The sequence below is a fragment of the Ranitomeya imitator genome, chromosome 1 (genome assembly GCF_032444005.1).
Source record: "Ranitomeya imitator isolate aRanImi1 chromosome 1, aRanImi1.pri, whole genome shotgun sequence".
NCBI lineage: Eukaryota > Metazoa > Chordata > Amphibia > Anura > Dendrobatidae > Ranitomeya > Ranitomeya imitator.
The window spans coordinates 1,177,155,655-1,177,299,833 of NC_091282.1; the positions used below are offsets into that span (position 1 = coordinate 1,177,155,655).

The following is a 144,179-nucleotide window of genomic DNA, read 5'->3' on the forward strand; positions in this document are numbered from 1 at the left end:
TAACCAGGTACTCAAAATGGCCCTCGGGCGTATTAAATGCTGTTTTCCATTCATCGCCTTGTTTAATACGCACAAGATTATGCGCCCCTCGAAGATCTATCTTGGTGAACCAACTAGCCCCTTTAATACGAGCAAACAAATCAGACAGCAACGGCAAAGGATACTGAAATTTGACAGTAATTTTATTAAGAAGGCGGTAATCAATACAAGGTCTGAAAGAACCATCCTTCTTGGCCACAAAAAAGAACCCTGCTCCTAACGGTGATGACGACGGGCGAATATGGCCTTTCTCCAAGGATTCCTTTATATAACTCCGCATAGCGGCGTGTTCTGGCACAGATAAATTGAACAATCGGCCCTTAGGAAACTTACTACCAGGAATCAAATTAATTGCACAATCGCAATCCCTATGAGGAGGTAGGGCACTGGCTTTGGGCTCATCAAATACATCCCGATAATCCGACAAAAACTCTGGAACTTCAGAAGGAGTGGAAGACGAAATAGACAAAAATGGAACATCACCATGTACCCCCTGACAACCCCAGCTGGACACAGACATAGATTTCCAGTCCAATACTGGATTATGAACCTGTAGCCATGGCAACCCCAAAACGACCACATCATGCAGATTATGCAACACCAGAAAGCGGATATCCTCCTGATGTGCAGGAGCCATGCACATGGTCAATTGGGTCCAATACTGAGGCTTATTCTTGGCCAAAGGCGTAGCATCAATTCCTCTCAATGGAATAGGATACTGCAAGGGCTCCAAGAAAAAACCACAGCGCCTAGCATACTCCAAGTCCATCAAATTCAGGGCAGCGCCTGAATCCACAAATGCCATAACAGAATAGGATGACAAAGAGCAAATCAGAGTAACAGACAATAGAAATTTAGACTGTACCGTACCAATGGTGGCAGACCTAGCGAACCGCTTAGTGCGCTTAGGACAATCGGAGATAGCATGAGTGGAATCACCACAGTAAAAACATAGCCCATTCCGACGTCTGTGTTCTTGCCGTTCAGCTCTGGTCAAAGTCCTATCACATTGCATAGGCTCAGGCCCATGCTCAGATAGTACCGCCAAATGGTGCACAGCTTTACGCTCATGCAAGCGTCGATCAATCTGAATGGCCAAGGACATAGACTCATTCAGACCAGCAGGCATGGGAAACCCCACCATGACATCCTTAAGGGCTTCAGAGAGACCCTTTCTGAAGATTGCTGCCAGGGCACATTCATTCCACTGAGTGAGCACAGACCACTTTCTAAACTTCTGACAATATATCTCCGCTTCATCCTGACCCTGGCACAGAGCCAGCAAGATTTTCTCTGCCTGATCCACTGAATTAGGTTCGTCATAAAGCAATCCAAGCGCCAGGAAAAACGCATCAACATCACGCAATGCCGATCTCCTGGCGCAAGGGAAAATGCCCAGTCTTGAGGGTCACCACGTAACAAAGAAATAATGATCTTTACTTGTTGAACAGGGTCACCTGAGGAGCGAGGTTTCAAGGAAAGAAACAATTTACAATTATTTTTGAAATTCAAGAACTTAGATCTATCACCAAATTGGAATTGGAATCCTAGGCTCTGACATCGGATTCTGAACCACAAAATCTTGAATGTTTTGTACCCTTGCAGTGAGATTATCCATCCAAGAGGACAGACCTTGAATGTCCATGTTTACACCAGTGTTCTGAACCACCCAGAGGTAAAGGGGAAAATAGAGACAAAACACACTGCAAAGAAAAAAAAAATGGTCTCAGAACTTCTCTTATCCCTTTATTGAGATGCATTAGTACTTTGGGCCACCTGTACTGTTATGACCTGGTGGTCAGGACAATAATGGACCTGGTGGTTAAGAGCACACGGAATGACCTGATAGTTACTGATAATAAGGGCGAGCTCTGGGACGTGGGAACTCTGCTGATCGCAATCCCTAAACCTATCAAACACACTATAAATAGCCGTGGATTGCGCCTAACGCTCCCTATGCAACTCGGCACAGCCTAAGAAACTAGCTAGCCCTGAAGATAGAAAAATAAGCCTACCTAGCCTCAGAGAAATTCCCCAAAGGAAAAGGCAGCCCCCCACATATAATGACTGTGAGTAAAGATGAAAATACAAACACAGAGATGAAATAGATTTAGCAAAGTGAGGCCCGACTTACTGAACAGACCGAGGATAGGAAAGGTTACTTTGCGGTCAGCACAAAAACCTACAAAAAGACCACGCAGAGGGCGCAAAAAGACCCTCCGCACCGACTCACGGTGCGGAGGCGCTCCCTCTGCGTCCCAGAGCTTCCAGCAAGCAAGACAACAAATTAAATAGCAAGCTGGACAGAAAAATAGCAAACCAAAGGAATACAAGCTGGAACTTAGCTTCTGATGGGAAGACAGGTCACAAGAACGATCCAGGAGTGAACTAGACCAATACTGGAACATTGACAGGTGGCATGGAGCAAAGATCTAAGTGGAGTTAAATAGAGCAGCAGCTAACGAATTAACCTCGTCACCTGTGAAACTCAGAAACACCCACCAGAGGAAGTCCATGGACAGAACCAGCCGAAGTACCACTCACGACCACAGGAGGGAGCCCGACAACAGAATTCACAACAGCCTGGTCAGATGAACTCCTTTAGTGCAATCAGACATAACATCGCTCCCCTTAGTGGCAGAGGGACATTACTGCAACGACCAGAACTCTGGGGCGCTGCACTCCTTCCCCCCCCCGGTTAAATCCAGTACTCCCGGACTGGGAAAAGAAGAATAACACTACATATTAATAGAAAACACACAACATTTTTACATACTATGAACAAGTAAATATAACAGTGCTTTCCGTTATGGAAGGTAAGGACGCTTGAACGTTGCAAAAGATTGGTCATGCACAGTCCATGACTCCCAGTTCAGTAGGTGCACCCATAGAACAGCAGGGACCCCGGGTAAACAAAGGGGCCCCTGTGAAAGTTTTGGAGTGATTCTCTGTCCATCACACCATTGTCCATTTTTAAACCTATAACACAGATATTTACACAAGCATTTTCAACCAAATAGCAACTATCGTTAATATCTCCACGTTTTATAGCGAAGTGGAGTCTGATTCTGGGTGCTATGCGTAGACCTTCGCAGCGCAGGGGTTGCTATTGGCCTGACAGGGCCCGCTACGCTTGCTGTCGCTGGTGTAGTGCACTGTCTTCTAGCTACACTTCTAGTGAGTCTGGGCATCACTGGCATGCTGGAGTTCTCAGTGCTGCCACTACTAGTGGTGGGCATGGCAGATTCACCGATGGCAGAGGGAGGGCCCGCTGGCTCGACCGTTGGCATCGCATCTTCTGGTGGGGTCGGCTGCGCTTGTGGGACCAGATGCACTGGCACCACATTTAGTTCTGGCGGTCTCAGTTGACGAAATGTTAAGACAGGCACCACAATGGCCTGATTTATTTGAGTCCAGGACTGGGGAAAATCGCCAAGAACAGTGTGTATCATCTTCTCCCGTCAGTGCCGATTTTAAGCAAGAGAACGATCCTTCCAGTCCGTCGTTCCAATCCAACGGGGTATTCTTACCCTTGGGTTTCTTGGGCTGGCCCACCAACAGGTCTTGCAACGGCGCGGCCTTCTTGGTGAAGTCCTTGATAAACCTCCGGTAGTAGCCCACCAACCCGAGGAAGTGCCGGACTTCATGAAGGTTACCGGACTGCGGCCAGTCCTTGATCACCGTGACCGTGTCGGGGTCTGGGGCCACTCCTTCGGCACTCACCACATGGCCCAGGTACTGTACTTTGGTTTTGAGCAGATGGCATTTGGACGGTTTCACCTTTAAGCCAAAGTTGGACAGCGCTTCAAATACCTTGGCCAGGTGCTTCAAATGGTCTTCATAGGTCATAGAGAAGACAATGACATTGTCCAGATATAGCAGCACGGTCTCAAAGTTCTTGTGTCCCAAACAGCACTCCATCATCCTCTGGAACGTCCCCGGGGTGTTACACAATCCGAAGGGCATGTAGTTGAACTCGCAGAGACCCATCGGCGTCGTGAAGGCTGTCTTTTCCTTGTCCGCCTCTGCCACGGGAACCTGCCAGTACCCACTGGTGAGATCTAAGGTAGAGAAGTAATTAGCAGACTTTAACGCAGCCAAGGACTCCTCTATCCTAGGCAGGGGGTATGCGTTCTTATGTGTAATGCGGTTTAATTGCCTATAATCCACACACATCCTCATGGTGCCATCTTTCTTCCTAACGAGGACTAATGGAGCTGCCCAAGGGCTACAGCTGTCTCTCACTACCCCAGCCTCCTTCATCTCTCGCAACATGTCCTTGGCACACTGATAATGAGCTGGGGGTACAGGGCGGTATCTTTCTTTTACAGGTGGGTGATCTCCTGTGGGGATGTGATGTTGAATCCCTTTTACCCGCCCGAAATCAAAGGGGTGTTTGCTGAATACCCGCTCATACTCGTGAACCACCCTGTAGGCCCCCTGTATCTGGTGAGATGGAGTAGCATCAGTGCCCACATGTAATTCTTGACACCAATCTTTTGATTGCTCTGCAGAGCCGTTGTCCTCCACTGACTTGGACAGAGCCAAGGGCCCGGGTGCCTGTATCACGCTATTATTAACAATAAACAGCTTGGCAAGTGTGACATATTTGGTTAGGTGGACTTCCTCCTCCCCGCAGTTAAGAACACGTACCGGCACCCTCCCCTTGCGGACGTCAACCACCCCTCTGGCTGTCAGGAGGGTAGGCCTATTCTCCGAATACACGGGTTCTACCAGGGCCTGATAGTCTTTACCCCCGAGGCCTATGGCTGCCCGACACCATATTAACATTTCACTCCTGGGGGGTATTGCAATGGGGTTCAAATCACTCACTGTGACCCGGCCAATTTCACCACCAGTCAGCTCCACCTGTTGTCTCTGTATTAGGGCTCTGATTTCTTTCTGCAAGGCACGTTGTTCACTGTAACCAGCTGTCTCTGCTACCTGCTGCAACAAGACAATAACTTCTGCAAGACAATTTTCTATGACATTAGTACCGATGGTCATCATGGGGTTACGTTCACGTCGGTCAATATCAACAATGACAATTCCCTGGGCCTCCAGTTCTACCCGCCCCACCTTAATAGTGACCTCTTTATACCCCACTTGCGACAGCGGCTGACCGTTACTAGCTATTATGGTAAAATCATCATCGGGGGCACGGGTAATGTCGGTGTCCTCCCAATAACGTCTATAAAGAATGTAAGGCATAGTCGTCACCTGGGAACCGGTGTCCAGCAAAGCGTTCATGGGGATACCGTCGATCACGATGGGGAGAACTGGTCGCCCCCCGATGTATTTGGCTCTCCAATTTTGCAGGCCTGGGCGTTCTACTCCTGGGGGTCGGCCCTTGGCCCCAGGGGTTGCTCGTTTAACTGACAGTACCTTGCAAGATGGCCCACCTGGTGGCAGCAGCGGCAGATAGGTCATCCATCCCGATGAAAACGATCGTCGTCTCTGCCTCTGATCGATGGAACTCTCCTTGGTCGCTGCCAGGGGACATCTTCCGGTCTGGAAGCCAGCTTGATCTTCTCTTTGGGGGCCTCCTGTAGGGACTGGATGGTCCGGGCTAGGGCAGCAACGCTCCTGGTCAGTTCCTGTACCTGGAGGCGTAGTCCTGCAGGGGAGTCATCTTCCAGGATCTGGGCATCGGCCTCGTCGGAAACGGGTGCGTCCGGCGCCACCTCCTGGTGGTACGTGAGGGCTTGACGCCTGGGAAGTGTGGCACGGCTGGGATGTCGCTCTGGTAGTGCCTGGATGGCTTTATCTTTGAGTTGCGCAAAAGTCAGGTCTGGATTCTGCATGGCCATGAAGTGTAGCTGGGCCCTTTGGTTACTGCACAGGAGCCCCTCGATGTTACGCTCCTTCAGGAGTTTATCTTAATCTTGCATGCTGTTTGGGTCACTTTGCTTGATGGCCCGCAGCGCCTCCTGAAGATTAAGGGCATAGTCCCGTAAGCTATCCTGCGGCCTCTGCTTGCACCCATAGAACGTCAATTTAATTTCCGTAGCGGTGCGGGTGTCAAAGCTGGTTTTAAGGTTTGTAAATACCTGTTGCACAGTTTTCTTGTCTGCAGCGGGCCAGGACTTCACTTCCCTCAATGCCGTTCCAAAGAGTTGGCCGATTATCATATGAACTTTCTGAGGCTCCGTCAAGGGATAAAACTCGAGCAGGCTACAAATCCCCTCTTTAAAGTCAGTTAACATATGAGCTTCTCCGGAGTATCGTGGGAGCCAGGTGGCTCCTGGTAGGTACGGCATAGAGAAGGGCATTATGGCTGTTGTAGCAGCGGCAGTATCCGGCTGGTTGATGGGAGCGGCAAGCCCCGCGGCATCCGGCGGTGATATCAGACCCGTGGCTGCGTCTACCACGGAATCTGGAAGTGCTCCCGAGTCTGCAGCTGTGGCCGCCGCCTCCGCTCCTCCGGGATCCGACATGGCCGTTCTCCCTCCTTGCTAACCTGTCGGGGTCGGGTTCTCCTTCCGGGATCGGCGCCTTACCGCGTCTTCCGCTCTGCGCTCTTTTCCAGCTGGCTCCACCCACTAAGCTATGGCTCCTCCCCTCGCGCTCCACACGGCGCGGCAATGGCGGATTTTTGGCGGTACACAGTCTTTGCAATAAGTCACAGTTCAATCACAGTTCCAAGGCACACATGACCTGATTCTTCAGGCTTAAGTACATCCTGTTCGTGACGCCAAGTTGGAGCGCCCCCAGACACAGGGCCACGGGGTGCTCGGTACCGGGCCTCTACTTCTTCTGTTCTAAGGATGTCACGGTGGCTAGACCCGGTCTGTGACCCTGCTAAGGGGCGTCCAATGAAAGGTGGTGGTTTTGTGCGTGGTGCAAGGTGCAATGAATAACAAGGACACAGGGTTGCAGTCTCTTTACCTCTATACTGAAGACTTAGAGATCCGCAATCCAGAGCACTGCTAACAAGGCTGTCTGAGACCGGCCGGTCCGACGGCACATCTAGAGTTCCCTTTGCAGGTGGAAATCAGTGCCTACCAACTAACGCCTGTGTGTTGTAGTCCTTCCCTGCTGAGCACCACGGGATAGTCCTCACAACTGTCGTGTCTGTTTCTGATGTTCTTTTCTCTTCTCCGTCCCCCAGATGATATGGCTAGGACGCACCCGTATGGCGGGGTAGGCCTGGAGTTCTTCCGGGACCCTAGTGTCGCCCCTCTCCCACAATTGCCTCCTTTGTCTGCTTAGGTGATTTAGGTGAGACAGCCAACCTAGAGTTAACTGTCCTGCCGTGGTTCAAAGTAATGCGTAGAGTCTCTTACTTTCTTGGTGCTCCGGCCACCGGCTACGCGCCTCAGAAGGATGTTGCAGGGGCACGACTCCTTCTGGTTATATCTCCTTTGTGCTGTGATCACGCTTCTCACCTTCCCACACTATACTTCGCTTCGTGTCCTTTCTTAAGATGCCGCCGCAAGGTAGTGCAGGCGCAGCTCCGTAGCGATCTGTCCTCTTTCTAGGCCGCTGTCAGGATCCCACCCCTGACAGGTCCTCTCCCGTGCTCTACTGGGCTCTTTCTGCCTAACTTCCCGTCCAACCCCCAGTTTTACCCGAGTGTGAGGAGTGGCCTAGTAGATAGAACCACTCCCCCTGGTGGCCGGAGTGTGAAGTGTAAGGTGTGTTTGTGATACCTGGTCAGATGAACTCCTTTAGTGCAATCAGACATAACATCGCTCCCCTTAGTGCCAGAGCGACATTACTGCAACGACCAGAACTCTGGGGCGCTGCACACACCCGGTAGTCATACTTGTAGTATAATGCACAGCCCATAGTCATACATGTAGTGTAAGCCCATAATCATGCATGTTGTATAATGCACAGCCCATAGTCATCCTTGTAGTAGTATGGCCACCATGTACTCACTGATTTAGCAAAAATAAAATAAATACCTCCCCTCCACTCCCATGCCGCGCAGCGTCCTCTTACGAAGCTGATAGCTGACTTCAGCATGAAAGCAACAGGAGCCTCCGGTCACATTTATGCCACTGTTAACTGCTGGCCCTTGATTGGCCGGCAGTGTGCATTGCCATACATGGACCTGATGGGTCTGTCCACGGCAATACACTTCAGCTGAATGTGCGTCTGAGGATGCACATCCAGCTGAAGTATTTGCTGGCATTGGCGGGCACCTCACACACCAGGCAAGGTCTAATGGAGATCACTGAAACTGCGATAGCTATTACCCTCAATAAACGGATGCAATTATTATGCCCAAGAGAAAAAAGTCGTTTTTTTTCTCTCAGATGGTAACACTCACATGGATAGGTCACATGCCCATTATAATACATGGAGCTACACACTTGGCCCTTTTTTTTGCACGCCGTGACATTCCTATGCATCCCTCGTGTCCTTGGTTATGATAATCAGTTCCAATTGAAGTGCATGTGATCGGAGCTCTGAGAATAGCAACTACACAGTGAATACAGCCGTGGTGCCCCGACTCTGTACACCGTTTAGTTCCGGCTGCCGTGGGACCTGCTGACAGCTGATCTGTTGGGAATGCTGGGTCTCCAACATCCATCAATTTGATGCCTCAAAAACAGGCCATCGATATCTCAGTCCTGGATGACTCCTTTACAAGCCACGTTTACTGTTCTTTTAGATGTTTAGGAGGTTTAGTTGCTCTCTAAAATTATTAGTAGAACATCTACAAGAAGGGGGGCACTGCTAGACCTAATATTAACCAACAGGCCAGACCGCATAGCAAATATAAGGGTTGGGGGTCACTTGGGAAATAGCGATCACAAAATAATAAGTTTTCATGTATCCTTTAATAAGATTTGTAGTAGAGGGCTTACAAGGACACTAAACTTCAGGAGGGCAAATCTCCAACGGATGAGAGAGGATCTTGGTGCAATTAACTGGGACGATATCCTGAGACACAAAAATACACAAAGAAAATGGGAGACGTTTATTAACATCCTGGATAGGACCTGTGCACAGTATATACCGTATGGGAATAAACATACAGGTCCTTCTCAAAAAATTAGCATATAGTGTTAAGTTTCATTATTTACCATAATGTAATGATTACAATTAAACTTTCATATATTATAGATTCATTATCCACCAACTGAAATTTGTCAGGTATTTTATTGTTTCAATACTGATGATTTTGGCATACAACTCCTGATAAGCCAAAAAACCTGTCTCAATAAATTAGCATATTTCACCCATCCAATCAAATAAAAGTGTTTTTTAATAACAAACAAAAAAACCAACAAATAATAATGTTCAGTTATGCACTCAATACTTGGTCGGGAATCCTTTGGCAGAAATGACTGCTTCAATGCGGCGTGGCATGGAGGCAATCAGCCTGTGACACTGCTGAGATGTTATGGAGGCCCAGGATGCTTCAATAGCGGCCTTAAGCTCATCCAGAGTGTTGGGTCTTGCGTCTCTCAACTTTCTCTTCACAATATCCCACAGATTCTCTATGGGGTTCAGGTCAGGAGAGTTGGCAGGCCAATTGAGCACAGTAATACCATGGTCACTAAACCATTTACCAGTGGTGTTGGCACTGTGAGCAGGTGCCAGGTCGTGCTGAAAAATGAAATCTTCATCTCCATAAAGCATTTCAGCCGATGGAAGCATGAAGTGCTCCAAAATCTCCTGATAGCTAGCTGCATTGACCCTGCCCTTGATGAAACACAGTGGACCAACACCAGCAGCTGACATGGCACCCCACACCATCACTGACTGTGGGTACTTGACACTGGACTTCAGGCATTTTGGCATTTCCTTCTCCCCAGTCTTCCTCCAGACTCTGGCACCTTGATTTCCGAATGACATGCAAAATTTGCTTTCATCAGAAAAAAGTACTTGGGACCACTTAGCAACAGTCCAGTGCTGCTTCTCTGTAGCTCAAAAGTGGCTTTACCTGGGGAATGCGGCACCTGTAGCCCATTTCCTGCACACGCCTGTGCACGGTGGCTCTGGATGTTTCCACACCAGACTCAGTCCACTGCTTCCTCAGGTTCCCCAAGGTCTGGAATCGGTCCTTCTCCACAATCTTCCTCAGGGTCCGGTCTCCTCTTCTCGTTGTACAGCGTTTTCTGCCACATTGTTTCCTTCCAACAGACTTACCATTGAGGTGCCTTGATACAGCACTCTGGGAACAGCCTATTTGTTGAGAAATTTCTTTCTGGGTCTTACCCTCTTGCTTGAGGGTGTCAATGATGGCCTTCTTGACATCTGTCAGGTCGCTAGTCTTACCCATGATGGGGGTTTTGAGTAATGAACCAGGCAGGGAGTTTATAAAAGCCTCAGGTATCTTTTGCATGTGTTTAGAGTTAATTAGTTGATTCAGAAGATTAGGGTAATAGGTCGTTTAGAGAACCTTTTCTTGATATGCTAATTTATTGAGACAGGTTTTTTGGGTTATCAGGAGTTGTATGCCAAAATCATCAGTATTAAAACAATAAAAGACCTGACAAATTTCAGTTGGTGGATAATGAATCTATAATATATGAAAATTTAATTGTAATCATTACATTATGGTAAATAATGAAATTTAACACTATATGCTAATTTTTTGAGAAGGACCTGTAGTAGAAATAGGAGGAAACCAATATGGCTAAATAGAGCTGTAAGGGGCGCAATAAGTGACAAAAAGAAAGCATTTAGAGAATTAAAGGAAGTAGGTAGTGATGAGGCATTAAATAAATACAAAAAATTAAATAAATTCTGTAAAAAGCAAATCAAGGCAGCAAAGGTTGAGACAGAGAGACTCATTGCCAGAGAGAGTAAAAATAATCCTAAAATATTCTTTAACTACATAAATAGTAAGAAACTAAAAAATGATAGTGTTGGCCCCCTTAAAAATAGTCTGGGTGAAATGGAGGATGAGGATGAGGAAAAAGCCAATATGCTAAATGACTTTTTTTCATCAGTATTTACACAAGAAAATCCCATGGCAGACAAAATGACTAGTGATAAAAATTCCCAATTAAATGTCACCGGCTTAACCCAGCAGGAAGTGTGGCAGCGTCTAAAAATCACTAAAATTGAAAAATCTCCGGGCCAGGATGGGATACACCCTCGAGTACTGCAGGAATTAAGTACAGTCATCGATAGACCATTATTTTTAATCTTTAGAGACTCCATAATAACAGGGTCTGTGCCACAGGACTGGCGTATAGCAAATGTGGTGCCAATATTCAAAAAGGGGACAAAAACTGAAGTGGAAATTATCGGCCAGTAAGCTTAACCTCTACTGTGGGTAAAATCCTGGAGGGAATTCTAAGGGATGCTATATTGGAGTATCTGAAAAGGAATAACCTCATGACCCAGTATCAGCACGGGTTTACTAGGGACCGTTCATGTCAGACTAATTTGATCAGTTTCTATGAAGAGGTAAGTTCCGGATTGGACCAAGGTAACCCAGTGGACGTTGTGTATATGGACTTTTCAAAAGCTTTTGATACAGTGCCACACAAAAGGTTGATACATAAAATGAGAATAATGGGGAAAGGGGAAAATATGTGCAAGTGGGTTGAGAGCTGGCTCAGGGATAGGAAACAAAGGGTGGTTATTAATGGAGCACACTCGGACTGGGTAGCGGTTAGCAGTGGGGTACCACAGGGGTCAGTATTGGGCCCTCTTCTTTTTAACATATTTATTAATGACCTTGCAGGGGGCATTCAGAGTAGAATTTCAATATTTGCAGATGACACTAAACTCTGCAGGGTAATCAATACAGAAGAGGACAATTTTATATTACAGGATGATTTATGTAAACTAGAAGCTTGGGCTGATAAATGGCAAATGAGCTTTATTGGGGATAAATGTAAGATCATGCACTTGGGTAGAAGTAATAAGATGTATAATTATGTGCTTAATTCTAAAACTCTGGGCAAAACCGTCAATGAAAAAGACCTGGGTGTATGGGTGGATGACAAACTCATATTCAGTGGCCAGTGTCAGGCAGCTGCTACAAAGGCAAATAAAATAATGGGATGCATTAAAAGAGACATAGATGCTCATGAGGAGAATATAATTTTACCTCTATACAAGTCACTAGTTCAACCACACTTAGAATACTGTGTACAATTCTGGTCTCCAGTGTATAAGAAAGACATAGCTGAACTGGAGCGGGTGCAGAGAAGAGCGACCAAGGTTATTAGAGGACTGGGGGTCTGCAATACCAAGATAGGGTATTACACTTGGGGCTATTTAGTTTGGAAAAACGAAGACTAAGGGGTGATCTTATTTTAATGTATAAATATTTGAGGGGACAGTACAAAGACCTTTCTGATGATCTTTTAAATCATAGACCTGAAACAGGGACAAGGGGGCATCCTCTGTGTTTGGAGGAAAAAAGGTTTAAGCATAATAACAGACGCGGATTCTTTACTGTAAGAGCAGTGAGACTATGGAACTCTCTGCCGTATGATGTTGTAATGAGTGATTCATTACTTAAATTTAAGAGGGGACTGGATACCTTTCTGGAAAAGTATAATGTTACAGGGTATATACACTAGATCCCTTGATAGGGCGTTGATCCAGGGAACTAGTCTGATTGCCGTATGTGGAGTCGGGAAGGAATTTTTTTCCCTAATGTGGAGCTTACTGTTTGCCACATGGGTTTTTTTTTGCCTTCCTCTGAATCAACATGTTAGGGCATGTTAGGTTAGGCTATGGGTTGAACTAGATGGACTTATAGTCTTCCTTCAACCTTAATAACTACAGTATGTAATAACTGTGTAACTATCTGTCATTTATATATTTAAACAGTTTCTCCTTGCTGATAGTTTCCATTTAAAATAGTGTGAGCAACTAGGTCCCGCTTCTTAAGCTGCCAACGTGTTTTGAGAAATATTTTATGAGACAAGTTGGAATCTAAAATGTCAACATTTTTACTTAGCAAATATACAAAGTTGATCAAAGATAAGAACTAGAAAGGGTAATTAACTTTTAACGAGACATTTTATAAGCAAACTTTAGATAGTTTGTAAATCTGAAAGCAATTAAAGACATTTTAAAATGCCGGGCAATAAGAGAGTCATGTTTGTCGATAGGTCTGGTATTCTTACGGATTCTGATACTTTTATACTTGTTTTGTACTTTTCAATGCTTACTTGTATTATATTTTTCCCAGTTTTGCCAGTAATTATCTAACATGCCACATGTCTTGGCATATTGGATTTTATAGAATATTCTTAGACTTATAAATTAATCCATAGATTTAATTTCCTATTATTTTATTTACATATCTGACATTATCTTACACTTTGACCCATAAAATGCTGTGAGGCTTAATTTGTATTACCCACAACTTAAAACTAGAGTTTAAATATCCCTGTTACTGTTCATATTCCTGTCCTATTAATTGATTCTAATTCATTTGACAATGTCATGATTTCTCGCACATCATTCTGGTCTACAAAGCCACGTAACCTGACAACCTAGCACACGGGTTGAGAGACCACCCCAAAAAAATAATATAATGATATTAGAAAATTTAGGCTAAATTCACATTGACTTTTTTGCAGTGGTGCCCATCTTTTCACAGGGGCATAGGAACATAGTGAATTAATTTCTGACACTCCTGCTTCCAAATAACAAAAAAACTAAAAACTGTCACTTCCAAATCAGAAAACTGGTGTGACTACTTTTCTCACATTGGACATAATTTCTGTCTGATGAATGACTTTTGAAAGTTGAGAGTCTTCTATCAAGTCTATTTTCCGCCTTATAAAATTTATAAAGTCTAACATAGTTCTACCCCCAGTGTAAAAACAAATATTTCTTAAACACTGAATTAAAAAAAATGTTTATTTTACATAAATGTTATTATTTTTTTATTATTAAGTGCATGAATTAAACACCGGATATATATTGAACATGTTCAAGATCTTTAGCATTTTCTTGGCTGGTGTGATTCCCCACAGCGTAATGTACAGATGTTCTGCTCCTTTAATGTGGTTGTGAACACTTCTTGGATCCTGGGAAATCTTAATACTCTTTTATGAGGCTTGATCCAACAACCACGGAGTGCTGTGATCCAGGAATGCTGTCAGACATGTCGGTCCTTCATATTTTACATGCTACAGCTCTTAGTTGAGATGGTTTAATGCAGGATTCAGTTTTGTTCTTTGGAGACTTTTAATCTTTTGTTAGTTAAAAATTGTTCTATTAATCTGGGCGGTGGCTCCACAACACTTTCTGGACAAATATAGTGACTTTCTTCCTCTAAACAAATATTGATACATTAGGGGGCAATATCTTTGCTTTGTTTGGCTTAAAATCATTTTTGCAATTGGATTGTATTAAAAATGTTGAATCTTTGCTTTCTACAGCCTCTATGTATCACTGTAAATACCAGACTGCAGAATCAGTAAGCTGAATTGAACAGTAAGCTCCTCCTAATGGTAGTGCTGTAACTCTCATGTCTTCTCTTGAACTCCTCTAGGCTGATTTGTGACCACAACAAAGTTGACCAGAACTTTGATGTGGTCATAAGGCTTATGAACATTGTGTAACAATCAACTAACTAACAGTTTAATTGTTAAAGGGGTTTCCAGGCTGAGAAAAGAAGGTTACAGTTACTCTATCTGACTGCAACCTGCAAAATTGTGAAGTGTGGTGTGGACATTGCCATGATTCCCCTAAATGCATGTATGCCATTGACATGCTTCCTGTCACATGAATACAAGACTCTCGTCTGCTAAGTGTTCTATCATGGCACATCATCATGGTTCTGCAGCCTGTGGTCGCATAAAATGACCACTAAATTCTATTTTCAGCCCAGAAAACCCCTTTTTGCAGTCTGCAATGTACATTGATACACAGACTTTGTAGACGCAAAATGGCTTGAAATTAACTTGAAATTGGTTGAAAAATTGGCTTAAAGTAGACACAACACTGGTTGTAAAGGGAATCTGTTGGTAGGATGAAGCCTCTACAGTGGGGAATATAAGTATTTAATACACTGTCGATTTTGCAAGTTTTTTAAACCTACAAAGAATGGAGAGGTCTAAAATAGAGGCTCCAGTGAACATCAAGGCAGCTGCTTAGTCACACCCGTCCAGCATAAGTCCGGTCTGTGGCACACTGGGTCCACAAACCACGTGTGCCACCTGCCTGTGTGCCACCAAATATTAAGTTCTGTTTTTATATTGTATCAAATACTTATTACATGCAATACCATGCAAATTAATTATGGAAAAAGCATACAAACTAATTTTATGGATTTTTTTAAAGATTCTGCCTCTAACAGTTGAAGTGTACCTACGATAAAAATTGCAGACCTCTCCATTCTTTCTAGGTGAGAAAACTTGCAAAATTGGTAGTGTATGAAATACTTATATTCCCCACTCTATGGCCGGCCCACAGATCTTAACATTTTGCTTTCAATTTTGACCCCAAAACTCAATCTGTTAAATGTACTGTACTGTTTACACTAGACTTGGACTTAGATCACACAACAACTGCGCAAAGTTATTGAATGATTCATTTGATAAATCTATTACGCGTCTCCGTTTAGTAGGGTTTACATATTTTACATTCCAAATCTAGATCCAGTTAGTTGGAAGCCTTTGCTTATTTTAATCTCCCAGGGAAACTATCCAAAATATATTTGGCATAATTAAAAAAAAAAAGTAAAAAGTAAAATTAACTCCTGCCAATGTACTTTCTTTGGAAAGTTAGTAAATGAGCTTTATGAACATTCTCCTTCTAAAATCTTGAAATATTAAAACATTATTTTTAAAAGTTATAAAACACATAAAATACCTCAGAAAATGTGGGACTTCCAATGCATGTAAAATAAAATAAAATTACAATACTAAATAACACATAAAATAACTAAAGATAAATTAAAACAATCTATCAGTCTCCGTGGTTACAGACTACAAGAAAACCCATTGTAGTCTGATCCTGTTGTCTTCGGATACTCCTTTCTTTACTCATCCCTACTTGATCATCTACAAGCCGTAGGATCAGGATGGAAGAGGAGAAAACATGGCTTCAATGTGAGATCATATTAGACCAAACCGTATTTCAGATAAGCCATGCCCCATTTCAAAGAGGCCAAGGTGCAAAAAAGTGTCTAAAACACTTAATAAATGTGGTGCAGTTAATGAAATACTTTTTGGGGCATAAGTTAATTTGCTAGAATTCTGGTTGATTTATCTTGATAAATTTCACCCAGTTCTGCAAATACCTTGTACTGGTGATTTGCACTGAAAAAGACATGCTTTCACCAGACGCTATAGAATAATGTATATTAAACAAAAAAGGACCCTTATTCAATAAAACCGGTGTTTTCCATGTCAGTGTTAATGAAAAAAGTGCCAGTGTACGATAAGTATATTAAAGGGAATTTGTCAATAGAGTCATGCTGTGAAAACAGGGGAAAAATATACTTTGAAGATCATTGGAGACCATAGCTGGAAACTAATAGTTCACTGCCCTACACCGACTTCTCCCAGCACTGGTAGAAATGATTGAAAGTTCTCTCCTGATATATACACATGGGAGAAACCTGTCAATCACCTGCAGCAGTGCAGTGAGAATGTGGCCAGAAATAGGGTCAGGCTGGTCTTGTCTCTCACTGTAGTCCCCAGTCGGCTCCGTAAACTATGCTGCAGTTGTTCAGCCAAACTCTGAATTTTGCTGCCTGTGGTTTAAGCAGCATGAATCAACAGACAGGTTTCACTTTAAGAAGCGGGAGCCTATTTAATTACTTTAATATAATTTATTTGGAATAGGTGCAGAAAGAAAATGTTTACTTGTATTACAATCTTGCTTTCTATGGGAATGATAGATATGGGAAGAAAAGGCAGGTTGCATGGTACCAAGTAAAGTTTGCAATACCCTCCTTCTAATATCACAATTAGAAGATAAAGCCTAGTTTAAAAGCATATTGTTAGGACTGGCGTAACACATCAAATAATGATATTAGAGAATATGGGGTGCGTTCGCAGTTCGGGGTCCACCGTGCAGAGATCACACCTGCTGCTGAGTAATGGCAGATGGACGCTTGCTCACACGTGGGTTAGACCTCACCCAGTTTGAATGGAAGCGAACTCTGTTGCTTCACAGAGTCGCCGTAAATACGCTGCGCCCTGTTAACAGTCACAGGGTGCAGCTGAAAGACACTAGTGAGATCCCTATGAATCACCTCCACTAAACTGGTGATTGGACCCGCTCTGACCCTCGGTGGCTTTTGAGCCCGCGCCTGAGGATGCCCTGAGTCAGATGCTGAGTCCAAGTGGGAATTCCCACCCTACACTGACCGGCTGTCTGGAAAGTGCACTGATTGCGCACGGTGCCGTACAGGCGGGCACTGCGAATAGATGTGTGCTAAGTGTGCAGGTAGCACTGTCGGGCGCTAGGTAGCTTCCACCATTCGCGAGCAGTCATCAACACTAAGAATGGGAATCATTAAGGAGCTTTCATCCATCGACAGACATTCATCTACACACACACGCTATCAAGTTTATACTAGCGTATGGCCGAGTGGACATGCAAAACTAGTAGAAGTAGCGCTCCAGGACCTTCCAGATGGTCCAATAGGAGCCGCAACAGGACCTGAGCATGTGACCCCCGACCTCCAATGGGAGGTCGTCCCGTGGGCATGCTCAGTATGGGAAAAGCTGGACTTAATCCCAGAAACGCCTGCTTGCTGCTGATCAGTGCTGGCTACAAAGGCAGAGCCTGGAAAGGCAGCAGTAACCAAGCGCACAGTATCAGCTTTAGCCAGACGCTGGTAACTACGTCTCTGCTGAGCAGGTTCCACTGCGGCTGGAGGAGAATGGGAGACTGCAGTAGACATGGTTTGAGATTCCCCCTGTGCAGCAGCGCGAACGCAACACACATATCCTCAAAGATTTAAAAGTTCTAATGAGTGTCAGTGCAGCGCCCCAGAGTCCTGGTCGTTGCAGTAATGTCGCTCTGCCACTAAGGGGAGTGATGTTATGTCTGATTGCACTGAAGGAGTTCACCTGACCAGGTATCACAGTCACACATTACACTTCACACTCCGGCCACCAAGGGGAGCAAAAGGCACTATGTATTAGGCCACTCCTCACACTTTGGTAAAACTGGGGGTTGGATAGGAAGTTAGAGAGAACGCAGCCTGGGAGAGCTCCAGGAAGGACCTGTCAGGGGTGAGTTTTTGGCAGGTACCTAGCAGAAAGGACAGAACGTACGGAGCCGCGCCTGCACTACCTTGCAGCGGCATCCTAAGGAAGGACACGAAGCGAAGGATATTGTGGAGAAGTGAGAAACGAAATCGCAGCACAAGGAGATATCCAGTAGGAGTCGGGCCCCGTGATCGGCAACATCCTACTGAGGCGCGTAGCCGGTGGCCGGAACGCCGAGGAAGTAACAGACTTCAAGCATTACTTCAAACAGCGGCAGGACAGTTGATTTTAGGTTGGCTGTCTACCTAACATCACCTAAGCAGACATAGGGGGCAAAGTTGGAGAGGGGCGTCTCTAGGGTCCCAGAATAGCTCCGAGCCTTCCCGTCAAACATGTGCGTCCTATCCAGACAATAAACTTGGGGGACGGAGAGAAAGAGTAAGAACAGATACGAAAGTTGTGAGGACTATCCCAAATGCTCAGCAGGGAAGAACTACAACACACAGGCGCTAGTTGGTAGGCACTGATTTCCACCTGCAAAGGGAACTCTGGATGTGCCTTCGGACCGGCCGGACTCAGCCAGCCCTGTTAACTGTGCTCTGGATTGCAGATCCTGAAGTCTTCAGTAAAAGGTAAAGAGACTGCAACCTTGTGTCCTCGTTATTAACTGCGCCTCACACCATCACCACCTACACTACTGGGAAGCCGTGGGAACACACTTCACCTGTGGGAAGGTATTCCATCTACCTGCCATTCCATTACCCCAGCGGACCCCAAGCAGCGTCGGTCACCCTGACCGAATACCACAGGTGGCGTCACGAACCCTTGACAAACTTTCATCACCCCTTTTATTGGACGCCCCTTAGCAGGGTCACGGACCGGGTCCAGCCACCGTGACAACCCCAGCACCGAGACAGAGGACCGGTACCGAGTAACCCGCGGCCCTGCGTCTGGGGGCGCTCCATCCATGTCAGAGCAATAGTGTTACCCAACTGGTTTCACCTTGATGGCTTCATCAGGGGAAGCAAAGGTGGAAACAGATTTACAACTTTGGTCAGCATATGGTTTTATAGAAGGATGTGGTGGGAAAAGAGACAATAGATAGAAGTGCCAAATACAGAGGAGAGGAGGACGTTTGAAGTGTTGATGAACTTTCTATGAGGAGTGGTGATACTTTGAAAAAGTTTTGGTAATGTGCTTACAAAAATTTTGGATTGCTACTGCATTTTCTCTGAGTTCAGGTTTGTTTTATAGTGTGATTACACTGTATATGTCTAGTTAGGCTGGTGACACAGCTCATATAACAGGGTAGAGAAAGTAAGAAACATTTGTAAATGTGAGATTAGTACAGGAAGAAAAAAAAATATTTTGTTTTGCCCAATAGCTAAGTTCCAAAACCAGATCTTGTCTATTTCCTCAAATTCACTAACAGAGGCATGCATTGACTTCATGGCAATAATGTAAAATCTGTGAGGCTGTGTTCACGCACAGTTTTTGAATCGGTTAAAAAAACATGAGTTTTTCAAGTGTAAACTGCTTCAGAACATGCTCTTTTTTTGAAGAGTTGATGAACGAAAAAATGTTAGATGATTTTTTCCTAGACCCTTTTTCAGCATTTTGACAGTGCCTAGTTTGGAGCTTTTTCCATCGCGATCTTCTGCAAAGAAGTGACATGCACTTTTCTTTCCACCAGTAATTTTTCAAAATATCTTACAAAAATAAAACTCAAAAACCTCCTCATGTGAACAGTAAAGTGGACTTTCTATATAAATGAAAAGGAAGAGTTTTCCAAGCATTTTTGAAGCTGTTTTGAGGAGAATTTTTAAGAGGATACACTTCATGCAAACAACATTTCACGGCCCACCTCTTACACGTATGCCATTTATAATACCTTGTATCAATGATATGAAGACACTGAACACAGATTGTCTGTATGGATATATGTCCATCTAAAATTACACTCATAGTTTCATTTGTATGTAGCTCAAGTCCAATAATACTTACGGTACATTGTGTGCTATATTGTTTTTTTTTTGTTTAGTTATTTATAGTTGTCTGTTTAAAAAAAAAAAAGTCTTCCTGGCAGGGGTGGATTAAGGGTAGCCAGGGCCCCGGGCTGTTCACACACTGTGGGCCCCCCCGGTCATGTGACGGGGGTCATGTGACGGGGGTCATGTGACGGGGGTCATGTGACGGGGGTCATGTGACGGGGGTCATGTGACGGGGGTCATGATATACCCGAACCAGATTATTCCAGAAAAATGGCCGGGCCCTACTCTACTGTAACCTATTCAATATTTGTTAAAATCTGCAATACAATTTAGGTATATCTTGACCAATAATATCACATACAAGGAACAAATACCACCGCACCGTGACCAGACCACAAATTACAACCACAGTGATCGAATAATATCACATACAAGGAACAAATACCACCGCACCATGTCAAGACCACATATTACCACTTGGTGACCAAATAGCACATACAAGGGACAAATACCACAACACCATTTCCAGACCACATATTACCACCACATAGTGACTGAATACTACAATACTGACAGTAATAAAAAAAAAAACACAATACTATGACCATAAGTGCCAGTATTCACAGGAGATCTGTACTTAGTATGCAGTGTCTGTGTAGAGGTAATACAGTGATCACTGGTGACATTGTACACAGGACCTCTGTATATAGTATACAGTGTATAGTGTCAGTGTATAGGTAACACTGAATCACTAGTGACGTCTCTAGGTGAAGTCCTTCATCTTTCATCTAGCACAGACCGCCATCATTTCTTCCAGCCAGGACTCGTTTCTGCAGGAAATAACACAGTTATCTCGAGCTCCGCTTGTAGAACACATTACCTAATTTTTCACAACTTCTACATTACACCACATGAAGAGAAAAAGGCGATATAGTGTCACTCTGCACAGTAACAGGACCGCCCCCCCATTTAAAACAGTATACTCAAAAAATAAAATAAATACATCACTGCAGTAACAATATCCCTTAATTAGCCCCTATGGTAATACTATTCCCCACCCCATGTATCTCATTCCTCGCTCCAGCCATATGTTCTCCCATCCTGCACTCATGAGTATCCATCCTGCCCCATATGATCTCCCCATCCTGCCCCATCTGTCTCCATCGTATCCATCCTGCCCCATGATCCAATCCTGCCCCATGTCTTTCATTCTACCCCGTGTCTCCAATCATGCCCCGTGTCTACATTCTGCCCATGCCTCCAGTCCTGCCCCCAGTGTGTCCAGCAATCTGCCCCAGTGTGTCCAGCATATTACCCCCACTGTCTCCAGCAATCTGCCCCACTGTCTCCAGCAATCTGCCCCACTGTCTCCAGCAATCTGCCCCACTGTCTCCAGCAATCTGCCCCACTGTTTCCAGCATTGCCCCCCAGTGTGTCCTCCAGCATTGCCCGCCAGTGTGTCCTCCAGCATTGCCCGCCAGTGTGTCCTCCAGCAAACTGCCCCACTGTCTCCAGCATTGCCCCCCAGTGTGTCCTCCAGCATTGCCCCCCAGTGTGTCCTCCAGCAATCTGCCCCACTGTCTCCAGCATTGCCCCATTGTCTCCAGCATTGCCCCACTGTCCCCAGCATTGCCCCACTGTCCCCAGCATTGCCCCACTGTCCCCAGCATTGCCCCACTGTCTCCAGCAATCTGCCCCACTGTCTCCAGCAATCTGCCCCACTGTCTCCAGCAATCTGCCCCCCAGTGTGTCCTCCAATCTGCCCCAGTGTCTCCAGCATTTCCCCCCAGTGTGTCCTCCAACATTGCCCCCCAGTGTGTCCTCCAGCAATCTGCCCCACTGTCTCCAGCATTGCCCCCCAGTGTGTCCTCCAGCAATCTGCCCCACTGTCTCCAGCATTGCCCCACTGTCTCCAGCAATCTGCCCCACTGTCTCCAGCAATCTGCCCCACTGTCTCCAGCAATCTGCCCCACTGTCTCCAGCAATCTGCCCCACTGTCTCCAGCAATCTACCCACTGTCTCCAGCAATCTGCCCCACTGTCTCCAGCAATCTGCCCCACTGTCTCAAGCATTGCCCCCAGTGTGTCCTCCAGCAATCTGCCCCCAGTATTTCCAGCATTGCCCCAGTGTGTCCTCCAGCATTGCCCCCAGTGTGGCCTCCAATCTGCCCCAGTGTGTCCAGCATTGCCCCCCAGTGTGTCCTCCAGCATTGCCCCCCAGTGTGTCCTCCAGCATTGCCCCCCAGTGTGTCCTCCAACCTGCCCCAGTGTCTCCAGCATTGCCCCCCAGTGTGTCCTCCCTCCAGCATTGTCCCCCAGTGTGTCCACCGTTTAACTGATCAAAAAAAAAAACAGTCTCCTCACCTGTCCGCGCTCCCGGCGGCGAGCTCCCTTCAGCAGCGCACACTCGCCGGCGACTGACAATGACGTCAGACGCCGGCGACGTGTGCGCTGCGGCCGACTTCAGCTGCCAGCCTCCAATTGGCTGGCGGCTGTTGTTGTTAACTATTGACGTGCGGGCGCGCGCCCGCACATCAATAGGAAACCGCCGCAGCGCCGGAAAGGGCCCGGTGAGCAGATGAGAAGGGGCCCAAAGCGGGCCCCCTCTCTCTGCCCACCGGGTCCGGGGGCACATAAACGCCACCCGGCGGGCAGTCACAGACGATTATCAGAGGGTTAATCTGTGCGGTAGCCCAGGGCCCCCCCAGACCACTGGGCCCTGGGCTACCGCCCATATTGACCCTCTGATAATCCGCCCCTGCTTCCTGGGGTAAATTTTCAATATTAAATGTTAGCAAATTGCTTAGAAGTTTGTCCGGTCTAAAATAAAAAGCTTTCTGTGACCGGAGACTTGTGAATCCTGTGTCAAGACTCTGTTGTCGGGTGTCCCAAGACAAGGGGCTCCTTCCCTGTCCCTAACACTAAGGGCACCCTAGCTCACCGAGTTCCCTGGATAACTTATGATGGTGAAGATTCTGGGGCCATGTACCTTGCCTTAGCTCCTGAATCTGTCCTCAGTCTGTGCCCTTCCTCCACCCAGGGAAGAGGGGAGTAGCAGTGTACCATAATACATCAACCAGACTAATAAGGTATTATGAACAGGGATACAGGGAAATACCAATCATACAAATATACTCACATAAACAACAGAGGTAAACACGGGGGAGTGGAGGATGGAGGAAAACCAACGTAGGAGAAGAAAGGGAATCATCACACAAGCAAAACCTAGCAACAGTCACAGATAAATCCACGAAACGCCTTCTCCAACAACCACCAACAACATCCAGCCATGCAGCATAAGCTAACTCTGACAATGAGTGCTAGCCAGTACCCAGTTTATATAGGAGATGGGAGTGGCTAACAGTGCACAGCTGAGAGCCTTAATGCAGAAAAGCTTCAAGGAGCTCTCAACTGAGCAAATTACCCCCTGCACTGCTAAAAGAAATTTACAGCTTTTAATATGAAGGTGAAATACTTCTAATCAGTGCAGGAGTAGGAGAAATCAGATGCTGCCATTCTCTGGCTCTTCTCTGTCGTGGTAAACCCATGACATCCTCCCAGTTCACACTGTATGCGCTGTGAGGATTTGCAGTTGTCTGCCCTTGGAATGGTGGTCAAGTATGAAATATGCACACTCCTGGGCAGCATCCAACCATAGGCATGGCCTTGCCCAATACAAGTGTACAGAGCGATGCCTCACCCACTAGACATGTTCTGCCTGGCAGTATGCTTATCGCATACTTGACCACTGTTCCCGGGGCAGACAACAGCGAATCCTCGCAGCGCACAGTGCATGCACTGGGAGGATTCACAAGTCTCCGATCACACACAGTGACTGCAGACTTTCATTTTAGACTGGAGAATCCCTTTAATTCTCACAAATCTGGCAGTTTCCTGTACAGGATTGGTTTTACCAGTGTGCAATGTGTATGGTTGCCTCCTGGATACATTATATGTCATTAAAGGAAGGGAGCACTACTTACCCTGGTGGGCAGAGAACAAGCAACTTGCTTCTTTAAATCCACAGTTTGTGTCAAAAGCTATCCAAAAATTTTGGAGACTGTTATATAGACAACTGTCTGGCAGTGTTCTTTGGGCTCCTTGCAGCAATGTTATTTAAAGAGAACCCGTTAGCGCGATTTTTGTAATATACAGTAAAGGCATTCTGTAATGATGCTGTAATGCTGGTTACATTGGTTGCTTTGTGAAGAAATCCTCTTTGTTGTTCTTCTTTAATCACCATTTGAAGTTTTCTATGAATTAGTTTACGGTGCACATGGGTGGGACAGGGCTCTGTGTCTTCTCCTCCCTCTCTGTGATTATCTGGCCCCTCCACCTACCTCCGGTCTATGAATGATTTGCCTCCTCTATTTGAAATGTCAGTAGTGACCTGTCTTTCAATTGCTAGAGGCACAGGAGGGGCCGAGGAATCACAGCCAGGGAGGAGAAGACCCAGTGCAAAGTCCGGCCTCTGTGCACGGAAATCTAATTAGTAGAAAGCTTCAAATGGTGTTTAAAGAAGAACAGCAAAGCAAATTATTTACCAAAGGAATCAAAGTAATCAATATTAGAGCCATGTTTTTACTTTACATTACAATATAATGCTGACGACAAGTTCTCTTGGACTGACGGGTTCTCTTTAAGTGCTGTATGACCTATGGACTGACAGGTTATCTTTAAGCGCTGTATGACCTATGGACTGACAGGTTCTCTTTAAGCGCTGTATGCCCTATGGACTGACAGGTTTTCTTTAAGTACTATATGACCTATGGACTGACAGGTTCTCTTTAAGCACTGTATGCCCTATGGACTGACAGGTTCTCTTTAAGCACTGTGTGCCCTATGGACTGACAGGTGTTCTTTAAGCGCTGTATGCCCTATGGACTGACAGGTTCTCTTTAAGCGCTGTATGCCCTATGGACTGACAGGTTCTCTTTAAGCACTGCATAACTTATGGACTGACAGGTTCTCTTTAAGCACTGCATAACTTATGGACTGACAGGTTCTCTTTAAGCACTGTATGAAATATGGACTGACAGGTTCATTTTAAGCACAGTATGACCTATGGACTGACAGGTTCTCTTTAAGCGCTGTTTGACCTATGGACTGACAGGTTCTCTTTAAGCGCTGCATGACCTATGGACTGACAGGTTCTCTTTAAGCACTGTATGACCTATGGACTGACAGGTTCTCTTTAGGCGCTGCATGACCTATGGACTGACAGGTTCTTTTTAAGCACAGTATGACCTATGGACTGACAGGTTCTCTTTAAGCACAGTATGACCTATGGACTGACAGGTTCTCTTTAAGCACAGTATGACCTATGGACTGACAGGTTCTCTTTAAGCGCTGTTTGACCTATGGACTGACAGGTTCTCTTTAAGCGCTGTTTGACCTATGGACTGACAGGTTCTCTTTAAGCACAGTATGACCTATGGACTGACAGGTTCTCTTTAAGCACTGTATGACCTATGGACTGACAGGTTCTCTTTAAGCACAGTATGAGATATGGACTGACAGGTTCTCTTTAAGCACTGTATGACCTATGGACTGACAGGTTCTCTTTAAGCACTGTATGACCTATGGACTGACAGGTTCTCTTTAAGCACTGTATGACCTATGGACTGACAGGTTCACTTTAAGCGCTGTATGACCTATGGACTGACAGGTTCACTTTAAGCACTGTATGACCTAATGACCAATGGGTTGTCTTTAAGAACTGCATAGGCACCAATAAACTATGTCCAGGACCATTTGGCAAGTCAAGATAGACCGCAATGATAAATAGCAGAAAACCAAATGTGGAGGTGTTGTGCAGTTGCATGATTTTCCTCACTGATATCAATAAGAATTAAAAATATTTTCCAGGCTTTAACCATGAGCACATGCAATATGGAAATTCATGTGGACACGTGACCTTTCGCTAGCAACGGCAATACGGAGGAAAAATGCTAGTATGCACACCGCACAGAGAGTGACTGGAGACATTTGTCCCAAGCAGGACAACCTTTAGTAAGTAAAGTTTGGCTTCTTCCCTGACCCCTTTAGGCTTTAATGGAGAGGGCCATGCACCAATCTATGTGTTTGGCCTCATCCTGTATTTCCCTTTCCCCCAGATTTCCTTGACTTGTCACATGGGATAATGTCTTGAGGAAAATCCCTTTGAATTGAGATTATTTGGAAAAAAATATTTTTTTTTGTTTGAATTAACATTTTGAAGTTCATTATTAATTATGCATTTACTTTATTTGTTAGCATGTTATGCACTAGTCTACAAGGGTTCCTAAATAAGAAATCCATCATAGGTCTCAAAATGCCCAGGGTGGAGTTGACTGACTGATGCTATCCTTAGGTCAGGTTATCAATTTCCAACCATGAATGAGAACTCTGCAGTACCTAGAATAATCATTACTAGACCCAACTAATTGAATATTGAAGGTATATCCTTAGGGTAGGCTATCAGCATTACAAAGTTGAAAATTCCTCCAAATGGATTTTCAGTTTATTTTTTAAATTATTTTAATATTTAATACATTCTTTGCTTTGTGTCCACTTTGTAAAGTTGGACAATGCCTTTTTCGAAATAACATTAGAACACGGTATACAAGATGACTATAAGGGCCACAAAAGTTGTCCAAACTTCTTATGACTGGTTCTTGACCTAAAATCCTCAGACATGTCAAGAAGTTGTTAGAACATACATTCTATAAGACTTATATAATAACTGGAGCCATGGATCAATAATCATCAGATAAAGCATTTAGATAATCAGTATCTGCATATAAAAGAAATCCAGAAAACAAACTGTCTGCCCAACTGGGATCTGAGAACAGACCATTTTGATCTGTATAGAATATCTCCAGCCAGACTTCATCTTCTGGCTTTAGGTAGAGAAGTGTTGAACCTGAGGCAACATCATGATTTCCTGTGTTGGCATCAAATGTCTTGATTTTGTATTCTCCGTTGTGTACCAGGCTGATGGCCAAGTGCTTGTCTGCGAGAGTGATGTCATAGGAGAAATAATAAATCCCGGGAATAGCGCAAATAAACTTCCCAGTGGATGGGTTGTAGTGTTCTCCTTCATTAAAGAGAATTTTGTTAAATAGGATTGGAAGTCTTTCCTGAGGGTAACTGGTAGTGATCCCAACTGAGAAAGCAGATCTGAGAATTATATCCCCACACCGGCACTCTCCTGGTTCTCCTGGATCTCCTCTTGTCCCTTTGTCACCTCTAGGTCCAAATGGTCCATCAGGACCAATCTCTCCTTTGTCTCCAGATGGTCCAATTGGTCCCTTTTTGCCAGTTTCTCCCTGATCTCCTCTTCCACCAATGGGTCCAAGTGGACCTGTTTTTCCTCGCAAACCTTTAAATAAAATGTTGATACTGTTAACTAGACATATACTGAAAATATATAGAATAAAAAACATTTCTCTAGTGCATAAGGCTATGTTTGGTGTAGAAATTTCTGCACCATTTCGGCATCTCTTGGCAAGAAAAATACAGTGGCAAAAGCAAGGGTTTTTATTTGCGATTTTGGTGCAGATTTTTCCTCACTCGTTAGCATGGGTGAAATCTGCAGCAAAAACGCTGAAAGAATCAATATGAAATCTGAAAGTCACAAATAAGCAACGTGTGCATAGCACTTCAAGATTCTCATTCACTTTGCTGTCATCGGGAAACCCATCAGGTTTTGTGACAAATGTGCACTCAAAAATACAGCAAAAATGAAACATGTGCACACAGTCTAAGGCCCTCTTCACACGTCCGTTTTTTGGGTCCGTAGGTGGTCCGTTTTTTAAAGACAGCAAATACGGACACACGCACATCCATTGTACTAAATGGTTGTGCACATGTCAGGTTTTTCATATGGACTGTGTGTCCATGTGAAAAACCCGCAGACATGTCCTTTTTTGTGCAGCATGGACAAAATGCGTGCCACACATGTGCACACAGATGACATCCGTGTGACACGTACCGGTACCTGAGAAAAAGCAGTACAGTTCACGCTGATCCCAGGCACCGAGTGCTAAAGGCAGATCTCATCATTGTCGCCTGGTGTCCCTGAGATCAGCGCTACCTGATGACAATGATGGGAGTTGCATTCAGCACCTGCTCTGTACATCATATGTAAAATGAAGAATTACATTAAAAAATAGCGTGGGCTTCCGCGTAATTAACCTTCACTGGTTAGTTTACAGGGAAATACAGAAAAGAAATGACTTAGTGTTCCCCTATAAATTCAAACCAGCAAGGGCTAAACAGACAGCTGTGGGTTTATATTAATAGCCTGGGAAGGGGTTGGAGATATTGCCCCCTCCCATGCTGCAAGCATCAGCCCACAGCCGCCCCAGAAATAGAGCATCCATAAGATGTCCCAAATCTAGTGCTTACCCTCGCTTTTCCTACTTGCCCTGTGGCGGTGGCAGGTGGGGTATTAGGGTTCGGGTTGATGTCAGCTTTGTATTGTCTGCTGACATCAAGCCCAGGAGTTAGTAATGGAGAGACGTCTACAAGACGCCCACATTACTAACCCCATAGTAAGTTTAGAAATAAACACACAGCAAGAATACAATTCTTTATATGAAATAATTACTCCCCAACCCTCTTTTTCCCATTTATTACTGAAAAATGAAAATAATAAAAAACTTATAGCTCACTTGCCCAAGAGAAGATAATCCATTTCTGCTACATATGGAAAATTCTCACGGTGCTAGCGGTGACATCATGAAAGTTACCCCAGTTCATAGGCCGATCACAGTGAACTGAACATGGGAACCACAACTTCAGTGACCGGCGGTAACCTCTATGAGGTTAACCCTCATCACTCATGGATTATTTTGTCATCGGACAGGTAAGAAATCTACTTCTTTATTATTTTCATTTTTTCAGTAATGAATGGGAAAAAGAGGGTCAGGGAATATTTATTTAAAATAAAGGATTGCATTCTTGTAGACACCTCTTCATTACTAACCCCTGGGCTTGATGTCAGTTGACAATAAAACCTGACATCAACCCCAACCCTTTTACCCCACTTGCGTCCACCACAGAGCAAGTGGGAAAAGCGAGGCCAAGGGCCAGATTTGGCACATCTTTGGATGCGCCATTTCTGGGGTGGCTGAGGGCTGATGTTGGTATCCTGGGAGGGGGACAATATCCCTTACCAGGCTATTAATATCAACCCACAGCTGTCTTTTTAGCCTTTGCTGGCTTAAATTTGTAGGAGTACCCTACATAATTTTTTTTCTGGGGTCCCCCCTGTAAACTAACCTATAAAGGCTAAGCAAACAGCTGTGAGCTGTTATTAATAGCCTGGGAAGCTTTTGGGATATTGTGCCCTTTCCTAAATTAGTAACATCAGCATCCAGCTGTGGGCTTTCCCTCTGTTGGTTATAAAAATTACACGGGAGCCCGCGCATATTTTCATTATTGCATTCTTAATTTTACAGACGACGTATACAGAGGGCGCTCAATACAACTCTCATCATTGTCGCCAGGTCGCGTTGATCTCCGGGACACCAGGCAACAACGATGAGAGATGCCTTCAGCACCCGGTGCCTGGGAATAGCTAACTATACTGCTTTTCCCAGGCGCCGGTACGTGTCACATGGAAACACGGACACCACACGGATGTGACACATAGACAGCAAATGGATACACGGATATAACACGAATGTCACATATGTACATACAGATGGCACATGGACATTTGCTCATAAGCTGGCTATACCAAGGAAAGGCCCTAATCAATATTGCATTTTTGCCTTTTTTTAATCTAGTTGATGGTGTTTTTTCCTGTTTTTAATTTGTGCCTCATTCTTCTATTTTCTATGTGTTTCCATTTTTTTATTTGGGGTTTTCAGATGTTTTTGGCTGATTCATCAATTGAGACTTTTTTGACAGTAGCAAAATGTTTTTACAGATGTACTCTAGTCTCCCCCTGGAGTGACTTTATGCACATCTGGATTCTTTTTCCCTCAAATTTGGTGACATGTAAAGAGCAACATGTGACTTTTTACTGTAAAGAAAGTGCAAAAGAGGTAGACGGAAAAAAATAAAGAGCATTTTTAATTTTGCTCAAACAATATGAATCACATGCACCATTTTGAAGAACTTGACAAAAAAGAAAAGTGATTAAACACCCGCTCCTATAAATTAAGAATTGGGCTCAAAATGTCAAAATTGGTCATGTAAGTGGAAACACGTTGGAGATATTCAGGGGCGAAGGATAGGGCACATTGGATTTCTACACCGGTGGAGTACCAGTGGTTTTCCATTATACCAATTGGATCTAGTAGTTTCATAATCTGCTTTATACAGTTAGGGCCAGAAATATTTGGACAGTGACACAATTTTCGCGAGTTGGGCTCTGCATGCCACCACATTGGATTTGAAATGAAACCTCTACAACAGAATTCAAGTGCAGATTGTAACGTTTAATTTGAAGGGTTGAACAAAAATATCTGATAGAAAATGTAGGAATTGTACACATTTCTTTACAAACACTCCACATTTTAGGAGGTCAAAAGTAATTGGACAAATAAACATAACCCAAATAAAATATTTTTATTTTCAATATTTTGTTGCAAATCCTTTGGAGGCAATCACTGCCTTAAGTCTGGAACCCATGGACATCACCAAACGCTGGGTTTCCTCCTTCTTAATGCTTTGCCAGGCCTTTACAGCCGCAGCCTTCAGGTCTTGCTTGTTTGTGGGTCTTTCCGTCTTAAGTCTGGATTTGAGCAAGTGAAATGCATGCTCAATTGGGTTTAGATCTGGAGATTGACTTGGCCATTGCAGAATGTTCCACTTTTTGGCACTCATGAACTCCTGGGTAGCTTTGGCTGTATGCTTGGGGTCATTGTCCATCTGTACTATGAAGCGCCGTCCAATCAACTTTGCAGCATTTGGCTGAATCTGGGCTGAAAGTATATCCCGGTACACTTCAGAATTCATCCGGCTACTCTTGTCTGCTCTTATGTCATCAATAAACACAAGTGACCCAGTGCCATTGAAAGCCATGCATGCCCATGCCATCACGTTGCCTCCACCATGTTTTACAGAGGATGTGGTGTGCCTTGGATCATGTGCCATTCCCTTTCTTCTCCAAACTTTTTTCTTCCCATCATTCTGGTACAGGTTGATCTTTGTCTCATCTGTCCATAGAATACTTTTCCAGAACTGAGCTGGCTTCTTGAGGTGTTTTTCTGCAAATTTAACTCTGGCCTGTCTATTTTTGGTATTGATGAATGGTTTGCATCTAGATGTGAACCCTTTGTATTTACTGTCATGGAGTCTTCTCTTTACTGTTGACTTAGAGACAGATACACCTACTTCACTGAGAGTGTTCTGGACTTCAGTTGATGTTGTGAACGGGTTCTTCTTCACCAAATTAAGTATGCGGCGATCATCCACCACTGTTGTCATCCGTGGACGCCCAGGCCTTTTTGAGTTCCCAAGCTCACCAGTCAATTCCTTTTTTCTCAGAATGTACCCAACTGTTGATTTTGCTACTCCAAGCATGTCTGCTATCTCTCTGATGGATTTTTTCTTTTTTTCAGCCTCAGGATGTTCTGCTTCACCTCAATTGAGAGTTCCTTTGACCGCATGTTGTCTGCTCACAGCAACAGCTTCCAAATGCAAAACCACACACCTGGAATCCACCCCTGACCTTTTAACTACTTCATTGATTACAGGTTAACGAGGGAGACGCCTTCAGAGTTAATTGCAGCCCTTAGAGTCCATTGTCCAATTACTTTTGGTCCCTTGAAAAAGATGACGCTATGCATTACAGAGCTATGATTCCTAAACCCTTTCTCCGATTTGGATGTGGAAACTATCATATTGCAGCTGGGAGTGTGCACTTTCAGCCCATATTATATATATAATTGTATTTCTGAACATGTTTTTGTAAATAGCTAAAATAACAAAACTTGTGTCACTGTCCAAATATTTCTGGCCCTAACTGTATATCAGTCTGAGTCAGGGGTGTCAAACTGCATTCCTCGAGGGCTGCAAACAGGTCATGTTTTCAGGATTTCCTTGTACTGCACAGGTGATAATTTAATCACCAACTCATTATTTGTGTAGGTGATTAAATTATCACCTGTGCAGTACAAGGAAATCCTGAAAACATGACCTGTTTGCAGCCCTCGAGGAATGTAGTTTGACACCCCTGGTCTGAGTTACAAACAATACGGTACATTTCATCACATTGGTGAGATATGGCCTTGATCTCATGAAGCTATGAGCCTCCATGATGGAAACCATACAGAAGCCTTTTGTATTCGTCAGAGCTGTGCTTTCTTGATCAATACAAGGTTTATGAAATGTAGGAAAACAAAAATAAAACCTAGGAGAAAGCAAAACATACTCTAACATTTACTGTACTGTACTTCTAAGAACATCTCGAACTTCATAGAAACCGACTCATGATGATTTTGCTTCTATGTAACGTACAGAGTTTACGGTAGACATATTGATAGTGAATATCAATAATACTACAGGGTCACATATAGGAATAATAATAGGTAACGATGGGCAGATGGATGCAGTTGGGTTTATTACCTGCTGTGCCCTTCTCTCCCTTTTCACCCTTTCTTCCATCTCTCCCATCTCTTCCAGGAAGGCCAATGCGTCCATGTGGCCCAACTAATCCATTTGCTCCAGGGTTTCCTGGGGGTCCGGGCAATCCTGGGATGCTACAGACGTACCGTATATTCTGGTTTTCTCCCTTAAGTCTATTACTTGCTGGCTGTCCACTGACACATAGTGCAAAACTTGTAGCGTATAGCAAAACAATCATCATCGACCCTGCAAGGAAAGAAAATAACGTTCAGAATGGAAATATTCCTAAATAAGACCCCAACAATTATATAAAATCATCACACACACAGGCGATTTCATGCATTGTTATACTATTTGCTATCTTATTTATCGCTGGGATCATACAGAGTCTTCAAGATTCATGTTCCCAAGTTATTTTTGTTTTGCACAATGAACACCGTAAACAAGAAACCCAACAAACAATGGTGGAATTGCATTGCTTTCGACATTTCGCCCCACTTGGATTTTTTTTCCTGTTTTCTGTACATATGAGAACATGAATGGTGTCTTTCTAAGCTTCAACTTGTAGTGCAAAAAACAAGCCCTCATCCACCAATGTCGACAAAAGGGGTGAAATAATCAAAAGGACAACAATAAAGATTCATCCTGTTGAAGAGAGGTTGCGGGGTTTTGATAAGAATGATACCTATAAAAAATTATTGTGAAAATAGTGATAATTGCTGACAAGAGCATAACTTTAAGGGAAGTCGAGGTTGCCGTCACAGTTGGACACTTAGGGTCTGATAAAGCATTAAATGGTTTAACAAACATTACATGTTGGAAACAAATATATGAAACTTTGTAGTATGTCTTATTAGTGAAATATACTACTCTTTTCTACACTTATGAGCCTCTTCTTCTTCTCGATTCCCCTGAAAACTGTTTATTCATTATAAAATCTGCTAAAATCTGTCTTGTTCAAGGTGGTCTGCCAGCTCACTGAGGGATCAGATTACAGCTGTCTACTGAAGTCTAAAGGCCCCTTCACATTAAGCGACGCTGCAGCGATACCGACAACGATCCGGATCGCTGCAGCGTCGCTGTTTGGTCGCTGGAGAGCTGTCACACAGACAGCTCTCCAGCGACCAACGATGCCGGTAACCAGGGTAAACATCGGGTAACTAAGCGCAGGGCCGCGCTTAGTAACCCGATGTTTACCCTGGTTACCATGCTAAAAGTAAAAAAAAACAAACAGTACATACTTACCTACCGCTGTCTGTCCTCCAGCGCTGCGCTCTGCTTCTCTGCTCTCCTCCTGTACTGTCTGGGAGCCGGAAAGCAGAGCGGTGACGTCACCGCTCTGCTTTCCGGCTCACAGACAGTACAGGAGGAGTGCAGAGCGCAGCGCTGGAGGACAGACGGCTGTAGGTAAGTATGTACTGTTTGTTTTTTTTTACTTTTAGCATGGTAACCAGGGTAAACATCGGGTTACTAAGTGCGGCCCTGCGCTTAGTTACCCGATGTTTACCCTGGTTACCAGTGAAGACATCGCTGGATCGGTGTCACACACGCCGATCCAGCGATGTCTCCAGGGAGTCCAGCGACGAAATAAAGTTCTGGACTTTATTCAGCGACCAACGATCTCCCAGCAGGGGCCTGATCGTTGGTCGCTGTCACACATAACGATTTCATTAACGATATCGTTGCTACGTCACAAATAGCAACGATATCGTTAACAATATCGTTATGTGTGAAGGTACCTTAAGGAAAAGGAAGGAGGAGGAGAGAGCGACACAAGACAGATAGTGCTTCCAGGAAGTGTTAATTTCACCATAGTGTAACTTGAATCCACAGCTAAACTGCTCAGCAATGCTGCATAATTTATATCCCTGTACTGTGACATCACTGTGTTTATTATCCCTGTACTGTGCATTTTCAAGGGTTACAGTATATAAAATGCCGAGGATCTATCATATTTATTGTCATGTACTGTAGATAATGAAATTCTGCTCAGAACAATAAGTTGAGCAACTTATTAATGTTTTCAACAGACTTCAATCTCTTTGTGAGGTCCAGACTTCATCATGTTCTTGCTGATTAAACCCTAGGAGAACAATCTTGAGGAGCCCTACACCAGACCTTTACATGTTATAACTCAGAGGTGATAAAATCTGTTCCTCTCCTTCTTGCCCATTTAGAACCTAATATTAGACTTATGGCTAGATGCTAAACCATCACCATAAATGAGTTTTGCTATGAATATTCTATTTCCCACACAATGAGATTATGTAATGTCTCCATGAGATCCTTGGGTGTATTCCAGCAATATAATTCGCCATCTGTGTTACGAGTAATCTGAGATAGTAGAGCATGTGAATGTTGTACGTAATGAGGACCAGTGAGGCAATGTTACTAATCTCTACATTCTTTGAACCTACATTAGAATATCCTTCAAGGCGAATATCACTTCCACTCTAAGTCTGGTTCACCAAAGGGTAGTGTAAGACTCATGCTGGTGTGGTAGATGGAGGCAGGTATATCTCGCCCAGGTGTTTGTCCTATGTGAATTAGGCCACTCAGTATCTTCAGGGTGCTAATGGGTTAATGATTGCAGGAATAAAAGATGACCAGCTGGGTGTTTCCAGTGTCTGCCTGGGGCACACAGATTGCCTGCCTGTGTGAGACAAACGTGAGTGAAGAGCTCTGCTCAAGATCTGTATGATGTTAGCTGGGTGGGAGAAGCCCCCCCAGTTGTTGAGATAGCAACGTATTTGTTTAGTTAGTGCCGGACAGGCTAGGGTTTATTTTTATGTTTTGTTTTTTGTGTTGCTTTCACGTTAATAAATCTGACCTGAGGTCAGCCTGCTCAGAAACCTGCTGTACGCCTCAGATTCAATGCAAAAACCACGTGTCCTTTGACCCCAGCAAAGGCGATCCCAGAGTGTTTTGTCACATTGTGGTGGAGAACGCGGGCATACCGTGGCACAGGCGACAGCATGGAAGACGTGGTGAAAGCCTTAGTACAGTCCACTGCCGTACAGCAGCAGGCCACTGCCGCACAGCACGAAGCTAATCGCTTGATGGCCGCACAGCTGAAGGAGTTACTGGACATGACGGTTGCAGACCGCCAATTTCTCCAACAGGTGGCGCAGCGCCTGGTGAGCATGCCTGACGCTGACCCGGAAGCAGAGTCCAGAAGGATCCATGTGAGTCGATACTGGCAAAAGCTGACTGCAGAAGATGACGTCGAGGCATATCTGACAACTTTTGAGCGGACGGCATTGAGAGAGAAGTGGCCAAAGGCACGATGGGCCGATTTGATTGCCCCGTTTCTCTCCGGCGAGGCCCAAAAAGCTTACCATGATTTGGACCCGGAGGTCGCTCTGGACTTTGAGAAGCTGAAAGCTGAGATCCTGGCCCGGCTGGGTGTGACGACGGCTGTCCGTGCACAGAGGGTACATCAGTGGACATACCAGCAAGATAAACCAGCGCGGTCTCAGATGTTCGACCTGATCTACTTGACAAAGAAATGGCTGCAACCCGAGGTACTGACAATACCCGAAATAATCCAGCGGGTTGTCCTGGACAAGTACCTGAGAGTACTACCCCCAGCGCTGAAAAGGTGGGTAAGCCAAGGAAATCCCACGACAGCGGATCAACTTGTGGAGTTGGTCGAGCGTTATTCCGTGGCAGAAGGACTTCCCGACGACACCGCCAAACCCCGGACTGTGCCTCCTCCTCGTGGAACCGGTAAGACTGTTCCAGGGACCACGGGTGAAGGAAAATCGCTTAAAACTGTGGGGGAGGAGTCCGGGACTGCTCGCACTCCGAGACCAAGAGTATTGGACGGTGGTCTCAGTAGGGGACCTGTTAGGTGTTTCCACTGCCATGAGAAGGGTCATGTTTCTGCGAACTGTCCTGTTACCGCTGAACCCATGCAGTGCGACGTTATAGACTCTAGAAAACGCATGTCTTTGGTTACACAGCTAGTGAGTGTGAATGCGGGTCAAAATGATACAGTGAAACACCTGTGTGAATTATCTGTTGATGGGAAAAATGTTGTGGCATTACTAGACTCTGGAAGTGTGGTGACTCTGGTGAAAGCTAGTCTGGTGGCACTTCCGTCTGGTCCGTCTGACAAGTTTTCTGTGACGTGTGTGCATGGTGACACCCGCTCGTACTTAACAGCGGTCATATGGATTTCTACTCCCTATGGGTCAGTGCAGCACAAAGTGGGACTCGTTCCCGCATTGTTACATGATGTAATCCTGGGCAGGGATTTTCCCTATTTCTGGCAGTTGTGGGAGAATCAGTTACTCCTTCACGGTAGCTGTACCCGTGAATCTTCTCCCATGCCATCTGGAGGTCCCGAGTCCCTAGAGGAGACCCCACAGGAAGATGTTGCTGGGGAGGTTAATGAATCTAACCTTCAGTACCCCTTCTCCGTCATGGCGGGGGAAACAAAAGAAACTGAGGAACCTCAGCGAGAGGCGGAGGCAGACAGCCATCCGGCACCCTGCCTGCCAGATTTGGGAGTCCAGGTGGATGACTTCCACAGCGAGCAAATGAAAGATCCTACCCTGACTCCGGCTAGGAAAAATGTAAAAATGATAGATGGGGTACCCGTAGAACCTGACACTAGGCTAGCATACCCGTATATGGTTCTTGAAAATGATTTGCTCTACCAGGTAGAAAAAAAAGGGGAAGACACAGTGCAACGGTTAGTGGTACCCAAACCTTATCGGCGGAAGGTACTGGATTTGGCCCACGGACATATAATGGGGGGACATCTGGGGGTACAGAAAACCACAGAAAGGATATTGCATTGTTTTGTGTGGCCTGGAATACATTGTGATGTGCGTAACTATTGTGAGTCCTGGCCAGAGTGCCAAATCGCGGCCCCTAAATCTCAGTTCCGTAGCCCTTTGGTACCCCTTCCTATCATCGGGGTCCCTTTTGAGAGAATTGGGATGGATTTGGTTGGGCCCCTTCCCCGATCCGCACGTGGGCACCAACATATCCTCGTCATCGTGGACTATGCCACTCGTTACCCGGAAGCCGTCCCTTTGCGTAACACAGCTACCAAGACGATCGCCAAGGAATTGGTACAAGTGTTTAGTCGGGTGGGAATTCCAAAACAGATACTTACCGACCAGGGGACTCCCTTTATGTCGAGGGTAATGAAGGAGCTCTGCAGGCTCTTACAAATAGACCCGTTGCGTACGTCTGTCTATCACCCTCAAACAGATGGCCTGGTTGAGCGCTTCAACAAAACCTTAAAACAGATGCTCCGGAAGGCGATAGACAAAGATGGGAAGAACTGGGATTACTTGTTACCCTATTTGCTGTTTGCCATTAGGGAAGTTCCCCAGTCTTCCACAGGATTTTCGCCTTTCGAACTGTTGTACGCCCGTCGTCCCCGGGGACTGCTGGACGTCGCAAAAGAAACCTGGGAAGGTCAAGTCACTCCCTTTAAAACGGTGATCGACCATGTAACACAAATGCAGGATCGTATTGCCGCTGTCATGCCCATTGTTAGGGACCATATGTTACAGGCCCAGGGAGCACAGAGGCAAAGTTATGATAGAGGCGCTAAGGTCCGTACATTTGCACCCGGCGATAGGGTGTTGGTCCTAATCCCTACGGTGGATAGTAAATTCCTGGCGAAATGGCAGGGCCCATTTGAGGTCCGAGAAAGAGTTGGTGAAGTGAACTATAAAGTGTACCAGCCGGGTAAGAGAAAACCGGAACAGATTTATCATGTGAATCTGATAAAATCCTGGAAAGACCGCTCTGCCCTAACGGCGGATCTGCCCCGTCCGGTTTGTTCACCTACTGTACCAGAGGTGCAGGTTGCTGAGACTCTCTCAGAACGACAAAAATCTGAGGTTAAGCAATTTTTGTTACAGAACCGACAGTTTTTCTCCGAAAAACCTGGCCGGACGAAGTTGGTGAAACATGAGATTGTCACAGAGCCTGGCGTCACTGTTCATGTGAAGCCCTACCGGATTCCGGAAGCCCGCCGTGAAGCCGTCTCCCGGGAAGTGATGGCAATGTTGGACTTAGGAGTCATTGAGGAGTCACACAGCGCCTGGTCCAGTCCAATTGTGTTGATACCTAAACCGGATGGCTCCATCCGGTTTTGTAATGACTTTAGGAAACTGAATGCAGTTTCTAAATTTGATGCGTACCCTATGCCCCGGGTCGATGAGTTGATCGACCGGCTTGGTAAAGCCAGATACATTACGACCCTGGATTTAACAAAGGGGTACTGGCAGATTCCTCTGGCCGAGGCAGCCAGAGAGAAGACGGCATTTGCTACACCGGAAGGTCTGTTCCAGTATGTCTATATGCCGTTTGGACTTCACGGAGCTCCCGCAACGTTCCAGAGATTGATGGATCGAGTCTTGAGGCCTCACAGACAGTACGCTTCTGCCTACCTGGATGACATCGTAATTTACAGCATGGACTGGGAAACTCATCTCCAGAAGGTACAAGCCGTGATTGATGACCTGCGAGATGCAGGTTTAACGGCAAACCCCAAGAAATGCCACATCGGGCTTGAAGAAGCCCGATACTTGGGCTACGTGATTGGCCGAGGAGTGGTTAAACCCCAGATCGACAAAATACAGGCAATTCAGGGCTGGCCACAACCAGTGAACAAGAAACAAGTGCAGGCTTTCCTGGGGATTGCCGGCTATTATCGCCGGTTCATACCCAATTTTGCAGCCATGGCTACTCCCTTGACGGATCTTACCAAGGGGAAGGGTTCCGTCATGGTAAAATGGACCTCAGCTGCTGAAGAGGCCTTCCACAGCCTGAAACGGGCTTTGTGCTCTCAGCCCGTACTAGTGACTCCTGATTTCAGCAGCGAGTTTGTGGTACAAACTGATGCCTCTGATACTGGTGTCGGAGCTGTACTTTCCCAGGTGAGGGACGGAGTCGAACACCCGGTCCTCTATCTCAGTCGGAAACTGAATGTACATGAGCAGAGGTATGCCGTGGTTGAAAAAGAGTGCCTAGCCATTAAATGGGCTCTCGACTCCCTCAAGTATTACCTGGCTAGTAGGAAGTTTAGGCTGGTCACAGACCATGCCCCTCTCAAGTGGATGCACCTCCACAAGGACCGTAATAGTCGGGTAACCAGGTGGTTCCTTGCCCTGCAGGCTTACTCTTTTACGGTGGAGCACCGACCTGGGGTGCAGATGGGGAACGCCGATGCCCTATCCCGAGTGCACTGTTTCAAAAGTGTTCTTGCTCGACCGGAGTGGTCTGAGCAAGGGGGGGGGGATATGTAAGACTCATGCTGGTGTGGTAGATGGAGGCAGGTATATCTCGCCCAGATGTTTGTCCTATGTGAATTAGGCCACTCAGTATCTTCAGGGTGCTAATGGGTTAATGATTGCAGGAATAAAAGATGACCAGCTGGGTGTTTCCAGTGTCTGCCTGGGGCACACAGATTGCCTGCCTGTGTGAGACAAACGTGAGTGAAGAGCTCTGCTCAAGATCTGTATGATGTTAGCTGGGTGGGAGAAGCCCCCCCAGTTGTTGAGATAGCAACGTATTTGTTTAGTTAGTGCCGGACAGGCTAGGGTTTATTTTTATGTTTTGTTTTTTGTGTTGCTTTCACGTTAATAAATCTGACCTGAGGTCAGCCTGCTCAGAAACCTGCTGTACGCCTCAGATTCAATGCACAAACCACGTGTCCTTTGACCCCAGCAAAGGCGATCCCAGAGTGTTTTGTCACAGTAGCCAACCAACCAACCAACGACATTGCCCCACAGGATCCTAGTCCCAAGCCTGTATTTGGACTTTTGAAATACAAATAACTCCAAATCTGAACCAAAGCAATCAACAGAACAAATAGAATTTTGGAAAAATTAGGAAGTATTTTTTATAGAGTTGCCAAGGTGAGACGCACAACTCAACCTGCAATGGAGATGTTCCCAAATTGTTGGTCATGGTCATAATTTTATGTACAAACTCCCGTGTTTCCTTGTTCTAGATTTATTACCCAAAAACAGCCATTACCAACACAGAGCTTTTACTTTAGTTTGCTCTCCCCTTGTACTATGGCTGTCTGTCTGATGAAGGGCTGAGGTTTAAGGCTGAAACGTTATTGTGGTTGGATTGCACTAAAAAATAAATCATCCTTCTTTGTTCACTTGGCGTTCCGGATGCCTTTGTCTTTGCATTATCTATAGAGTGGTGGTATCCTATCCGGGCACTCAACATGAAGACGTATATATCCTGATTGAATGTACTTACATTCTCGTGGTATGGCACCACATGGACTTCAAAGCGTATAGCAGTGTGAATGTCCAATAACTGAGTATGCTCAGTCAGTTCTCTCCATAATGATCCTCCCAGGGGTCTTTTTAAGGTGTAAAAAAAAATCACAAGTCCAAAGGTCTATGTTTTGGCCCACACCCCTCTACAAAATAAGTATTGGACACTGTATAGCTATGAGGCTTTTTTTTTTAGAACATGACACGGATATTGTATACCACCACATTAATGCAACGTTCCTGGATAGAACATTACTCCTAATTATTTCATGTAGATATTGCCCATGATTGAACCCTGAATCTCAGTGGCGGTAAAGGAACAGTGCAAAGCAATGCTTATGCTCAACGTCTCCCAGTGACAACGTCTCCCAGTGACGACTCGTTTCTGCAGAATTTCCTTAATAAAATATTGTTTCTCACTTCCAACCAACAGTAGTGATGCCCCCTTAAAGTTTTCTCAAAACAGTAATGGCAATCTCTTCGCAACAATGATGACCCCGTAGTGCTCCCCCTAAGTACACACAGAAAATAGGTAATTAAATAATATTTCATAGCCTTTTTCCCATAATGAGGTGCGTGTGCATTCCTCTCCTGGCCTAAGTAATAGGTGAATGGCATTCTCCAGGCTGGCAGCTTATGAGACTGGATGGGACCTATTAAAGCTGCCAACAGCAGGAATCACAAATTAATGCTGGAGCAGGAAAGTGACTGTTACAGAGCAGCTAATATGCAAATTGAGATTCTGGTTTGGCTATTATCCTAAGTCATGTGACAAGGCTCGTTAAAGGGTCGACATTGACTGTTAGGATTGCTACTTCCAATAGGTGGTGCTAGAGTTCTAGTCCTCTTCCTCTCTGAAGAGACAATTTGCATATTTCCCAGAGGAGCATTGCGTCTTTAGGTCTCCTCATCTCGACATGCTTAACATGTCACTCTCCGCAAGGAGAAACGATACTTCTTGGTTTCTGATTTTTCAAAACACATGGCCAGCTGAGAAACAGAAAGCGTACAACCTGCTCTACTTCCTGGCTAATACTTTATTTCTGTACTCTCTATATAATGTACAAAGCGAGATCTCTTATTGCCGGATATGGAGCCAACTGGTGGCACATTGGGTCATTGTAATTAATGATGAGCGAACGTGGTCAGATAAGGTGTTGTCCAAGCATGCTCGTGTGCTAACCAAGTGTCGTCAGCGTGCTCTGAAATTATGTAAATTTTGGTCAGCAAAAGTAGTAAAATGTATTATATTCCATAATGGTATCTATGCAGCTGTATCAGCAGTGGAAATAATATCCTGATGTGGAATTAGTCCTGGAGAAGTAGAAATGCACAGAAGCCAATTATCTGCTCTGAATGACTCCACTTTGTTCCCAAGAATAAGAAATAAAATAGAACATTCTGTGAATTGGGGAGGACCTGGTGTTCTGAGAAACACGGCTTCTGTGTGTACCACTATTATCATAAATTATAATCATCCCTTGGGTCAGTGCATGTTAGTATCACCACCTTCATCCATGTATCAGCAGATTGATTTGGAGCCCTTTAAAATTAACTATAAATCTTCACTAGCTGACAGCTAATTCTCCAGCCAGGTTTTTGTTATGAAACAGAAAATCAAACCATGGAGAATCGTTTCAGAACTTTTTCCACCTGAATGTTACCCATAATCTGTACAAATCCACAAACTGAAATAATTTTGAGGGGGAGGGGAATAACAAAACTATAATAATGCGGTTGCATAAATGTGAACATCCTCTTATAACTGAGGATGTTAGGGTTGTGGTCAGACATCTTGTGATCCCAACCGAAAGTCAGAGGTAATGGTCACAAGCTCTCAATGGAAGTCTATGAGAGCTTCGGTCAGGCCTCATTCTAGCTCTCAAAGACTTACTTTGAGTTGTGATGTCCAAATCACCAAGAAAGCAGTAGAGCTATCAGCAGGTCACAAACTTCTGGAGACCGACCGGAGCGGCACCAATATAAGTTGAAGATGGTGGCTGGAAAATCTAATACCAAGCTCAGGGAGTAGCGCTTTAAGTAGCATTCAGTACACAGCCGCCATCATTCTGATTAACCCCATATAACTTTTATTTGTTAAGTAGGATTTTCCTGACATTTCCTTAGTTGCATTTTAAGCTAAAGCCATGGTCCATAAACAGCTTACAACACAGCAAAAGGATCTCATTGTTGAAAGTTATTAGTAAAGAAAAGGGTACAAAACAAGTTCCTATATATTGTAAGCTTGCGAGCAGGGCCCTCACTCCTCTTGGTATCTATTTTGAACTCTGTTTTTGTTACGCTGTAATGTCTTTTGTCTGTACAAGTCCCCTCTATAATTTGTAAAGCGCTGCGGAATATGTTGGTGCTATATAAATAAAATTATTATTATTATTTCCAAGGCATTAGATATACCATGGAACACTTTGAAAAAGTCAACAAGAAGTGGCCTGAAATTTGGCGCAACTGTGATATTACCTAGAATTGGAGCTCCATCAAAAATTGATGAAAAGACGGACAAAATTGGAATGGGATGGCTTACAGCAACGTAAAAGAGGTTGTCTGTCTTTGGAGGCTTGTGAATCCTTACATCGTATGTACTGCTTGCCGTGAGGATTCTCCAGTTCCAGTGTCAAGAATGTGGGGTCATGTGATCGCAAATATGTGATTTCAATACTTCCTGCCACATATCGACTAGACGTGTCCAGCCTCACTCAATACGCTTGCATTGATCGAGTCCGTTCACATCTAGTTGGCATGTGACCGCATGTATGCAAATCACATGCTTGTGGTCATGTGCCCACAGCTCTAGACGCCGGCACCAGAGAAACCTTACAGCATGCATATAGAGTGACTGCAGACTTGTACCTGTGGGCCGGACAACAACTTTCAAGGAACTTGAGGAATTTCTGGCAAGTACTGATTGTGCACTGCATGTGACAACAATCTCTCGTATTCTAAATATGTCTGGCCTGTGAAGTAAGGTGGTAAGATGGAATCCTTTTCTTGTAAAGAAAAACAACAAAGCTAGGTTATGTTTTGCAAAAACCTACAACAATGCTGCCAAAAGCATTTGGGAAGACATACTATGGTCTGATCAGACCAAGGCTGAACTTTTTGGCCATAATTCCAAAAGTATGTTTGTCACTAAGCCAACACAGCGCATCATCAAAAAAAACACTATACCCACATTGAATCATGGTGGAGGCAGCATTATGCTCTGTGTTTTGACAGTTGTAATTTGGACTTTAATCAAAGTGGAAGGAATTATGAACAGTTTGAAATATCAGTCAATTTTGCCCCCAAACCTTTATTTTTTAATTGAGTGTACAGATTTATGGTAGAAAAAGTTCTGAAAACATTCTCCTTAATGTGAAATTTTTACATGTCAAAAACCTGTCGTTTTAACAGGGCATGTAGACTTTTTATATCCACAGTACATGCTTGGTTTGGCCGAGCATGCATGTGTTTTCAATGGGGAGAGAAGAGTCATATACCTCTGCTGATGTCATATCTCCCCTGAGAACAAAAGATTCAGATGTTAAAATTTAATATGCCAAATCCTGTTCCCCTTGGCATCATCTGTCGAGGTATGAACCCACATAAACATAAGCTATTTGGCCATTACTACCAAAATCAGTGACTTAGACTGATTTTCCTTTAATGTGTGAATGTGCCATTTCTCCTTTGAGCAGTGTATAGTTAATGGCTTGTGAATGCCTTTTTCTTTTTGCCAAAAATAAAGCCAGGTGGGCCTTGACTATGTTCTCTGCCACTAGTCTACCTAAAAAGTAGAATTTTTTAATACCGTAAACAAATTTTCATCGAGGAAACCAAAGGATAGTCCCCTAGGAGGAGGGAAATATGCCAGATTTATGAATGCCATACGCTATTTATTTTCACAAAATATTAGCTTAAAATAAACAAGCCAAAATGAGAGAACAAAATTCTGGTCCTTTGAAAAACTACACAATGATCTGAACAATTTCATAATAAAAGAACACTTTACATATGTACATACTCTATGTAAAATAAATTGTGCATATACGACAAGGTTGTCTCTTTTGGACAGTTCCATACAGAGGTGAACTAAGGTTTTTCTACTGCATGGAACTCCTCTGATCGACTAGGATCCAGTGTTTAACTTCCCAACAGTGCCACTGCTGGAGGAATAAAGTATTACACTGTGTCCGATTAAATCAGTCAGGCCATGATAGGTCCTCCAAAGACTCATTTCATAGCTGTTCTTTTTGAGGGACCCCCTATATTAACTTGACATTCCTTAATAGAGTATTCAAAAAAACAAATGTTATTTTCTGAATCAGTCAGCCCATTTTGCAGCAGCAATGGAGATCTAAAGATGAGAACATCCTTAGTCTATCTGCTCATGTTACTCTTTGTCTGCCAATGTGAACACAAAAGACTCTAAAATCTGTAAAGCACAAATCAAAATAAAATTAAAAGACTTAAACCCGGTGAGAGCCGTGTCAACAGCCAATGTTCTGGAAAACTATATCCACAGGATGAAGAACACACTCCTCAACAGGAAATATCTACGTTACTTTGGATTTGTGTATTTGCCAAAATATATCTTTTTGAACAGTTTACAAAAATAATATTATACTTATAAAGATGAGATAATTAAAAAACAAATCAGTGAAATACAGTGGGGCAAAAAAGTATTTAGTCAGTCAGCAATAGTGCAAGTTCCACCACTTAAAAAGATGAGAGGCGTCTGTAATTTACATCATAGGTAGACCTCAACTATGGGAGACAAACTGAGAAAAAAAAATCCAGAAAATCACATTGTCTGTTTTTTTATCATTTTTTTTGCATATTATGGTGGAAAATAAGTATTTGGTCAGAAACAAACAATCAAGATTTCTGGCTCTCACAGACCTGTAACTTCTTCTTTAAGAGTCTCCTCTTTCCTCCACTCATTACCTGTAGTAATGGCACCTTTTTAAACTTGTTATCAGTATAAAAAGACACCTGTGCACACCCTCAAACAGTCTGACTCCAAACTCCACTATGGTGAAGACCAAAGAGCTGTCAAAGAACACCAGAAACAAAATTGTAGCCCTGCACCAGGCTGGGAAGACTGAATCTGCAATAGCCAACCAGCTTGGACTGAAGAAATCAACAGTGGGAGCAATAATTAGAAAATTGAAGACATACAAGACCACTGATAATCTCCCTCGATCTGGGGCTCCACGCAAACTCCCACCCCGTGGGGTCAGAATGATCACAAGAATGGTGAGCAAAAATCTCAGAACCACGCTGGGGGACCTAGTGAATGAACTGCAGAGAGCTGGGACCAATGTAACAAGGCCTACCATAAGTAACACACTACGCCACCATGGACTCAGATACTGCAGTGTCAGACGTGTCCCACTGCTTAAGCCAGTACATGTCCGGGCCCGTCTGAAGTTTGCTAGAGAGCATTTGGATGATCCAGAGGAGTTTTGGGAGAATGTCCTATGGTCTGATGAAACCAAACTGGAACTGTTTGGTAGAAACACAACTTGTCGTGTTTGGAGGAAAAAGAATACTGAGTTGCATCCATCAAACACTATACCTACTGTAAAGCATGGTGGTGGAAACATCATGCTTTGGGGCTGTTTCTCTGCAAAGGGGCCAGGACGACTGATCCGGGTACATGAAAGAATGAATGGGGCCATGTATCGTGAGATTTTGAGTGCAAACCTCCTTCCATCAGCAAGGGCATTGAAGATGAAACGTGGCTGGGTCTTTCAACATGACAATGATCCAAAGCACACCGCCAGGGCAACGAAGGAGTGGCTTCGTAAGAAGCATTTCAAGGTCCTGGAGTGGCCTAGCCAGTCTCCAGATCTCAACCCTATAGAAAACCTTTGGAGGGAGTTGAAAGTCCGTGTTGCCAAGCGAAAAGCCAAAAACATCACTGCTCTAGAGGAGATCTGCATGGAGGAATGGGCCAACATACCAACAACAGTGTGTGGCAACCTTGTGAAGACTTACAGAAAACGTTTGACCTCTGTCATTGCCAACAAAGGATATATTACAAAGTATTGAGATGAAATTTTGTTTCTGACCAAATACTTATTTTCCACCATAATATGCAAATAAAATGTTAAAAAAACAGACAATGTGATTTTCTGGATTTTTTTTTCTCAGTTTGTCTCCCATAGTTGAGGTCTACCTATGATGTAAATTACAGACGCCTCTCATCTTTTTAAGTGGTGGAACTATCACTATTGCTGACTGACTAAATACTTTTTTGCCCCACTGTATATATATCTAATATATAAAGCTGAATGTGTGTGTATGTGTGTATGTCCGGGATTGGCATCTGCACCGTCGCAGCTACAGCCGCAAAATTTTGCACAGTCACACGTCTGGACCCCGAGAGCGTCATAGGCTATGTTGTGAGGCGAAATTTTAACCCCGCGCGTTCCAATTCACCAAACAATTTTGCCCCTATCTACATAATGGGGAAAAAGTGAAAGGAAAAGTGTTGGAGGCAAATTGACAGCTGCCAGATGTGAACAAGGGGGACTTAAAGAGTGAGAGCGATGGCGCCAAAGAGTATATACCGTACAGTTGCTAAGGTGGGGCCCCGACATGGGATACTCATCACACACGGGGATATGAACACACACACAAAATGCGCCACACACTACCACATGCTTGAACACATATACCACCCTCAGCACACATTTCACCACACATACACCAACCTCGCCACATAAAAATTGAAACACAAAAGTCGCTGCTCAAAACTCGCCACGCGTGCTAAACTCACCTCATGGAAAACTCGCAACACGCAAAACTTGCACACGCGGAAAAATTGCCATATGCACGAAAGTTGCAACACATGCAAAAGTTGCCTCACACAAAACTTGCACATACTCAAAACGCACCACACATAAAACTCGCCATGTGCAAAACTCGCCATGCGCAAAACTTGCTGCACACAACTTGCTACACTAACCTGTCACATGCAACTCGACACACAAAAAGTTGCTACACGCATGTCGCCACACAAAACTCATCTCACAAAAGTCGCTACATGCATGTAGCCACATGCAACTCAACACACACAACTTGACACATGAAACTCGCCCTAAAACACACACAAGTCTGGTATTATCCTTCAAAAATAAAAATCTGATTAATAAGCAGACAATCTACAAGAGCAACAAATGTACCATATAGGAAATACGGCAGCTGTCAGTCACATGACCTGTCTATTATGTGTATGTGTGAGCTAATATATACTGCCAGGGGGGAGGGCTTCCTGTTGGCTGGAGATTTATCAGGCTGCCAATTTAGCTTACAAATACTGAGGTAAAAATACTGACCAACTAACATGTGAATGAGGTCTAATACAGGAGGAGATGACACACAGGTATATACTATATACAGGAGGAGATGACACACACATATACTAAATACAGGGGAGATGACACACAGGTATATACTATTTACAGGAGGAGATGACATACAGGTATATACTATATAAAAGAGGAGATGACACATAGGTATATAGAGGAGGAGATGACATACAGCAGGTATATACTATATACAGGGGAGATGACATATAGGTATATACTATATACAGGAGATGACATACAGGTATATACTATATATAGGAGGAGATGACATACAGGTATATAGTATATACAGAAGAGATGACATACAGGTATATACTATATACAGGAGGAGATGACACATAGGTATATACAATATACAGGAGGAGATGACATACAGCAGGTATATACTATTTAAAGGGGAGATGACATACAGGTATATACTATATACAGGAGATGACATACAGGTGTATACTATATATAAGGGAGATGACAAACATGTATATACTGAGGGGAAAATGAGAGGTGTGAGGTGAAAATGAGGGGTGTGAGGTGAAAATGAAAAGGTGTGAGTGCAAAATGAGAGGAGTGAGAGAAAATAGTAGAGGGATCGGAAAATGACAGATTTGAGGTCGAAATTACAAGTGTTAGGGGGGAATGAGAGGAATGGGAGGGAAAATAAGAGGAGTGAGGGGGAAAATGAGAGGTTTAAGGGAGAAAATGAGAGATGTGAGGGGGAAAATGAGAGGCGTGATGGGAAAATAAGAGAAGTGAGGTGCTATAACTAACCACAGATATTTACTATGCCCAGGCAACGCCGGGCTCTTCAGCTAGTATATAATAAGGATAGTTTATTCTCCAAGACATTTAAAATTGAACTTTTGTTAAAAGCATAGTATTCTTAGTAACACAAATATAAAACAAATATATTGTGTAATATGTTCAAATAAATATTGTTTTTGCAATCCTACACAGTATACTAATAGTTAAACACTAACTAAACTTTTTACTTAATTCTCCTCCAGTCATTTCAGTTATGATTTTTTGCATTATACTGTACTTCATCATCTTTTTTCTTCCATCTTTCCAAAACATCATGCTGCATTACTATTTCAGGGCTAAGTTTATGCTCGTGTTGTTATAGTCCCTTACCGCCTATGGCTTTGTAGCAAGGTCCTCTCAGTTATCTCTGTCCTTTGTATGGTACAGAAACCCGTATGACAGGTGACTCGAGCCTTTTTACAGGGTCTCTATCACGACCCAGGCTCTATGTGTCACTGTGTCTCCTGGGTGTTAGGGCGAACAGGTGATGTCCTGCCGGTTTCTGTTATGTGTCTTAGAGTCCCACAAAAGCCTTGGTCTTCCTGCTACCGGTGTCTGCGCTCAATCAGGGATGTAACCCAGTCCCAGCTATTCTCACCTGTTGTCACACTCCTGTGCGTTGCTCTCCGGCACGTTAGCTAAGGGCTCGTCTTCCTTCTGTATCTTGCTATCTAGGAGCTACAGCACCTCAGGCTGTACAGCCCCTCACCCGTCCTTCTGCCTCAGACTGCTCCAGTCTGCTGTCTGGCACCAACTGTCTAAATTTTCCCAACTGCCTAGCAACTGCCTAGCAACTAACTCCTCCTCCCGACCAGAAAAAGCAGCTCCCCTGAAGTCAGGTGTAGAGCTCCCCCTTCTGGCCTGGAGTCAGAACGGTGTTGTATGTGCTGATTACCTGTCAAAAAGGAATCCTCCATCGCTGCCAAGCGTGACATCACTCTTCCCCTGATGAAAGCAATGACACTGTGACAACCAGGACCCTGGGACGTCACACAACCATACTCAAAATGGGAAATTAACATATATGGAGTGTTTCAGTAGAGTAGAGGTTTTTCAGAGTAGCAGTCAAAAGCAGCCTTTGAAGGAGCATAAACTGGCCATTGAAACAGCACTGTCTAATGGTGTTAATGAGAGTCGGCAAAATAAGGTAATGCATATTAATTCATTACTTTGCAACGTGTAGAGGATAATTAAATAAAAAAAAGTTTTGTTACTCTGTAAAGGGGTTGGCCTTTCCATCCTCCTTCTCCAATTGAAAAATATTTTGCAAGAAGAACACTTTCAACTGGAGGAGGCTGATGCACAGATCTGTTCACATGCTCCTATTTCAGCAGACTTTGTGATGACAGCAGAGCTAAACTCACAAAGTGCAGAAGAAGAACCTGCAATACTTACATACATAGTAAGTGCCACAAAATCAAGTGCCCAATACCTTTAAGACACCTGTTTGTGTCCCAAAACTGCATTTCCTACAGTAACCTAAGTCAATAACATGAAATTATAGTCAGACTATGAAGTCTATCGAAAGCTTTCACCTGGAAACCCACAAACATGGCATCACAATATACTGTATACATAGTTAGGTCCAGAAATATATGGACAGTGACTGAACCTTGATGATTTCAGCTCTGCATGCTATTATTTTGGATTTAAAATGAAGCAACTAAGAGTAATTGAAGGTTTAACTAAAGGGGTTGAACAAAAATATCCTGTGAAATGTTTAGGAATTGCAACCATTTTTCTACAAAGCCTCCTCATTTCAGGGCCTCAAAAGTAACAGGACAAATGCACTCTATGAGAAATAAAACGTTTATTTTTAAAACTTTGTAGAGAATCTTTTGCAGGCAATGACTGCCTGAAGTCTGGAAGCCATGAACGTCACTAAAAGCTGGGTTTCCTCCTTTGTGATGGTTTGCCAGGCCTTTATTGCAGCTGACTTCACTTGTTGCTTGTCTGTGGGTCTTTCTACCTTAAAGGTACCGTCACACTGAACGATATCGCTAGCGATCCGTGACGTTGCAGCGTCCTGGATAGCGATATCGTTGTGTTTGACAGGCAGCAGCAATCTGGATCCTGCTGTGACATCGTTTGTCGGAGCAGGAAGTCCAGAACTTTATTTCGTCGCTGGACTCCCGCAGACATCGCTGAATCGGCGTGTGTGACGCCGATTCAGCGATGTCTTCACTGGTAACCAGGGTAAACATCGGGTTATTAAGCGCAGGGCCGCGCTTAATAACCCGATGTTTACCCTGGTTACCAGCGTAAACGTAAAAAAAACCAAACACTACATACTTACATTCTGGTGTCTGTCCCCCGGCGCTGTGCTTCTCTGCACTGTGAGCGCCGGCCGGAAAACAGAGCACAGCGGTGACGTCACCGCTGTGCTTTCCGGCTGGTGCTCACAGTCAGTGCAGAGAAGCACAGCGCCGGGGGACAGACACCGGAAGGTAAGTATGTAGTGTTTTTTTTTTTTTACGTTTACGCTGGTAACCAGGGTAAACATCGGGTTACTAAGCGCGGCCCTGCGCTTAGTAACCCGATGTTTACCCTGGTTACCAGGGGACTTCGCATAGTTGGTCGTTGGAGAGCTGTCTGTGTGACAGCTCTCCAGCGACCACACAGCGACGCTGCAGCGATCGGGATCGTTGTCTAGAACGCTGCAGCGTCGCTAAATGTGATGGTACCTTAAGTTTTGACTTAATCAAGTGAAATGCTACTCCATGGGGTTGAGATATGGTGAGTGACTTAGCCATTGCAGAATATTCCACTCCTTTGCCTTAAAAAACTCTTGGGTTTCTTTTACAGTATGCTTTGGGTCATTGTTCATCTGTACTATGAAGCTCCGGTCAATCAACCTTGCAGCATTTGGTTGAATCTGAGCAGAAAGTCTCACTCTGTATAGTTCAAAATTCACTGCTTCGGTCTTCAGTCACATCATCCATAAAAAGGATTGTTAAGAAAAGGCCATTCAAAAATTTGGGGGAGATTCACAAGGAGTGGACTGCTGCTGGAGTCATTGCTTCAAGAGCCACCACACACAGACGTATCCAGGACATGGGCACAAGTGTGGCATTCCTTGTGTCAAGCCACTCATGACCAATAGACAACTCCAGAAGCGTCTTACCTGGGCCAAGGAGAAAAAGAACTGGAATGTTCCTCAGTGGTCCAAGGTGCTGTTTTAAGATGAAAGTAAATTTTGCATTTCATTTGGAAATCAAGGTCCCAGAGTCTGGAGGAAGAGTAAAGAGGCCACAATCCAAGCTGCTTGAGGTCTAGTGTGAAGTTTCCACAATCAGTGATGGTTTGAGGAGCCATGTCATCTGCTGGTGTAGGTCCACTGTGTTTTATCAAGGCCAAAGTCAGCACAGCCGTCTACCAGGAAATTTTAGAGCACTTTGTGCTTCCCTCTGCCGACAAGCTTTTTGGAGACGGATATTTCTTTCTCCAGCAGGACTTGGCCCCTGTCCACACTGCCAAAAGTACCAATACCTGGTTTAAAAACAACAGTATCACTGTGCTTGATTGGCCAGCAAACTCGCCTGACCTTAATCCCATAGAGAATCTACAGGGTATTGTCAAGAGGAAGATGAGAGACACCAGACCCAACAGTGCAGAAGAGCTGAAGGCTGCCATGAAAGCAACCTGGGCTTCCGTTACACCTCAGCAGTGCCACAGGCTGATCGCCTCCATGCCACGCCGCATTGAAGCAATAATTGATGCAAAAGGATCCCCAACCAACTTATATTTCAGTAGACCAACATTTACGATGTTAAAATCATTTTTTAAGCTGGTGTTATAAACTATTCTAATTTACTGAGATAATGATTTTGGGTTATCATTGGCTGTAAACCATAATCATCAACATTAACATAAATAAACACGTGAAATAGATCACTCTCTTTGTAATGACTCTATATAATATATGAGTTTTACTTTTTGTATTGAAGAACTGAAATAAATGAACTTTTTGATGATATTCTAATTTTGTGAGAAGCACCTGTACCCATCTGACTAGCAAATAATCCATTGATGCCCATGTTGCTTGTAAAAGAAAAAAAACAGTAAAACACCATATTCCTCACCTCTCCATCGAGAAGATAATCCATTTTTCCCTCAATGAGTCTAGCTCTGCTACATCTAGATGCCATGCTGAACGCTGGCATGCGCGTCATAGCGCATCATCAGTGTCTGGCAGGGATGTGAATAATCCTTTTCCCACAATCCCATACAAGATATCTCTCGGGCATCACCCCTACTCTGGAACTCTCTACTACAACATATCAGATTCTCACCTACCATCGAAACCTTCAAAAAGAACCTGAAGACCCACCTCTTCCGGCAAGCCTATAACCTGCAGTAACCACCGATCTACCAATCCACTGCACGTCCAGCTCTACCCTCACCTACTGTATCCTCACCCATCCCTTGTAGATTGTGAGCCCTCGCGGGCAAGGTCCTCTCTCCTCCTGTGCCAGTTATGACCTGTATTGTTCAAAAGTATTGTACTTGTTTTTATTATGTATACCCCTCCTCACATGTAAAGCGCCATGGAATAAATGGCGCTATAATAATAAATATTAATAATAATAAGGTGAGTGGAGTTCATAGCTGATGAACTCCATTCAGTTCATTGACGTCACCGCTAGCGGCGTGAGAACTTTCTCATGACTAACGTCACCATGACTAGTAGCGGGAACGCAGCACTGGACCTGGAAAGGGGGAGTAAACCTAAGTTTGTTTGCTTGAGGTAAACTACACAGCCTTTCATTTTGAACTTACGAACACCACATCTATCTGCATCTCTAGGAGCATTTATCTTTGTGCATGCTTGTCACTCTGTGTGACTGCAGACTTATTGGTTTGGACCAGACAACCCCTTTAACACTGGATTTTCTGCTTCATATCATTGGATATTTGCTGCAGAATTTTATTTTTGTTTCCAATATAGTCTTTATTTGCTGTTATGTAAGAACAGGAAGATAAGTGCACGTGTTCCCTAGTTGATTTACCATTCACTCGAGATGACGGCATGAGGATAATGTAGCCTAAATATTTCTTTTTTTTAGTTTTTTTTATATTGTATGCAGGCATGTTTTTATTCCTATGTATGGCAGTAAGCAAAAAGCATACAGTAGAAGCTAGGAGACAAAGGCGGCTGTGAAGGTCCTTCTACCACAGGAGCAGGAGCTTTTTTCCTGACCGTTGGTTGCCTAACTTTGTCAGTGATCAAGTGCCAAAATCACAAAGACTTACAGTATTATTGTATTTGGTGTCATTTTAATGCTCAGAATAATATAATATTTTTGCAAAACAATGAACAGTTTTAAAAAAAGACAAGCGGCATATATTGAAACTAAAACATATGCATCGGAAACACTGATACATTATTATCTTTCTTCCGCCTCTTTCTCGTCGGATCCTTTATGTCTATGAACAGTTGCCATTGCCAAGAGTTTATAACTTGCCTATGTGTGACTGATAGACTGTCCTTTGTATAAGGCAGCTGCTGCCCAACCAAGGAGATTCATTTGGGTCCAAATGTTTAAAAAAAGATAACATCCGTGCCAAGTCATAACTTACAAAACCGAGACCAAAGAATGGTAGGGGAAAAAAGTAGTATGGGTCTTCTCTTCACGATAATTTCTTAATCAGAAACTGTTTACATTGTTTTACATATGAAAGTAGTGGTATGGTTGTGAAGGCTCTTGTCCCCCAATAAAAATGATACTTTTTACCGTATGTGAAGATCAAATGAAGATCACTGCCATGCGAGGCCAAGGCCTGCCACACCGACATCAATATATTGACACAACCCACTGCCCTTCCAGCCTGACTTCCATATTGCTTTTAGGCTAGATTACTCATGACTGGCGCAGGCTGGAAGGGCAGCGGGTTGTGTCAATATATTGATGTCGGTGTGGCAGGCCTTGGCCTCGCATGGCAGTGACATCATACGTCACCTGCTATGATCTGGTGGCCTAGGAGCAGCATGTGACGTACTCTGGAGAAGGTGGTACCTGTACTGACCGCAGACCCTGAACTTAGCACCGCAACTAGAAGTAGCCGTGGGATGTACCTAACACTCCCTAGACACCTTGACACAGCCTAAGGACTAACTTCCCCTAAAGATAGAAACGGGAAAACTATCTTGCCTCAGAGAAAATCCCCAAAGGATAGACAGCCCCCCACAAATATTGACTGTGAGAGGAGAGGGAAATGACATACGCAGACTGAAATCAGGATTTAGCAAAGGAGGCCTTTCTAGCTAAAAAGAAAGAATAGGAGAGAGTACTATGCGGTCAGTATTAAAACACTAGAAAATATCCACCACAGAAAATACAAATCTCCACATCTGACTAAAGACATGGAGGGTATATCTGCATCTCCAGAGATACAGCTTGGCTGCAAAAAGTCCTTACACAGACAAAGCTGGACATGACAAAACATGAAAATGCACAGAACTATAAGGCCCAGAGCATGTGGACAGCAAAAACAAAGCCAGAATTTTGTTGAAAAGAACAGCAAAACAGTAGAGACCAGTCAGGGATGTGAATCCTCCAAAAACAATGGACAACTGGCACTGACTAAAGAATCAAGCAAGACTAAATAGCCCAGTCCAAAGCACTAAGTGGACACACCTGATGAATGCTGCGATCCAAAGACAGCAGCACTACCACTCATAACCACTGGAGGGAGCCCAAGAGCAGAATTCACAACAGTCACCTTAGCAAGCACGCCAATGTCTGCTGAAGGCCTCTGCATCGGCTGCAGAAGAGGATGCCATCTTTGCAAGGTCAGAGGAAGGTGAGTAGAATTCTTTTTTATGGAGTGGCAGAATGGGGAAATATATCCTAGAAAGAGGCCCAGGATGGACCTCAGAAAGAAGCAGAGGATGTGGGATATATATACCAGGAAGGGGCCCAGGGTGGGGGGACATATATACCACAAAGGGGGACAGGATGTGGGAAATATATCCCTGTCTTGGGGACATATACTGTTGTGAATTCGGTTGTCGGGTTCCCTCCTGTGGTCATAAATGGTACTTCGGCTGGTTCTGTCCATAGACTTCCTCTGGTGGGTGTTTCTGAGTTTCACAGGTGACGAGGTTAATTCGTTAGCTGCTGCTCTATTTAACTCCACTTAGATCTTTGCTCCATGCCACCTGTCAATGTTCCAGTATTGGTCTAGTTCACTCCTGGGTCATTCTTGTGACCTGTCTTCCCATCAGAAGCTAAGTTCCAGCTTGTATTTCTTTGGTTTGCTATTTTTCTGTCCAGCTTGCTATTTAATTTGTTGTCTTGCTTGCTGGAAGCTCTGAGACGCAGAGGGAGCGCCTCCGCACCGTGAGTCGGTGCGGAGGGTCTTTTTGCGCCCTCTGCGTGGTCTTTTTGTAGGTTTTTGTGCTGACCGCAAAGTAACCATTCCTATCCTCGGTCTGTTCAGTAAGTCGGGCCTCACTTTGCTAAATCTATTTCATCTCTGTGTTTGTATTTTCATCTTTACTCACAGTCATTATATGTGGGGGGCTGGTAGGCTTTATTTTTCTATCTTCAGGGCTAGCTAGTTTCTTAGGCTGTGCCGAGTTGCATAGGGAGCGTTAGGCGCAATCCACGGCTATTTCTAGTGTGTTTGATAGGTTTAGGGATTGCGGTCAGCAGAGTTCCCACGTCCCAGAGCTCGTCCTTATTATCAGTAACTATCAGGTCATTCCGTGTGCTCTTAACCACCAGGTCCATTATTGTCCTGACCACCAGGTCATAACAGTACAGGTGGCACAAAGTACTAATGCATCTCAATAGAGGGATAAGAGAAGTTCTGAGACCATTGTTTTTTCTTTGCAGTGTGTTTTGTCTCTATTTTCCCCTTTACCTCTAGGTGGTTCAGGACACTGGTGTAAACATGGACATTCAAGGTCTGTCCTCTTGGATGGATAATCTCACTACAAGGATACAAAACATTCAAGATTTTGTGGTTCAGAATCCGATGTCAGAGCATAGGATTCCAATTCCTGATTTGTTTTTTTGGTGGTAGATCTAAGTTCTTGAATTTCAAAAATAATTATAAATTGTTTCTTGCCTTGAAACCTCGCTCCTCAGGTGACCCTGTTCAACAAGTAAAGATCATTATTTCTTTGTTACGTGGTGACCCTCAAGACTGGGCATTTTCCCTTGCGCCAGGAGATCCGGCATTGCGTGATGTTGATGCGTTTTTCCTGGCGCTTGGATTGCTTTATGACGAACCTAATTCAGTGGATCAGGCAGAGAAAATCTTGCTGGCTCTGTGTCAGGGTCAGGATGAAGCGGAGATATATTGTCAGAAGTTTAGAAAGTGGTCTGTGCTCACTCAGTGGAATGAATGTGTTCTGGCAGCAATCTTCAGAAAGGGTCTCTCTGAAGCCCTTAAGGATGTCATGGTGGGGTTTCCCATGCCTGCTGGTCTGAATGAGTCTATGTCCTTGGCCATTCAGATTGATCGACGCTTGCGTGAGCGTAAAGCTGTGCACCATTTGGCGGTACTATCTGAGCATGGGCCTGAGCCTATGCAATGTGATAGGATTTTGACCAGAGCTGAACGGCAAGAACACAGACGTCGGAATGGGCTATGTTTTTACTGTGGTGATTCCACTCATGCTATCTCCGATTGTCCTAAGCGCACTAAGCGGTTCGCTAGGTCTGCCACCATTGGTACGGTACAGTCTAAATTTCTATTGTCTGTTACTCTGATTTGCTCTTTGTCATCCTATTCTGTTATGGCATTTGTGGATTCAGGCGCTGCCCTGAATTTGATGGACTTGGAGTATGCTAGGCGCTGTGGTTTTTTCTTGGAGCCCTTGCAGTATCCTATTCCATTGAGAGGAATTGATGCTATGCCTTTGGCCAAGAATAAGCCTCAGTATTGGACCCAATTGACCATGTGCATGGCTCCTGCACATCAGGAGGATATCCGCTTTCTGGTGTTGCATAATCTGCATGATGTGGCCGTTTTGGGGTTGCCATGGCTACAGGTTCATAATCCAGTATTGGACTGGAAATCTATGTCTGTGTCCAGCTGGGGTTGCCAGGGGGTACATGGTGATGTTCCATTTTTGTCTATTTCGTCTTCCACTCCTTCTGAAGTTCCAGAGTTTTTGTCGGATTATCGGGATGTATTTGATGAGCCCAAAGCCAGTGCCCTACCTCCTCATAGGGATTGCGATTGTGCAATTAATTTGATTCCTGGTAGTAAGTTTCCTAAGGGCCGATTGTTCAATTTATCTGTGCCAGAACACGCCGCTATGCGGAGTTATATAAAGGAATCCTTGGAGAAAGGCCATATTCGCCCGTCGTCATCACCGTTAGGAGCAGGGTTCTTTTTTGTGGCCAAGAAGGATGGTTCTTTCAGACCTTGTATTGATTACCGCCTTCTTAATAAAATTACTGTCAAATTTCAGTATCCTTTGCCGTTGCTGTCTGATTTGTTTGCTCGTATTAAAGGGGCTAGTTGGTTCACCAAGATAGATCTTCGAGGGGCGTATAATCTTGTGCGTATTAAACAAGGCGATGAATGGAAAACAGCATTTAATACGCCCGAGGGCCATTTTGAGTACCTGGTTATGCCATTCGGGCTTTCCAATGCTCCATCAGTATTTCAGTCCTTTATGCATGACATCTTCCGAGAGTACCTGGATAAATTCCTGATTGTGTATTTGGATGATATTTTGGTCTTTTCGGATGATTGGAAGTCTCATGTGAAGCAGGTCAGAATGGTGTTCCAGGTCCTTCGGGCGAATTCCTTGTTTGTGAAGGGGTCAAAGTGTCTCTTTGGAGTTCAGAAGGTTTCATTTTTGGGGTTCATTTTTTCCCCTTCTACTATCGAGATGGACCCTGTTAAAGTCCAGGCCATTTACGATTGGACTCAGCCGACATCTGTGAAGAGACTGCAAAAGTTCCTGGGCTCCGCTAATTTTTCTACTGTTGCTAAACCGTTGACTGATTTGACCAAGAAGGGTGCTGATGTGGTCAATTGGTCTTCTGCGGCTGTAGAGGCTTTTCAGGAGTTGAAGCGTCGTTTTTCTTCTACCCCTGTGTTGTGCCAGCCAGATGTTTCACTTCCGTTTCAGGTTGAGGTTGATGCTTCTGAGATTGGAGCAGGGGCTGTTTTGTCGCAGAGAAGTTCTGATGGCTCGGTGATGAAGCCATGTGCTTTCTTTTCTAGAAAGTTTTCGCCTGCTGAGCGTAACTATGATGTTGGTAATCGTGAATTGTTGGCCATGAAGTGGGCATTCGAGGAGTGGCGTCATTGGCTGGAAGGAGCCAAGCATCTCCCGTTTTGATTTTGTGGTTTCGTACCTTCCGGGCTCTAAGAATGTGAAGGCTGATGCCCTGTCAAGGAGTTTTGTGCCTGACTCTCCGGATGTTCCTGAGCCAGTGGGTATTCTCAAAGAGGGGGTAATTTTGTCTGCCATCTCCCTTGATTTGCGGCGGGTGCTGCAAAAATTTCAGGCTGATAGACCTGACCGTTGCCCAGCGGAAAAACTGTTTGTCCCTGATAGATGGACTAGTAGAGTTATCTCTAAGATTCATTGTTCAGTGTTGGCTGGGCATCCTGGAATCTTTGGTACCAGAGATTTGGTGGCTAGATCCTTCTGGTGGCCGTCTATGTCGCGGGATGTGCGTTCTTTTGTGCAGTCCTGTGGGACTTGTGCTCGGGCTAAGCCCTGCTGTTCTCTTGCCAGTGGGTTGCTTTTGCCCTTGCCGGTCCCGAAGAGGCCCTGGACGCATATTTCTATGGATTTTATTTCGGATCTCCACGTCTCTCAAAAGATGTCGGTCATTTGGGTGGTTTGTGATCGCTTTTCTAAGATGGTCCATTTGGTACCTTTGTCTAAATTGCCTTCCTCCTCTGATTTGGTGCCATTATTTTTCCAGCATGTGGTTCGTTTACATGGTATCCCGGAGAACATCGTTTCTGACAGAGGTTCCCAGTTTGTTTCAAGGTTTTGGCGATTCTTTTGTGCTAGGATGGGCATTGATTTGTCTTTTTCCTCGGCTTTCCATCCTCAGACAAATGGCCAAACCGAACGAACTAATCAAACTTTGGAAACATATCTGAGATGCTTTGTTTCTGCTGATCAGGATGATTGGGTGTCCTTTTTGCCGTTGGCTGAGTTCGCCCTTAATAATCGGGCCAGCTCAGCTACTTTGGTTTCGCCGTTTTTCTGCAATTCTGGTTTCCATCCTCGTTTCTCTTCAGGGCAGGTTGAGTCTTCAGACTGTCCTGGTGTAGATACTGTGGTGGATAGGTTGCAGCAGATTTGGACTCATGTGGTGGACAATTTGACATTGTCCCAGGAGAAGGCTCAACGTTTCGCTAACCGCCGGTGCTGTGTGGGTCCCCGACTTCGTGTTGGGGATTTGGTTTGGTTGTCGTCTCGTTATGTTCCTATGAAGGTTTCCTCTCCTAAGTTTAAGCCTCGTTTCATTGCTCCGTATAAGATTTCTGAGGTTATCAATCCTGTGTCATTTCGTTTGGCCCTTCCTGCTTCTTTTGCCATCCATAATGTGTTCCATAGGTCGTTATTGCGGAGATACGTGGCGCCTGTGGTTCCATCCGTTGATCCTCCTGCCTCGATGTTAGTTGAGGGGGAGTTGGAGTATGTGGTGGAGAAGATTTTGGATTCTCGTGTTTCGAGACGGAAACTCCAGTACCTGGTCAAGTGGAAGGGTTATGGTCAGGAAGATAATTCCTGGGTTTTTGCCTCTGATGTTCATGCTGCTGATCTGGTTCGTACCTTTCATTTGGCTCATCCTGGTCGGCCTGGGGGCTCTGGTGAGGGTTCGGTGACCCCTCCTCAAGGGGGGGTACTGTTGTGAATTCGGTTGTCGGGCTCCCTCCTGTGGTCATGAATGGTACTTCGGCTGGTTCTGTCCATGGACTTCCTCTGGTGGGTGTTTCTGAGTTTCACAGGTGACGAGGTTAATTCGTTAGCTGCTGCTCTATTTAACTCCACTTAGATCTTTGCTCCATGCCACCTGTCAATGTTCCAGTATTGGTCTAGTTCACTCCTGGATCGTTCTTGTGACCTGTCTTCCCATCAGAAGCTAAGTTCCAGCTTGTATTCCTTTGGTTTGCTATTTTTCTGTCCAGCTTGCTATTTAATTTGTTGTCTTGCTTGCTGGAAGCTCTGGGACGCAGAGGGAGCGCCTCCGCACCGTGAGTCGGTGCGGAGTGTCTTTTTGCGCCCTCTGCGTGGTATTTTTGTAGGTTTTTGTGCTGACCGCAAAGTAACCTTTCCTATCCTCGGTCTGTTCAGTAAGTCGGGCCTCACTTTGCTAAATCTATTTCATCTCTGTGTTTGTATTTTCATCTTTACTCACAGTCATTATATGTGGGGGGCTGCCTTTTCCTTTGGGGAATTTCTCTGAGGCACGGTAGGCTTTATTTTTCTATCTCCAGGGCTAGCTAGTTTCTTAGGCTGTGCCGAGTTGCATAGGGAGCGTTAGGCGCAATCCACGGCTATTTCTAGTGTGTTTGATAGGTTTAAGGATTGCGGTCATCAGAGTTCCCACGTCCCAGAGCTCGTCCTTATTATCAGTAACTATCAGGTCATTCCATGTGCTCTTAACCACCAGGTCCATTATTGTCCTGACCACCAGGTCATAACAATATACACCAGAAAGGGGCCCAGGATGTTGGACATATATTTCAGTCTTGGGGATATATATATATATTCCAGGATGGAGCCCAGGATGAAGGACATATATACCAGGAAAGGGCCCATGAAATATAGGGATGATAGGATGAACTGTAAGTAACCATTTTTTACACTTAGTATCATGATGTACAATAACAAATTGTATTTTGGTACCGTGTTAGCCAGAAAAATCGATGTGAATACTTTTCTGCCCATTGATGACAGAAGTATTCTGGGAGTGATACCTTTATTGGCTAACCAGAAAATAATATGTTTGCAAGCTTTCAGAGCACAGAGGCTCCTTCTTCAGGCAAGATTACTAAGATACACTTAGTATCAATAGCTCCCACTGCAACTCACTTCTCGAGAATAATAAGATAATTAAATGTATCATCCAAATAAATCTGACTGGGACACATTGAGAAAAATTATTTCAGGAGTATAGATATGTAGCAAAGAAGGTGCAATCCCTAGGCAAAATCCTGTCACCTAGCTTACTTCAAAGCCCTACCATTAAGATAAACTCTCAAGCCCAAAGGTTTCTGCAAATGTGCAGGGAGACTATCTAATGCGTGCACCTTTGGTGCCGACAAAACACATTCTTGTTCTTTACCACATAGTGATGATCGCCATATTACTGATTTCATCAATTGTGATACACACCAATTGGTGTATTGTATAAAATCAAATCTAAGTAAAGTCCGATACATAGGTTGCACAATTAGAAAATTAAAACAACGTATTGCAGAACGTTTCACCAATATACAGGTGCATCTCACAAAATTAGAATATTATCAAAAAGTTAATTTATTTCAGTTCTTCAATACAAAAAGTGAAACTCATATATTATATAGAGTCAATACAATCACAGTGATCTATTTCAAGTGTTTATTTCTGTTAATATTAATGATTATGGCTTACAGCCAATGAAAACTCAAAAGTCATTATCTCAGTAAATTAGAATACTTTATAACACCAGTTTGAAAAATGATTTTTAAATCCGAAATGTTGGCCTACTGAAATGTATGTTCAGTAAATGCACTCAATACTTGGACTGGGCTCCTTTTGCATTAATTAGTGCATCAATGCGGCGTGGCATGGAGGCGATCAGCCTGTGGCACTGCTGAGGGGTTATGGAAGCCCAGGTTGCTTTCATAGCAGCCTTCAGCTCGTCTGCATTGTTGGGTCTGGTGTCTCTCATCTTCCTCTTGACAATACTCCATAGATTATCTATGGGGTTAAGGTCAGGCGAGTTTGCTGGCCAATCAAGCACAGTGATACTGATGTTTGTAAACCAGGTATTATTACTTTTGGCAGTGTGGACAGGGGCCAAGAACTGCTGGAGAATGAAATTTCCATCTCCAAAAAGCTTGTCCGCAGAGGGAATCATGTATATACTATATCTATATAAGTAGCAATAGTATAAAGTTCTAATACAAATACAGCAGCAATAACACAATAATACCATAAGCTGAACACTACATAGAGCACTTATGTATGATCTCATGTCTCGGCCCCTCTAGTTGTCCATGATTGGTTGCCGACAGGAATGGTCCAGCACCAGCACATCTGACTGGAATGAATAAATGATGTGTATATTTTATTTTATTATCCAGACATTCCCACTTCTTATGTGGAAAATCTGTTTACTTACATTGGACTCAAGATGAAGTCACAGCTGCAGTGAATGGATTATTTTCTGGGCAGATGTTGAGAATTAGGAAAGTCTGTCTATGTGTCACTTGAGACATCACTAGACGTGTTTAGAGCTCATGAGCGATTTCCTCCTCTGTCCCACGAATAAATCTTAATTTATTCTGTCACATCACACACAAAAATAGTACGTTTTGCTATTAAAATGATTTTTACAAACATAAGCTTTTCGGGTTCTCCTTGGTGCTTTAATTATTTCTAAGAAGATACACCTAGTTTGTTAGGTGTTGGTGGTGATAATGATCAGAAGCTCAGTACCTGGGTCTTTTCCTAAACAGAGTGGAATTATTTCTCTTACTATACAGGTCAATAAGAATCAGCACTAGGAGAGGCTTCTTCATACTAAGCTCATTAACTACTCAACACAAAATATCGTACATGTACGTTAGAGCTGGGGTCACCTTGTGTTGAGGGGTCTCACAAGCTGAACTACATCTACACAAGATAGATGTTGAGGTAGATGGCTATGTTACATAGTCACTATCTTTCTCTAACAGCTCTGACATCAGTTTCCGATGCTGAGCTCCGATCTCTTCTGTTAGCTATTTAGATGCAACTATCAATCTCTTACAATAGTATTTAAATGGAGCGATAACAAGACGATAACTGACGAGGACCAAAAGCTCGAAACACCGTGTCTGCAAATTGAGATTCCGATTTGGCTTTTATCCTAAGTCATATTGCACGACTCGTTAAAGGGTTGATTGTGACTTGTAGTATTGCTGCTTCCAACAGGTGGCGCTATAGAGTTCAAGTCCTCTTTCTCTCTGAAGAGGCAATTTGCATATTAAATTTCCCAGAGGAGCATTGCATGGCGAATAAGCCTCCTTACCTTGACAAGCCAGAGCTGGTATGTCACAAGGAGAAGCGTTACCTCCAATTTTTTTATTTTTTTTAAATTACAGCCTCGCTCAGATGGCACAAGCATCAGTTTCACAGACTACTATTGGTAGAAATATATAACAATGGTAACACAGGTAGTTGACTGAAAGTAAGTGCAGGCCTGCCTCTCATGTAGCCCTACTTACACGGGCAACCCACCAGATGGAGACCCAACTTGGAGTCTCCACATTTCAAAAAATTGTTTGTAACAACAGTAGCAGTAGCACCAGCATCTATCTAATATCTATCTATCTATCTATCTATCTAATATCTATCTATCTATTATCTATCTATCATCTATTATCTATCTATTATCTATCTATCTATTATCTATCTATCTATCATCTATTATCTATCTATCTATCTATCTATCTATCTATCATCTATTATCCATCTATTATCTATCTATCTATCTATCTATCTATTATCTATCTATCTATCATCTATCTATTATCTATCTATCTATCATCTATCTATCTACAGCTTCTATCTATCTATCTATCTATCTATCTATCTATCTATCTATCTATCTATCTATCTACAGCTTCTATCTATCTATTATCTATCTATCTATCTATCTATCTATCTATTATCTATCTATCTATAATCTATCTATCTATTATCTATCTATCTATAGCTTCTATCTATCTATCTATCTATCTATCTACAGTTTCTATCTATCTATTATCTATCTATCTATCTATCTATCTATCTATCTATCTATCTATCTATCTATCTATCTATCTATTATCTATCTATCTATCCATTATCTATCTATTATCTATCTATCTATCTATCTATCTATCTATCTATCTATCTATCTATCTATCTACTATCTATCTATCTATCTATCTATTATCTATCTATGTGTTCTAAAGAATATTTCCTTTGAATATTATTTGTAAATGACATAGAGAACTGCTGCATGTAAAATCTCATGTTAAAATCACATTGCAGTCAGACAGCAATCGCACTGCATTAGGATGTAACTCAGATTCAAGGTGTGAAAAATTGGATTGTACTTGCATAAAAAACGCATGACAATCGGACCGATTTTAAAATCGATGGTGTGACTCCAGCCTTAGGGTTTGTGCGCACGTAGAGAATTTGCAGAAATTTCTGCAAGGTTTCTGCATCTGTTGGCAGCAAAAATGCGCATTTTGCCACTTTTTTTGTTAGCGTTTTTTGCTGCAGTTTTTTTTTTCGCATGCGTTTTTTTTAAAGCAATGAAGACTTTTTTTAGCTAAATATATTGGTAATGGGATTGGGGCTTGGTGTGTCAGCAGCTGTCATTGACAGCGTGGGAAATACCGGCGTTTGTGCTGTGTATACGTTTGTTTTTGCCTCCCATTGACTCCAATGGCGTTTGGCTATATTCGGAGATTAGCGCTGCTGACACCCTGGCGGGCAGGTGGGCACGGCTGACACTCAGGCAGGCGGGTACAGTTCAGACTGCAGGAACAGGAACTGTTTCGGGAAGGACTGGGACACTGGCAGGTACGTGTGGGATACAGGGCCAGGTAGGACCCAGTTCAGACTGGACGAGCAGGAACAGTTTTGGGAGTGACTGGGACATGTCTGGTGATGAGGGTCTGGATTTTGCTCGGACCCTACTTCGTCTGGCCCCGGATTCAACATGAAAAATGTTGGGCATCGGTGCAGATGATTTCCTCCTCTGGATTCTGTCATTCTTCAGAGCAGACCTCTAATGCCCATGGAATAGAATGTGTGAAAACCTCTTCAGAATGGCCCATCTGAGGTTCTCCACAGTCAGTTGGGCGTTTGGAAATTTTTTACACGAGGGAGGCAACGGTGATTGGGGTGCCAACTCTGAGGATTGTAGTGTGTGTGATGTTAAGGTGGAGGAAGAGAAGTGAGGCCACTTCAGCACTTGCCATTCACTCGAGCACATGTTCTTTCTGAGCCTCATCTACAAGGCATACCACTGTGCGGCTGCCAAAGAAAGAGAGTCAAATGGGCCGGCCAGTAACAAATGTTGTCAGTGGTCTTTGAATAGGATGAGATGGTGTTTGTTCAGTTGAGCTTGCACATTAACACCTAACCCACGTACACGTTGAACACCAAGCCTATTCCACCAGGACCTCGCTTTTTTCCACTCATGTTGTAAGTAGCCTTCTTGTACCCTACTGGTTTCACAACCTTACGCCCACAGCTGTCAGTCACCTGCCACTAAATGAACAATCACTATTTATTTTCTTAGATAGTGTTTATGAGCAACACTGCTATGCCTAAAATGTTTTAAGTGGAAATCTGGCCTTCTGATTTGCCACTGAAACACAGTTTTAGCACAAATGATTTGGAGTAGCTAATGGGGCTTCCGGAGACTGCCACACAGTTTTTGCACAATCGACATTGATTCTGGAAGATTGATTTCACACAGGACAAGTTCACTTTCAACACCAGCTCTAGTGCAGGAGCAACCTATCTGCACTGTGACACCGAGCAAATGGCTCCAGCAAAACAAGATGTCTGCTTTTTAAATGGCAAAAGACAAGTGACTTGGGCAACTAATCACAGAAGACCTTGTGTCATGTTGTTGTGGATGGTTTCTGCTCCCTGATTGGTTGCCTGAATCAACACACTTAAAGTTAAGGAGAAAAAAATGCACCCAGACGCTCCTTTAACACCCCCTCCCCTTATCAAACACGTCCCCCCATAATCACCGCTCATTATACAGCACCACTATCGTAGCCAAAGTAATACAAAAGCATTAGTGGAAATGAGATGATTTAAAGAACTGTGACCGACTTTTGCCGACTTTGAGTAAAAATGCTCATGAAAGCGAACATGAAACCGAATGTGCTACGTTCGTGCCGAATTTGAGATTGGCGAACGTTTTACGAACATATTCGCTCATCTCTAGTAAAGATGATTCTGAGAAAGGTCAGAAATCAGCCCAGAACTACACGGGAGGAGCTGGTCAATTACTTGAAGAAAGCTGGGACCACAGTCTCAAACATTACCATTGGTAACAAACTACCTCAAAACGGATTAAAATCCTGCAGGGCACGAAACGTCCCCTGCTCATACCAGCACATGTCCAGGCCCATTTGAAATTTGCCAATGACCATCTGGATGATCCAGAGGAGGCATGGGAGAAAGTCATGTGGTCAGATGAGACCAAAATAGAACTTTTTGGTATCAACGCAGCTTGCCATGTTTGGAGGAAGAAGAATGAGTACAACCCCAAGGACACCTTCCCAGTCATGAAGCATGGTGGGGAAACAACATACTTTGGGGGTGCTTTTCTGCAAAGGGAACAAGATGACTGCACCGTATTGAAGTGAGGATGGATGGGGTCATGTATCGCAAGATTTTGGCCAACAAGTGCCTTCACTCAGTAAGAGCATTGAAGATTGGTTGAGGCTGGGTCTTCCAGCATGACAATGACCCAAAACACACAGCCAGGGCAACTAAGGAGTGGCTCTGTAAGAAGCAATTTTGAGGTCCTGGATTCTCCAGACCTGAACCCAATAGAAAATCTTTTGAGGGAGCTGAAACTCAGTGTTGCCCAGTGACAACCCCAAAATCTGAAAGATCTGGAGAAGATCTGTATGGAGGAGTGACCCAAAATCCCTGCTGCAGGAACTACAGGAAATGTCTCACCTCTGTTATTGCAAACAAAGGTTTCTGTACAAAATATTAAGTTCTGTTTTTCTATTGTATCAAATACCTATTTCATGCAATAAAATACAAATTAATTATGTAAAAATCATACAATGTGATTTTCTGGATTTTTTTAGATTCTGTCTCTCACAGTTGAAGTGTGTCCATAATAAAAATTACAGACCTCTCCATTCTTTGTAGGTGGTAAAACGTGCAAAATCGCCGGTGTAGTGTATCAAATACTTTATTTTCCCCGCTGTATGTTGAGAAACATAGATTGTTCTTGTTTCATTGGTTTATTGCAAACACCAGAATGTTTACAAACTTTGCTAATAAAAGCCAAATTTGCAGTGGGAGTTGAATAATTTTGATTGAAACCGTTTTATCATCATTATTCAACTGAAATATATTTTATCAACATAAAAATTGACATGGGCTCTCCACTTTATTTTATAAATAGTCCCTGATAATAAAATGGGTAGGACCCCACAGTGATTAGCTGTAATCTGTAGGAGAACCTGACATCATACATCATGAGTTTCATTTTACTGTAGCGCCTCCACAGGGGAAATTAAGCATTGCATTGTTCTCATTAGCATTTTATATTAGGTCGGCTGGAAACAGAGAAATAGTAGAACTTTTTATCCGCAGTCTTCTCTGACTAACAGATTGGAGATTTTACATGACAAAGACCCCTTTAATGATTGTAATTTTATAACAATGCAACTTATAAATGGTATAAACTGTGTTTAATCACATATTAAATGGGAATACAAGACTAGAAAACTAATTAATTCAGCCAAAAAAAATTACAAAAGCTAATCTTAGATCCCTCATCCATTACTGTAGGCAATCGCTCAACAAGAAATAGCAAGATAGCGATCGAGTGTTCGTTTTTTCCCATGTTTCCAATGTGTATCATGGGCCGAAGGAACAGGCGTCACATTGAGGTTCACACTTAGTTTGCTCGGATGCTGGAATGAACTCTGTAAACATTAGTAGGATGTGGGTCAAAATTCCTAGAAAGGTTAGAAGTCAATGAGAACAGTTATGAGATGAAGCCTTAGCTTGTAAGGAATCTGGAAGTGAACCAGATGTGGACCTGTTAATAATAAAGAAGGGCTGCATAGTTTGGTTACTATATGACAGCTGAGTAATGTAACTAACATCTGATGCAAAGTTCACATGTACATCTATATGTATACTACGGTTCTACAAGAATCCTGGCGCTAAAGCGAGCATCAGTAATAAAAAGCTTTATACAGTGTGACAGAGTCATTGGCTTTGTAGAGGAAGGGCGGTACGTGTCACTGCGCATGCAGCGACCAGTGATGTGAAACCAGAGTGTTTTTGTGTTTCCAGCACACTAGGTAATGAGAGGCCATGTACAGAGTTCAATGGGCCGGTTTCATGTGAGCACCCGCAGTGCGGGAGGGAGGGTGCTCACCATACTCCTTTCCCTGCAGGACCTGCAGGTGTTTGAGGACCTGCAGTGAGGTCATGATCACGAGACCAGTACTTGTGATATATACCTGGACCTGTGGTTCAGTCTGTGTGGCGTATTGTGTAGGAATCGCAGGAACGCGGGATGCAGTCACGCGTGGGGAGAAGAGCAAGGTTTATTTGCAGGGGAAATACTCCACAGAGTTAAACAGTAGTAAAGGCACAGTACAATACAACGGTTCAAATCACGTGATGCCAAGGGATGAGAGGGTCTGTAGTAATAGGGAATGGTCCACTGTGTCAAAGGCAGAGGACAGGTCCAGGAGGATGAGGATAGAGAAGTGTTGCTTGTTCTTGGCGGTTAATAGGTCGTTAGTTAGGGCAGTTTCAGTGGAGTGGTGTGACCGGAAGCCTGATTGTAAGCGGTTGAAAAGGCAGGAAGATAGATGGGAGGACAGTTCAGGATGGACGTGTTGTTCCAGTAGTTTTGAGGCATAGGGGAGAAGTGATATAGGGCGATAGCTAGATACAGAGGATGGGTCAAGAGAGGGCTTTTTGAGGATAGGTGTGATTGAGGCATGTTTAAAGCTTGAGGGGAAAACACCAGTTGTTAGTGATAGGTTTAAGAGATGGGTTAGAGTTGGGATGAAGACTGTGGCGAGGTTTGGGATTAAGTGGGAAGGGATCGGGTCAAGTGCACAGGTGGTGAGATGCGATCTTGAGAGTAGAGTGGAGAGTCGATCTTCTGTAATGGTGGAGAAGTTGGTTTTCGAGGTGGAGGACTGGGTAGATGGGAGGAAGGGCTCTGGGGGTTGTCGACTAAAACTGTCTCTGATGTTCTCAATCTTCTGCTTGAAAAATGAGGCAAAGTCTTCAGCTGAGATAAGTGGGGAGGGAGGAGGTGCTGGGGTACAGAGGAGAGAGTTGAAGGTGTTGAATAACTGTTTAGGATTGTGAGACAGGGAAGATATGAGAGACGAGAAGTAGGTTTGTTTAGCTGTGGCGAGTGTGGTCTTGAAAGTAGTGAGGAACTGTTTGAATGCGATAAAGTGCTCGTTGGAGTGGGATCTTTTCCATCTCCGCTCTGCAGCCCTGGAAGCTCACCTCAGTTCACGGGTACACCATGGCTTAAAGAACTTCCTTTGGTTTATTGTAGCCAGTGTAAACCAAGGTGTAGTAAAGAAAATACAACCCTCTGGGCAAAACAGGAAAACAAAACAAAATGGTGGCAAAACAAAGACAGTCATTCTGTGAGTGGTGTTCCTCCCGCTTACGGCTGGCAGAACACACACTGTTCAGGTTTACAAGTCCCAGCCACACTTTCCTGGAGTATCCAGGCACACACTGAATACTGAAAGCTCTGGCCTTCAGCCATTTAAGCACAGACCTTGTGACTCCTCCATTATGTGGCTGATCACATGATCCTAACATCACAAAGGTCCTGTCTGGACTCTGCATGTGGAGATACGGTGGACCCCCTCCCACCCATGTTGTTCACGGTTGGTGGGAGGGGACAAAGGAAACAATCCTCATTGTTGCCCAGCCACCAACACAGCATTGGCCTGGACCTCATGGTAGAGCCCGACATATGAGTGCCTTCTTGCTGCACTATATGCAACATGATCCCTGTATAGTTATGATTGCGAATAACGCTGACTACTGGGTTGTCACTTTATTAGATCCACAATATAAAACCAAATTTTGCCAGATGATTCCCATCCTAGAAAGGGACCCGTGAATCCGACAGTTTCTCGCACATAACCTCTTCCTCCTCCATTTGTTCCTTGGAGCTTGCACCATCAATAAAAGTTTGTCTGTTATCACCTGCCCTCCTTGATCACAGTAATCCGCCCTCCCTTGGCACCTGCCTGTGTTACGACAGTCTTGAACTTAGAGACGATGCCATCCCTTCCCAGCCTACTCTGCTTCCTCCTCATCTCCTGGGACAACCATCTCCTCCTCCAGGCTATTCAAAGTCTGCTCCAGCATATAGATGACCGGAATAGTGATGCTGATGATGGCGGCGGCAGCGCTAACCATCTTAGTAGCCATTTCAAAACTGTACAGAAGGGTGGAGAGGTCCTTAATCTGTGCCCACTCTGTAAACGTGATATGCGCCATGTCCGTACTGCGGTGGCCCAGGCTGCCAGCAGAGAGGGCCGTGCCAGCAGAGCAGAGCCATGCCAACAGAGAGAGCTGTGCCAGCAGAGCAGAGCTGTGACAGCAGAGAGGGCCGTGCCAGCAGAGTAGAGCCGTGCCAGCAGAGAGAGCTGTGCAGAGCAGAGCCGTGCAGAGCAGAGCTGTGCAGAGTTGTGCACCCAAAGCAGAGCCGAGTTGAGTGTTGCAGCAGTCATCGAGAGGAGTGCTCCGGGCGGGAGTACCAGTGCCAAGCAAACCAGCGTCACCCGCCGCCAACAGCGTGGACCAGGGAGAGCAGGACGTGTGGTGTGTGTCCAGTGACAGCCAGAGAGTACCAGGTGCTGTACACGATGTGACCGTGAGTACCGCACATGCGCTGCCCAAGAGAGACCACATATAGGACTGACATTCGCACCCTGATGTGGACACACAATAGTTGTCTTGACCCTTGTGACCTTACTACGTCAGTTAAGACAGTTTAGGAGACATATCTCCCAACTTTTGAAGAATGGAAAGAGAGACAAATTTTAGGTCACACCTCTGACCACACCCATTTCACAACTAGTCACACTTATATCCACGCCCCAACCACACCCATTTAGCACTGCTGATCACACTGTTTCATAAACAATAATTATAAACAAAAAATATGGCCACACAGTGCTCCATACTGTATAATGGCCACACAGTGTTCCATACTGTATAATGGCCACAAATTATGCTCTATACTGTATAATGGCCACACATGATGCTCAATACTGTATAATGTCCACACAGTGCTCCATATTGTATAATGGCCACACATGATGCTCAATACTGTATAATGGACCCACATGATGCTGCGTACAGTATATTGGCCCCACATGATGCTGCGTACAGTATAATGGCCTCACACGATGCTAGGTACAGTATAATGGCCCCACATGATGCTGGGTACAGTATAATGGCCCCACATAATGCTAGCTACAGTATAATGGCCCCACATGATGCTGGGTACTGTATAATGGCCCCACATGATACTGCATACAGTATAATGGTCACACATGGTTACCCCACCCTCATCATTGCCCTCACACCCCATCATTGCCTTCTCCATCACTACACACACACACACTCACCTTTCAACGTGCTCCCTTGCAGCAGCCGGCAGCTTTCACTCCCCTGGCACTGAATGATGTCATCCAGCCGCACCGCGCTGCTGAGTGCTCATGTCGCTGCAGCTCAGGGAACACCACTGATAAAGTGTCTCCTCTCCGTGTCTCCTGTGCCAGTCAGTGTCAGAGCAAAGAGTAATATCTGCTGCAATCCGACACAGCTAGCGTCTGCTCCATACATCTCGTACACACACGGCTCCGCTTCGTACACACACGACTCTGCTCCGTACACCTTGCAAACACGGCTCCGCTCTGTACACCTCGTACACACGTGACTGCGCTCTGTACACCTCATACACACACGGCTCTGCTCCGTACACTTCATACACACACACACACAACTCCGCTCCATACACCTTGCACACGCGGCTGCACTCTTTACACCTGGTACACACACGGCTCCGCTCCGTACACCTCGTACACATGCGGCTCTGCTCTGTACACCTCGTACACATGCGGCTGCACTCCGTACACCTCGTACACACGTGGCTGCCCTCCGTACACCTCATACACAATACCTTCTTCATTACAATCTTCATTACAAGACGTCCTCTTCTGATCTTCAGCCACGGCTCCGGCGCAGGCGTACTTTCCTCTGCCCTGTTGAGGGCAGACAAAGTACTGCAGTGCGCAGGCGCCGGGCCTCTGACCTTTCCGGCGCCTGCGCACTGCAGTACTATCCTCTGCCCTCAACAGGGCAGAGCAAAGTACGCCTGCGCCGGAGCCGTGGCTGAAGATCAGAAGAGGACGCCTTGTAATGAAGATGGGAGGCGCCGCAGCGGACCGGAGACACCCATCCGACCTGACCAGCAGCGGGACCGCCCCTGGGTGAGTATAATATAACGTCTTTTTCTTCTCTTTCAGGTAACATTGGGGGCTTATCTACAGCATTACAGAATGCTGTAGATAAGCCCCTGATGCCGGTGGGCTTACCTCACCCGCGATTTTCGGGGTGACAGGTTCCCTTTAAATAAAGACAGGTGAGGAACACCAGAGCGAAGGTGGACTTAACAGGAAATGCTTCCTTAGTATACCTCCTATTGTTTTGTTTTTTCTTGATCGCACACAACCCCATTATATTTTGGGTGGTTTTACTACCAGAAAGAATGCAAGTCTAGATATGGTTTTCATTTTAATATGAGATCCCTAGATATTACAAGATATACCAGATATTTTACATTGTTTTACAAAACATCAATTGAAATATTTTAGTGTGTTTTTATTGGTGTGGATTTCTTTTTCCTGGCTGTTACTGTCTTTGCAGCACAGCTTCATTTAGTATAACCCCTTTTGTTGCCAGCAGAACTTCTTCCAATACATGTCTGGAATTTGACTAAATGATCACTTGTGGCCAAGTACTGAAATACTACATAGAAAAAGTATCACTCCTTAAGTAAGTCATCATTGCCTATCGAATAATGACGTTTTTACCCACCCAAAAACAAAAACATTCTAAACAAAAAACTTGCAGTTCTCACATGGACCAAAATAACAGTCACAATGTGATTCCAAATTGCTGTAGCTTGTCAACTTTGCTGTATAGACTGAGACAGGGTGTAAAAAGTCATCTCATTATAACACTTATAACACAGACATGACACCCTTCCTATCACTTGTCATCTTTTAGGGGTTTAGTTTAGGATATTTATCTGTCAATTGACTCCTATTCATTGCAGCTACCATTAACCCCTTGATGTCACAGTCAACGTTGACCTTTGTGACAGACATTTTTTTCATATTTTTTATTGTGGCATTCTAAAAGCCATAACTTTTTTTAAATTTTTTTTGGCGACATAGCCATATGAAGGGCTATTTTTTTGGATGATTTGTGTTTGCCACTGGCATCATTTTCGGGTACATCCAACTTAAAAACAAACTTTTATTAACTTTTTATGGTAAACATATACCGTAAACAAAATAGCAATTCTGCCACTGTTTTTTGCGTTTTTAAATTTTACTCTATTAACCGATTTTCAGTCAAAGTATTAACTATGACAATAACACATTTATGCACATTTAATTTTTATTACCTTGGTACAATTAATACACTTTTGAAAAAAAAATAGTTTGCTTTTGCCATATGATGAGAGTCTTAAGTTTCCCAACTATCCATCATCAGAGCTATGTGAGGGCTTCTTTTTTTTCCTGATAAGCTATACTTTTCATTACTGTCATTTTGTTGTAAAAGCAACTTTTTAATTTTTTTTTTATATTACTCTTTGGGAGGCAATTTGGACCAAAAACAGCAATTCTAATTTTTTTTAACATCGTTCACCGTTTGGCACAATAGACATGTTATCTTTGTTTTGCAAGTTGATATGATTATGACAATACCAAATTTTATTTTATTTTTTGGGTTTTGCCAGTTTTGCACAAGAAATTACTTTTATAAAAAAAATCTTTTTTTGGCCACTATAACTTTCTTATTTTTTGTACATGGGTCTGTATGAGGACAGGTTTTTTTTGCAGGACAAGCTACACTTTCTACTTATACCATTTTTCCTACATACAACCTTTTGGTCTCTTTTCAATTACTGTTTTTTTTTGGTAGTAGGTACGAACAAAAAAACATTAAATCTGAAATTGTTTTAAATTTTATGTTTTACAGAGTACACTGTGCGGTATAAATATAGTGTTACCTATATTCTACTGGTCGATGCAATAATGATGGTACTCAATTTATACATGTTTTATACTTTACTACTTTTTTCACAAGAAAATCGCTCATCATCTTGTGATATCCCTAACTTTTTCATCTTTCTATCTATAGAGGGTTTTTTTTGTGTCTAATGAGACGCTAGTCTCCGCAAGAGAAATTACATCAATACAATGTATTGGACACGGTGAATCCGCTCCGTTCAATTAACACATGCAGATATACCTGAGTTCAGTAGAAGGCAGAGCTTTGTACTCAGCGAACATGCGCTGCGTCCAAAGCGCTGCTAGTGCTGGATCGTGGGCACCAGGCGTTACTTAATTTTTTTTAGCTAATATTAAGAAAAACAGCAATAATGACATACTTTTTCCTCTTTTTTTAAAAAAAAATAATTTAGTTGAAAACATAATATTAGTATTGGTTTTCACAAAATATCAATACTAACGAAGAGAGAGCACTAAAATGCTCGGATGCTCATTACTCTAACCAAGCAATTCCTAATACTTGGATACTCATTTTGAGTTACAATTATAATGGGAGTTAATGGGAAAGCCAAGCATTTTTCTCCCAGACCCTACAAGGAGGTCTGGGGGGTAGTGGAAATGTTGAAATGGATGTAAAAAGTGCTAAATGGAAGGAGAACAGCATGGGGAATACCCCTGGCCTGGAAACATCAATTACTCCCAAATCGCTGTTGAGAACAATAGTGTCACATTTTTACTCCACTTTAAGTACTGCCAATAAAACATTCAAAATCAAAGAGAAATTGGAGTTTACAGGAAAAAAAAATGTAAGAAACATTTTTTCCAGTATAATGACTCGTATTTAAGGCAAAATTTAAAAAGGATATACATTTTGGTTAATAATTTAAGTAAACCAAAAATTTTTTTCTTCAAATTGTAAATTTCAGTGCAATTTATAAAGGAAGCAAGAAGTGCCAAAAATTAGATGTAAGAGGGACTCAGATACATGAGGGCCTCATACACATTCTGTTCAAATTGCCATGTAGTGGTACTCCTAGACTCATAAAGGCTATGAACTAAGTACAAAGCCTTCCAAAAATTGCAAGCAGGTTCATCCATACACCTTTGAAGGCACCAACTGTAGTGCCTCATTCAAATATAGTGAACAAAGTGTAGTTGTGGTACTCCTACACTCATAATAGTTCTGCACATTGCAAAACCTGCCAAAAATTACAAGCAGGGTCATCCATACACTCTTGAAGGCAACCACTAGAGGGCCTCATTCAAATATTAAGAAAGTGTGGTTGTGGTACTCCTATACTCATAAAGGATCTGCACACAGTGCAAAATCAGAAAACAATTATAAAGAGGGTCATCTATAGACCATTAAAGGCAACTGGCTGACCTCATTTAAATACAGTTTAAAAGCACTTTATGTGCTGCCGTCATCTAGTGGTGTTGAAAAGCCGGGGCTAATCCAAGTTTCATTTTTATCAGAGGGAGCCTGTCAGCATTTTCTTTTGTCTGTCATGATCCCTCGGCAGCATTAAAACATGCTCAGACAAGATGTCAGCGGCAGGGCATAGAAGGACAGCTCATGCCAGGTATTCAGCTTTGAGACCCAATAGTTGAAAACGAATTAGGGAGTGAGCTGGTTTAGTCTTTCAGGTATTGCTTGATCATCTTTAAAAAAATTTAATCCTTGTCACAAGTACCCGGTTATCAGGACCTGGACGCTAGGAAGCTGTCATGAAATTGGCCCAGCCCTTTGACAGTGTATCCTTGCTTTTGCTGTACCTTGTGCAAGTCTCCCTCTCATTGGTTTGGCAAGGAAGCTTGCTCCCTGCCACTAGCATTGTACGATAGGAATATTTTCACCATATTTTCCACAATGGCCTTCTGGTATGCCACCATTTTTGTAGACCTCTCCTCCTCATGAAGGAGAGATGCAAAGTTCTCATTGTAGCATGGGTCTAGCAAGATGAACAACCAATACTCTTTTTGACCAAAATTAATATACAGCGAGCGTCACTGGAAATGCAGCGGTACAAAAAGTCAGCCATATGTGGCAAGCACTCTAGAGCCAACACTTCCCTGTCTCCACCATGATCACAACTCTCATTCCCCTCCTCAGCCCATCCACATAGGAGAGATGGGACAAATCTTGTTGGTACTAGCTTCTGTGTGTTGTGTAACTTAGGGTGTCACTGGCGCTGCTTAAGTGGCACTATCAGGGGGCACGTGAATCAACGTAGAGAGTGCAGAGGCAAAGCACGCCAAGCTCAAGGACCTTAAACTAATGCAGTGAACAGGACCTGGCACAGAACAGTCACGTGACCAGGGGGCGGAGCCATCGCACGAGAGTGCAGGGAAGAACAGTAAACTCACAGGATGCAGGACAAAGACATAAAACATAGTCAAAGAGAGTCGAGGGTCAAAGCCAGGAGGGAGCAAAGTACCTAAGAATAAGACAAAGAGTAAACAGGGCCAAGCCACGGGGTCTAATTACCAGGAGAGACAGAACAGTGCAAAACAGAATGCAAAGGCAGAAGTAAAGGCACAAAACTGAGTCATACACAGCAAGGCACACAAGCACAGAAGCGCAACGTTTACGGACAAGTAAACCTGGGTCAGCAACCAACATTAAATAGTCGCCCCAGAATCAAAGAGAGGCAGACTAAACTTAACCCTGACCTGACCAGGATGGAGGTGACACCATCCTGTGAAGAGTCATGACCCCCTGTGCTCACAACCAGCTCAGCTCCTGTTCCTTCTCCTCCTCAATCTTCACCTCCTCATTGTTACCCAGTCCATGCTGAGCAGATGAGATGAGGCTGGGCTGGTTAGTATCTCCCTTTCTCTTGTCTTCCTCTATCTCCACCTGGTCCGCATGCAAAGCTTTATGTTAATCTAGATGGCGGCCCTATGCTATCGCATCAGGAAGACGGTAATGTCATGATGTGGTCAGGCTTTGCAGCGTTGAGAATCTCTCAGCAGTCAGTGAATCATTCGGCTGATCCCGACGGTGGCGTGCTTGTGACGGTGTTACGCTGGTGGTACCGCGCAAGAGGCTGCGTGAGTGTGTGATTGTGTGTGAGTGTTTGAGTGTTAGTGTGTGAGTGTGAGTGTGTGTGAGTGTGTGTGGTGTGATGGTGTTCCCCTGGTGGTACCACGCAATAGGTTGTTGCCAGCAGTTGTTTCCATATTGAGACACACATCAAGTGTCCCAATATGGAGGTCGGTGAACTTCCTCCGCTTGGAATTCTGGGATGCGGTGACATCTGGACAGAACAGGAAATGAAAACATTACAAGGCAATTATATAAATAGATAATTGTGAGCAGCTACTATTTATGTAGGCACAGAAGAGGAATTGTTGCGCTAATTAAGGCGTCATCACCGCTCACCATCTTTATGGAGTCCTCAAAGTCTTAGAGAATCGCACAAATGTTGTCAGTGTGTTGAGCGCAGCGGCGCCAATCCTTTTATCCTGACGAGGTCATGGGGCCAGCCAATCACTGCAATGCCACTATCAAAATGTCTATGGCATTGCAGTGACTGGCTAGCAATCCTGAGCATTAAACCCAAGCCTGAGCCAATGCTCGGAGAGTGCTAAGTACTTCCGAGCACCCAGATACTTGAGTAATATCCAAGTATCACCGAACATGTTCGCACATCACTAATCAAAACCAAATATATGTCGGGGTTGCTTTCTCACAAAGAAACCAATTTTTTATTATTAAAAATGTGCTTTGGGTTAATTGTATTTTTAATTTTTTTTTACATTTAAAAACATTTTTTTTACAATACTTACTAGTCCCACAAGGGGACGTTGATCACATTGATAATACACTGTACAATCTATGTTGGGCGGTGCATTATCTAACCTGTCACTATTTGAATGGCAGCCTATGTTCTCTCCATGTTTGCGTGGGTTTCCTCCGGGCACTGCGGTTTCCTCCCACATTCCAAAGACATACTGATAGGGATTCTAGATTGTGAGCCCCATCGGGGACAGCGATGATAATGTCTGCAAAAACTGTAAAGCGCTGCGGAATATGTGAGCGCTATATAAAAATAAAGATTATTTATTATAGCCTATGAGACTTCAGGATTTAATTGGCTGAGAAATCCATAACAATCAATCACAGCCCGCAATCCCGATGTGAGGGTTCTGAGAGGTTGATAAATAGCGTGATCTCACTCTGTCAATTTCCTCACATGCTGTTGTCAAAGTGGCATGTGAGGGGTTAAAGTGCTGTGATCAGACGCAACTCCGCTCCCAGCACACGCAGCAGGCGCTCAAATAGAACATTTAAGATGGATCTGTCACCAGATTTACCAACACAATCAGGGAACATTATTGATCATTTAGACCCGATGAGGCTGCTCTATGCTAATAGGACTGCTCTATTATGGGTATACCTTGGCGATTGGTGGAGCAGCTGAACATACATTTTTTTGCAAAAAAAACGTATTAACTAAATACCCTGTATTTTTTTCATTTTTTGACTAGCACTTGCTTATTTACTGTGACTTTTTTACAACAAAGTATTTTTGACCTCTCTGTGCGTTTTTGTGTCTTCAAGTTCTTTGGTGGTGTGAACAGGTTTCTACGGACTTGTTCGCTATGCAGGTGGCCCATGTGTTTTTGGTTCTATAATTGTTCTCTTGTTTCTACAAGACTGGGGAGTCCACCACTCCTCTGTGGGTCATTTGCATTGTAGCTGTTCCATCCTGCATGTCCACATGTATATTTTTTCTCTCTGAACCCAGCTTATACAGGAACTATACAGATGATCAGGTTTTTAAATACATCAGATAGGGATTATATACATTAGATAGGACTGCTCTATTATGGGTATACCTTGGCGATTGGTGGAGCAGCTTATCATACATTTTTTTGCAAAAAAACGTATTAACTAAATACCCTGTATTTTTTTCATTTTTTGACTAGCACTTGCTTATTTACTGTGACTTTTTTACAACAGAGTATTTTTGACCTCTCTGTGCGTTTTTGTGTCTTCAAGTTCTTTGGTGGTGTGAACAGGTTTCTACGGACTTGTTCGCTATGCAGGTGGCCCATGTGTTTTTGGTTCTATAATTGTTCTCTTGTTTCTACAAGACTGGGGAGTCCACCACTCCTCTGTGGGTCATTTGCATTGTAGCTGTTCCATCCTGCATGTCCACATGTATATTTTTTCTCTCTGAACCCAGCTTATACAGGAACTATACAGATGATCAGGTTTTTAAATACATCAGATAGGGATTATATACATTAGATAGGACTGCTCTATTATGGGTATACCTTGGCGATTGGTGGAGCAGCTTAACATACATTTTTTTTGCAAAAAAACGTATTAACTAAATACCCTGTATTTTTTTCATTTTTTGACTAGCACTTGCTTATTTACTGTGACTTTTTTACAACAGAGTATTTTTGACCTCTCTGTGCGTTTTTGTGTCTTCAAGTTCTTTGATGGTGTGAACAGGTTTCTACAGACTTGTTCACTATGCAAGTAGCCCATGTGTTTTTGGTGTATTTACTGTAAATGTCCGTATCAGAATGGCTGGACAATCTCCATCTCTTGCTGGATTTGTAAAATGCTAATTTCAATTAGAAAATTATACAGTCATTCTAGAATGGATTTTTAAAGCAAGCACACCAGCCTCATCAGAACAGGGAGATCTATTTTTTAACATATGCAGTTTGTATTGGGTTATTTGATGAGAGATCTCTTTGTTTCTCTTATAATTAATGGAACGAAAATCAAATAAGGTGTTGCCCATATTTGCCAATATTTATACTGTTAGGAGGGTCTTCTGTCCATTAGCTGACCATAGGGTGTCCTGTTGTGGTAGAATCCAGCGGCAACTTTTCAATTTATGGGAAAAGCAATAAATAATTATTCAGTGGAATTATTGAGCTGCGTGTAATAACAGACATTCCAAGGATCCCTGGATTATTATGTTTTTTCCTTACTTTTTACTATTTTCTTTCTTATATTGCGGTGTTTTTAATACCCACTTCTGAAATGTATAAATCAGATTCTATAATTATTACTTAAAATGGAACTCCATCTTGCTCAGACGACATCAATGCAGGCCCAATGTGGCGTGACACAGTCCAATAGGCTCTATGTAGAGCGGAGGGATGAGGGGGATTTAGGAGCGGGGAGAGTAAACTAGCAGAGGGAGATACAGAAACATTGTGGTGAGCTTTCTAACAAAACTAGTATATTACTACAAAGCTGGATTCACATCTAGACAGCTTAGTACTGCTGTTTAATTTCCTCTGTTATGCGTCTGCTTGATTCTGTGTGCTAAAAAAATGAATAAAGAGAATAAATCCCTCTCTGTGTGCAGAGCTCTATGTAGGAGAAATCCTAGCAGCTAGCCTCCTCCTACCAGCTCATAGTCAATTGCAAATTGAGCTAGAGCCTGCAAAGGGGGAAAATCGGAAAAAATGCAGAATAAAAGTGAAATAATGAGCAAAGATAGTGTTATTCCTCATGTACACACAGAAGAGTTACCTGAAAGTAAAATTATACCTAAAAGTCTAGGATAAATGTTTGCAGTAAGGAGTAAATCTCTATATACTGGACATATTTGCAATCCCATGTTTTACTTAGATGATTTCCTGCAATGTTCAACCTTGAGAACTAAATTCTTATGTATAAAGATCAAACCGTCGGATTGTGTCTTGTGGACAACAGCCATGAAATATAACAAAAGAAGATGTAAGACGTGCCAAAAACATGCGGCTTTATAGATACCTCCATAGCTGAGCAGCCACAGCAATGAAATCTTGAACATCTTAAGCCAAGAGATATATTTATTATGGTTTACGCTTTATGTGTGTGTTACTCAGAGTCTCTGATAAACTATCACTTTAATTAACCATTTTTATTTGCAGAATCTTCAGTTTTTCATTGTGGGAATTTGCTGAAACTTATTTCCACCCTGTACTCCTTGACCATCAAATCAATCATTCTACGTTGCACCGGTTGCAGGGTGGCGCATGACGTCACTGCCATCCACTGCCCCACTTCCCTGCGCCAGCTGTGGAGAAAGTAGAGAACCCAGAACCCTCTCGGGGAAGGTAAGAAGAATTGTTTATTTATCTTTATTAAGTATGCTGGAGACGAGTGTAGGGTGGAGGCCGTTATTAAAGAAAGGGGCCAGGATGGGAGACATTGTTACAAGAAAGGGCCAGGATGAAGGACAATATTAACCCCTTCACCTCCCGGAGCTTTTTTCGGATTTACGTTTTCGTTTTTCGCTCCCCTCCTTCCCAGAGCCATCTTTTTTATTTTTCCGTCAATATGGCCATGTGAGGGCTTATTTTTTGCGGGACGAGATGTACTGTTGAACAACACCATTGGTTTTACCATGTCTAGTACTAGAAAACAGGAAAGAAATTCCAAGTGCGGTGAAATTGCAAAAAAGTGCAATCCCACACTTGTTTTTTGTTTAGCTTTTCTGCTAGGTTCACTAAATGCTAAAACTGACCTGCCGTTATGATTCTCCAGGTCATTACGATTTCATAGACACCAAACATGTCTTGGTTCTTTTTTATCTAAGTGGTGAAAAAAAAATTCAAACTTTGCTAAAAAATTGTGCCATTCTCCGATACCTGTAGCGTCTCCATTTTTTGGGATCTTGGGTTGGGTGAGGGCTTACTTTTTGCATGCTGAGATGATGTTTTTAATGATACTAATTTGGTGTAGATACGTTCTTTTGATCACCCATTATTGCATTTTAATGCAATGTTGCAGCAACCAAAAAAAGTGTAATTTTGGTACCGTATATACTCGAGTATAAGCCGATATTTTTTTGGGCTGAAAGTCCCCCTCTCGGCTTATACTCGAGTCATACCCATGGGTCAGCAGGGGAGGGAGAGCGGTAGCTGTGTAATTATACTCACCTACTCCTGGCACAGTCCCTGCAGTCCCGGCTTCTTCCAGCGCTGCAGCTTCTTCCTGTACTGAGCGGTCACATGGTACCGCTCATTACATTAATGAATATGCGGCTCCTCCCATAGAGGTGGAGCCACATATTCATTACTGTAATGAGCGGTATCTATGACCGCTCAATACAGGAAGAAGATGCAGTGCTGGAAGAATCAGGGACGTGCAGGGACTGCGCCAGGAGCAGGTAAGTATACGGGGAGGGGGAGCGCAGCGCTGCGCAATATTCACCGCTCCTCATTCCGGTGCGGCTCCGTCTTAAGCGTCCTCTGGCTGTGACGCTCAGGTCAGAGGGCGCGGTGACGTGGTCAGTGCGCGCCCTCTGCGTGAACGTCAGTGCTGAAGACGGAGCCGCACCGGAACGAGGAGCGGTGAATATTGAAAGTGCCGGTGGTCCTCAGCGACGAGAGGTGAGTATGTGATTTTTTTTTTTTTAATTGCAGCATTATGGGGCCATAACGTTTGTACAGCATTATAAGGGGCAAGTGACTGTATGGAGCATCTTATGGGGCCATAACACATGTGCAGCACTATAAGGGGCAAGTGACTGTATGGAGCATCTTATGGGACCATAAGACTTGTGCAGCACTATATGGGGCAAGTGACTGTATGGAGCATCTTATGGGGCCATAACACTTGTGCAGCACTATAAGGGGCAAGTGACTGTATGGAGCATCTTATGGGGCCATAACACTTGTGCAGGACTATAAGGGGCAAGTGACTGTATGGAGCATCTTATGGGGCCATAACACTTGTGCAGCACTATATGGGGCAAGTGACTGTATGGAGCATCTTATGGGGCCATAACACTTGTGCAGCACTATAAGGGGCAAGTGACTGTATGGAGCATCTTATGGGGCTATAACACTTGTGCAGCATTATATGGGGCAAATATCTCTATGGAGCATCTTATGGGGCCCTTATTAATCTTTATGCAGCATTATATGGGGCATATTTTAATATGGAGCATCTAATGGGGCCCATCAAACTTTATGGAGCATTATATGGGGCTCCTGATTCAATATGGATATTCAAAAACACTTAACCTACTGATGTCTCGGTTAATTTTACTTTTATTGGTATCTATTTTTACTTTTGACATTTACCGGTAGCTGCTGCATTTTCCAACCTAGGCTTATACTCGAGTCATTAAGTTTTCCCAGTTTTTTGTGGCAAAATTAGGGGAGTCGGCTTATACTCGGGTCGGCTTATACTCGAGTATATACGGTATTTTGACTTTTTTTCTCACACACTGTTTAGTGATCAGTTTAATCCTTTTTTTTATTGATAGAGCTTGCGATTCTGAACACGGCAATTCCAAATATGTGTAGGTTTCAATTTATTTTTATTTTGAATGGGGCAAAAGGGGGGTGATCTGAACTTTTATATTTTTTTATATAAATTTTTAAAAACTTTTTTTTACTTTTGTCATGCTTCATATAGGCGATGTTCAGATCACCTCCATGTAGTAGAATTGCTCAGTTGCTATGAGCGCCAACCACAGTGTGGCGCTCACAGCAATCCGGCACTGACAACCATAGAGGTCTCCAGGAGACCTCAGGTTTTCTTGCCGATGAACCGATAACCTCTGATCAAGTGACAAGGGTCACCGCTGCGCGTTTTTCAAGCCCCATGGCCGGAAGCGAGATTTAAATGCCCCTGTGAGCATTTGACAGCGGCATTTAACTAGTTAATAGCCGTGGGTGGAATCGCAGGCACATGTCAGCTGTTCAAAACAGCTGACATGTCCCCGGAAAGATGTGAGCTCCGACATCGGTAGGATGTCCGACATCGGCGTACTATTACTCCCGATGTCAGTAATGGTTTAAAGCAAGGGGCCAGGATGGGAGACATTATTACAGAATATGAGCCAGGATGGGGGACATTATTAAAGAAAGGGTCAGGATGGGGGACATTATTACAGAATGGGAGTCAGGGCCATAAATCAACAGAGCATGTACCACTGATTGGTCCTTAGACATAATTACAGAATTGAGTCCAGGATGAGGGACATTATTACAGGATGTTGGGCCAGGATGAGTGAGATTATTACAGCATGGGGGTCAGAACGGAGGACAATACTACAGGATGCTGGTGAGGATAGGGTATATTATTACAAGATGGGAGGCCAGAATAGAGAACATTATTACAGGGTTGAGGACATTATTACAGGATGTTGGGCCTGGATAAGGGACATTATTACAGGATAGGGGCCAGAACGTAGGACATTACTATAGGATGGTGGTGAAGATGGGGCATTATTACAGCATAGTGGCCATGATGGGGGACAATATTAAACGGTCAACAGCCAGACCAGAGAATATTATTACAAGATGGGGGCCAGAACAGAGGACATAATTACAAGACGGGGGACAGATTGGAGGACATTTTTACAGGATGGAAGTCAAAGCCATAAGTCAACACAACACATATACTACTCATTAATTCTTAGACAGCAAAACATTTTGCTGTCTTCGTAGAATGATAGTCTACCATTGCTATGGTCACACTGTGGTAAAGATAGAAATTGGTTAGAAGCAAAAGCTTCTAGTATCATAACACTTTGTAGTTCCATGCACAATGGCCACCTCTTGATAAATTTGGTACAATAATGGCAACACAGTGTCGAGCAAAACTGATTCTAAATTTCTCCTCGTGATAAATCAATGAGTCATTTTCTGATCAAAGTTTCTTATGTCCATGTGGCTGCTTTGTGGACAATTTCTCTGAGCGGCAGTTCAGATTGGAGCGCGGCCACTATAATTCCATAAATGAAATAGAAAATGATATAATTAGAAAATGAAAATCGGATGACAAGTTTCAGAATATGGTTTTAATTAGTATATACTGTATATGTGAGAAACTCCCTTTAAAGACCTTTTGTAAACTAGAAGAGAACGCTTCCTCAATGAATCCTAAATTATCTAAAGCAGCTAGCATAGTAAAGCATGTCTATACTCCCAATGTCCTACTGGAAAACTGTAATTTATCTAGTTTTCATTTTCTTGGCTTTCATGTAAGCAGTAAAGTAGATATTTTGCCTTCTCGAGCTATTTTTGTAGAATTTCATCAGGCATTCGTGCAATGGAAAATAGAATATTTTTCTGATATGTGAAGCTCTTAAGCCTTGCAAGGTCTTTGACGCGCGTCTTGGGTTCGATCTCTGCTCTTGTAATTTCAGGTTATAGAAAATGCATTTTTTTTTCACAAAGTTTAAGCTTTTTATAATGTAATTTGTGTAATCTTGCTGACCTCATTCCTGAGCTATGGAAGGCAATCTGAATGCGATAAAAGGTTCATGAACAGTGGAAACATATTGCAGGCAAGGTTATAAAACTATAAGGGGCAAGAGACTCTCTATACACTGAAGAGATTTTTTTTTTATTCAAGCGGTGATAAAAGGCGAATTTTGTAAAAATAATATCACTATAAGTCACCATGACTTTTTTTTTTTTTAGAGATTAACTTATCTTTCAAATTCAATTACTTCGCCAAATTTTTATGTTGGCAGGAATATCAATACCTGAAAGCTTGTAATGGGTCAAAAAATATACATGGGGGGAGAGAGAGAAAGAGAGAGAGAGAGAGGACCCCACTGACCACAAGAGCTTACAATCTACAGGAGAGAGAGGACCCTGCTTACTAAAAGGGGTTACACTCCACAGGGGAGAGACAGGACTCCGCTGACCATAAGAGCTTACACTATAGGAGAGATAGGACCCCACTGACCATAGGAGCTTACACTCTACAGGAGAGAGAGAGGACCCCACTGACCATAAGAACTTACACTCTATAGACAGAGAGAGAGGATCCTGCTGACTATAAGAACTTACACTCTACAGGAGAGAGGACCCCACTGACTATAAGAACTTACACTCTATAGACAGAGACAGAGGATCCTGCTGACTATAAGAACTTACACTCTACAGGAGAGAGAGGACCCCACTGACCATAAGAGCTTACACTCTACAGGAGAGAGAGAGGACCCCGCTGACCTTAAGAGCTTACACTCTACAGGAGAGAGAGGACCCTGCTGACCATAAGAGCTTACACTCTACAGGAGAGAGAGAACCCCACTGACCATAAGAGCTTACACTCTACAGGAGAGAGAGAACCCCACTGACCATAAGAGCTTACACTCTACAGGAGAGAGGACCCCACTGACCATAAGAGCTTACACTCTACAGGAGAGAGGACCCCACTGACCATAAGAGCTCACACTCTACAGGAGAGAGAGAGGACCCCACTGACCATAAGAACTTACACTTTACAGGAGAGAGAGAACCCCGCTGACCATAACAGCTTACACTCTACAGGAGAGAGAGGACCCCACTAACCGTAAGAGCTTACCCTCTACAGGAGAGGACCCCACTGATCATAAGAGCTTACACTCTACAGGAGAGAGGACACCACTGACCATAAGAGCTTACACTCTACAGGAGAGAGAGGACCCCACTGACCATAAGAGCTTACACTCTACAGGAGAGAGAGGACCCCCACTGACCATAAGAGCTTACACTCTGCAGGAGAGAGAGAGGACCCCACTGACCATAAGAGCTTACACTCTACAGGAGAGAGAGAGGACCCCACTGACCATAAGAGCTTACACTCTACAGGAGAGAGAGAGGACCCCACTGACCATAAGAGCTTACACTTTACAGGAGAGAGAGAACCCCGCTGACCATAACAGCTTACACTCTACAGGAGAGAGAGGACCCCGCTGACCATAAGAGCTTACCCTTTACAGGAGAGAGAGGACCCCGCTGACCATAAGAGCTTACACTCTACAGGAGAGAGAGGACCCCGCTGACCATAAGAGCTTACACTTTACAGGAGAGAGAGAGGACCCCACTGACCATAAGAGCTTACACTTTACAGGAGAGAGAGAGGACCCCACTGACCATAAGAGCTTACACTTTACAGGAGAGAGAGGACCCCACTGACCATAACAGCTTACACTCTACAGGAGAGAGAGGACCCCACTGACCATAGGAGCTTACACTCTACAGGAGAGAGAGGACCCCACTGACCATAAGAGCTTACACTCTACAGGAGAGAGAGGACCCCACTGACCATAGGAGCTTACACTCTACAGGAGAGAGAGGACCCCACTGACCATAGGAGCTTACACTCTACAGGAGAGAGAGGACCCCGCTGACCATAACAGCTTACACTTTACAGGAGAGAGAGGACCCCGCTGACCATAACAGCTTACACTCTACAGGAGAGAGAGAGGACCCCGCTGACTATAAGAACTTACACTCTACAGGAGAGAGAGGACCCCGCTGACTATAAGAACTTACACTCTACAGGAGAGAGAGGACCCCGCTGACCATAAGAGCTTACACTCTACAGGAGAGAGAGGACCCCACTGACCATAAGAACTTACACTCTACAGGAGAGAGAGGACCCCACTGACCATAAGAGCTTACACTTAACAGGAGAGAGTGACTCTGGAGATGAAAAACAACTCTGCGGTACAAATTGTGCTGTGCTGCAAACCACTGATCTGTGATGGCCCAGGTACTGACCACCACTGTACGGTATGATAATTCGATAGATGTCATAGTTGCAGGACATTGTGAGGTAATTCGTAGGGCCATGGGGCAATACAAAATGACATTAGCCTGCTCTCTGATGCGTCAGCAGTGTGGGAAATTGTGGCGGGCAATTTTTTTTCTTTTACAAACTGCGAAGTGAATCTCAAAATGTTTGAATTAATGTGAAACCAAAATTTACAAAAATTCAACTAAATCTTGATCCTTTGCAGATGATACGTTTCAGAATGATAAACAAATGACAGCACAAGATGGGTTCTCCACAAAGAGGAGGCTCGTGTTCTCAACCTCTTTACTCCAGAGTCTGTTTTCACCTTTCTGACCAGGACAAATTTAGCAAATTCTGACTAGCGTCACTTTATGCGGTAATATCGTTTCAACACATCCCAGTAATTCTGAGATGTGAGATGAGATTCTGAGAATTTTTTTCACGGCATATTGTTCTTCATGTTAGTGGTAACTTTTGGTTGATATCATTTGCATCTATTTATGAACATATCAACAATTTTACACAAACCTTGAACTTGTATTCCCTTAAGCCAAACAGTTATACCATACAAAATAGATAATAAATGACATTTGCCACACATCTACTTTACATAAACATCATTTTTGAAACATAATTTTTTTTAGGAAGTTTAAGATTTCTCAGCAACTTTTTATTTTTCCAACAAAATTTACATATATGGTGGAAAACTACTGTTTGGGCGCACGGCAGGGCTCGGAAGGGAAGGAGCATCATTTCACTTTTGGAGTTGTTATAACATCATTGTTTTATCAGTTGGAGAGTTTCATTAGAGGAGAAGTAAACCTCTTTTCAATTATTCCAACCCCGCCCCCACCACAGATTGGCAGCTTTCTGCCTATGCACAGTGTACACAGAATCTACCAATCAGTGGTGTGGAGGGATTATACAGAGCTCAGAATTTAGAGAACTGCTACATCTGCAGCAAAGAAAGTTTTTAATCAAAACTGCAGCTCCCATTAAATTAATATAAACAAGAAAGATACCAGTCATAAATATACATATATCAATGGCGACTCAAGCACAAAATCAATATGGACATGATGTCTTTTGCATAATTCCTTGATCCTGCTGTGGCAGTACATGTCCCATCCTGTATTCTTGGGTCATTCTTTGCATCCATGGATGTAGTCACATTGATGATAAAATCCATATACTTTATTTCTGTGATGCTATGAATTTTTTGTGTGCAAACTAGTTTGATTTTTCAAATAAATATTGTTATTTTGTAATATATCAGCAATTTTTGGACTCTTTTTCTCTCCTGTGATGACCCATTAAATTAAGTGACACATCACTGGAATCAGGGTCTCTGCCTCTACATCAGCTTCTATTAAATGGAGTAGCAAAAACCTGGTGACAGATTCTCTTTGAATACAAGGCTTTGCAGAGATTACGCAGGATTCATTGCTCCTTTCTCAGCCCAATCAATAAAGCAGATAACAGGAACAATACAATTGCTTTAAATACACAAAAAAAGGCACCATTTCTTGGCTGGTGAGGGGTTGGCAGGTGCAGGATGGGATTATAATGACTAACATCTCTAGAGTGAAGATTTTTATTTATTGAAGTTACAGTCCTGTGACTTATGTCAGCCAAAAGCAAATCGGCATTACAGGCTGAACGCAACAGAGGGTGACGGCGTTACATGGCACATGGAGCAATAGAGCCAGTGGAATTATGGCATCATTGATATCGGAATGGCTGAACATTTTGTTCAGCATGTACATTTGGCAAAGTGATATCAATGGCCATTCATTCTAAATTCTTTAATATTTATATATATCTAATATATAAAAGGTAGACCAATTTCAGCAGATCACTTGGTCATCATGATACTGGCTCTGCTGAGGACCAGGGGGTCCACTATGGCCTATTTTACCATAACAATGGCCCAATGCCACAACCAGATCCATAAAATCCAGCACCAAACAACACCAGTGTCTTTCTTACATGGGCCCAAGCGACTAAGCATGGCTAAGAGATTTCACTTGCTTAATGTTAACATGTGCGAAAAAGTAAAATGAAGCCACTCACTAAGACCTTCACTTTCCGATGGTGCAGAAGATCCAATGCCATGGTGGGGCGCCACGTACTCCACCTGTAAACTACGGTAAGTTGTTTTATTACGGTGGATCATCTTTCCATTTTATTACTGATTTTATCATGACTTCGTGTAAAGTTTCACTTTTTATAAAAGGAAGTTACCGTAATCATTTCGTATGTATAGAGAGTGTCTGTATTTCTTTACGAACACGTTCATATGTCGAGCACATGTCCCGATCCACAGGACGATGACCTATCGGCTAAATGAGTACAACATGTTCTCCCTTCTCCTAAGGAAAGAAATTTGGTTTGAATTTTACTTTGGAAAGAATAAGAAAATTAAGATTAGATGGACTGCGCGCTTCAGAGGAATTGCCACATCTGGAATTAATACTTGTTTTAAAATTAATATGGCGTGTCTCCACATAAAGGAAATTAGCCGCTTAATAATAATATTGTTGGTCTTCTATAATCTGTGCTACGTGTATGGGCTTTACTATTGTTAGCAGATTTTATAAGTTACATCCATAATAAAACAGGTTGAACACAAAAAGGCAGAATAATAAACAATAGAAACATTCACCTACCACAACGGGTCCACAACAGCCAAACAAAACACACGTCTACAATTAACTAAATGATGATATCGACTTTTCCAGACTCTAATGATCAACTAACGAATGTAATTGAAAGCACAATGAGTAGGGGTCTTCAGAGGTAAAAGTCCCAAACCAAAATCAAGTAGACCTACTGAACTTCCTTGGTTGGGTCCAGGCTCCAACACAATAATGGTCCATGAAGGCCCAGTAGGTAACAGCCATGCCTAGCTAACTTTGAGGTCAACCATGTCATAACGGTCACCATTATAAATAGTGCCTAATTCTTATCCTGTGAGCAAAATATGTCTCCTTATATCCACTATATAGACTATATTAGCATAGTAGATGGTAGTAGACCCATAAAATTACATATTTTCCAAAATGTGAGAAAAGCTTATAAAATTTGTTCAAAGTGCTGCCCATTGTGTTGCACCATCAAATTATGGGTGTCAGGTCCGAGCATTCCTACATGAACAGTTTCCTGGGAAGTGGATTGGTCATCGTGGGCAAGTTGAATGACCACCAAGGTCTCCCGATCTGACCCCCTTAGACTTTTATCTTTGGGGTCATCTGAAGGCAATAGTCTATGCTGTGAAGATACGAGATGTGCAGCTTTTGAAACAACGATACTGGAAGCCTGTGCTGGCATTTCTTCTGCGGTGTTGCTATCAGTGTGTCAAGAGTGGGAGAAGAGGGTTGCATTGACAATCCAACATAATGGGCAGCACTTTGGACACATTTTATAAGTGGTCATAAACTTGTAAATAACTCATGAAAGAATAAAATTACTTTAAAACCAAGCACACCATTTTTTTTTAAATTCTCAGTAAGCTTGATGTGTCACATGACCCTCTTCCCATTGGAAAAAATAAAGTTGGATCCAAAATGGCCGACTTCAAAATGGCCACCATGGTCACCACCAATTTTTAAAAGTATCCCCCTCCCATATACTACTGTGCCACAAACAGGAAGTTGATATCACTAACCATTCCCATTTTATCTAGATGAATCCATATAAATGGCCTACCATGTAGTTCAAAACCTGATAATTTTTTCCACGTTCGTGACCAGGGACATTTTTACTTATTCGTCCATGCAGATTTAAGTTGTAATTTTTTTCTCACTCAGATATTCAAATTTAGTTTTTTGTGATAAGTGGAACCTAATTTTTATGATATATATATATATATATATATATATATATATAATATATAAAGCTGAATGTGTGTGTGTATGTGTGTGTGTGTGTGTGTGTGTGTGTGTCCGGGATTGGCATCTGAACCGTTGCAGCTACAGCCACAAAATTTTGCACAGTCACACATCTGGACCCCGAGAGCGTCATAGGCTATGTTGTGAGGTGAAATTTTAACCCCGCACTTTCCAATTCACCAAACAATTTTGCCCCTATCTACATAATGGGGAAAAAGTTAAAGGAAAAGTGTTGGAGGCGTCGCAGCTACAGCCACAAAATTTTGCACAGTCACACGTCTGGACCCCGAGAGCGTCATAGGCTATGTTGTGAGGTGAAATTTTAACCCCGCGCTTTCCAATTCACCAAACAATTTTGCCCCTATCTACATAATGGGGAAAAAGTGAAAGAAAAAGTGTTGGAGGCGTCGCAGCTACAGCCACAAAATTTTGCACAGTCACACGTCTGGACCCCGAGAGCGTCATAGGCTATGTTGTGAGGTGAAATTTTAACCCCGCGCTTTCCAATTCACCAAACAATTTTGCCCCTATCTACATAATGGGGAAAAAGTGAAAGGAAAAGTGTTGGAGGCAAATTGACAGCTGCCAGATGTGAACAAGGGGGACTTAAAGAATGAGGGCGATGGCGCCAAAGAGTATATACCGTACAGTTGCTAAGGTGGGGCCCCGATATGGGATACTCACCACACACGGGGATATGAACACACACACAAAATGCGCCAAACACTACCACATGCTTGAACACATATACCACCCTCGGCACACATTTCATCACACATACACCAACCTCACCACATAAAAGTCAAAACACAAAAGTCGCCACTCAAAACTCGCCACATGCAAAACTAGGCTCACGCAAAACTTGCCACATGTGCAAAACTTACCTCATGGAAAACTCGCCACATCCAAAACTTGCACACGCGGAAAAATTGCCACATGCACAAAAGTTGCAACACATGCAAAAGTTGCCTCACACAAAACTTGCACATACTCAAAAAGCACCACACATAAAACTCGCCACGTGCAAAACTCGCCATGCGCAAAACTTGTTGCAAACACACACACACAAAATGCGCCACACACTACCACGTGCTTGAACACATATACCACCCTCAGCACACATTTCACCACACATACACCAACCTCGCCACATAAAAGTCGAAACACAAAAGTCGCCGCTCAAAACTCACCACGCGCAAAACTCGCCACATGCAAAAACTAGGCTCACGCAAAACTCGCCACAAGTGCAAAACTCACCTCATGGAAAACTCGCCACACGCAAAACTTGCACACGCGGAAAAATTGCCACATGCACAAAATTTGCAACACATGCAAAAGTTGCCTCACACAAAACTTGCACATACTCAAAAGGCACCACACAAAACTCGCCACGCGCAAAACTTGCTGCACACAACTTGCTACACTAACCTGTCACATGCAACTCGACACACAAAAAGTTGCTACACGCATGTCGCCACACAACTCATCTCACAAAAGTCACTACATGCATGTCGCCACACGCAACTCAACACACACAACTTGACACACGAAACTCGCCCAAAAACACACACAAGTCTGATATTATCCTTCAAAAATAAAAATCTGATTAATAAGCAGACAAACTACAAGAGCAACAACTGTACCATATAGGAAATACGGCAGCTGTCAGTCACATGACCTGTCTATTATGTGTATGTGTGAGCTAATCTATACTGCCAGGGGGAGGGCTTCCTGTTGGCTGGGGATTTATCAGGCTGCCAATTTAGCTTACAAATACTGAGGTAAAAATACTGACCAAATAACGTGTGAACGAGGTCTAATACAGTAGGAGATGACATACAGATATATACTATGTACAAGGGAGATGACACACAGGTATATACTATATACAGGAGGAGATGACACACAGATATATACTATATACAGGAGAGATGACACACAGGTATATACTATAAATAGGAGGAGATGACATACAGGTATATACTATATACAGGGGAGATGACATACAGGTATATACTATATACAGGAGATGACATACAGGTGTATACTATATATAAGGGAGATGACAAACATGTATATACTGAGGTGAAAATGAGAGGTGTGAGGTGAAAATGAAAAGGTGTGAGTGCAAAATGAGAGGAGTGAGAGAAAATAGTGGAGTGATCGGAAAATGACAGATGTGAGGTCGAAATGACAAGTGTTAGGGGGGAATGAGAGGTGTGAGGGGGAAAATAAGAGGTGAGAGAGGGAAAATGAGAGGTGTGAGGGAGAAAATGAGAGGTGTGAGGGAGAAAATGAGAAATGTGAGGGGAAAAATGAAAGATGTGATGGGGAAAATGAGAGGCGTGATGGGAAAATGAGAGAAGTGAGGTGCTATAACTAACCACAGATATTTACTATGCCCAGGCAACGCCGGGCTCTTCAGCTTGTATATATATATATATATATATATATATATACAGCTCTGGCAAAAATTAAGAGACCACTGCACAGTTTTATAAAAATCAGCTTCTCTACATGTCTGACAGCCATTCCATTCCAGTGTCAGTTGAATTCCAACCAGAGGACACCTCATTCTACTTAATGTGCTTCTGATTATGTGATCACCTGAACCAAATCTTATTTAATGAAGGAAAGTATCAAAAATACTGCTGTGGTGTTCATAATCCTCTTGCAATAGGATAAGCTGGATGGCAAAACAAGTGCTAGTAATTAGTGATGAGTGAGTATACTCGTTGCTCGGGTGATATCCTGGTATTTGTTAGTATTCGGAGATTAAGTTTTCATCGCCTCAGCTGAATGATTTACAGCTACTATCCAGGCTGAGTACATATAGGGGTTGCCTGGTTGCTAGGGAATCCGCACATGTAATCAAGCTAGCTAATAGCTGTAAATCATTCAGCTGCCGATGAAAACTTAATCTCCGAACACTAATAAATACTCGGAGATCACCCAAGCGTGCTCGGGAAAACCCAAGCAACGAGTATATTTGCTCATCACTACTAGTAATATCCCAAAAGAAATAGGAATGAAAAAATAACTTTTAAGTTAACCATGCCAAAGGAGTTGAAAAGAAAAGTCTTGAGTGAGGAAAAGAAGGGCTCGATTCTGGCTTTACTATCAGAGGGAAACAGTGAGGGTCATTTTGCCTCCATCCTTAAAATTTCTAAGACGGCAGTCCATAACAACAAGGTCAAGCAGCAGACATTGGGGACAACAAAGTTACAGACCGGCAGAGGGTGAAAACGACTCTACACTGACCGGGATGACCGTCATCTTATTCGAATGTCACTCAGCAACCGCAGGATACATCAAATGACCTACAAAAGGAATGGCAAATGACAGCTGGGGTGAAGTGCACGGCAAGAACAGTTCGTAACAGGCTCCTAGAGGCAGGACTCAAGTTATGTAAAGCTAGAAAAAAGCCTTTTATTAATGATAAGCAAGGGAGAGCCAGGCTGGAGTTTGCCAAATACCATAAGGATTGGACCAAAGAGGACTGGAGTAAGGTAATCTAATCTAATCTAATCTGATCTGATGATGCTTCAGTAAAGCTAGATTTGGGCAGGTTAATCTTTGCGAAGGACGTATGAATCAAGCCGCATACAAGGTTATCCTGTAAAAACAGTTGATTCCTTCTGCTCAGGCAATGTTCCCCAACTCTGAGGACTGGTTTTTCCAGCAGGACAATGCACCATGCCACACAGCTAGGTTAATCAAGATGTGGATGAAGGACCACCACATCAAATCCTTGTCATGGCTAGCCCAATCTCCAGACCTGAACCCCATTGAAAACCTCTGGAATGTAATCAAGAGGAAGATGGATAGTCACAAGCCATCAAAGAAGAACTGCTTAAATTTTTGTACCAGGAGTGGCATAAGGTCACCCAAAAGCAATGGAAGGCATGCCAAGATGCATGAAAGCTGTGATTAAAAATCATGGTTATTCCACAAAATATTGATTTCTGAACTCTTCCTGAGCTAAAACATTGCTTAGTATTGTTTCTACATGATTATGAACTTAATACCACAAACAAAGCTACGTATAAAAATAACACGTTAGCTCCAGGAATGAAAACAGTCAAATACGGCGCCGGGTATATAAATAGACCACCCACCACCTCAATTGTACACGCCCCCGGAAGAAGAACTTGGCGAAACGCGCGTCGGGACGTACATCCAGACAAAGGCACACCACTTGGTAATATATTCACAACAATATTTATCTTTATTGTGCATTATGGAATTCTGCTCCCATTGAGCTCCACTATACGTGCAGGGGTTTTCTCTTGTTTAGTGCGCTCTCCACTTAGGTCCTTGTTTAGTCCAGGTGGCGTATGTGACGCTATATGCAGGAGTTCATTGAGCCCTTAAGCCATTTTTAGTATAGGGGCTTTAGGAGTAGGATATAATATACACTCAGTGGCGTAGGAATGGGGGTGCGGGGGGGCGGTCCGCCCCGGGCGGCACAATGCGGGGGGCGGCCGGCGCTGCAGGAGAAGAAGAAAAAAATAAAAGACGCCCCTTTAAATCTTCGGGCGGCGCCGTCCGCCGCCACGACCAGGGCCAGCTCCCCCCACCCCCGGGCCCGCCCCTGCCCCCGCCCCCGCTCTAATACTCACCTCTCCTGGTTCCTGCGGCTTCAGCGTCCTCTGACTCTGCGACGTCTCAGGGCAGAGGGCGCGATGATGTCACTACTGTGCGCGCCGCTCTGCCTCTCTGTCCTGAGCGTCGCAGAGCCGGAGAGACGCTGACTGGCTGCACCGGACCTGCGCTAGGAACGGGAGAGGTGAGGATTTTACTTTTTTTTTTTTCTTTATGTCTGACTGGGGCTGGGGCAATGCTGGACACACTGGGGCAATACTGGAGACCATGGGGCAGATTGCTGGACACACCGGGGCAATACTGGAGACCATGGGGCAGAATGCTGGACACACTGGGGCAATACAGGAGACCATGGGGCAGATTGCTGGACACACCGGGGCAACACTAGAGACCATGGGGCAGATTTCTGGACACATTGAGGCAATGCTGGAGACCCTGGGGCAGACTTCTGGACACACCGGGGCAATACTGGAGACCATGGGGCAGAATGCTGGACACACTGGGGCAATACAGGAGACCATGGGGCAGATTGCTGGACACACTGGGGCAATACTGGAGACCCTGGGGCAGATTTCTGGACACATTGAGGCAATGCTGGAGACCCTGGGGCAGACTTCTGGACACACTGGGGCAATGCTGGACACTGGGGCAGATTGCTGGACACACTGGGGGTAATATGCTGGACACACTGGGGCAATGCTGGACACTGGGGGTAATATGCTGGACACACTGGGGCAGACTGCTAGACACACTGGGGAAAGGCTGGACACTGGGGCAGATTGCTGGACACACTGGGGGCAGTGCTGGACATACTGGGGCAGATTGCTGGACACACTGGGGGTAATATGCTGGACACACTGGGGCAGATTGCTGGACAACATGGGGGTAATATGCTGGACACACTGGGGCAGATTGCTGGACAACATGGGGGTAATATGCTGGACACACTGGGGGCAGGACTTGAGGCATGGGCAGAATGTAGATACGGGGCATGATTGGAGACATGGGGCAGGATTGGATCATGGGGCAGGACGGATACGATGGAGGCTGGTGGGGCAGGATGGGGAGATCATATGGGATAGAATGGATACTCATGAGGGCAGGATGCGAGAAGATATGGCTGGAGCCAGGAATAAGATAAACGGGGCCAGGGTGGGGAATAGTGTTACCATAGGGGCTAATTAAGGGATATTATTACTGCAGTGATGTATTTATTTTATTTTTTGAGTATACTGTTTTAAATGGGGGGCAGGCCTGTTACTGTGCAGAGTGACACTATATCACCTTTTTTTCTTCATGTGATGTAATGTAGAAGTTGTGAAAAATTAAGTAATGTGTTCTGCAAGCGGAGCTCGAGATAACTGTGTTATTTCCTGCAGAAACGAGTCCTGGCTGGAAGGAATGATGGCGGTCTGTGCTGGATGAAAGATGAAGGACTTCACCTAGAGACGTCACTGGTGAGTCAGTGTTACCTATACACTGACACTATACACTGTATACTATATAGAGGTCCTGTGTATAATGTCACCAGTGATCTCTGTATTACCTCTACACAGACACTGCATACTAAGTACAGATCTCCTGTGAATACTGGCACTTATGGTGATAGTATTGTGTGTTTTTTTTTTATTACTGATCAGTATTGTAGTATTCAGTCACTATGTGGTGGTAATATGTGGTCTGGAAATGGTGCGGTGGTATTTGTCCCTTGTATGTAGTATTATTCGGTCACTATGTGGCCTGGTCATGGTGTGGTGGTATTAAGTCACAGGTGTGGCATGTGGGGGTGACACCATTAGGCCCAGTTTAAGTTCTACAAAACAGGAAAACCATTTTTGGTAACCTTTGTGTGTATTGAGCGGGGTGGGGGGGGGGCCAAACTCGGGAACAGCCCCGGGCGGCAAAAGCTCTAGCTACGCCTCTGTATACACTTGTATTGCTATTTGTACCTTTTGCCTCTGTCTGGATGATTTTGTTGTAATATGAGGTACCCTGTAGTTATGTTTTTAAAAAATTTATAAATAAAGAATTTTGACTGTTTTCATTCCTGGAGCTAACGTGTTATTTTAATACGTAGCTGTAACAACCCTGCCGGCATCACTGCATGGCCTTCCATTCCCCATCTGCCTGTTACATCTACTCACTCACCCAGTGCCATGCTGTGAGATCTGTCTGCTGCTGGTTCCATGCCATGTGCTTCTTGGCGGCCTGCTCTGTGTACACTTCCTGGCTGTGTGCATAGGGGGCGGCGCCAGCCACTCCGGATTCTTATTGAGACTGTGTGCACCTCCCTAAGGTGCTTCTGGCCAATAGCCTTGAGGCCTCTGATACTTAAGGCATCCTCACCCATTGGAGGATGCCTGAGCAAACTATTCCCCTCAGTTAGCATTTGCTACTGAGCTGCCAGTTCGTGTGTTTCCTGTCTCTGAGGGCTGCACTATTGCAGGCCTTCATCTGTGTTCTGTTTGTGTATCCGTGTCCATTCCTGTCTGTACTCTGGTCTATGTCCGTCCCTGCTCCTTCTTTGTCATTAGTAATTTCCCACTCAGCTGTGTGTACCTCTGCCTTACCTTTCTGCTCTGTTCGCCACTGTCTGTGGCTCTGCTTCTCTCTGCTCGATTCTACCACAACCTGTGGCTCTGTGTCTCTCAGCTTTTCTCTCAGCTCTGCTCTCTGACCTTGCTCCGCTCTCTGTGGCTTTGCTCTACGCCTCCGCTCCTTGCGGTTCCACCTGGCACCGCTCCTTGCGGTTCTATGTCTTTAGCTCTTGGCTCCGCCTCCAGCGTCTCCGCTCTTGGCTCCGCCTCCAGCGTCTCCGCTCTTGGCTCCGCCTCCAGCGTCTCCGCTCTTGGCTCCGCCTCCAGAATCTCTGCTCTTGGCTCCGCCTCCAGCGTCTCCGCTCTTGGCTCCGCCTCCAGCGTCTCCGCTCTTGGCTCCGCCTTCAGCATCTCCGCTCTTGGCTCCGCCTCTAGCGTCTCCGCTCTTGGCTCCGCCTCCAGCATCTCCGTCCTTGGCTCTGCCTTCTCCTTCTCTACTCTCTGCTCTGCCTTCTCCTTCTCTGCTCATAGCTCCACCTTCTACTCGTACTCCGCCTCCTGCGATTCAGCTTTTCTTCCACTCTTGCTCTATCTTAATTCTGCAACTTTCCTTTCAGGTCTCTACCTGTTCCTTTATATTCTCCAGTCTGAACAGGTTCTTACCTGTTTCCACACATCCATCTGAATACCAGTTCCTACCAGAGTATCAGTCCTGTCTGCCAGTGCCAGCCGTGCCCGCCTGTCTGCCTGAGTGCCAGCCGCCCCCGTCTGCCTGCCTGTATCTTCGTCAAGCCAGTCCGCCCGTCAGGGCCTCTGCCATACCCGTCTGTCAGCCAGTGTCACAGCCGTGCCTGTCTGCCCGTGTCTTGTCCCCGGTGGGATCAGCATCCACAGTCCGACTCCACCCTGGAGTGGTACCTGGTAGCTTCCTATTGCACAAGTCTGACCTCACCATCAGAGGCTCCAGCGAACACCTAGGAAGCTACTTAGTTACGCCCCTTCCAGGGAAGTTCGGTCTGTGGTCCAGTGGGGCCACACCCCCAGGTGCCCGCGCCAACCAGTCTCGGCTCGAGCGGTACAGTAGCTTTTTTTGTGGTATTGATTGTAGTACGGAATGTGACCAGGCTCTTTTGAGTCTTAGGTCGTTCTTGGATTAACATGTATATACAGTATATGTATGTTCTGTTTTTAGACAGAGAATCCTAACGTGCACTATGGATTACAAAGCCAGGGAATGTGCCTGGCGACAGAAAGCATCCAGTATGTTTAAACCAGGGGCTTCTAAGGCAACTAGCGAGACTTCTATGTCCGACAAGGACACTTTTAGACAATATAAGAACGCCATATTTAAAAAGACAAGGCTATGGTGGACAAAAACGTCTTTGGAAAACTATGTTGCTCATGAGATTGTTCCAAGAGGTCTGAGAATCCAATTGTTCCCTACCTTTGAGTTAAATGACGAGAATCTGATCAAAAGATGGTCTGCGGCAGCATCTACGTGCTCATTGGAATTTTTGAAAATTATTATAGATAGCAATTCTCAAACCTTGAAAAATATTGAGAGTGATTTGGAAAGACTGGAGGCTATGATGAAAAAAGATATTAAACAAGAGATCTTGGATGTATGGTCCAGTGATCTTAACAAAGATATGGAAAAGTGGGAGAAAGAGATCTGTGATAAGAAAATCAAAAAATACCAAAGGGATTTGACTGACTATGAGGAGAATAGGATTTTTCGGTGGCAATTTAAAAAAGAGTCTGTGAAAAGATCACGACCAGGAGAGTCCTCTTTTAGCTCAACATCTTCAGTATCGGAACCAAATACATCTGGCAACGAGCGAGATGGATACCATTCCACGAAGTATAATACACGCAATGGTGGAAACAAAAAACAATCTGATTTTTTCACAAAGGGTTTTAAAAAAGGAAAAAATGACCACCTCAAGGTAATAAACCTGTCAAACCATATTTTGTCTGACATTCAAATTGCAGTTCTCGAGAAGGGATTAACTTTTTCTCCCTCTAAATATCTAGACCCCTTTGTAGCTATTAAGGACCTACATCTTTTTTCAAGGAAAATAATCCTACAGAGACTACATGCTAAACATGGCGTGGAGGAAACATCTTTATCCGACATGGAGAGGGAGGCCTTAGAAAATCTTGAGGCATTAGCTCAAGAAAGTGAGTATCCTGCAGCAAATCAGAGTTTTCCCATATCCCTTATTAATAAATCTAAAAAAATTTCCCCCACTGAGCATTTGCCCAGCGGTGGAGGTGTACACTAGATTGGTTACCAGGGACATTGAGAGACTGTGTCACAGTGGGTATGGGGCCAATAATTGTAGTAGGGAGGAACGAGAAGCCATATCCAGTTTACAAAATCTGAATGATGTGGTTTTTAAACCCTCAGATAAAGGGGGGAACCTAGTAATATGGCCCAATGAGATGTATGAGAGACAGGCATTCAAACTTTTAAATGACAAAAATTGCTATCGTAAATTGCCGTCAAACCCTCTTCATGCATTTCATGGGGAACTAATTGGGATTTTGGAGGATGCTTTTGAGAAGGGGATTATTCCCCAAAAAATGGTAGAAACTGTGAAAGAAATGCATCCCCGCCTCCCTACCCTGTACCTAATCCCAAAGGTCCACAAGAATGCTTTGGACCCCCCCCGGCAGACCTATAGTGTCTGGTAATGGGGGCCTCTGTGAAGTCGTCACCATGGTAATCGATCACTATCTCAAACCGTTGCTCTATGACTTGCCATCTTATATCAAGGATACCAATTCGGCATTATGCAGATTGGATAACATACATATCAATGGTGAGGCTACCATGGTGATGGCTGATGTGGAGGCCCTCTACACATCTATACGACATCAAGATGGTCTGAGGGCTGTGTCCTGGTATTTAAAGAACTCAAATTTGGATGGGGATTTGGTTGCTTTGCTGCTGGAGCTGCTGGAAATGGAATATATACTCACCCATAACATCTTCATCTTCAAGGGTGCCGTGTACAAGCAATGTCAGGGCACTGCTATGGGGGCTAGTTGTGCCCCATCATACGCCAATTTATTTCTCGGTTTATGGGAACGCCAGATCTTTGTATGTGATCCTATACCTCATGCCAACCTGATTTCAGGTTGGATGAGGTATATTGATGACATCTGGTTTATCTGGGAGGGGTCAGCCGAAGAACTGTCAACATGTATGGAGGCACTTAACAACAATGACCTCAACATCAAATTAACCTTCAAAAGTGGTCGAAATGTTGAGTTCTTAGATCTGTCTATCAAAGTTGACGACAATGGATTTTTGTTCACAGACCTATATAGAAAGCCCACATCCACAAATGCCTTTCTCCACGCCACCTCTGCACATCCTCCAGCAACAATTAGAGGGATCCCAACGGGACAATTTTTACGCGCTAAAAGAATATGTACAAATCCCAAAGACTTTGAACGACAAGCTGCAGATCTCTCTAGGCGTTTTCAAGAACGAGGATATAGTAAGAGAAACATAAGGAGAGGATACCAAAGAGCAACCAGGACTAACAGGAATGACCTTCTGTATAAACGAAATCCATCTGAACACCCTGATAATCAAAATACGGTACGTTTCATCACCAGCTACCATAATAAGTGGCATCAGTTTAGTGATATCCTCCACAAACATTGGGAGGTATTACAAACTGATTCTGTTTTAAAAAAGATCCTACCCGAAAGACCTATGGTGGTAGCTAAAAGAACAAGAAACCTACGTGATATCCTGGTACATAGCTTTTACAATCCGGTGAGAAGTGTAACTTCTAGTGGTACCATGGACTGTGGTTTCTATCCTTGTGGTTTGTGCAAGGCTTGTGGAAACCACACGAAAGCTAAAACCTTCTCCAATTTTAACGGCGTAAAAACTTTTACCATCCGGAAAAAAATCCTGTGTATGTCTCGTGGCGTTATATATCACGCCACATGCCCCTGTAACAAGGTGTATATAGGGCTAACTACACGTGAATTGAAAATTCGCACGCGAGAACACTGTAGGGATATAATGAATGCCAAAACAGCTCAGGATGTGTCATCATAAAAAACTATACCGAGGCATTTTAGACAGTACCATCAATGCAATCCACATGGCCTGAGAATTAAGGGTATAGACCAGGTATCTTTGGGGCCTAGGGGCGGCAATATGGCCAAAATTTTAGCGTAAATAGAGAGCCGGTGGATCTACCGGCTGGGTACGATCGCACCACAAGGGCTGAATGAAAGCTTTGGTTTTGCGGCTTTTTTTGTAGGAGCAACATAGTAGGTGTGGTCAGTGGTCTCCTATTTACGGACATGAAGTCCCTTTTTAGGGTTGGGGTTTTTATGTTCATTCTGTTTATGCCTGTTATTTACAGCATTTTTATCTTTTAGAATTCTCTTGTATCGTGGTCAAAGTCTACCCGTCGGTGGTGTCTATCATCAATTTATATCATTACATCCTTACAACCTCATGAAGGAAATGTCGCCTGAAATGAATAAGAGGGATCGGATGGAAATGAAACTTTAACTACAAAACATTGTATATATATATATATATATATATATATATATATACTGTATACTACTTTCTATCCTGTGGTCTCCAAATGCATGGAATATAATGTGAGATGGCACTTAAACATATGGCATTTCTATGGGGTGAATATCCATACATGAGTCCTTTTGGAGGTGTATGTACACTGTTTTTTAATCCATTTGCACTATGTTATATTAGTATGTCTGCACCAATGTTGTCATTAATGGTATTTAGCCCCAATAGGGTGATTTTAGCATTGTTCACACTAATCGGGGTGATATCCCTGCATATTTTTCAATTAGTAGGTACTAACTCATAACATATATCATGGTTAGTTACTTTTATAACACTTTATATGTAGGTACATTATTCTTATTACATTTTCGTAGATGTATGTATTTTATCCATTTGTATGTATATTTGGCATTCCACGGAGTGTAGCGGTCACAAATATGCACCTTAGGACTGCCTGTATTACGGCTGACGCACTAAACTGTTTATTTACGTATGCCCTCCTTCAGCTACTTCTGTCCAGACTGGGTGGTGCGCATGCGCTGTCTCGATCACTCCGGAGCGTCCTTCTCTGGTCTCTATGGTGACGTCGGACTTCCGTGGGGCGGTCTGCCTTTCGGAACGCTGGCATCACTATGACCGGAGGGTGGGCGTTCCCGTTGTGGAGTATGATGAAGCGGTGGATGCGCCGCGGCACCTTGTGTCATGTGACTTATGCCCCATATGCCTTTAGCTTTGTCACTATCTTTATCGTGCATCTGCATGCGTCATTTCCTGGCTACAGTTACTACCCAAACTATGTACTGATAGGCCGCCGGGTATATAAATAGACCACCCACCACCTCAATTGTACACGCCCCCGGAAGAAGAACTTGGCGAAACGCACGTCGGGACGTACATCCAGACAAAGGCACACCACTTGGTAATATATTCACAACAATATTTATCTTTATTGTGCATTATGGAATTCTGCTCCCATTGAGCTCCACTATACGTGCAGGGGTTTTCTCTTGTTTAGTGCGCTCTCCACTTAGGTCCTTGTTTAGTCCAGGTGGCGTATGTGACGCTATATGCAGGAGTTCATTGAGCCCTTAAGCCATTTTTAGTATAGGGGCTTTAGGAGTAGGATATAATATACACTTGTATTGCTATTTGTACCTTTTGCCTCTGTCTGGATGATTTTGTTGTAATATGAGGTACCCTGTAGTTATGTTTTTAAAAAATTTATAAATAAAGAATTTTGACTGTTTTCATTCCTGGAGCTAACGTGTTATTTTTATACGTAGCTTTTTTTGTGGTATTGATTGTAGTACGGAATGTGACCAGGCTCTTTTGAGTCTTAGGTCGTTCTTGGATTAACATGTATATATATGACTAGCTATTGAACCCGTTCTACGCCTGGGTGGCGAGCATTTATATTGGTATATGGTCTCCATCCTGGTATGTGCTGCTCCATCCTGCGCCCCCATCCTGTCATGTGCTGCTCCCATCCTGCGCCCCCGTTCTGTCATGTGCTGCTCCCATCCTGCGCCCCCGTTCTGTCATGTGCTGCTCCCATCCTGCGCCCCCGTTCTGTCATTTGCTGCTCCCATCCTGTCATTTGCTGCTCCCATCCTGCGTCCCCGTTCTGTCATTTGCTGCTGCCATCCTGCGCCCGTTCTGTCATGTGCTGCTGCCATCCTGCGCCCGTTCTGTCATGTGCTGCTGCCATCCTGCGCCCGTTCTGTCATGTGCTGCTGCCATCCTGCGCCCGTTCTGTCATGTGCTGCGGCCATCCTGCGCCCGTTCTGTCATGTGCTGCTGCCATCCTGCGCCCGTTCTGTCATGTGCTGCTGCCATCCTGCGCCCGTTCTGTCATGTGCTACTGCCATCCTGCGCCCGTTCTGTCATGTGCTGCTCCCATCCTGCGCCCGTTCTGTCATGTGCTGCTCCCATCCTGCGCCCGTTCTGTCATGTGCTGCTGCCATCCTGCGCCCGTTCTGTCATGTGCTGCTGCCATCCTGCGCCCGTTCTGTCATGTGCTGCTGCCATCCTTCGCCCGTTCTGTCATGTGCTGCTGCCATCCTTCGCCCGTTCTGTCATGTGCTGCTGCCATCCTGCGCCCGTTCTGTCATGTGCTGCGGCCATCCTGCGCCCGTTCTGTCATGTGCTGCTGCCATCCTGCGCCCGTTCTGTCATGTGCTGCGGCCATCCTGCGCCCGTTCTGACATGTGCTGCTGCCATCCTGCGCCCGTTCTGTCATGTGTTGCGGCCATCCTGCGCCCGTTCTGTCATGTGCTGCTGCCATCCTGCGCCCGTTCTGTCATGTGCTGCAGCCATCCTGCGCCCATTCTGACATGTGCTGCTGCCATCCTGCGCCCGTTCTGTCATGTGCTGCTGCCATCCTGCGCCCGTTCTGTCATGTGCTGCGGCCATCCTGCGCCCGTTCTGACATGTGCTGCTGCCATCCTGCGCCCGTTCTGTCATGTGTTGCGGCCATCCTGCGCCCGTTCTGTCATGTGCTGCTGCCATCCTGCGCCCGTTCTGTCATGTGCTGCGGCCATCCTGCGCCCGTTCTGACATGTGCTGCTGCCATCCTGCGCCCGTTCTGTCATGTGCTGCTGCCATCCTGCGCCCGTTCTGTCATGTGCTGCGGCCATCCTGCGCCCGTTCTGTCATGTGCTGCGGCCATCCTGCGCCCGTTCTGTCATGTGCTGCGGCCATCCTGCGCCCGTTCTGTCATGTGCTGCTGCCATCCTGCGCCCGTTCTGTCATGTGCTGCTGCCATCCTGCGCCCGTTCTGTCATGTGCTGCGGCCATCCTGCGCCCGTTCTGTCATGTGCTGCGGCCATCCTGCGCCCGTTCTGTCATGTGCTGCGGCCATCCTGCGCCCGTTCTGTCATGTGCTGCGGCCATCTTGCGCCCGTTCTGTCATGTGCTGCTGCCATCCTGCGCCCGTTCTGTCATGTGCTGCTCCCATCCTGCGCCACCATTGTATTATATGCCCCCCGCTCCAGTGTGTAGGCCCCCGAATGCTGCTGCCATATAAAAAAAAAAAAAATACCATACTCACCTATCGTCCGGCTCCACTGCAGGTATGTCTTCAAGAAAATGGCGCCGGAAAGCGGGGACTGCGCAGGCGCCGATTCCGGCAGCAGGAATCGGCGCCTGCGCAGTCCGCGCCCTCCGGAGCCGGGAGCAGAGGAGCCGGGAGACGGAGCCGCAAGCAGCGCTGGAACCGGGAAAGGTGAGTATACTTACCCTCCCTTCTGGCGGTCCCTGACTCTCCGGTGGAGATCGCGGTATGCGTTCAGTGCTTACGCATACCGCGATCTCCCGGGAGCGTCGCTCTGTGAGGCCCAGACTGCGCCGGCGCTTGCGCTTGCGCAGTCTATAGAGGCTTCGGACAGAGTGACGCTCCCAGCGTTATATTATAGATTATGAACTTGTTTTTTTGCATTATTTAAGGTCTGCAAGCAATTCATTTTTTTGTTATTATGACCATTTCTCATTTTCAGAAAATAAATACAAAATTTATTGCTTGGAACGTCAGAGACATGTTGTCAGTAGTTTATATAATAAAAGAACAATTTACATTTTACTCAAAAATGTACATATAAAGAGAAAAATCAGACAAACTGAAAATTTTGCAGTGGTCTCTTAATTTTTTGACAGAGCACCACCCAAAAAAGTTTGCCTCATCACTGAATATAATGTTCTGTGTAAACTGAGGGCCCTGTTCCAATTTTTGTTTTGCTTATTCTGCAAATTCAGCACGCCAACCTGGCATCAGTCGAACATCCCTTCGGCGGATATTAGCTACTCACAAATGGCACCCTTACAAAATCCAGCTGCTTCAGCATCTCAACGAGGATGGCCCAGATCGGCGCACTGAATTTGCAGAATGGGCAAAACAAAAATTTGAACAGCACCCTCAGTTGACACAGAACATTATGTTCAGTGATGAGGCAAACTTTTTTGGGTGGGCCATTTATATGGATACACCTAAATCAAATGGGAATGGTGACAGTTTTCTTGCGTAGGGTGTCTTGCATTGAAATCTGCTGCAATGACCCAGGTACTGCGTTCACCAGACATCAACACAATTTCTATCCTCTCCTCACGTGTTAACCTCTGCAATATGTTAATGGCTGTAAACAAAGAAAAACTTGTAAATAACTCATGAAAGAATAAAGTTACGTTAAAACCAAGCACACCATTGTTTTTTTTGTGATATTCCCAATAAGTTTGATGTGTCACTTGACCCTCTTCCCATTGGAAAAAATAAAGTTGGATCCAAAATGGCTGACTTCAAAATGGCCGCCATGGTCACCACCCATCTTGAAAAGTTTCCCCCCTCCCATATGCTAATGTGCCACAAACAGGAAGTTGATATCACCAACCATTCCCTTTTTATTTTGGTGTATCCATATACATGACCCACCCTGTACTTGTTTTTGGATCTTTCGAAGGGTGAAAATTGAATACATAAGAATAGAACCATATTAAGATTAAGAATGGTGTGCAGTGTCCTCTTAACTATGGTATATTTAATAGTGTCCAGGACCTCCATGGTCACAGATCTTGTCATGGTAAACCAGTTGCGCCTTTGAGGTTAACTACTACTGCTGGATGTCAGAGGCTTTATTTTCTTGGGTTGGTTTCAAAGCTTCTGCTTCCCTTACATCTCTCTCTGCCATCATATCTACAGTTGACTTAACAATATTATTGCAGCGACGTCATTAACTTGTAGTGTGGGCCGATATACTGAAGAATTCATTGTGTGCACAGCTCTACTGCTTTATGTAATCATCTGTAAAGGTTTTTTTGCTATTTATTGTGTAGAAAATTCAGGTCTTTTAGGGAACGTGCAAAATATATCTTGGAGATCTATGATCGCCAATATGAGAATATACTCTCCTCAACACTGAAAATGCAACGCCAAGAAGGAAAAGTCAAGGAGTTATAGAAATCACAGGATCGATAAACATGTTAATAATATGTAAATGATATAAAAACAGACACAATATTTCCACAACAGAGCCAGTTTTCTACCGATATATGGCTTCCTGAGACCCCTTGATGTGGAACCGGAATGCAAAAGTCTCAAATAATGTAAGTATTAATGGGGTGCTCCGGTAGGAAAAAGTTATTACCTATTCACAGTATAGGTCTGTATTTCCCAAGCTCCAGTCCTCATGGCCCCCAGAAGATCACGTTGTCATGATTTCCTCAGTATTGCACAGCTGGTGGAAGTATCATCAAGGCATCAGGAAACCTCTCACCTGTGCAATACTGTGGAAATCCTGAGAACATGACCTGTTGGGGGCCATGAGGACTGGAGTTTGCGAAACACTGGTATACAGTAGGTAAAAACTTTTAAATCGGTGGTGGCCTAGATTGGAAGAGTGCTCCTACCAGTTGCCAGATCGAGGCATTTTGATCCCTGTCAGGATGGAGTAGAATTGCGAATGTTCAACTGTGGCTCCATTCGTTCATTTGACTACCACAGTGCTTTATTTGGCATTCTCCAACAGTCCCACAGTGAAAGTATGTGCAGCAGTTATGCATAAAAGTGGTCTAGCTCAGTGATTAAAAATAATTAGATAGTACGAAGATTCCATAATGTATAAGAACAATGGACAACTGTTTTTTTTGTACCAGAATGTCCTTAGAAAACATTGTGCATTTTCTGTTTCAGTGAATGTGTTTAATCCTCATGTTACATGAAAGCCTTGAACTGCCACATAATACATAAATTCTCACTCGATTGTTGGAAGCATTAAAAATTGAAAACATGATAACAATGAGTAATCCTCTCCGAAATCCACTGCAAATAACCCTCATAGGAAAATCAATAGTTCACAGCAAAGACTAAACGCAGGGTTACATTAGATTATGCTCGTATTCTATCTGTCTCTTATCTGTCTACAGTTACTTCTCACAAAATTAAAATATCATCAAAAAGTTAATTTATTTCAGTTCTTAAATACAAAAAGTGAAACTCATATATTATATAGGGCCATTACAAACAGAGTGATCTACTTCAAGTGTTTATTTCTGTTAATGTTGATGATTATGGCTTACAACCAATTAAAACCCAAAAGTCATGATCTCAGTAAATGAGAATACTCTATAACACCAGCTTGAAAAATGATTTTAAAATCTGAAATGTTGGCCTACTGAAATATATGTTCAATAAATGCACTCAATACTTGATCAGGGCTCCTTTTGCATCAATTACTGCATCAATGCGGCGTGGCATGGAGGCGATCAGCCTGTGGCACTGCTGAGGGGTTATGGAAGCCCAGGTTGCTTTGATAGCAGCCTTCAGCTCATCTGCATTGTGGGGTCTGGTGTCTCTCATCTTCCTCTTGATAATACTCCATAGATTCTCTATGGGGTTAAGATCAGGCGAGTTTGCTGCCAATCAAGCGCAGTGATACTGTTCTTTATAAACCAGATATTGGTACTTTTGGCAGTGTGGACAGGGGCCAAGTCCTGCTGGAGAATGAAATTCTCTGCCTGTTTTTTTCTGATTATCTATCTATCTATCTATCTATCTACATATCTATCCTCTACCTATCTATCCTTTATCTATCTTCTTGTCTGTCTGTGCTTCATTTTGACATATCATTTAATACAAAAGTTATCAGTAGTGACTAGAGGTGGTTGGACCCCTGGAAGATCACTGTGCGAGTGGTGATCTCACAAAGGTCTGCCGCAGTTCAGGATCCCGGCTAGGAAAGCAGCCTCAATGACCAGTGGTAACCTTGATGACGTCACCGCTGCTCACTGATGCTTCACTCGCAGCAGCTTATTCATCAGTGGTTCTCAGCCTTGACTTCACATCTTGTCACCATCCAGGTTGAAAGCTGATCATCCCCCAGACATGGATTACTGTGTGGGACAGAACGACGGACAGGTGAGGTATATGGCTGTGTTTTATTTTTGTTTTATTACAGGAGACCAGGGCTTCTGTGGACTGGACAATGACATGAGTTTAATTTAGAATCATTAAAGGAGTCTGTGTCATTCTGTCAATTAAAGGTCTTTATTCTGGCTGTGTGTTTATTTACAATATAACTGTAGGATTAGTAATGGACAGGAGTCTTATAGACGCCTCCCCATTACTAATCCATGGGCTTGATGTCACCAGACAATACAAAAGTGACATCAACCTCACAAATATGAAGCCCACCGCTACAGGGCTAGTGGGAAGAACCAGGCAAAGCGCTAGAACTGTTGCATCAAGAAGCAGTGTTCTTATTTTGGATAAGATGAAAGCATTTCTAATATATAATTGCCTAGAATACTGCTTCCTGCAATTTGTGCCAACTTCCGTGGCTTTGTCCGGAGCTAATGTCCGGAGCTAATGTCCGGAGCTAATGTCCGGAGCTAATGTCCGGAGATTAATTGCCTAGAATACTACTTCCTGCAATTTGTGCCAACTTCCGTGGCTTTGTCCGGAGCTAATGTCCGGAGCTAATATCCGGAGCTAATGTGCGGAGTTAATGTCCGGAGCTAATGTCCGGAGATAAGTGACGTCAACAGTGTCCAGTGTCTGATTGGTTGCCGCCTGCTGCGATCGACCAATCAGAAACGTGCCGTACTGTGACACACTCCGCCCGCCATTTTGGTGTGATTTTTGAATTTTTACCTCACAGCAAGTTTCTACTGCGTGGAGGCGGGCCCAGTGACGTTGCTCTTCAAGCTCCTGCCGAATTTCGTCAAAAAAATGATAATACCATTTACCAAAACTATATATATTTAGTTGTGAAGTGGTTCAGTGACATTTTCACACCAATTTTGAACTTTTGTTTGGTGTTTTCTCCATATACTGCCTATTATTTTTGTTCTTTCTTACTATTATTTATTAATTGTATTATTCTTACATTTGAATAAATAAAGTAAATATGGATTCTAGACTCCCGGTTCTTTAGAATCGGGCTGCCATCTAGTACTATATAAATGAATTAATACAAATTGCAAGGAAACAGATTTCATTTAAAACCAAAAGCTACAAGGTATTTCTCTGTTCAATAGAAATGTTGAAATAAGTGATATATTTTTCCCAGGGGTAGGAACAAACATAGTTATAAAGGCCCCATGGCTGATGGGTCCAATCTGTTAGGAAGTTTTATGATGACTGACCATTGGGATAACATTAGAGAAATTGAACATGTGATGGATAATGGATTCAAGAGTCAGGGATTAAGCTAATTTACATGATCAACCATCGGCACTAAATGACTGATCGATTGTTTAATAACCTATTTACAGACCGCTTTTTAGATGTGCATGGAGTGATTTGAATGGACAATGTGCTGCCGAGAACGATGATCTTTTGTGCAGCACAAAATATAGTCTCACCCAACAAATTTGTGATTAGCTCATTCGTTAGGTGATAATCTAGTGGTGTAAATATAGCCATAGTCTGTTTGTTCAGTGTGCGTGTCCAATATTGATTGTGGACCACATACCACCCCCCAGAGTACAGTAAATACACTCAAGAAGGGTTTGTAACCCCAGGAAAGGAAGGAAAGAGACCGCAAAACCATATCCTTTTCATATCTTCTAATGGTTGTTAATAAAGAATAGGGCACCATTTCTGATTTTCTTGGGAGACTAATAATTAGTATTATCTGTTAAGGCTAGGGTCTACCTGTCACAACATGTTGTTCCTACCTGGAGTATACATACATATATATCATCTATAAATGAAATTAAACTGTACACCCAACGATATACATCCTCAACATTTGTAAGAAAAGGTATTTTTACAGGCATCAAGGTGATTAATGACTATGTAGGATACAGTGGAGCCATCTAGGACCAATCATGAGGTTTACAAGTAAGATAAGAGAACAATGCTGATGCGGGAAATATTTATGGTATTTGACCAAAATTTCACCTCAAACGGGTTGTGTCCTCCTAGAAACCATTTGTGAAACAACGTGCATAATGCGATAAATAAAACATTAACACGATGGTTGTCTTTCAACACAATTCAGGACCCCTGAGGATCTCTGTACCTCCTGTTCAGTCGTGACTGGTATGTGACCGCTGCAGCCAATCTCTCGGCATAGCGGTAACAAACAGGGAAACCGGGATTAGGAAAGAAGAGGTAAGGGATCAGTAAGCTAAGTATTCTTTGTTTAATTATTTTGAAGATTTTTTTTTTAATTTGGAGTTGAACAACCCCTTTAACTAAATTCAACAATTCCATCCAACATACATCTAATGGCATAGTGATACCTACGTTGGTACAAAATATTGTTCTGCTGAGGATGCACAAATCCTGTAAGGAAAAACAGTGCTTTTTGCTTAAAGGATTTGTTCATTTTGCACAGTGAAACCTTGTTTAGACGACCACCCAACATTGAAAAATGAGAAAGGAGGGGGGTCTTTCCAGAGAACATAGCATACGTATTTATGGTGGAAGAGACAGTCTGTCATAGCAGCTCTGGTCGGGAAAGGAGGGTGATGTCTGCGAATAGGTGGTCTTTTGGAAAGGTTAAACAGTAATCTGTTCATCCAAAATTAGAAAAAACCAAGAAGCGTCTAGATGTAGAGAAGAAAGATCCTTTCTCAATATACAGTATATGTGACAACTGGATGTTTTTAATACCAAAATCTCACAATATTTTTTATAGGAGTTATCCACCTCTAAGGACATTTTTTTCCTTAAATACAAAACAAAAATGCATTTTATCAATTGGGTTTCATTAAACCATTTGCTTCATTTGACTTTCACAGGCCTTTTGCTTTCCTGCATATTCCTCTTTTTTTTGCTTGTGGTCATAAATCAGTGGAGGAGCTCAGAAAGAGGCAGATAAAAGATTGGTCAGAATAAGATCACTTATGGATCCTCCGTTAACTTATTCTGCATCTAGCAATAAGCAGTGCAACGCAAAGGCTCCAGGAGGCAAGCCGTGCAAAAAATATTAAGAAACCTCATTGTAAAAAGTAGTTTTAGCCAAAAATACAAACATTTGAGTAAAAAAACAAAAAACTCTTCAATAATAGTTATGGAGGGGAAGATTTAAGGAAAATAATAGTGCAAGGGAGAGATCCTTGTAAGAATGATAGAAGTTTGAATGTTTGCTATGGATATCTCTGCATCCATAGGATCCTGCACACCCGTTGGATTATACAGAATGTTATGCCTTTATATCACATCCAGTAGAGACCCTCATGTCTCTACTCATGACTCGGTTGAACTTGATGATGGACCTAGGTCTTTTTTGAACCTATGTAACTATGTAGCAAGCTATAAAATACAACCACGTACATAAGGATTCTCAGAAAATATTTCAGAAACCAGACATAAGTCTGATAATACACGAATCAGCATCCTTAGGCACACTGCACCCTTGTTTCCCAGGCTACATCTACAGCCGGTCTATTATTATACCCTTTATTACATAATATATACAGTTGACAAGGTGACATGAAGGTCATTGCGGAATTGTGTGACAACTGCACTGTAGAGACGTGGCAGGACGGAACTAACATCAATAGCATTGTCTAGACATGCATATTCTAGAATACCTGATGCGTTAGAATCGGGCCACCATCTAGTTGTCTATAACTTTCTAATAATGCAGTACAATTGTTGGATCTGCTATACCGGTACATCCATATATGTGTATCGTCTTACCTTATCTTGGAGTATCGTCTTCCACCATCCCAGGAAAGATCTTGCAGCACAGCTTTCCCATAGGTTTTCCCAGAATAAATCCTATGAAACTTTCCAGCACAAAGTGTCACCTCAGCAGCAAATCTGTCGTCTGGTGAAGAACTATCCTGCAACTTGTAGACGATCCCGTTCTCCCTGCTGCACTCCACTCCACTCCTTTATACCAGCACTTGCCAAGATTTCTAATTTGAAGCAACTGCAATAAGTCTGAGCTAAATGCTTCTCTAGGAGTGAGCGAGTTATTCGCCTTTCAGTGGATAGAATCCATATAGTCGGAGGTAACACTTAGAAGAAGTGGCCTGCAAGATTTCTATCCCATCCGATTGAGGTCAGCAAGTCACACAAGCAGCTGGGAGGAATTAGGGATGGAACTAGATTTAGGCAGTGACCAGAATTATGTCTTAACCCACCATTCTTTGTGCACGTTGGGATGTTAGTATAACTAATAGGGAGATTATATAGCTTTTCAGTTTTTTTAATATCTCTTAGCAGGCTGTTGTTAGAATATTTAATATCTTCATTTTATACTAACCTGGGGCAAACTGGCAATTTGGTGGCCCCTTGACCCCAGACGTGGCTCCAAACACGAGGATGGAGCAGTGGGGACAGGAACACAGAAGGGTTTAATTCAACTTTTCTCAAAGTAACGTGGACAAGCAAAAAGTCACAATCTCTGAAATGAAAGCACAGCTCAATGGTACAGTTCTTGCTGGTTACACTTCAATATTGAGGCAGTAAGCTTGGCAGTTACACTATGACAGGAACAGTCCATTAGATTGTAGGTTACGCTACTGCACAGAGCTTGGCAGTTGTGTCAACTAACAAAATGATAGGCTTTTGTTTACTTGTACAGCTATAAACACAGCTCATCAGCTTCGACATGGGTGATTATCACAGAATACAATGCAGTAGGTTACACTTGGATCGGTCCACAGCTGATCTCTTACAGTCCGTATGCTTCTCACAGATGCAAGCACAACAGAACCTGGAGATTCACTTATAAGTTAGCCCCTAGCGGTAGTCGTGTGAGTGGGCCACCCTTTCCATTCCAGCACCAGTTACAGAGAATTGAGTGTTGTGGGTGTGCATGTACGACATTATTCCTTCGTCTCTTACCATCATCATCCATTCTGTTAAGGTACCTTTACACTAACGACTTACCAACGATCACGACCAGCGATATGACCTGGCCGTGATCGTTGGTAAGTCGTTGTGTGGTCGCTGGGGAGCTGTCACACAGACAGCTCTCTCCAGCGACCAACGATCAGGGGAACGACTTCGGCATTGTTGAAACTGTCTTCAACGATGCCGAAGTCCCCGGGTAACCAGGGTAAACATCGGGTTACTAAGTGCAGGGCCGCGCTTAGTAACCCGATATTTACCCTGGTTACCATTGTAAAAGTAAAAAAAAAAAAACACTACATACTCACATTCTGATGTCTGTCACGTCCCCCGCCGGCGTCCACAGGGTTAAAACTGCTTTCGGCAGGAGCGCTGCTAATGCACGCGCTGCTGCCGAGAGCTTCCCTGCACTGACTGTGTCAGCACCGGCCGTAAAGCAGAGCACAGCGGTGACGTCACCGCTGTGCTCTGCTTTACGGCAGGGCGCCGACACAGTGTACGCCGGGGGGACGTGACAGACATCAGAATGTGAGTATGCAGTGTTTTTTTTTTTACTTTTACAATGGTAACCAGGGTAAATATCAGGTTACTAAGTGCGGCCCTGCGCTTAGTAACCTGATATTTACCCTGGTTACAAGTGAACACATCACTGGATCGGCGTCACACACGCCGATCCAGCGATGACAGCGGGTGATCACCGACCAAAAAATGGTCCTGATCATTCCCCAACGACCAACGATCTCCCAGCAGGGGCCTGATCGTTGGTCACTGTCACACATAACGAGATCGTTAGCGGGATCGTTGATACGTCACCAAAAGCGTGACGTTACAATTATATCGTTAACGATATCGTTATGTGTGACGGTACCTTTACACTCGATGCAGTATCACTCACTTTGACTCATTAAATTCCAAAGCCAGACCAGTTCTTACAAACAATGTCCATTTTATGCACTGCAAAACTGGTGAACAGGAGATAACAGGTTATGCATTTCCTTCGCCATCTTCCCTACAATACATTGGCTCCTTTCCCAGAGTTACAGTTTGCATTTTGTTCCAGGCAGCAGGTAAATGGGGAGAAGCTTCCTGCATTTTCCTTTAAGGTAGGGTCATATGGGTCCTGGTGTGTCACTATGACCCTCATACCCTGAGTCCTTGTCTATATCAGTCTCAGAGGACGCTCGTAGAGAAGTTACTCCATGATTCAGTACCCACAACAGGGCGCTACCTTGTCCTAAGGTCCCCTTCTCGCTTGACAGTACGTTTCCCAGACTTATCAGCTTTCCTCTTGCAAGGGTCCCCACTGCTGCCTCTGTAACTAGTTCCTTTCCCTTTACATACATAAAACTAAAAGCTTTTTTTATTTATTTTTTTAGATAATGATTCACTTACATATTTTGCATACTGTCAGGCATTAGATCCGATGGTAGAATCCGAAGACTGAGGAGGTGGTGATGGCGAACTCAGTCGAGGGGTTCATGAGAGGCCTGGATGTCTTCCTGGAGCTGAACAATATTGTTTCTTACAGTTTTTAGGTTCTTTAGATGGACGCAGATCTGGGGATTTATTCTGACGGAATATAGGCTGAATTGGATGAACAAATGTCTTTTTTCGGCCTTACTAACTATGTTACTATGTAAAATTGTGGACAAAAAATGGATTTCATGTAAATTGAGAGACGTTTTATGGGGAAAATAACAACATAAAACTTTAGACCAATTTCAGTTTTCACTGCCAGAGGTTCGGAGGTCTCTCATGTTTACACAGCCGCGGCGAGACGTCCAGAGTAGATTTGGACAAAGTTTTCATCTATAATAAATATTATCAAATCTCCTTACTTTTTGGATTAAGACTGAAGTTACCTCTTCTCCAGTTAAAGAGCCAGGCAATAATATCTGGACATCAGCCTGGGCTTTACTACATAGTACTGTATAAACCACAACAAAGGGGTCCATTCCTGAGCTTGGCGGCGTGCGCAGACTCTCTCTGCACAGCCACTGATCTCAGTGATTGTCTAAAGCTGTGATGCGCGATATCAACATGACATCACTGCTTCAGCCAAAATACTGAGATCTAAGCAGCACCGAGATGCCGGAGTTGCTACGGTGTGGGTGAGTACCTGCTCTGTTTGATATTTTATAGGGAATTTGGGGTTCACTTTCCAGAAGGTGGAAAACCTCTTTAGAGCCTCCAGTTGGTACCTAAAAGTGTACGGTATATCTCACAACATTTCACAATACACCGTGCTTGCCTCATACTTATATAAATAACAGAAACCATATATAAACCTAATAAAAGCATATAACTGTCTATAAGCTAATAGCAATCCAAAGATAATTGCTTTATTCAGCTTCTAAGTGGTATTTTAATAAAAAATAGTTTAGCACACACATAGGGCACTACCTTGCTTTTGTAACATCTTTATATGCCTTTTTATAAACACTGCCTTCTTTCGGAGTAAAATATATCAATTACTAGTTTTCGTTCTTCCTGCTCTAAAACGTACCCTAAGTCTTCTGAAGGGAATTACGCTACTGTTTTGGGTTACCTTCGAACCCGTTTAATCTAAGCTGGTGGCAGCATAGCGTGTGCGGTGCCTTTGGGTGTCGTTGTAGCGACTGCGGCATTGATAATTATTGTTCCTGCCTGAGCGGGAGTAGTTGTATCGCCTCGCTGCAGCGTGCCCAATAGCCAGTACATAGCAGGCAGCCTTTCTGGTGACTAATTACCCTAGGTGCAGTACCTAGTCTGACCTGAGGGTGAGGGGGCGCCAGAGAGCTGCAAGTTTTCAAGCGGAATTGTAAAGCGGGATATACATAAATCCCTGCAGGTTGTGGTATAATGAAGAGCAGTGGGATACCTAAAATAAGCCCCTGCTGTAAACTAAGAGGTCAATAGCCGTCTGTTGGCCTAAAGTCACCCCGATCCGTGATGTAGGGGTGACGGTCACGGTGTGAATCGTTATTAAGGCACAGATGATTGGCCTTGGGGAGACCAAAACATCCAACACCGCGGAGACACCATCACGTGTTTCTCAACGCAGTGATTCCAGAACACTGCCCCCATCCCTTATGGGAAATATGCAGATGCATGTAAAGAAGCTGCGGAGACACCATCACGTGTTTGTCGACGCAAGCAGTGAATAGCCAGGCCTTTCCCCGCGAAGGAACAACCACGGGAAGGGCAGCATCCTATGAAGGAAAGCCACCTATGCCAAGCATGGTATCCATCCACAGACAGCTGTTTCGGGGTTTTTGCCCCTCATCAGTGTGGAGTAGGAATCTGGCTATTAGGAGCAGTGCCTAGTAAAAAGGCTATTAAGGCACAGATGATTGGCCTCGGGGAGACCAAAACATCCAACACCGCGGAGACACCATCACGTGTTTCTCAACGCAGTGATTCCAGAACACTGCCCCCATCCCTTATGGGAAATATGCAGATGCATGTAAAGAAGCTGCGGAGACACCATCACGTGTTTCTCGACGCAAGCAGTGAATAGCCAGGCCTTTCCCCGGGAAGGAACAACCACGGGAAGGGCAGCATCCTATGAAGGAAAGCCACCTATGCCAAGCATGGTATCCATCCACAGACAGCTGTTTCGGTGTGAATCGTGACATATTGGTTCATGAGACCTGACTAACTGCTTAGGCAAATTATTGCCTTTTCTCCTCAACACTTTGGCTCTCACTGAGCCTCTATAAGGACATGCTTAATTCCAGACCTTTTTTTAACAATATGTATACAGTCATAGTCAAAAGTGTTGGCACCATTGAAATTGTTCCAGAAATGTATTGGAGAAACACAAAAAACAAGTTGGACATAATTTCACAAAAGTCCCCCAAAAATGGGCTAAATACAATTGTTGGTACCTTTCCAAACTTGTGGGAAAACAACTTTGTTTCATGCATGTGATGCTCATTCAAACTCACCTGTGGCAAGTAACAGATGTGGGCAATATGAAAATCACACCTGAAACCAGAAAAAAAAGGGAGTAGTTGACTAGATCTTTGAATTGTGTGTCTGTGTGTGCCACACTAAGCACGTAGAACGGAAAGTGAAGAAAAGAACTGTCTGAGGGCTTAAGAACCGAAATTGTTGAACATATCAACAATCTTATGGTTACAAATCCATCTCCACTGATCTTGTTGATCCTTCATCCACGGTGCGCAGCATAATCAAGAAGTTTACATCCCATGGCACTGTAGCTAATCTCACTTGACATGGACAGCAGATAAAAATTTATGAAAGGTTACAACACTTCCTCAATCAAGTTCCAAAGAAATTCAAGCTGTCCTGCAGGCTCAGGTTGCATTTGTGTCACCACGAAGGATTTTGGGTCGCAATATAGTGCCCAGTGTCAGAAAGCTGGGTTTGCGTCCTAGGTCATTGGTCTTCCAGCCGAACAATGACCTCAAACATACTTCTAGAAGCACTCAGAAATATATGGAACCAAAGTGCTGGAGAGTTCTGAAGTGGCAGCAATGTGTCCACATATAAACCCCATTGAACACCTGTTGGGAGATCTTAAAATTGCTGTTGGGAGAAAGCACCCTTCATATAGGAGCAACATGGAGCAGTTTGCAAAAAGAGTGGTCCAATATTCCAGTTGAGAGGTGAAGGAATATTGTTGATGGTTATAGGAAGCAAATCATTGCAGTTATTTATTCCAAAGGGTGTGCAACCAAATATTAAGTTGAAGGTACCAACAATTGTCCCCTATCTTGGTATATGGTGCCCCATCTTTGTTTCTGTCCACATCCTTGTATATGTCCCAATCTTGGTATATGCTCCCCCATCATGGTATATGCTCCCTCCCATCCTTGTATATGTTCCCCACATCCTGGTCCAAGCGACGGGGCTCATGACGTCACTGCCATGTGCCCAGTCACGTGCACGCCGACATCAGCTGCTGGCCTCTGACTGGCCAGCAGCATGTATTGCCACAAGTTTATGAACTGCAATACACTTCAGTAGCATGTGCATCCGAGGACGTACATCTAGCTGAAGTAGAGGATAGCGTCGGCGGAGTCCATACTGCAACACCATTTTATTGAAGACACTCTTCAATAAAATGGCGGAGTCCATACTACAACACCATTTTATTGAAGACACTCTTCAATAAAATGGCATCGTAGTGCGGTATGCGCATGTGCTGAGTCTAGCGCCTCACTGTGCTGACGTCAAGGCTTTTCGGAAAGAAGGACACCTCTTCGGTTATATTATAGGTGTTCAGCTCTCTGGTAGACACTTGGATGTGCACTGGCACTGGATTTTTATATCAAAACAACATAAAGTTTATTGTCATCATAGACTTTACAGCTTTAAAACGAAAACACCTTTTCTCCAGTACAACTGAATAACAAATAATCCTTCCCTCAGGTGCAATGAAACAAAGTAAATATAACAGCCTCACCAATCTAGATATTTCAGGTTGCAGCTGCTTCAGCAGTTGAACCCCTTTACAGCCAATAATGGACATAGCATATCATGAGTGGGTGTCAGTTCCCACACCATAATGTGCTATACCCGTCATGAACTGTAAACATGCAGTGACAATTCAGTGCCCACATCTGTCAGTGACTCAGGGCACTACGATCGGTCAGTCAGTCTTCATGAAAATTCAGTAGCTCCTGTTCGATCACAGCAGGAGCTCGGTGCTGGTAGTGGCCGACCACCTGCACTAACAGCCAAGGACGGTGCCAGAACTGCCCCTGGCTGTTTAACCCTCTAAATGATGCAATAGAGAGCAATCACAACATTTAGGAGGCAGGCAGAGGGAGGGAGCTCCCTCGGCCTTCAGATCAGTGCCCCCATGACGTCAACGCGGGGGGCCCAATCATTGTCGTGGTTACCAAGCTAAAGAAAGCATCTTAGACCATGCTCAAAGCATAGTCTAAGAAGCTTTCTGTACATGTATAATGCATTGCAATCCTGGTGCACTGCAATGCATTATAACTGCAATCAAAGTTTTAAAAAAAGTTTAAAAAGTCCCATAGAGGGACTAAGTAAAAAAGTAAGGAAGTTAAAAAAAAGTAAAAAAAAAAAATTGTAAAAAAGTAATTAAAAAGAAACAAAACAATGAAGAAATACAAAATATTAGACTATTAAATATTCTATAAAATTAAAATTTTTATATAAAAAATAAAAATAATCACAAATGTATACATATTTGGTACTGGCATATCTGGAACCAACCAATTAGTGTAAGACAGCAGCCAAACTAAAAAAAATATATAAATCTGGTATCGCTGTGATTGCACCATCCCAAAGGAACGGCGTAAGAAATAAATAAAACCTATTTTTCACCTGCTGTATATTTTTTGCATTTTCATGCCTCCCAAAGATCACAGTAAGGCTCGGCTCACATTTATCCTTTGCTCTGCGCTGAGCGGTTGCACCTCTGTTTAAGTGTAAATTTCTGAAATATGTGATTCAAACGGTAGAAGATTACCTATAATGAGGCAGATGGATGCGCTGTGGACACCGTCTGACCTGTGATCTGGCGGTGACCATCTTTTTAGGCGCGCACGAAAGCGCGGTCTGCCACAGTTTTGTGCACTGAAAAGAAGGACAACACTGAACAGAGGCCAGATGGAGTCCAGAATAACTACGCTGCCTCATTATAATGAAAGAATCCCTTGGGGGTTTTATCTGAATCACGTCACTCAGAGATTTAGATGGAGAGCCCAATGTAAGTGCTCAGCGTAGAGTGCAGGATAAATATGATCCCAAATGTTATGTAAAATGTTCCTAACAAAAGCGAGGAGGGGTGAAGAGCCATAGCACTTTTATAGAGCCTTTGTGCTACCAGTAAGTGGAAGCCAACTATATTTCATTTAATAGATGATGCACCTAATTTGGCACTTCCTTTTTTTTGTGGATTCAGTTAAAGCTTTTATTGAGAATATTTTACATAAAATTTAGGATCACATTTATCCAGCGCACTACGCAGAGCACTTACATTGAGGTTTCCATCTAAATTTCTGAATTACTTGATTCAGATGAAACCCCCGATGGGTCCAATCGCTATAATGAGGCAGAATTAAATTGGGCTCTGTATGGCCTCTGTTCAGTGGTGTCCTTTTCAGAGGTGCACAGAACTTTGGTCGACTGCACTTTTATACATGCCTAAAAAGACAGACACTGCCGGATCACAGGTCAGTGCGTCCACAGTGTCTCCATCTGTCATTATAGGGAATCTTCCGCCAGGGGTTCCATGTGAATCACGTATTTTAGAGATTTACATGGAAATGTTCAGCTCCGAGTTCAGGATAAATGTGAGCCGAGCCTTGCTGCAATCTTTGGGAGGCAGAATGAACAAATCAACAGCAGGTGAAGAATTGGTTTTATTTATTTCCTAACGATAGGTTACAGAGGGCTTTTCTGGCGCTAACGAATTCGGCAGGGCCCCGGTACACTTGGAGACCACACATGGTTTCGCTACCAGGCTTCTACTAGCCATTCTGCATAACCCCCCACCCTGGGGTGCTAGAACGGATTGAGAGAATGGAAGTTGTACTGCCCGTTCCAGAGATCTCAAAAATGTAACAGGTGTGTGGCTAGGACATACAATAATTCCATATTCTAATTAAATCTTATGAAATCTTACCTGACTGGAGGAAGTTTGAATGAAGCAGTCACACAGCGTGGCCTCCACAGGTCATACTGTATGAGCCTGAATACTAGCTGGTGGGGCTGTATCACCTGCTGAAGAAGGATTGTAAGCTGCCATTAAATCCCCCATATTTTTTACACCCTCTTGTTATGTTTTATGGGCCTTATAGATATACCAAACTTCATCTTGACATTTCCCTGTGATGCAGTGCTGTGAAAGGAACCTTACATTGCGATAATATTGTAGGGTGCCTGATTTTGAAAAGTAAAGAGGTGCTGAATGCAGGATTATACTTTCACATCAGATGGAATTTACAACAGATGCTATGAACAAAACTAGAGGTACAGTAATGTATACACTAGCGGCGCTTGTGAGATGGATAGAGGTAGCTGCAGGTACTGCTCCTCACCACACCGAGGAGAAGGGAGAAAAAAATTACGAGAAACAAAACTGTATATAACAGTATATGTACCTGCGCTTGACCTTATAGAGAAACTATAGTACATAAACACGATAGGTAGTTACCTTCACGGTGGGAAAACAGTAATGGATCCGTTTAGGGTGCATAAAGTAAGACTGGAGTAGCTGGTATGCAGGGACTGACTGAAATAATCGGTGTGCCGGGACTAGAATGGGGAAAAAACAATGGCAATGTTGCAATAGATATGTAAATAAAATCATACGAGTAATAACTAAAAACCCCGAGCAGTAAGCAACCTCATATAAATAGTGCGTATATATATGTGGTCTTACAGGCGGTACCTCCAATATAGTAGAGATCAAGTACCTGTCTTATGGTAAGCCCCGGGGAGGAAGTTAGAAAAAATAACACTAAAAGAAATCCGCAACTTGTAGGTAATAGTCGCACTGTAGAAACGTTGCACTTAGCTCAATTGAGCGTAACAGTGTAGAAGTTAGGAGCGTTGTACTTAGCTCAATGAAGCGATGTGGTTGAAGTGTCCTCAGGCGGCTAATGCAGGCGCCGTCCCGGCCGGTGACGGGCGCTCGCGCGGCCTGTGTGAAGTCCTGTACGATGCTGTGCAGGACCTGCGGTGACGTTCGGGTCACGTGCTAAGGAGTCACGTGGTGCCCTGGATGATGCTACGGAGCGCTGTGGGAGCCAAACCAACGCGTTTCGGAAAAAACTTCGGTTTCCTTCACCCTGATGAAGGAAACCGAAGTTTTTTCCGAAACGCGTTGGTTTGGCTCCCACAGCGCTCCGTAGCATCATCCAGGGCACCACGTGACTCCTTAGCACGTGACCCGAACGTCACCGCAGGTCCTGCACAGCATCGTACAGGACTTCACACAGGCCGCGCGAGCGCCCGTCACCGGCCGGGACGGCGCCTGCATTAGCCGCCTGAGGACACTTCAACCACATCGCTTCATTGAGCTAAGTACAACGCTCCTAACTTCTACACTGTTACGCTCAATTGAGCTAAGTGCAACGTTTCTACAGTGCGACTATTACCTACAAGTTGCGGATTTCTTTTAGTGTTATTTTTTCTAACTTCCTCCCCGGGGCTTACCATAAGACAGGTACTTGATCTCTACTATATTGGAGGTACCGCCTGTAAGACCACATATATATACGCACTATTTATATGAGGCTGCTTACTGCTCGGGGTTTTTAGTTATTACTCGTATGATTTTATTTACATATCTATTGCAACATTGCCATTGTTTTTTCCCCATTCTAGTCCCGGCACACCGATTATTTCAGTCAGTCCCTGCATACCAGCTACTCCAGTCTTACTTTATGCACCCTAAACGGATCCATTACTGTTTTCCCACCGTGAAGGTAACTACCTATCGTGTTTATGTACTATAGTTTCTCTATAAGGTCAAGCGCAGGTACATATACTGTTATATACAGTTTTGTTTCTCGAGATGCTATGAACAGGCAAGTATAGTGGCCTATAGAAATGGGTAGGATGCCATGGGTAGGGTTTCATTTTAGTTTCAGTTAATTTGGAAAGCAACTATTGCACATGATGTAGCGCTTCTTCTTTACTGTCAAAACCTCAAAAACCTTGAAAGAACGCAAATGGAACCCAGTATAAGTCATTAGGGTCTATGGGTGCAGTCAGGCTAGGGTCACATTAATAAAGTGCATTCTGCTGAATGAATACATCTGAATAGCAAAAAACTGTACTCCGAAGTATATGGAAATATCCATAGACTAAATGACAAATCGCATTAGTTTTTTTTTCCACGTTATTTTCAATGGGAAACATATTGAAATGTATAACAGTAGATTGCAATATGTCTGAAATGTATGCATTTTCCTGTCTGTACCATTAAAAGCTAGTTGAAAAAAAAGAATAAAGAACGTATACAGACATAGACGTAGTCCAACAAATGGCACACGCTTGCATATGCTATTGTCAAATATGTCCACAATAAATCATACAGTTATATGAAAAAGTTTGGGCACCCCTATTAATCTTAAGCTTAATGTTTTATAAAAATATTTTTTTTTGCAACAGCTAAAATGCAGATTGCACATTTTCTGTTAGTACAATAAACCTCATTTCAAGGTAGAAACATTACTGTGTCCAACAGTTATTAGATATATGAAACTGAAATAGCTGTTGCAAAAAAAAAACAATTTTTATAAAACCTTAAGCTTAAGATTAATAGGGGTGCCCAAACTTTTTCATATAACTGTATGTCTGCAGATGTACAAATGTGTTCCTAGCCTTCTATTGTTTTGCCTTCATGTACATAGATATCAGAAAGTACTCATTTGGAGAACAGATGATGGCAGTGAAATAGTCAGCACTTATTTCCTACTGACTCTGGGGATAAGCTGCTGTAGGATATTGTTCTGATAAGCACAAAACTCAGGGGAGGAGACAGGTGCTGATCCATCACTGCCATCATCTGTGCACCAAATAAAGCCGGTTTCACATGTCAGTGCCTCTGGTACATGTAGTGACAGTTTTCTCACATACCGGAGACTCTGACACACGTAGACCCATTCAAATGAATGGGTCTATACAGATGTCAGTGTGTTTTGAAGGACCGCGTGTCCGTGTGCAAAACACGCAGACATGTCTGTTTTTACCCGGACACAAGGCCCGCCAATCGTCCTGTACATGTGCACACGGAGAAGAGTGTACACTGTCCTCCGTGTGCATGGACGGCCGCAGGAGAAGCAGCGCTACTGTAAGCCACTGTTCCCCTGCGTGTGGTGCTGAACCTGACTTTAATCCATTGTCCTCTGCTCTGCCGGCAGCAGCCTGTTCAGTGGACAATGAGTGAAAGAAAAACCCGACGTGGGGTCCCCACTATATTTTACAACCAATCCGTCAAAACTCACAGCCTATAAAAAGCAGCCCACAGCTGCCCAGAAAAGGCGCATCTATTAGATGCGCCAATTCTGGAGCTTTGCCCGGTTATTCCCACTTGCCCTGTAGCGTTGGCAAGTGGGGTAGTGAGGGGTTAATGTCACCTTCCTATTGTAAGACGACATTAACTCAGCTTAGTAATGGAGAGGTGTCAATAAGACACCTGTCCATTACTAATCCTAGAGTAGTTAAAGGGTTAATTAAACACACCACACAGTTAGAAAAAAGTATTTTATTGAAATAAAACAATATACACATTTTTCCATCTTTATTACTTTGCCATTCCAAGCGAAGCCCTTCGATCTCCTGGAAAAAAGTAAAAAAAAAAAAAAAACATCAATATACCATACCTGTCCGGCTCCTGGCTGTAAACTACTGGCGAATGAATGAAATGCTGGGAGCGGAGCTTTGGTGAATAGCGGTGACGTCACCGAAGCTGCGCTTACTGGAGGCCTGAACTAAAATTAACTCCTCAGCGTGGGAAAATCAGCGATTCCACCCGCGGCTATTCCAGGCACCTGTCAGCTATTCAGCTGACATGTGTCTGGTAAGATGTAGGCTCACTGCCGGAGCCCACATCAAAGGGAGGGTGTCCGACATCAGAGTAAATATACGCCGGATGTTGGAAAGGGGTTAACTGACGGCTCCTTTGCCTTAAGTCACGCAGCATAGAGGCTGTCAGTCAAATAGGAGGAGGTGGTGCTGTGCAAGGAATAGAGCTGGAGTGACAGAGGCTTCAGATTTACCATAGCTCTTCAGATATATAATTTCCATATCAATTCAAAAGCTGATTTCTCAGTAACTGAGGACTGGCCATGTAAAGGTATTGCTGTACTTGTCTATGAAAGAGCTTCATACGCATATAGTTTGTGGTGTGAAATCCTGCCGGCAGATTTTCTTTGTTAAAATGCCCCCCAAAGACTTTTTAAGGAGCAGCGCAGTGTGTTGAAAAAACTAAAAAATCACTAGAGAAAAAAAAATCCACCGCCAATCTAAATTATTCTTTTTAGTCCTGCCTCTGTCGAAAAAAAAATATGTTCAATATACAAAAAATTTTACGTAAAAGGGAACGCAATTTGAAATGTTTTTAGGGGACCATTGTGACAGCAAATGAGAAAAGCAGACATTTATATTCTCTATTTTTCTTTACATTTTACCCCAATAGCAAAAAAAATAAAACAAAAATATGAAAATGACATAAAAATGAAGCCCTCTACATCGCAAAGAATGAGACAAAAATTATTTGAATATTCAAAAAAGAATTTTTTTTATAGCTGTTACAAGCACGCGTATGATATGACCCAAAAATGTGTCTGGTGGACAAATGGAGCAAAAAGTCCGGGTCCAGAACTGATTAAGATTTGTGACACATCTCACTCGAAAACAAACAGTAAAGATTATATTGTGTTTTGTTTTATAATGGAATTCACAATAATAAAAAAAAAAACTTTTGAGAAGGAAATGTAAATATACTGCATCTAAGAATCAAGTAATTAGAAGTGACTGGTTTTCCAGCGGAGTGGACCCTGTTATTAGCTATCCTGTGCCTTGAAGAAAAATGTCATTTTTGGAGAAAACAAACCTTTAACATGAGAAGCGGAATGTGGAATTTACTTAATAAAGAGTCAACATTTACTAGCAGGGTTTTCCTGCCATCTAGTGGCTGACAGTGTGATAGACTTGTAGGAGTTGTAGCAATTCACACTAGACTCAGTTTCAGGTGGTGAAGCTTTCATGCTTCTATACCTACTTCTGAAATATATTTAATCAACATGGGGGTAATAAATAATTAGAGACATTTTTATGACACTTTTGTGGAGTGCGTTTTTCTTTCTATGTTTAGGGACTTTGTGCCAAACTTGTCAAAATGTTGAACTTTATATGTTGCATATGGTACAAATTATAAGCGGAGTGTCAGAAACACCTGCTGATGGTGAGTAGGCCTTCAAAAAGTAAAGAAGGGGTGTCAGAAAAAATGTAATCTTTCTCACCTCTGTAATGGTGCAAACTAATAAAATATTATAAGATTCAAAATCTAAAGATCAAAATTACTCTTTGCAGCTCATCTAACTATATATATATATATATATATATATATATATATATATATATATATATATATATATATGTGCCTGTGTGTGTCTCATAGTACATGGAGCACTTTTTAACCCATAGCATGAAAGTAAGGTTAATGATATAACTTCCTTTCATTACAAAATCTTCCGTTTTACTCAAATTTGTTGATGCAAAAATGAATACATCCCACATAAAAAAAACTACTACATCTAGTATTTTACATGTGAAAGGAGTTGGACAAGTGAAAAGATGCACACATTTAATGCCTAACAGAGTGTTTCCAATAGAGCACTACCATTAGCTGGTCAAAAATGGTGAAAGCAGAAAGAATTGCATTGGCAGGAACTCAAGGGAAAAGTGCATGTTCCCTTGGGGAAGAGAATGGAGGAGACACCAGGTCATGTGATACAGCACCGTTAGTAATTATAAAAGTCCCAGGAAGGGCAGTGAACGATGAACCTGTAGCAGGACGGACGTGCAGTACTGTGAGCTGGCTTATAGCCACTACGAGACATCAGACCTGAGTAATGGAATCGAGAGACTACACCTGAAAGAGACCAGACCCGAGCGAAGATCCAAGAGAGACCAGACCAGCGTGTAGATCCGAGAGAGACCAAACCTGAGTGAAGACCTGAGAGAGTTCATAGCTGGGAAATCTGAGCTGAATGAGCAGAGTGAGAATCGAGAGAGAGACGACTAGGCCACAGTGGAGGGACGATCGTGCAAGCTGTCACTTCCAGTATAGACGTACAGTACCAAGTGGGGAGCGGTATCGTGCTTCAGGGAACTAAGGTGGTCACTGTGAACAGTTAGCCAAGTAACTCAGCAACATGGGACTGGGACTTGTGGCCTAGCGGCTAGTATCATCGACCCCCGTTACAGCCAGTGTGACGTTTTGTGTTGCTTAGAGAGTGTACATTTTAATTTGATTTATAGATAATATATATGTATAATTGTGTGAAAAAGTGTTTGCCCCCTTCCTGACTTTCTATTTTTCGCTGCCCGATTACAATCCATATTTCCAGATCCCCCACTTCTGTGTTTTAGGCAGCCCCCAAATCTAAGAAGCATATTTTTTAAGAAGCTCCCTGTCCTCTCAAACAGCTGCAGGATCCCTTCCTTGCAACCAGAAAAAATGTAAAACCTTTCCATTTATAATGACCACGGACAAGATAAACATCCCCAACTCACATCAGGAATATGTGGCGCCCCAGGGTCCTGGTCATCACAGTGCCATTGCTTTCCTCCAGGGGAGAGTGATGCTATGTTCGGAGGCAAGGAAGGATAACTGCATCCAGGTACCACAAGCATGCAACACATTCATACTCCAGGCCACCAGGGGGAGCTTTTGATCCTAGTTACTAGGTGACTCCCCATATATAAGGTAGTTTGGAGGGAAAGTCAGTTTAGTTCCTGCCAGAGAGACAGAGGGGAAGGAAGCAGAAAGATGTGCTAGAGAGAGAGATTGCCAGAAGGGAGCTTGTCGTGGAACATCAGCTGAGGCGGAGCTGGTACGATAGGAGAATAGTTGAGAAGAAGAAGAACATCAGCTCAGAAAGTTCCAGATAGCTGTCTGAGGAGGATAGAGGGTTCATGGAGCTGTGCATGCCCTAAGAGCTGCAGCTCCCAGAAAGAGACATATTGAAGGCAGAATTGTATTGCAGCGAGCGTGCAGGAAAGCAAAAGCACGGGAGAGGATACCAGAAGGGGACCAGCCCCGAGCAGGCTGCTTCTTTCTGAGGCGCAGATAACAGGTAGCCGAAACACCGAGGTAATAAGGACCTCTACGCCTTACTTCAGAGACTGGCAGGACAGCTGAATTCCAAGTTCCCTGTCCGACCTAATACCCAGGAGGCACGGTGACACCCCACAGAGCCGGGTCATCTAAGAGATCATATAAACAGGCTCAAGTCACCAGTCATATAGGTTATTTCTTATCCTATACGGGGGACAGAGAGAGAGACACCACATCTGTGAGGCCCTTATTTGAAGCTTATGCAGTAAGGGACTACAACACTACAGCGCAAGGAAAGGCTATTGATTTCCACCTGGACAAGGGGACTCTGGACTTGCCTAAAAACCGGCCGGACTCTATCTGCCCTGTGATCTGGTGCTCTGGACTGTGGATGCTGAAGTCTTCAGTAAAGGTAAAGAGACTGCACCCTTGTGTCCTCATTCTTCTCTACGCCTCTCACCATTCACCATCTTCACACTGGGAAGCCTTGGGGATATACTTCACCTGTGAGAAGGTATACCATCTAGCTGCCATAACATCACCCAAGCGGACCCCTTTAAAGCAGCGTCGGTCACCCTGACCGAATACCACAGGAGGCGTCACGAACATAAACTCTATCCCTTTAAAGACCTTTCCCTTTTATACGGACGTGCTAGGGCCACGGATCGGGTCAGCCACCATGACCTCCCCCTTTGAGCCGACTGAACACGGTACCGAGTACCCCACGGGCGCTCCGAATACAAGATCCCAGGTACTTTCAGCTGCGTCACTTCTAATGTGGTGTACTTAATTATTTGTACTAAATGTCCAACTGGGGGTCTGTATGTAGGGGAGTCAGGGTAGAAACTGAGAACAAGGATGAGTTCTCACCACCACACAATAAAAGAAAAAAGGATAGATCTACCTTGGCCAAACATTTTTGCCTCCCTGATCACAGCACCAAGGACATGAAATTAATTGTATTAAAAGGTAAGTCCAAATCTCAGAGAGACAGAAGAGTCTGGGAGTATAAGCTGATGACGACCTTTGACACATAGTACAGGAATGAATGTGTTGCATGGACTTATGTCTTTCAACATCAACTAAGGAATTTGCTCCTCAGACCATTTGGGGACATCACAAACAAGGACCAGACCTCAATCAGAGAGGATAATAAAACTTTCACACTCTTTGAACTATGAACTGTTCCAATACTTACAGCCACAACTGTTTTCTCTCTGTTCCACATTGATAGTTCTGCTTCACATCACTTGTCTTATCTATTGCATTATTTCTGTGTCCTCTTGTGTATAAATATGTGATTCTTCAGATTCTGTATTATTCTATGCCTGATGAAGAGACCTGAGTAGTTTCGAAAGCTCGCAATTTGTTATGTCACCATCTTTTCAGTTAGCCATTAAAAGGTAACGACTCTCAAATTTTAATATTTTTTTGTTCTCATTGTAACATAACTTATTCCATTTTCACTGTTTGTGCTGTCTCCTGATATTGTGCCAATGGCACCCGTTTGATTGTGTTAGTCGAATAGTTGTTGGTTTAAAGGGAACCTGTCACCTCGCTTTAGCTGTTAAACTGGCCCCAGTGGAATGTCAGTGGGGCTGTCACGGAGTTACCGTGACAGAGCAGTACCAGAAAACTGCAGCGTCTCATGGCTCCTGCTTCGCCGCTGAGAAGCACTTCTCCAGTGTATTAAATGTGTTTGTTTTCTTTCAGCAGGACAGGGGTTAATCGGCCATGTGGTAATTCCTGCATTCAGCTGTGCTCGGTTAACCAGTCCTCTCTCCTATAAAAGCTAGGCCTGCTGGGCAGGTCCTTGTCTGAGTTAGCACTTGCTATATAAACCTGGAGAGTGAGGAGCTGGTGTCTGGAGAGCTGGAGGAGTTTATTGTGCGACATTTGCTTGGTTTGCACGCTTGGAAATTCCTCATCCTTACCTGCCTTATTTTCTTCCCCCATTCTTCACACCCTTGTGAATACCTCTGTTATTTGTGAGAGTATATTTGTGTGAGTGGAATTTTCTTATACCCTTGTCTTTGTTCCTGTCTGTCAGGTTGGCGTACTGCGGTATACGGTAGCGCATCTTTTCCCGGGTTGGGGAATGGGACAGACGCAGAGCTGCAGTTAGGAGGCAGGGCAAAAGGGGAGGCCCCGGCATCCTTGCTGTTACAGAACCCCCCAGCACCAAGAATATGTTATGCAGTATATGTATGCATAATAGTTTCCATGTGAAATGCATCAGTCCACAGGCTGCGCCCCTGGACAAGATATTCTCTTTCTGACCTCCCCCACCTTTGTAATTCCCACAGTAAATATTGGCAGGCTCCGGCCCCCTGCGGCTATTGTAATGTATGTCTGGCCGGCTGTTTTCCTATTGGCCTGCCCTGTGTATCTGTGTTATATATTCTGTGTGTTGTGAATAAAGGGGGTTCTTTAGACTGGAAATACATGGAGAAGCAGTCAGCTTTTATATGCTCTCATGTAATCAAGAAATTCCTGCCATCGTCATTCATTCAGAATCTAGCAAAAGCAGAGTGGACCTCCTGAAACACGGGGGGTGCTGAAAGAGGTACTACAGCACAGTAGACCCCGTTACACTGGTGGCAGACAGCGGGATGTGATACCCCTTCTTCAGGAGGAAAGGAATGAATGGAAGACAACTACCAGAAGTTAAAGAGGACTACATTAAAAGATCTGGTGGAAGCCCGAGGGTTAATCGCCAGCAACAAAACAAAAGCGGATTTGATAGCAGCCATCATGGAACACGACAGTGCAGCGCCCCCCAATGTGAACGTGGAGGAGACTGAATTCCAGAGGGAGGTAAAGAACAGACTGGCGTTCTATGGCCCAAATCCTGCAGTAGAGATCATACAAGAGGTGATGGTTGATGTGCGTACTGATCTGAAGGAAGAGATGGCCGAGCAGACCAGGATAGAGCTAACCAAGATGGAGTTGGCAGAGCGGACCAAAGTGGAGCTGGCCAAGATGGAGATGGCAGAGCGGAGGGAGGAGAGTCAGCGAGCAAGGAGAGCTCTGGCCTCCGCCCAGGTACCTTCAACAGTAAGCCACCAAAAGATCCAGTATAATGCCTTCCGACAGTTGGGGGAGGCAGAGGAAGACATTGATGGCTTTTTGCAGGACTTTGAGCGGCAGTGTGCCCTTCATCAAGTGAAGCCGGATGAACGGGTTCAGATTCTGGCCAGCAAGCGGACAGGCCGGGCAGCGGACGCCTATTGCACGGTACCTGATAAGGACTGTATGGACTATGAGCGGATCAAAGAAGTGATTGTGGCCCGGTATGCGCTGACACCAGAGGCATACCGCCAAAAGTTCCGCGGACTTATAAAACGAGTAACCGATACCCATGCTGAATGGGCCTGTAAATTACGGCGGTCACTGCTACAGTGGGTACAAGGGAGCCAAGCAACCACTAAGGAGGACGTCCTCCAGCTCTTCTTGTTAGAACGATTCTTTAATGGACTAAACCCCGAGACACAGGAATGGCTTCGGGACAGGCGGCCAATGACTCTTGAGGAAGCCGCTCGTCTGGCCGATGAACATCATGACGCCAGGAGGCCTCAGTTGTCCGGATCAAAGATGGTCACTAGGGGTCCGCCCATGGACCTGGAGGGCCCCAAACCACCGAAGATTGTAGGGGGACCAGCTAGAAACCCAGCCTACCACAGTTCCCCTGGGGCGCGATGCCACACCTGCCGTCAGCTGGGCCACCTGCAAAGACAATGTCCCAACTGGACTCAGCATACCCAGTGGCCAAAGGCGAGAACAGCTACATCCCGCTGGGCCGCTGTACACTGCTGCCAAGGGGAAGCTGACCCGGCATTGGGGGCTACAACTAACCAAGGGGTGGAAGACATGGAGGAAGTGCTGCATGAAGTAGACCCCGTGCAGGCAGCCCGGGCAGATAATCGACAACAGCATCGACAGGTCGTGTGGGTTAATGGGAAACGCATGCAGGGACTAAGAGATTCCGGAGCAACTTTGACCCTTGTGAAGCCTCACCTCATCCGGGACCAAGAGAAGACGGACCGGACAGTGGCAGTCCGTGTAGCAGGGGGAGCCATACATCGACTGCCCACTGCCAGGATTCACCTGAACTGGGGAGTTGGGGATGGCCTTGTTGAGGTCGGCTTGATGGAGGATTTGCCTGCAGACGTTTTGCTGGGAAATGACTTGGGGCCCATGTTGTCTGCCTTCTCGGTTGCCCCTCTGGCTGAGACATATCCTGTGACCACCCAGAGACAAGCTCGAGCTGTGGAGGCGGAATCACACTCAGAGGAGGCCCAGGTAAGACATCCCAGCCCTACACGTATTCCCATAGCCAGACACATTTCTTGGGCCACCCCAGATGAATTTAAGAGGGAGTTACTTGATGATCCTTCATTGGAGGGATATCGTGGGAAGGCACAGGAGGGGAGAAGGGTACTGGAAGGGGAACAGTTTATATGGAAGCAGGGACTCCTCTACCGGATCACAGAGCAGCACCACACAGGGACGAGCCCCACTATAAAACGACAGCTGGTAGTTCCCAAGAAGTATAGGCAGGAGTTACTGCGAATCTCTCATGACATACCCTTGGCCGGGCACTTCGGCGTCAATCGCACCAGGCATCGTCTGACACAAAACTTCTTTTGGCCGGGGGTAACCTATGATGTTCGTCAATACTGCCAGACCTGTGACAGTTGCCAGCGCATTGGCAAGAGGGGAGATCGATGCAAGGCCAAATTACGCCCCCTCCCCATTGTGGAGGAACCATTTAACCGAGTAGCGGTCGATCTGATAGGGCTGTTAGCCAAACCCAGTCTGTCAGGGAAAAGGTATTTATTGACAGTGGTAGATTATGCCACACGGTATCCAGAGGCGGTTGCGTTACCTAACATACTGGCAGAGACGGTGGCGGCTGCCCTGCTCCAGGTTTTCTCACGGGTTGGATTTCCCCGGGAGATTATCTCAGACCAGGGTACCCAGTTTACAGCAGAGGTGACCAACCAACTGTGGAAGCTGTGCGGCATAAAGTTCATTAGAAGCGCCCCGTACCACCCGCAAACCAATGGGTTGTGTGAACGCTTTAACGGGACGTTAAAACAACTCATTGGGACTTTTACCAGGACCTACAGGGACTGGGAGAAATTCTTGCCTCACCTCCTGTTTGCCTATCGAGAGGTGCCCCAAGAATCCACGGGGTTCTCCCCATTCGAACTGGTATACGGGAGACGGTTAAGGGGACCCCTAGACTTAGTGCTAGAACACTGGGAAGGGGAGGGCATCATAGAAGGGGTACCTATTGTACCCTATGTGCTGGAATTCTGGGACTGCCTACAGGAGCTGACCCAGGCTGTACGTGGGAACATGCAGGTGGCCCAGCGGCGCCAGCGCGTATGGTACGATCGGAGGGCCAGACAGCGCACCTTGGAAATAAGGCAGAAGGTCCTGGTGTTAGAGCCCACTAGGCAGAACAAGTTCAAAGCTGCATGGCAGGGGCCCTACCAGATAGTGGGGAAAATAGCCGACACCACCTATAATGTCGCCGATTGTGACGACCCCAGGGTTATCCGCATGTTCCACGTGAATATGCTGAAGCCCTATCGGGAGCGCCCTGAAGAGGTAGTGGCCATCTGTGCACCTGAAGCAGAGGATTTAGCCAGACTTCCCTTGCCTGATGTCTTAGGGGAGAGGACTCAGTCTAAAACATGGGACCAGGTACACTGGGGTGAAGACTTAGGTCCCCGGGAGAGAAAGCAGGCGGAGGAGTTGTTGAGGCAGCGACAGAGGATGTTTTCAGGGAAACCCGGGTACACTCACCTGGCACAACACAAGGTTGAGACCCAGGATCAGACCCCCCTGCGACAACCCCCCTTCCGCGTCTCTGAGTCTGTACGAGAAGGGATGCGACAAGAGATACAAGAGATGTTGCGTTTAGGGGTCATTGAAGAGTCAGATAGTCCCTGGGCATCCCCTGTAGTGTTAGTGCCCAAGAAGGATGGGACTACACGGTTTTGTGTAGACTATCGTAAGCTCAATGAGAAAACAGTGACGGATGCGTATCCCATGCCGCATGTGGATGACTTGTTAGACCGGCTGGCAGGGGCAAAGTATTTGACCACCATCGATCTATGCAAAGGCTACTGGCAGATTCCCCTTAGTCCTGATGCTATTCCCAAGTTGGCATTTGTCACCCCGTTTGGCTTATTCCAGTTTCTAGTTATGCCATTCGGGATGAAGACTGCCCCAGCGACCTTCCAGAGGCTGGCTGATCGGCTTCTGGATGGTCTCCAGGACTATGCGTGTGCCTACCTGGATGACATCGCCATCTACAGTGCGACATGGGAAGAACATCTAAATCACCTAGAGACAGTATTAGACAGGATCCACAAGGCTGGAATCACCCTGAACCCAAACAAGTGTCACGTGGGCAAGGCAGAGGTTCAGTATTTGGGGCATTGGGTGGGAAGTGGGAAACAGAGACCAGAACCAGCCAAGATTGAGGCCATAGCCAAATGGCCCACCCCACGCACTAAAACCCAGGTCATGGCGTTTCTAGGGACAGCGGGGTATTACAGGAAATTTGGTCCCAATTACAGCAGCGTAGCCAAGCCCCTCACTGATCTGACCAGTAAGAACCAACCCCGCCAGGTAACCTGGACCCCAGAGTGCGAGGAAGCCTTCCGCCAGCTAAAGGACGCCCTCACCAATACCCCTGTATTGGCCGCACCCGATCCAACTAAACGTTTCCTGGTTCACACAGACGCTTCTATGTTTGGATTGGGGGCAGTACTAAGCCAAGTCGGGCCGGACGGCCAAGAACACCCGGTAGCTTACCTGAGTCGGAAACTACTGCCCCGTGAAGTGAGCTATGCGGCCATCGAGAAGGAGTGCCTGGCAATAGTATGGGCACTCAAAAAGTTACAACCATATTTGTATGGACGACAGTTTTCCCTCCTAACGGACCATAATCCCCTAGTCTGGCTTAATCGGGTCTCCGGAGACAACGCCAAATTACTGCGGTGGAGTTTAGCCCTACAACCTCTGGACTTCACCATCCACTACAGACCTGGCAAACAAAACGGCAACGCCGATGGACTAAGTCGACAAACGGAACTCGTACCAACCCCATAAACTTCGGTCATCCCCAAACCGATCCGTTAAGGATCAGACTGTGTATGCCGATCGCGTCACTGAAAAGGGGAGCCGTGTTACAGAACCCCCAGCACCAAGAATATGTTATGCAGTATATGTATGTATAATAGTTTCCATGTGAAATGCATCAGTCCACAGGCTGCGCCCCTGGACAAGATATTCTCTTTCTGACCTTCCCCACCTTTGTAATTCCCACAGTAAATATTGGCAGGCTCCGGCCCCCTGCGGCTATTGTAATGTATGTCTGGCCGGCTGTTTTCCTATTGGCCTGTCCTGTGTATCTGTGTGTTGTGAATAAAGGGGGTTCTTTAGACTGGAAATACGTGGAGAAGCAGTCAGTTTTTATATGCTCTCATGTAATCAAGAAATTCCTGCCAGCGTCATTCATTCAGAATCTAGCAAAAGCAGAGTGGACCTCCTGAAACACGGGGGGTGCTGAAAGTGGTACTACAGCACAGTAGACCCCGTTACACTTGCCATCTGAGGTATCCCGGGAAACGGTGAGTCAGGGCGCCCGCTAGTGCTAGGGCCAGGAAAGGTGCCCCTGGTTCCAGTTTACTCGCCAGTCCTATCGTGACATTGGCATTGTGTATCACTAACATGTCCTTGTTAAAAAAAAACTCCAAGTATAATGTTTAAAAAACACTTTACATCATTAGGGGATTCCCTCACATAACTTTTCTTTCAGTCGTAGGGATGGCACTTTTATTTTTTCAGTCACAGATCAGTCAGTGTGGTTTTGAAATTCTGCACCCCCATAGGATTATGATTGATTGACGTGACGTGACGTCGGGCCAGTCACGGTAGCAAATCCCACGTGTTCACTGCCTATCCGCTGGTTCAGCTCTGAGTCAGTGGCTACATGACGCTTGGGCGCGCACGCTATGCATGCCCCCATGTTCCATACACTCTGTGCTCCGGAGTATGAGCACATTTGATATGAGGCTGGTGCTGTACACCCATAGTCGATGAGCATGCCCGGGGAGCGGATGGGCTATGCGCATGCAGATTGCATCACTAACAACACACTGGTGCCAGTATAATAGCTAAAAACGAGGTGACAGGTTCCCTTTAAGTAACACTGTTCCATCATTGTCTGCGCTGTTGCATCTGCGTACCTCTTAACATATAATCTCCATGATCTTTAAGAACAGCACCAAAGTCTTCTAGGCAAGGAATGAACAAGTTGGCAACATTTTGCAATATATATATTTTTCCATTGAAGAACAACCTCTTTTAGAGCCTGGAGCTGGATGGAGAATGATGTCAATCTGTCTCTTCAGGATTCCCCATAGCTGTTCAGTTGGATTCAGATCAGTAGACACTTAGCCACTGAATCACTTTCATCCTGTTCTTCACATGCAGCAGAGGTGTGTATTGGATCATTGTCATGTTGGAAAAGTGCACGTCTACCAAGGGCACAGAATGATGGCAGCATCTTCTTTTTCAATATTTTCAATATAGAGCAGTACACCTGTGAATTTATGATACCATTAATGAAATGTGGCTCCTTGACACCAGCAGCTCTTATGCAGCTGCAAGTAAGGACACTGCAACCACCATATTTCACTGTAGACACCATGCACTTTTCTAAATTCATTTTTCTAAATGCATGGTGCCTACAGAGAAACATGGTGGTTGCAGTGTCCTTATTTATGCACAAATTTGTCACAAATTTTGCAACAGTTTTATGGCAAGAACACTTTGATGAATCTCCCCAAAAATTTCAAAACATCTTGATTTATTCAGTATCGCGTATGAGCACAATGTGTAGAAATATACACACTTGCAATCAAAGAGGTTATTAAAGGGGTGGTTCGGCCCCTCAAACGTCCTTTCTAAATATCTATCCTTACACCCTAACCACTTTTGTAATTTCTTTTATTACACAATGCCCTTCACTGTTCCCTAACTAGCTAGTCCTCATATTTGTTTTATTACTCTACTTCCTGTAACGTTTCATTTGAGAGGAGTCTGAAACATGTCACAGGAAGCTGGGGCTGCACTCACTCCCTTCATTCATCTCCCCCTCCTGGAACAGGATGTCACCAGGGGGCAGCGCTGAAGTTACTCACTAGTTTTCTTGCATCGCTGCCCACTCCTAAGGTGTCCTGGATCCATGGTGATATATGCTACAAGAAAGTTGAGTCAAGTGCAGGCTCTCTGCTTTTGCCTCAGCCGTAGTCATAGCTTCTGCTGTCATGGGGCGGAGATAGCAGCACTGAGTGACCCCAGCACTGCCCTGAAATGAGTCATCATAAGGGGGAGGTGATAGAAGCAGTGAATCACACCAGCGCCACCCCATGATGACCATTTATTTGAGGGCAGTGCTAGAAGCTGTGGCGCAGCAGTGGTGTTACTCACATACCACAAAATTTCATAGAAAAAAAATAAGCTATATTTAAAAAAAATATATAAAAAATCCCTTGCACATCAATTCTAAAAACACTTTAAAAAATTCCTTCTAGAACATGAGTAAATAATAAATTGAGCGGCAAAATCAATTTAACTCTTTAGACTGAAATAGCAACCTAAGGATACGATTGTTTCAATATCAACCTAAATAAACGTATAAAAAAATAAAAATTTTCAGACTTGAGGCAAATGTGAAAAGGGTTGTCCAGGTATAAAATATTGTCGATTAATAAAAGGATAGGTCATCAATATAAGATCAGTAGGGTGCCATAACCATTGATGGGAACTGAACACAGCGGCCGCTGATGAGTACTGCAGATCAACTCCAATGACCAACTCCACTGCAAAATATCAAATATGTTGAGTAAAACCGGAGATCAATTGTGACATCTGTCACCCCCTGCAGAGCCATAATTTTTCTAATCCTAGCAAGAAAATTGGTAACCATCATAACATCCTTCCAAGATATCCCCTTCGTAGACTCCTGTTTCATGACATCTATTGTTACTATCGTCAGACCTGGATTTTAGGCCTCAGATGTAGATGGACTTTAGGCAATTTATAAAATAGTGACATCTTTCAGCGTTTTACAATGACTAATGGGAATTTCAGATTACAGAGCCGTGCCTCCTTTTTAGACGGAGAATCTAGAGGTACCGTCTCTCATTACGTATTCACAAATTTGATGCGAGGAGCCATAAAATGTGCTGCTGTGATTTATTCATGAATCTGAATATTAAAGCAGTTACTGTTCTGGGAAAAGTCTGATCGGTTTAACACATTTATCGCCAATATCAGTCAGGTACAGCAAAAATATTACCATCCGAATTACGCTCTGCCTTCCATCTGGCTATAATTTTTTCTGAATGTAATATGAATATTTTTTTCCCCTGCAAAATGGGGCTATTAATTAATCTGTAAAAACACGAGAGAACCTCGGGGGCCTGACAAGATTGAGTGAGAATTAATGAATACACCTGGGGAGACATTCGTTTCCGGGTTTAACATTCTCTATGTGCTACAAATTAATCACCGAGAAGAACAAAATTACAAAACTTGCTCACAGCTCCAAACTTTGAGAACGGTGGGACTAAGGATACTTTCACACATCAGGTTTTTTGCATCAGGCACAATCTGGCAAATTTTCAAAAAAACGGATCCGTTTTTTTTGCGCCAGATCCGTTTTTTTCCCTTTGAGTTGCATTAGCACCGGATTGTACCTGATGTCCCAACATTTCATCCATTTTTTTGCCGGATCCGTCGAAAATTTATTTTCTGGTGGACGGGGAAAACATCCAGAGGAACGTTTTTTCAGTCCGGCGGGAAAACTGCACAGCGACTGAACTGGCCTAAAACGTATGAAACGCAAGAAGAAATTGCCGAATCCAACCACCAGATCCAGTTTTTGTACAGAAATCATGCTTCTCTCTCTTTCTCTCTCTCTCTCGTCCCCAGAACAGGAAGTCCAAATTGTATACCCGATAATCAAAAACGGATCCAGCCAAAAAACGGATCTGGCGCATCAGTTTTTCCCAAATTGCTTCAGATCTGTTTTTTTTCAAAAAATAGACGGATTAAAAGTGATGTGTGAAACTAGCCTAATGTAGAAAGATTGTTGTTGGTTCATTCCTCGGAAAATGCTATATTATTTCTGAAATATCTTTTCGCCTAGTCCTGTATTGTGTGGTTTTTCTGTTATTCCACCTCAAAATATATGAATAAATTGCTGCTGTCATGCGTCTGGATTCAAACTCTGGATCCTGATATTTTGGGGTAACGGTTGTCCTATCACCTTTTGGGTGCAGCTTTATATAACTTCCTCTGCTGGTGTTTCCTGCTGTGATAGACTTTGTTGGTTTCATTCACTATTCTATAGTTTATGTTGGTTGCAGCTTTTTTTATGCGTAATTCCTTTATACCTTAGGGAATCGCTAGTCTATCAATACTAGGAGCTGCTAAGGACATTGCGGATAAGCCGGCATCGAGTGGGCGTGCCATTGCGTTATTTTAGGATGCCAGCCTCCGCGGTCAGGCAGGGACAGGCCAGGGTAAGAGAATGGTTTTTCTTAGTCTGAACAGGGTTCTATCAGGCTCAGGCATTTGTCTCCTGGTTTGTGCACTACCCTTGTGAATGTGCTTTAGCAGTCATAACAGCCGCCTCCATTCCCTTTGTCAATAGTGTGTGTCCTCACGGAGTCTGACACTGCCAGCCCTGATTGGACAGTGTCACACTATGAAGGTACTCACCCCCAAATAGATCCTTCCAATTGTCAATTTATTTATACATTTGCAAAAGAAATAAAAGAGGAATGTCACAATGCGAAGTTCTGCAGAAATATTTAATAGAGAATGCAACTATTTAGATTAACAGCTTTTTAGACATTCTTCCTTTAGTGAGACTATGTGATAGAGAGAGAAAGGACAATTCTATATCGGGGATACAATCTACTAAGATGAGTTTCCCCATTCTGTTGTATGTAATACAAAATAAACATATATATTATTTTTTTATAATTAAAATCTCATGTCATTTTCTGCTAATACAATCCATTTAAAGGGGTTCTCCGTAAAAAGAAAAATAAATAACTATAGTAAATGTCATTATACATACATTCCTAAATACATTTAATTAGCAAATCACTATAGTTTTGTCTACAGAGGTATTCACTATGGATTTAGAATGGTGGCCATCTTGTTTCACTGACAGAAACCTGTCCTAGAATGTTAGGACAGATGCTTTTGAGCATGTGCAGAAGGAAGCTCCGCCCTCCTTCATATGTAGGAAGACATGCTGCGCTAATACTACTGAAGATACCAGAGGTGCTGAGGTAACTATATACGGTAAGTATCTCCAGGTGACAGCAGCGGAGCATCCTACTACACATGCTCACACGCTCCCGTCCTAACATTCTAGGACAAGTTTCTCTCAGTGTAACAAGGAGGCGACCATTTTAATTTTATAGTGATTATCTCCTTAGACAAAAATCATTGTGATTTGTTAACTATATGTATTTAGGAATTTACTTACACTGACATTTTCTTTAGTTACCGTATATACTCGAGTATAAGCCGACCCGAGGATAAGCCGACCTCCCTAATTTTGCCACAAAAAACTGGGAAAACTTAATGACTGGAGTATAAGCCTAGGGTGGAAAATGCAGCAGCTAATGGTAAATGTCAAAAGTAAAAATAGATACCAATAAAAGTAAAATTAATTGAGACATCAGTAGGTTAAGTGTTTTTGAATATCCATATTGAATCAGGAGACCCATATCATGCTCCATACAGTTCATGATGGGCCCCATAAGATGCTCCATATTAAAATATGCCCCATATAATCCTGCATAAAGGTTAATAAAGGCCCCATAAGATGCTCCATAGACACATTTGCCCAATATAATGCTGCACGAATGCTGATTATGGCCCCATAAGATGCTCCATAAAGATATTTGCCCCATATAGTGCTGCACAAACCTATAAGATGCTCCATACAGACACTTGCCCCATATACCGTAATG

At 43.9% G+C, this 144,179-nt stretch overlaps 1 protein-coding gene across 1 annotated transcript; it reads right to left on the minus strand.

Moving 5' to 3' along the window:
• Positions 1-26,634: 26,634 nt before the first annotated feature.
• Positions 26,635-115,292, minus strand: C1QTNF7 (C1q and TNF related 7). The gene is made up of 3 exons (XM_069744725.1): positions 115,155-115,292; positions 32,704-32,949; positions 26,635-27,502 (listed from the first exon to the last, which is right to left on the minus strand). The coding sequence occupies exons 2-3, from the start codon at positions 32,942-32,944 to the stop codon at positions 26,877-26,879; spliced, it is 867 nt and encodes a 288-aa protein (XP_069600826.1). The 5' UTR covers positions 32,945-32,949; positions 115,155-115,292; the 3' UTR covers positions 26,635-26,876.
• Positions 115,293-144,179: the final 28,887 nt, after the last annotated feature.

Excerpts from the sequence above, each read along its gene's own strand:
- C1QTNF7 (XM_069744725.1), bottom strand. The coding sequence starts at position 32,944 with ATGATGATTGTTTTGCTATACGCTACAAGTTTTGCACTATGTGTCAGT. Across the intron at positions 27,503-32,703 it reads GGGAGAGAAGGGCACAGCAG|GTTTGCGAGGAAAAACAGGT; the intron begins GTAATAAACCCA and ends TTTTATTTAAAG.